We start from the raw sequence: 125998 nt of genomic DNA on the forward strand, positions 1-125998 counted from the left end.
TAGAAATGTCTTAACAGAGGATGTTACTGTTTCTGTCATAGCTATTAAATTTTTTAGCACCAACGTTTTAAAAATAATACTAACATAATAATGGCTTTGGGTTGATCTCTGGTACCACTAAACAAGCAAACATGTAAATACAATTTAGGGGAAACATTTTGCATTTGTTTGCACATCTCAGTCTATTTTTTTAATTTTACATGTCCTAGGGCTCAAACTCTAGGCCTGGGCACTGTCCTGAGTTTCTTTTGCTCAAGGTGAGCGCTCTACCAGTTGAGCCACAGCCCCACTTCTAGTTGTTTTTTTTTTTTTTGAGTAGTTTATTGGAGAGAAAAATCTCATCGAGTTTCCTGCCCTACCTGGCTTCTAACTGTGATCCTTAAATCTCAGGCTCCTGAGTAGCTAGGATTAAAGGCATGAGCCACTGGTGCCCAGCCCAGTCTATTCTTTTTTTTTTTTTTTGCCAGTCCTGGGGCTTGAATTGAGGGCCTGGGCACTGTCCCTGAGCTTCTTTTTTTTGCTCAAGGCTAGCGCTCTACCACTTGAGCCACAGTGCCACTTCGGCCTCTTCTGTTTATGTGGTATTGAGGAATCGAACCTAGGGCCTCATGCATGCGAGGCAAGCACGCTACCACTGAGCTACCTTCCCAGCCCTAAAGAGTGATTTTGATTCTCAGCCCCATAGCAATTTGGTTGGAATGTGTTATTATTAGATGCTCTTCTAGGGACTGGCAAGGTGGCTCAAGGGATAAAGTATCTGCTTAGTAAGACTAAAGCTCTCCAGTTCAAATCCCAGGACTTCCAAGAAAAACCAAAACCAAAATAATAAGAAGATGCATCTCTGGAGGAGAGTTTGAAAATATGGGAAAGGATGGAATGAATTGCAGTGGATGATGGTCTAGACATTGGAGTTCTGCAAGAGGTGGCATTTCATAAGCAGAAAGGAAGTGACAGAAAAAGGGATACCAGGCCCCAGTGTTTGCTTGGATCCATTCCATAAATGTGTGTGAACCTGGCCATGATCATTGTCTTCTCTGATTCCCTTCTCCCTCTCCATTCTACCCAACTCCACCCTCAGAAACAAATCCTTACCTTTCACTTTCAAGTTGCTGTCTATAGCTAAGATTTTTCACTGCTCTCCTATGAATTACAAGTTAAAATATGTCTATGTCTAGCAAGAACATGGAGTCCTACAGGAAGCCTTTGATAAGGAGAGGGTTCCCCTCACACACATTATTTTCCTTATGACAATTCAGTGAGACGCGTGGTTTAGGAGTCATTCTGGCTGCAGGATCAAAGCGAACACTGATTAGAGCAGAAATATAGTGCAGAAAATTGGCCCGCCATTTTGTCAGTCATTTCCATTTTAACCAAACCCTGAAAACAAATACAAACCCTACTCTGTCCTCATTTAAGCTTCAAGGTGGAATATTAACTATCTTTTTTTTTTTTTTAATGCTGATCCTGGGGATTGAACTCAGGGCCTTGATACTGTCCCTGAACTTTTTTGTTCAAGGCTAACACTCTACCATTGAGCCACAGCTACACTTCTGGCATTTATTATATTTATCATATATATATGTTACATACATATATATATTATATATCTGTTAATTGGGGATAAGAATCTAATGGACTTTCTGCCCAGACTGGCTTTGAACTGTGATCCTCAGATCTCAGCCTCTTGAGTAGCTAGGATTATAGGCATGAGCCAGCATATTAACTGTCTTCTAAGAGTATTTTCCACTTGCAATGATTTTCTTAAAAACCCAAATCAGGGGCTGGGAAGGTGGCTCAGTGGATAAGTGCTTGCCTTGCATGCCTGAGGCCCTGGGTTCAATTCCTCAGCACCACATAAGCAAAAAGAAAAAAGCCAGAAGTGGCGCTGTGGCTCAAGTGGTAGAGCGCTAGCCTTGAGCTGAAGAGCTGAGGGACAGCTCCCAGGCCCAGAGTTCAGGCCCCATGACCGGACCCAAAAACAAAACAAAACAAAACAAAAAAACCCAAATCATCTGTGCCCTTCACTGCTGGAATGAAGGAGTACATAAAATTTCAGGGTGTTTGTTTAACCTAGGGTGCTCCCTGCTCTGCGGGAAAGAAGTAGATGCCAAGAGAGGCTTAACAATTAGGCAACTCCCTAGACTGGGTGAGGCTGGAATGTACCTCAAGCTGGTACTTCAGCCCTCTTTCTGGTTGCATTCCTTCCTCTTCTTCTCCCTACCCCTCTCCCTCTCCTCCCTTCCTCTCTCTTTCTCTCTCTCTCTCTGTCTCTCTTTTGACCCAGACAAGCACTCAAACTTAGTACCTGATACTTTTGCTTACTGGCTAGTGCTGTGCCAACTGAGCCACACCTCCGACCCCATGCCATTGTACTACTTGAGCTACGCTTGCAACATGGGTTTTTGCTGCTATTTATTTATTTGTTTATTTATTTTTGCCAGTCCTGGGGGCCTGAAATCTGGGTCTGGGCGCTGTCCCTCAGCTCTTCAGCTCAAGGCTAGAGCTCTCCACTTGAGCCACAGCACCACTTCCAGCTTTTTCTGCTTATGTGGTGCTGAGGAATCGAACTCAGGGCTTCATGCATGCAAGGCAAGCACTCTACCACTGAGCTACCTTCCCAGCCCCTGTTTTTTTTTTTTTTTCATCCAGATCAAGTTTCATAAATTTTTTCTGCTCCAGCTGGCCTCAAACTTCCATTCACCAGACTTCAGCTGCCTGAGGAGCTTGATAGTACCAATGGTATGAGCCACCAGGGCCTGTCTTACTTCACATTTTAAAGAAATTAGCATCAATTAGTTGTACAAAGGGGATTCATTTTGATATTTCATATGTGCATGCAATGTACCTTGATCAGATTCACCCCTTCATCACTCTCCCTCAGCTTCCCTCCACTGATTTTTTTTTTTTTAATCGGTCGTGGGGCTTGAACTCTGGGCTTGGGCACTAACCCTGCACTCTTCAGCTCAAGGCGAGCGTTCTACCACTTGATCCACAGCACCACTTCCTGTTTTCTGGTGATTAATTGGAGATAAGAGTCTTACAGACTTTTCTGCCCAGGCTGGCTTTGAACTGTGATTCTCAGATCTCAGCCTACTGAATAGCTAGGATTACAGGCATGAGCCACTGGCGCCCGGCTTCCACTGTGTTTTTGAAAGGTGTGTCAAAACCCAACGTTAGTTACTCGTCTTCCCCTGCTACCTCAGTTTCTTCTTTTTAGCATCTGCTGTTGTCTTTTACTCCCACCCATATCAGTCCAACTCTCTCTCCTAGTGCAGAAATCGAGGCTGAATTGGGAAGATGGGATGGATTGTTCCCTGGTCAGGAAGGCAGAGACAAGACCTGTAACACCATCCCTGCCTGCAAGTGTGTGTGGAATCCATTTGGCTCACCATGTCTTACAGGTGATGGAAGCCTGATTGATGAGCTTTAACTTCTGTTTGTTTTTTTATATCTCTAGAGACAAAGAGCTACTGTCTAAAGAGTCTAAGGAAATCATCAGCTGAGCCCAATAGTTCATGCCTGTATACTCAGGAGGCTGACAACTGAGGCTCATAATTCAAGGCCAGCCCAGGCAGAAAAGTCCATGAGACTCTTCTCTCAGAAAAAGTCCAGAAGTGGAGGTGGGGGCTCAAGTGGTAGAGCACTAGCCTTGAGCAAAAAGCTCAGGGATAGCACTCAGACCCTGTTAAAAAAAATAAACAAAAAGCATGAGTCTTAAGAGCTGATATACTGTCCTCCTATTAGTAACCAATGGTATAAGATACAAACCCTGGTCGTTGTTTTTTTAAACAAAGGCCCAAGTAAAAATAGAAATCTATCACTGAATAAATCTATCACACGGAGTGTATGTATGTGTTTTTTATATATATATATATAGTATACATGTGTATTATATAATTTATGTGTGTATTTTTAATTAGGGGAAACACTTTGCATTTAGTGCATCTCAGAAGTCTGACCTTTGATAGTGACAACTGTTATCAACCTTGGCGTGTACAGAAGAATGATTCTATTTCTCAGCCCTATGGCATACACCTCTGGGGACTGGGGATGTGTCTGGCTTAAGTGGTAGAGCTGTGTGTATGCATGTAAAGACATACCACAACAAGACCTTCCTGTTCTATTCCTGTGTGCTAATTAAAACAAAAAAGAAAGAAAGAAGGAAAGAAAGAAAGAAAGCATTGTCTTCTAAGGCTTGGCATCGTCCGTGGCTTCCAAAAGTCTTGTCACTATGGTAGTAATATCAGGACCTGGTCTGCAAGGAACCTCCTCCGCCCTCCTTTCGCTGGGACTACAACTCCCGGGATGCCTCGCGCGCGCGCCGGGAGCGCGCAGGCGCGTGTCGGCGGAGGCGCAGGGCGGAGAACTAGCCTCACGGACGGCGTAGACGAGCCGAGCCGGGGCCGCTGCTGGCGAGTGGGTCGGGGAAACTCCCTCAAGAGGCCGGCTCTGCGGTCCGGCGGGGGCTGCTGGGAACCGAGTTGCGGCGCGTGGGGCCCGCAGTTCCCGCGGGTCAGTGAAGGAAGTCGGTGGCGGCCCCGGGAGGGGGGGCGGGCGTCAGTCAGGTAAGTTCAGCCCCGCGGTGCTTTCCAGGAAGTGTGGCGGCGGGCGCGGCGGGCGCGGCCGGGAGCTGCACGGGCCGAGCCGGCCGCTGCCCTGCAGCCGCCGGGGTTTCCCGTCTCCGACCTCCAACGAGGCCCCTGGGTTCAGGAAACCGGGGGAGGGGGGGGACGCTGCGGGGGAGGGGCGGCCTCGGAACGAGCCCGCCGCCGCGATCGGGGTGGTGGGGTGCGCTGGGGCGTCGCCCGCCCGTCGAAGCGCGCGAACCTGCAAATGGTTGGAATCACGGGGCCATCCGGGGGTCGCCTTGGGTTCGAGACCGGCCTCGGGGCTCCTCCCAGGGCGCCTACAAGGCCTGAGGTTCTGTGGACCCCCCCCCCCCCCACTGGGTCTCCACCTTTACCCCACCCCACCCCAACCGGGGACTCTCCTCTTAAAGAGTTTTTCTCACCATCACCCCCTTCTCTCCTTCTCTTGAAAGGTTTCTTCTAGTGTAAAGTTGAAGAAAAAGACATTAAAAAAGAAAAAGAAAAACAAAACAGAAACTTGAGGCTCACACGCTTTTGTGATTGAAATCTGGTCCGTCCTGCCTGGGCCGTTTTTTGGCTTTTCTTTCTTTCTTGCTTGCTTTCTGAATTTTCTTTCTCGTTTGATGTGGCGGCTTGGATTTGAGAATACATCCTGGGCCCCGGGCCCGTCCAGCTGCGTCCAGCTGTGCTGTTTGCATGCTGGTTTGTGTCTGAGGACGTGACTGGGCTGGGTAAGCAAAAGTCTGCAATTCTGATTACAGATCGAAATGGGAAACAGCCACAGTCTCTTCCTCCCAGACCTCCCGTTCCCACCCACACCCCCCGCCTTTTTTTTTTTTTTTAATCCTTTTTGTAATGTTTAGTCAAGACTCATATTTCCAACAACTTGCCCTTGACGTCTCTTAACACCAAAAGTCATCTGGTAATGTGTGCGGGCAGTAAAACTTATCCCAGGAGGTTATACTTAAAACAGGAAATCAGAAAATCAGCCTGTGGTGATTTAAATGGGTTTGGTGAAGACTCCTTTTGGTCTGTGATGTTTTTTTCTGCAACTCATATTTCTTTTTCTGAGAACCCTTCAGATTTGCTTTTTTAAAATTTTTTGGGGGAGGGCAGATTAAATGAATTAATTGGCCTGTCAGAACTAAAATTTAGAAAATTAAGTGTACCCAGGCTCATTTACTCTTCCCTATTCTTTCTAAATTCTCTTAATCCTATACTTCTTCATAAGAACACACACACAGTTATTAAGATATTAGAAGCAGCCCTCTAAGATATTTCTTCTAAAGAAATGAAAAGAATTAAACTGTGAGTTGCATTATATTCTAGCCCTTGTAGCTTCTAGGGTGTGTGTGTGTGTGTGTTTGCATACAGGTGCACACAGCTGCTAGTACTGTGATTTGAACTCAGAACCTCTTGGTTTCCCCTTGGCTTTATTTTATTTATTTATTGTTAGTGGGACTTAAACTCTGAGTGCTGCTCCTGAGTCCTGGTAGTGGGACTTAAATCCTAGATGCTGCTCCTGAGCATTTTTTTTTTTTTGGTCCGGTCATGGGGCCTGAACTCTGGGCCTGGGCACTGTCCCTCAGCTCTTCAGCTCAAGGCTAGTGCTCTACCACTTGAGCCACAGCGCCACTTCCGGCTTTTTTCTTTTTTTGCTTATGTGGTGCTGAGGAATCGAACTCAGGACCTTGAGCATGCAAGGCAAGCGCTCTACCACTGAGCCACCTTCCCAGCCCCTGCTCCTGAGCATTTTTGCTCAGGGCTAGCTAGTGCTTTCCCACTTTGAGCCACGCTCCACTTCTGGTTTTTGTTTTTTTGTTTTTTTTAATCTTATTGTCAAGGTGATGTACAGAGGGGTTACAGTTACATAGGTAAGATAGTGAGTACACTTCTTGTCAAATTTGTTACCCCCTCCCTGATTTTTCTCCCTCTTTCCTCCCTCCTCACTTCTGGTTTTTAGGTGGTTAATCAGAGTTACGGGTCTCACAGCCTTTACTGTCCTAGGTTGATAGGAGCAGTGATCCTTAGATCTCAGCTTCTTGAGTAGGTAGGATTATAGGGATGAGCCACTGGCACCTGGCTTGCTTGGCTTTTTGCTTAAGAACTCTTGTCACTTGAGACAGCTTCACTCTGACTTTTTTTTGGTAGTTGGTTGAAAATAAGAGTCGTGGACTTGGGGCTGGGAAGGTGGCTCAGTGGTAGAGTGCTTGCCTTGCATGTATGAGGCCCTGGGTTTGATTCCTCAGCACCACATGAGCAGAAAAACCTAGAAGTGGTGCTGTGGCTCCAGTGGTAGAGTGCTAGCCTTGAGCTGAAGAGCTGAGGGACAGCGCCCAGGCCCAGAGTTCAGGCCCCATGACTGGCAAAAAAAAAAAAAAAGAGTCGTGGACTTTACTACCTGGGCTGGCTTCTATCAGGATCCTCTGATCCTAGCATCCTGAGTAGCTTGGATTACAGGTGTGAGCCACCAGCAACCTGGCTTCTTTTACCTGTCTTTAAAATATATACACATAGCAGGGTGCCGGTGGCTTACGCCTGTAATCCTAGCTACTCAGTAGGCTGAGATCTGAGGATCATGGTTCAAAGCTAGCCTGGGCAGAAAAGTCTGTGAGACTCTGATCTCCAATAAACCACTAGAAAACCGGAAGTGGTGCTGTGGTTCAAGAGGTAGAGCGCTTGCCTTGAACTGAAGAGGGCAGGGACAGTGTCCAGGCCCAGAGTTCAAGCCCCACGACCAACAATTAAAAACACACACACACACACACACACACACACACACACACACACACACACACACACACACACACACACACACACACACACACACACACACACACACACACACACACACACACACACACACACCCGGGCGCTGGTGGCTCACACCTGTAATCCTGGCTACTCAGGAGGCTGAGATATGAGGATCATGGTTCAAAGCCAGCCCAGGCAGGAAAGTCTGTGAGACTTTTTTTTTGGGTCCGGTCGTGGGGCCTGAACTCTGGGCCTGGGCGCTGTCCCTCAGCTCTTCAGCTCAAGGCTAGCGCTCTACCACTTGAGCCACAGCACCACTTCCGGCTTTTTTCTTTTTGCTTATGTGGTGCTGAGGAATCGAACCCAGGGCCTTATGCATGCAAGGCAAGCGCTCTACCACTGAGCCATCTTCCCAGCCCAAGTCTGTGAGACTTTTATCTCCAATTAACCACCAGAAAACCAGAAGTGGCACTGTGTCTCAAGTGGTAGAGTGCTAGCCTTGAGCTGAAGAGCTTAGGGATAGTACAGGCCCAAAGTTCAAGCCCTATGACTGACAATAAAATAAATAAATAAGTAAAATATATACACAAAATTTTGTTATTAGTAAAGTGTTTTACAGAGGGGTTACCATTTCATAAGCCAGATAACAAATACATTTATTTTGAGACAGTGTCACCCCTTCCTTTGTTTTTCCCCAGTTTTCCCCTCCTGTCCCTGGTTCACAAGTTGAATAGTTTATTTTTCACATAGTGTCTACTGAGTATCAAGCCTGCATTTGTTTTTCCTTCCTCCCACCTTACATTGTTGCTTTTACAGCTGTCAGGATTTCTAGTTCATCTTAAAAATGAGTATGATGGCCAGATAACCTAACGATTATCTAGCTGCCTTAGATTTTTTTTTTCCGGCTAGGCAAGTACTCAGCTACATCTTCTAGCCCGCCTCCCCCCACCCCCCCTTCATTCTTTCCTTCCTCCCTTAAAAAAAAAATACCTGTGTATTTAAATTCATTTCTTTAGCAATATATATCATCCAAACCCTGTGCTAGGCATGAATGAACAAAAATATGTTCTTCAGGATGCTACTGGACCTATTACTTAATTTTCTTTAATCTTTTATGTTAGACCATTGGAGCACGTTACTCTATAATTAGTCACTTCACCTGAAGTTAATTCAAACTCAAATGGGATTAGGTCAAATCCAGGTACAATTATTGTTTTTATTGTAATCAAGAACTTTTTTTTTTCAGGCTAGCTTAATAGTAGCTCAGTAGTAGAGTACTTGCTTAGCATGAGCCAGGCTCAGGTTCCAGCCTCAGAGCACAAAATAACATCAAAAAATAAGATTATTTAGCCCGGTCCTGGTGGCTCACTCCTGTAATCCTAGCTATTCAGGTTGCTGAGATCTGAGGATTGAGGTTCAAAGCTAGCTCAAGCAGTATTCTTTCTCTCTCTCTCTCTCTCTCTCTCTCTCTCTCTTTCTTGTCGGTCATGGGGCCTGAACTCTGGGTTTGGGCACTGTCCCAAACTCTTCAGCTCAAGGTGAGCACTCTACCACTTGAGCCACAGTGCCACTTCCAGTTTTCTAGTGGTTTATTGGAGATAAGAGTCTCACGGACTTTCCCTGCCTGGGCTGGCTTTGACCCTCGATCCTCAGATCTCAGCCTCTTCAGTAGTTAGGATTACAGGTGTGAGCCACCAGCGCCCAGCTTAGGCAGTACTCTTATCTCCAGTAAACCACCAGAAAACTGGAAGTGGCGCTGTGGCTCACGTGGTAGAGCGCTAGCCTTGAGCTGAAGAGCTGAGGGACAGTGCCCAGGCCCCAGAGTTCAAGCCCTACAACCAACATCCCCCCCTGCCAGAAAAAAAAAAAAAGATTTTTTTTCAATTCTCAGCTACTACCTTACTTAAATAAGACCATAGATTCAGTATAACAGAAATAACTCAGTATATTCATTGTAACCTGAATGATTGTACTTTTTAAACTTAGCATCATATTATATATTAAGAGTAGGGAGATTATTTTGCCATATTTTTAAGGTGTTTGCTACTTATTTATTGGCAATTTTAGGGTTTTGAACTCAGTACCTTCTGTTTGCTAGACAGGTGCTCTACCACTTGAACCACCCTTTTCACTTCAGTTATTTTTCCCTATTTGGATCTCTCTCTCTCTTTTTTTTGGCCCAGGGCTAACCTTGAACTGTGATCACTTCCTGAGAAGCTGAGATTAAGGGGCTGCAAGCTATCTTACTTCACCCATAAGGTATGTGTAATGTTAAAGGTTGGTGCTCATAATGTGATACTAGTTAAGTACCCATGACTTTTACAATTCTCAGTTTCTCAAAATCTGTTTCAGCATGAACAGTTGCCTTCATAAAGTTTTGGGGATTTTTTGTTTTTTGTTTTGATCATCTCAAGCCAGGGTGCTGTCCCTGAGCTTTTGTGCTCTACCACTTTGAGCCAAAATGCCACTTCTAGTTTTCTGGTTGTAAATTGGAGTTAAGAGTTCTTTTTTTTTTTTTTTGGGGGGGGGGGGTCCAGTCGTGGGGCCTGAACTCTGGGCCTGGGTACTGTCCCTCAGCTCTTCAGCTCAAGGCTAGCGCTCTACCACTTGAGCCACAGCACCACTTCCGGCTTTTTTCTTTTTGCTTAGGTGGTGCTGAGGAATGGAACCCAGGGCCTCATGCATGCAAGGCAAGCAAGCACTCTACCACTGAACCAACTTCCCAGCCCGAGTTAAGAGTTCTTATAGGCTTTCTCCCCTGAGCTGCGTTTGAACCATGGTCCTCAGATCTCAGCCTCCTGAATAGCTAGGATTACAGGCATGAACCATTGGCACCCAGCAAAGTTTTTCTGTGTGTGTGTGTGTGTGTGTGTGTGTGTGTGTGTGTGTGTTCATTCGTTCCAGTACTAGTGCTTGAGCTCAGAGCCTTGTGCTTCTGCTTGGCTCTTTCACCCAAAGATAGTGCTCTGCCATTTTAGCCACAGCTCTACTTCTGGCTTTTTGGTGGTAATTGGAGATAAGGGTCTCATGGACTTTTCTGCCTGGGCTGGCTTTGAACCATGATCCTCAGATCAGCCTCCTGAGTAGCTAGGATGACAGTTCTGAGTCACTACTGTTGGCATATGAGCTTTCTCTTAGTTGAGGAGGGCATTATTCTGTAGTTGTAATTGTAACCTGAACACTGTCAGGCCTGGTCTCATTGGTCTTCTTGCTGACCTTTGATTTATATAGTGTATTAGTCCTGTGTCAGATCCTTTCTAAAATTACAAGTATAACATCCTGTTGATAGAAAAGTGGTATAGAAACCAAAATCCTGTTGAATTCATACCAGTCCATTAGTCTGTTAGGCATATATTAAAATTGTAAAGAGTCAAATCCAATTTGCTGCCTAGGAAAAATGAAGTTTATGAACCTCTGTTTATCTCTGTCTGGCATCCATGAAGGTTTTTTTAAAAAGTATTTTTACAGTAATGAAGCAATAGAAGTATATAATTGAGAGCACATGTGTGATCTTGGAGAGTTTCACTTGAAGCAAAATCATTAAGCCTGTTTGGAAGTGGAATGCTACTCTGCCCATCTTAGCATGTCTTCCTCTTTGCCTCCTTCCTTCTTTCCCTCCCTCTCTCCTTTTCTCTCCCTCCTTTTCTTTCTTTCTTTCTTTTTTTTTTTTTTTGCCAGTCCTAGGGCTTGAACTCAGGGCCTGGGTACTGTCCCTGAGCTTTTTTTGCTCAAGGCTAGTACTCTACCCCTTGAGTCACAGCGCCACTTCTGGCTTTTTCTGTTTCTACAGTACTGAGGAATCAAACTCAGAGCTTCATGCATGCTAGGCATGCGAGGCAAACGCTCTACCACTAAGCCACATTCCCAGCCCCTCTCCCTCTTTTTCTCCCTTTAGCCTTCTCCTTCCCTCTGGAAGTCTCAGGGTCAACTAATGTTGGGACTCTATAGGAGGAGCATCTTGGACTACAGATGCATGCTAACGGCCCAGTCTTTTTATTCAATCATATTAGAGTGTTACCAGAATGTTTAGGGCAGCTAAACAAGCAAGCTCAGCCCTTGGGTCTGGGAAGAGAAGAATTCAGAGAAGATGTGATCATAATAAAGACGTTAGAAAAAGTTCATTAGAAATATAGCAGGTTGGGCTAGGAATGTGGTTTTGGTAGAGTGCTTGCCTAGCATGTATGAAACCCTGGGTTCGATTACTTAGTTGCACATAAACAGAAAAAGCCAGAAGTGGCACTGTGGTTCAAGTGGTAGAATGCCAGCCTTGAGCAAAAGCAGCTCAGGGACAGGGCCCAGACCCTGAGTTGAAGCCCCAGGACTGGCAAAAAAACCAACCATTAAAAGAAATACAGCATGTAACATAGACAGGTCATTTGGAAGATGGCTGCGTAGCCAATGTCTGTCATATTGGCTCTCTTCCACTGTCTTCCTTGTTACAGAGGTTGGCCTCGGGTTAGTGAGAATTGGATGGCTTTCTGATTGTGAGTCTCCTTTCTTCTTCCTGTAAGATTGTGACACCAATGATGTACTGTCCTGAACTAATTTCCTCTTTTATTCTTCCTCATTCTTTTGTAGCCCCTGCCCCTATTTCAGGTTTTGGTATATCAGTTTATCAGTTTATCTTGCTGCCTGCAAACTGCATAGGTAGATCTGATTTTCCCTGATTGGTAGCTTTTCTACTAACTAGTATCAAGAAGCTGTCTAGTGGTTCTTCATTATGGTTATAATTTCTATTTTCCTGATAAGAATACTGAGCTGGGTGCTGGTGGCTCACACCTTCAATCCTAGCTACTCAGGAGGTTGAGATCTGATGATCACGGTTCAAAGCCAGCCCGGGCAGGAAAGTCTGTGAGACTCTTATCTCCAGTAAATCACTCAGAAAACCGCAAGTGGAGCTGTAGCTCAAGTGGTAGAGCATTTGCCTTGAGCTGAAGAGTGCAGAGACAGTGCCCATGTCAGAGTTCAAGCCCCACAACCGACAAAAAAAAAAAAAAAAGAGAGAATGTTGAGTGTTTTATCATGTGCTAATTGACGATACATTTTTTTTTTTCTTTTTTTGGGTCCGGTCGTGGGGCCTGAACTCTGGGCCTGGGCGCTGTCCCTTAGCTCTTCAGCTCAAGGCTAGCGCTCTACCACTTGAGCCACAGCACCACTTCTGGCTTTTTTCTTTTTGCTTATGTGGTGCTGAGGAATCGAACCCAGGGCCTCAGGCATGCAAGGCAAGCGCTCTGCCACTGAGCCACCTTCCCAGCCCCTATACAGTTTTTTTGTTTTGTTTTGTTTTTGTTTTTTTTTTGTCAGTCATGGAGCCTGAACTCTAGGCCTTGGTGCTGTCCCTCAGCTCTTCAGCTCAAGGCTAGCACTCTACCACTTGAGCCACAAAGCCATTTCCAGCTTTTTCTGCTTATGTGATGCTGAGGAATTGAACCCAGGGCCTCATGCATGAGAGGCAAGCACTCTACCTCTGAGCCACCTTCCCAGCCCCTATACAGTATTTTCTTTTGCTGTGTGTTTGTCCAAATCTTTTGCCTTCTTTTTTCCATGGAGTCATTCTTTTGTGTGTGTGCATGTGTGTACCAACCTTGGGGCTTAAGCTGAGGGCCTGGGCACTATTCCTGAGCTCTTTTTGCGCAAGGCAAACACTGTACAACTTGAGCCACAGCTCCACTTCTGGCTTTTTTTTTTTGCTCAAGCTCTGCTTGTGGCTTTCTTTGCTTAGGCTGGCACTCTACCAGTTTAGCCACACCCTCTTCTTGTAGCTTTTTGGTGGTGAATTGGAGATAAGAGTTTCACAGACTTTTCCTGCCCAGGCTCAAACCACCATCCTCAGATCTCAGCTACCATCATATTGTCAACTTCTTCTTTTTTCTTTTTTTTGGGTCTGGTCGTGGGGCCTGAACTCAGCCTGGGTGCTGTCCTTCAGCTCTTCAGCTCAAGGCTAGCGCTCTACCACTTGAGCCACAGCACCACTTTTGGCTTTTTTCTTTTTGCTTATGTGGTGCTGAGGAATCGAACCCAGGGCCTCATGCATGCAAGGCAAGCACTTACCACTGAGCCACATTCCTAGCCCTGTCAACTTCTTAAGAACAGACCCAGGATCCTAAAAGAACACTTATGTGCATATCTTCCTGATTGCCATTAAAGTAAGATTGATCCTGAGCATACTGTCAGGTGTTGTCTGATAGAAGAAAGCTAATTATAAATTTGCATTTGAAATAGCTTTTCTGCAGCTGAGTTAATAGAGTTAATTTAGCTGCCTTTGCACCTTGTCTTATAATTAAGACAGATTTGGAGGAGTAAATCCAAAGAGCCTCTGTCCACTGAAGCCTCTACTAGAGCAAGCTTAGGACTTGTTTATTAGCCTGGTTGGAATAGATGTAAACACATGAAACATGTTTTTTTCCTTGTTTTATGCCAGTACTGAGTTTGAATTCAGGGTTTGGGTGTTGTCCCTTAGCTTTTTCTACTCAAGACTAACACTCTACCAACTTTAGCCACAGCTCCACTTTTGACTTTTTGGTGATTAATTGGAGATGGGTCTTATAGACTTTTCTGCCCATGCTGGCTTTGAACCACAATTCTCAGATCTTGGCTTCCTAAGTAGTTAGGATTATAAGTGTGAGCCACTTGTACTTGGCTTGTGTTTTAGTTTCTATATTTTTATCCTGTCCATTCCAAGCCTTTGGGACCTTCAGTTCCTGAATACGTTTTAGAATAATTTCTAAGGAGATAGGGTTGTTGTCTTTTTCTTCTATGTCTTATTTACTAAAAACACAACAAAATACTATTTTTAGAAGGATGTCACCCCAATATCATTACTCTAATGTAATTATTTTCATTTGTCTCATTCCCTTCCAGCCTTATTCACTCACATACATACTTTGATATGATTGTGATATATACTTTGATATGATTGTGATCATAGCGGTATATTATTTTTTGTTCAGAAACTGAGTAGTAACTAGTGACTGCTTTCTCCTTTATGGGAACCACCCTTCTTAATAATTAACACAAAAAAGACTGGATGGAGAAAAAAGATTAACAGATTTGGTGAGGGGGTGGGAGGAATCCTGACTCCCACCATTTAACTCAAATAAAAGCAGAAATGAACCAAGTTTTTCAAAGACAAGGTTACCCTTCTGTGGAAAATGCCAGACAACTTTGATTTTCTTATTCATTTTTCATGTATCTTCTCTCTAATAGTTTAACAACTTCATTAATCTTTGTATGCTATACATTTCATCCATTTAGACTTTGTTTTGGTGGATTTTAGTATCTGTAGAGTTGTACGATCATTGCCACGATCTACTTTAGAACATTTTCATAACACTGTAAAGAAACCCCTTACCTAACTATCAGTCACTACTTACTTCCTCCCAACCCTGTGCAACCAGTAATGTACTATTTTTATGAATCTGCCTGTTCTGGAGATTTCACATATATCATATGGTCTTTTGTGACTGGCTTCTTCCAGTCTTGTATTCTGAACAATTTGTGTTGAAACTTTCTGAAATATTGTCAGGCTTCTTCCCTAGCTGTGCATCACATGACCTATACTCAGGGCTCACATTTACATACTCAGATTCGTATATCCACTCACTAAGAAAGGTTCACAAACACATGAAGACAAACGATACACAGTGCTAACTCTTGACAGTTTTTTTTTTTTTGGGGGGGGGGGTGTCGGTCGTGGGGACTGAACTCTGGGCCTGGGCACTGTCCCTCAGCTCTTCAGCTCAAGGCTAGTGCTCTACCACTTGAGCCACAGCGCCACTTCCAGTTTTTCTGCTTATGTGGTGCTGAGGAATTGAACCCAGGGCTTCATGGATGCAAGGCAAGCACTGTACCACGGAGCTACCTTCCCAGCCCCCCTTTACAGTTTTCTATTCAGTTATATTTAAAGCTGTAATATCGTTGCAAGTACATGCCAGGGAACACAGTTCCTGAAGGGTGAGAAAATGGAATCAAGGTGGGCCAGACTAATGAGTTGAAGTAATTAATATTGTCCTGATACCTAACAAGACAAGTCCATTTTCCAAAGCTTTCACGTGTTTGTTTGTTTGTTTACCTTGTAGCAGCTGTCTAGTAGGACTATATTAATTGATACATAGATTTGAAGGTAGGATTGTATCATATACCTTCTTTACCTATTGCATAACAATTCTTTTAAGCAGGATATTATAACTAATAATTACACACTGACACATTTCCACCTGGAAAATAATAACCAATAAAATAGTTTCTTGGGTGTGGTGTCACAGCTTGAGCCGAGGAATCATAAAGCGGTATTCCCTTGACATGATCCCAGCAAAGGGAGCTGGGGCTCCTCACGCCGGTGTGTCATGTCAAGCTCACCCTGGTCGAGCATCATACAACTCTAGAACTTGTTTTCAGTCATGATGGCCTCTTAACCCAGAGTTCTTAAAGACACCCCACCCTTTCCTCTTCAGTGGACCTGCTATGGGCACTGGGATACCAGATCTAGTCGGGTGAGGGAGGAAGGCCTAATTTGGGACATATCAGCAAGTGATTATTTTGTAGCCAGCTTCTTGTTTTCTGCTTCCCCTCCCCCCCCACCCGCCCCGCCCCCAAAGACCTACAGTTTATTGGAGAAAAAATCTCAGAACCCTACACAGAAATGCACAGATGCTTTAACATTTGTAAGGCCTCTGGTTCAGCTCCTTGTCAAAGGATCTTAATTTCCTTGAAGGATATGGTCAGATATCCCAAGTGGATTCTTGGGGGTGGTTTGCTATCCTCCAGAGAACAGTTCCTGTCACTGAATTCAGCCTCTTAGCTGTCCCTCCTGCCTCAGAAACCACATTCAGTCTCTCCCTGCCTCCCCCTGTCTCCACCCTTTCTCTTGCTATTCCCACTTCTAACACCTTAGTTCTTGTTTGCATGTCCTTTGTGTAGGACACAAGGCTCATCAAAGAAGTGACTCTTGAAGAATATAAACAGGTTTGACCATGAAGGGGAAAGGATATTTCAGGTGTAATGGAATGATGTGATCTCTGGACTGGATGCAGAAAAGCTTGAAGATGTGCTGATTTTTTTTTTTCTTGGCTATAATACAGAGTAGGCAAATATCACATCCCATTCCCTTTACTTTTCTTCTTTCATCCTCATCCTTATTTTATTTTTTAATTTTATTTTTTTGGTCGGTCGTGGGGCTTGAACTCTAGGCTTGGGCGCTGTCCCTGCACTCTTCAGCTCAAGGCAAGCGCTCTACCGCTTGAGCCACGGCGCCACTTCCCTTATTTTATTTTTGTTGGTTGTGGGGCCTGAACTCTGGGCCTGGGCACTGTCCCTCAGCTCTTTAGCGCAAGGCTAGTGCTCTACCACTTGAGCCACTTCCAGCTTTTTCTGCTTCTGTGGTGCTGAGGAATAGAACCCAGGGCCTTACGCATGCAAGGCAAGCACTCTACCACTGAGCCACCTTCCCAGCCCTCACCCTTATTTTAGTCAGCTTTGATCTCTTTGCTCTGTGTGTGTGTGTGTGTGTGTGTGTGTGTGTGTGTGTGTGTGTAATCTTCCTCATTGATCTAGCCTAGCCTATCTTTTTCTGACCACCCACAGTGATCTCTGAATTTTGGTAGCACTAATAGTTAGACCCAACCTTTTGGGAGCTAATTATATATTGCCTTGATTTTTTAAAAATAGCTTTTTGTGCATGTTCTGTTTTCCTAAATAGAGTGCATTAGTCAAGGTTCTGGGGCTTGAGGGATCACAAACCCACCACAGCTAGCTTGCTGTGGTGTTGGGGTTGGGAGTTATAGTGGGTTATTACTGTAAAGCCACTGAGCTCTCTGAAATGAATTATATAGGTAGAACCCAGGACAGGCACTTGTAAGTGCCCTACCCCCTGGCTTGCCTGGATTTTCTTTGGCTCCTTTCCAAGCCTCTACTCCATGCTAGAGTGTCAGTTTTGTTGTTAAAAGATGGTCTGAAGTAACAACGTAATTTCTCTTGATTACTGAAGTTTTTGGAGTCCTCTTTAATCATGTGCCTGAGGCTAGCATCTGCACCACCCCATCCCTGTCCAGCTTTCTGTTCTCTTCCCTGTACAGTGCTATTTTCTGCTTTCTCATGGCCAAGGTTTCCCCTCTACCTTCAGTTGAAATGTTACCAGGCTACTTTTAGATTTGATGACATAATTTGTTAGATTTTTATCTTCCAGCTTTCCAAATCCTGGAGAAGGAAGTGTTAGAGTGGGACCCATAATGCTTGGATTGGGGATGTTCTTTGTCCCAAACAGCTTTGATGGCTGTGGTGGTTTTGTTGTTGTTGTTGTTTGTTTGTTTTGTTTTGTTTCATTTTGTCTGTGTGGGGCTTGAACTCTGGGCCTGAGTGTTGTCCCTGAGCTCTTCAGCTCAAGGTGAGTGCTCTACCACTTGAGCCACAGCACCACTTCTGTTGTTCTGATGGTCAATTGGAGATAAGAGTCTCACAGACTTTCCTTCCCAGGCTGGCTTTGAGCTGCAGTCCTCAGATCTCAGCCTCCTTAGTAGCTAGGATTACAGGTGTGAGCCACTGGTGCCCAGGCATTTGGGATGTTGAGTGCTTACTAAGGCTGTATACTTCATAGGAGCTGGAGTAAGGGTAGTTCAGGATGGGGAGTTTGGGTTTGATTATCCAAAACGTGCTTGTTTTGGTACCCAAGGCCAGAAAGAAGAGAATGTAGAAGAAAGAGACCACATATGTGCTTTACCTTTCCCTCCCTCCCTCCCTCCCTCCCTCCCTCCTTGCCTGCCTGCCTGCCTGCCTGCCTTCCTTCCTTCCTTCCTTCCTTCCTTCCTTCCTTCCTTCCTTCCTTCCTTCCTTCCTTCCTTCCTTCCTTCCTTCCTTCCTTCCTTCCTTCCTTCCTTCCATCCCTGAATTGCATCAAGTAGCTCAACAGCTAAAACAACTAATATCTGTATATTGCTATAAGTGCCTGGCCTTTTGACTTTTTATGGTTAACTTGAAGCCATGACAGGCTATCTAAAACAATATTTAAAGTAAGTTACTAACATTTGTTTTAGCATTTGGAAATTTCTAAGTTTATAGAAAGTAGAGCAAGTTTAAAGTAAATTAGCTATTTTAAGAGAAATACAGATTAATTTATTGTCTCTACCCAAATTAAGATATAGTCAAACCAGGTATTCCCAACCTTACTCTGAAAGCTTAAAGAATACCTCCCCCTGATTATTTTACATTAATTTAGGATTCATCATGTTTTAGGCATTGTTTTTTGGACTGATAGTGTAAAAATTAGTCCCTAATCTTGAAGCATTTGTGTTCCAAAACAAAGATAGGTATTTACACAAATGATTATGGTATGATAAAGTAAATATTGGTACAAGTTTGGGTGGAATGTTGACTGATAGCCCTCTTCTGATGCTTTATGTATATCATTTACTTTTCTGTATCTCTTTTAAATCTTTATCTTTCTCACCCAGCCTCTGTCGGATTTCTGGACTAATGAAGCATCCCTTAAAAATGAACTTTGACGGGGCTGGGAACATGGCTGTAGTTGTAGAGCACTTGCTAGGCAAGCACAAAGCTGAGTTCAATCCCCAGTACCACAAAACAAAGCTGAGTTCAATCCCCAGTACCACAAAACAAAACAAAACACTCTGAAGATCATGACATTATTAGCTTTGTTTCTATCACTTTTATCTGTATTAGGACATGTTAACTATGCATTTACTTCATTTAATAAGTTAACATATAAACCCTGTGAAGTAGAAGTACTCTTTAAGTGTTTTCATTTTGCAGATGAAGAAATGGAGGGACAAGAATAGTTCCCCAGCCATGCACCAGTGGCTCACGCCTGTAATCCTAGCTACTCAGGAGGATGAGCTCTGAGGATCATGATTCAGAGTCTGCTCGGACTTTCCTGCCTGTGAGACTCTTATCGCCAATAAACCACTCACAAACCAGAAGTGGTGCTGAGGCTCAAGTGTTAGAGCAGCTAGCCTTGAGCTGAGGGACAGTGCCCAGACCCAGAGTTCAAGCCCCACAACTGACAAAAAAAAAAAAAAAAAAGTCCAGTAGATTTTCCTGCCTGGGCTGGCTTTGAACCACGATTTTCAGATCTCAGCCTCCGGGGTAGCTAGGATTACAGGTGTGTGTGAGCCACTGGCGCCGGCTTTGTGTGATAAATTTTAAAATAATAATTTCAAGTTGTCCTAATGTTAATTTTAAAACTGTCCTGAACTTCTGATTTGGGTCCTTCTCCCCAGCTCTCAGCAACTTCCTTTCCTTCCCTGCATTGGATTAAGTTGTCTTTTACTTCTCTGTTGGCTCTCTTTGACTTCTCTCACTTGCTATTAAAGGAAAAATGTCCTTTCGCCTCTTTTGGAAGAACTGATGCCAAAGCAGACCTTATACCCCAGGGACAGTGAGCTAAGCATCTTGGCCAATAGTGAGGGTTCCTGGAACTTCCCTTCTTTGAGCAGTAGGGCTTGCTTCCGCTGTCGCAGGTCTTAAATATGTTGTTCTTTCCACCTCCATTCCCTCCCACTTATTTCCCAGAACCCAGCCCCCTCTAGCTGTGTGGTCCTCATTATTTCAGTAGTCTCACATGGCTTGATTTAAAAAAAAAAAAAATTGTATGTGTTTGTATTTAAAAGAATTTTTAAACTGATACTTAAAAACAAAGATTATACATATGAATGGGGTACCATGTCATGTTTTGTTACATGTGAACATTTTATAATGTTCAAATCAGGACAAATGTATCTTCTCAGACATGTATCATTTCTTTATGGTATCAACTTTCAAAATCCGTCTCACTTTTTTTTTTTTGAAATGTGCAGCACACTAATATCTGTGCTCACTGTGTCCTAAACCAGAACTTCGTGTTCTTCTGTGACTGTGACTTGGTACCCATTGGTCACTCTTTTTCCTCTTCCCCTCCCCGCTGTGTAGGTGTTACAGAAAGGCTGTTATTTCAAAGGTTTCGGTGGTCTTTATTGTTTATGGTGTTACTATCAGGAGAAATTTCTACTTTCAAGCCAGAGGATTTGTACATTTTGTCTTGAAATCTCCAATAAAAATCTGAGAGTGCTCCATCCCTCTGGACTGTTGGTGCTTCTCCACGTGCAAATACTCCACTCAAGTTATCTGTTTTTTCTAAACTTATCAAGGAGTAATTTACATACTATAAAATTCATCCATATGAACATAAAATTATTTCCAGTGTATGGTTTAATCATATCAAATCTCCTTTCCTACCAGATTCTTCAGTGCCTTCTGTGGTCTGTAAGAGGATGGTTGTCTTGCTCTGATACTTTTCTGTTTCCAAGGCCACGTATGTATATGGCTTATTTGGATGTTGCTCCTGGCTGCCAGGTGGTCTCTTACTAACACCCCTGTTGTTGCTATTTTAGCTCTTCATTGTAAAAAGCATGATGTTCTCAAAAGATGGGCCCAGGGTCAGGGGAGGTAGGGAAAGGCCATTTTCCTGAAGAATTGTCACCTTTTGCTTTCTTGTGTGTGTGCCAGTCGTGGTGCTTGAATTTATAGCCTAAGCATTTGTCCCTAAGCTTCTTTGTTTAAAGCTACCATGATAGCCATAGCTCCACTTCCATCTTTTTAAATTAGACATAAGCGTCTCATGGACTCTCTTGCCCCGGCTGACTTCAAACTGTGATCCTCAGATCTCAGCCTCCTGAGTAGCTAGGATTACAAGTGTGAGCCATCAGGATCCAGCTCAGTACATGCTTTTATTTATCCTGCCTGAGAATTACTCTGGAACCTCATATTCCTTACCTGCCCGAAAGGCATCTGGATATGCTATGCAAATAGTAGTCTCATGCCTCTTCAAACAACTATCAGAATTACTTCTCCCTGTTTATGTGCAAATTAATTGCTGATAACAAAGCTTGATATATCCCCAGGCTTCTGAAATTGAAGAGAGTAATGCCAGTGGTATCCTTGAGTAGGCAGGCTGTGCCTCTGCACATGGGTGTGAAATGCCTTTGCCATGTAGGAGTGAGACAGGATCATGCAGGCACTGCAGCCGGGTTGGAACACGAGTCAGTGCAAGCCATAGGCTTAAATAGTACACTGAACATTGTTCATCTTTGCCCTTGGAGGATAGAGACACAGTAGGGGTGGAGGGGCTTGAGGGGTGGAGGTAGTCTTTCAATTGTACAGTTTGGACAGGATGGAGAGGTAAAATTTGGGGTGGCAGTGAACTGGGGGGTGAACTTGGGAGGAAACCAACCTGGTTCCATTACAAGATGGACCCAGACGATTCTTATTGGAAGCAGAAAGGGGGAGTTTGAACAAAATCACCCAAAAACTTAACAAGGAAGATTTTATAAGTAAAGCAGTGAAATGTTAAAAGCAATGTTTCAGGTGACACCAGAACCAAACTACAGTAAGAGCTGTAAGGTAAGAACGGAATGTCCAGCAAGGCTCTGTTCAGAGCCTGGGAAAGTGGGCTTTCTTTGTAAGGCAGTGTTTTTACTTCCTCTCTTTATGAGATTCTGGAAATTTCTCTAGGTCCTGGAACCCGTCCTTGGGAGGGGCAAGGTCTAGAGATATGGAGCTTTGAAAGCCTGCTGTTTCCCCTGATATTTCCTTAGGGAAAAAATCTCCAGGAGAAAAAAAAATATCCCAAAATTGGCTTCAATCCCAGTTTCAGGGTTTCAATTAGGGCCTTTAGCGACAAGCTGTGGAACATGAGAGAATATGTAATTATGTAACTTCTTCCAATGACTTTTTGTTACTGATTTCATAGATTGTTTACAAAATTAATGTTCTAGAATTCTTTTTTTTTTTTTTTTGGGTCCGGTCGTGGGGCCTGAACTCTGGGCCTGGGCACTGTCCCTCAGCTCTTCAGCTCAAGGCTAGCGCTCTACCACTTGAGCCACAGCGCCACTTCCGGCTTTTTTCTTTTTGCTTATGTGGTGCTGAGGAATCGAACCCAGGGCCTCGAGCATGCAAGGCAAGCGCTCTACCACTGAGCCACCTTCCCAGCCCTCTAGAATTCTTTTTTATCTTGTTTTCCTTGTCCCTTTTTTGCTCTCCTTTCTTTTTCCTTTCTTTCTTTTTCCCTTTCTTTCTTTCTTTCTTTCTTTCTTTCTTTCTTTCTTTCTTTCTTTCTTTCTTTCTTTCTTTCTTTCTTTCTTTCTTTCTTTCTTTCTCTCTCTCTCCCTCTCTCTCTCTCTCTCCCTCTCTTGAGATATTTCTTTTTTTCTTTCTTTTTTCCTTCTTTCCTTCCTTCCTTCTCTCTTTCCTTCTTTCCTTCTTTCTGTGTGTGGTTCTGGGCATTGAATGCCACTGCCTCATGAATGCTAAACATACACTACCTTTGGGCTAAAATTCCTTAAATTAGAGAACCTTTCACAAAAGCATTTCTTGCTATTAGTGGGGTGTGGCATAGACAGGCTGGGTACTGGTGCTCATGCTTGCAATTCTTGATACTTAAGAGGCTTAGGCTGAGATCATGATTCAAAGGTAGCCTGGCAGGAAAGTCCATGAGACTCTTCATTTAACCACCAAGAGACTGGAAGTAAAGTTGTGGCTCAAGTGGTAAAGCTCTGGCCTTGCGCAAAAAAAGCTCAGGGACAGTGCCAGGCCCTGAGTTTGAGTCCCAGGACCAACACACACACACACACACACAATCACACACAGTATTTCCTTTTCTTTTATCATACACGGCATCAGCATACAGCAGTTGGTTGCATGGTTCCTTAAAAAATGAGTGAACAAGCATAACCTAAAAATCAATAGGGAGCACTGAATTCTCTCCCTGTATTCTCAGCTATCGAGTTTCTCTCTGGTTTTCCAGAGTTCTCAGGGCACTGAGTTTTGAAAGTGGAATGCTTGGGGTCTTTTGTTAAGCATAAAGGATTTCTTGTACTAGAGAAAAGTAGGCCAAGTTTAAGGACTAGAAATGGGGTACTCCTCTAAGACACCTTAGAATATGACCTGAAATCAAAAGCTTTTATGAAATATGCTTCACAAAACCTCTTTCCTAAATTCCAGCTCCATTTTCTAAACCTATTTTTCTATTGGACAGTCTTCTTGAGAGACTTGTGTATAAAATTTATTTAAGCCAGGTTTGGAGATGTAGTAAGCCTATAATCCCAGTACCTGAGAGGTTGGAGGAAGAAGGATGAGAGTTCAGGGCCACACTGAGCTGTACAGAGAGATCTGTGCTCAAAAGCCAAAAAGGAAAAGATAAAGAACAATAAAATTAAGATACAGACAGTAGTTAGATACTTGAAATTTATGTGTGTATGCATGAATGTGTACTAGTACTAGGGCTTCAACTCAGGTCCTAAATGCTTGTCCTTTAGCTTTTTCACTAAAGGGAAGTGTTCTACCCCTTGTACCACAGCTCTACTTCTGGCTTTTTAGTGGTTAATTGGAGATATAGTCTCATGGAGCCGGGTACCAGTGGCTCACGCCTGCAGTCCTAGCTACTCAGGTGGGAGAGCTCTGAGGATCATGGTTCAAAGCCAGCCTGGGCAGGAAAGTCCATGAGAATCTTATCTCCAGTTAACCAACGGACAACCAGAAATGGCACTGTGGCTCAAAGTGATAGAGTGTTAGCCTTGAGCAAAAGTGCTCAGGGACAGTGCTCAGGCTGAGTCCAAGCCTCATGACATACATATATACATACATACATACACACACACATACCATATGTACATGGATCTCATGGACTTTCCTGGCTGGCTTCAAACCTTGTTCAGATCTCAGCCTCCTAAATTACAGACATGAACCACTAGTGCTTGGCTGCACTTAAACTTTATTGTGACACTACTGTTGATGTGTACCATTGCCAGACAGCAGATCATCTTATGGATCCATGATAAGAGCAGGAACTGAAAAAAAGAGAAGAGGCATCTTATTAATGGCCTCTTTCCAGTGCACTTGGGTTGTGCTTTCAGCATAGAGAGGGGCCCAGGAGAGAAGCAGATTTCTTTTTGCTGTTTGCCCAACTTTGCTGATCTACCACTGTTGTAAATTCAGAGACATCAGCAGTTGGTGTATCAAAAGAAAATGGAAAGCTCTTAAGTTTGTGCTTCCATGTAACCTATCTGAGACTGTGATTTCTCCAATTCTACTTTGAGAGACATTTATAAAGTAGGAAGAGAGAATAAGAATCTATTCTCAAGTGTTTTTCTTTATCCCATGGTCCCTTTCCTCTCCCTGAACTCTAGAAGGTCAGCTCTCCCCAGAATTGTACACTAAATGTGACAGGTACACAAATTAGATGTTAATTTGAAGATGGAAAATCAGTGCAGTGAAAGGTAGTATATTTTGGAATTCAGAAGTGTAAGAATCTAGTTTGAACTCCAAAAAATTCACAAGGGATGAAACTAAGGAAAGATAGTACCTTTTGTTCACAAGCATACAATTCAACCTGTTCTCAGCTTGAGTTCCTTTACACCCTGCCTAGTTTAGAGTTTGTATATAGTTAAATGCTTACTAACTTGTTGGGTTAAGAAAATTCTTGCAAGAGGAAGAGTGAGTCATAGTTATAGTTCCTTTGGGGAGAGAGAGAAAGAAAATCCTCACATCATCAAACTCTTCTTTATGGACTTGGAATGGGTTCAGCAGTTTGATTGATGACTGAGCTGATAAGCTTTCCCTGCAAGTCATCTCATACTGTATTTGGTTCTGTCCATTGGGTGACTGGCAGAGGCTCTCTGTTAACCGTCAGAGATAGAGCTCTGTAACTTTATTACCCTGAGAGACTTGTTTGTATGATATCATTTCTTTTTTAGGATTTTTTTTTTTTTTAAGTTGAGAAACTGGGTATGCTAAGGGTGTGGCTGTTTTGGCACTCATCTTTGGTTTATACAGAGCGATTTCCTCTCAGACCTTGCTACAACTCCACCAAGAAGAGAAGGAGAAGAGATGAGGTAGGAGTGGGAGCTGACTTTCTGCTTTGAGCCAGAAAAAGGAAGTGGGTTACTTACATAGGAGCCATATCTTTCAGTAGGGTCTTAACGAACTGGTGGGAGTAACCTGCTATTTTAGCAGTGATCTAGCTGCTTTTATACTTTAAGGTTGTCCTCTTTAACCTGCTTCTGATTAAATCTCTTCTTTGCTCCACCTTAATGAATTTTTCTGGGCTGCTTTTCAGACTTTGGACTTTTTTACTTGCATGTGTTTTGGGATATGTAGATCTCACTTTAAAAAATTAAAGATGGCAGGGGCTGGGAAGGTGGCTCAGTGGTAGAGTGCTTGCCTTGCATGCCTGAGGCCCTGGGTTCGATTCCCAGCACCACATAAGCAAAAAGAAAAAAAGCCGGAAGTGGCACTGTGGCTCAAGTGGTAGAGTGCTAGCCTTGAGCTGAAGAGCTGAGGAACAGCGCCCAGGGCCAGAGTTCAGGCCCCACGACCGGACCCCCAAAAAAAAAAAAAAAAAAATTAAAGATGGCACAAGTTATAGGCAGGGAAGACAGTGCTACTTTAGCTAGTCTTATACTTTAGTTGTATCCTTTACATGGAGCTTTTTTTATACAGAGAAATAAGCCACTATTTTCTCAAACTTCTATGTGCAAAGCTGCTATCTCAGCCATGCATGGTGGTGTGTGCCTGTAATCTCAGCACTTAAGGCTGAGGCAAGAGGATAGAATTTAAAGCTAGTTTGGACTACACAGCAGGTTCTAGGGCAGTCAGGGCTACATAGCTAAGATCCTGTCGCAAGCAAGCAAGCAAAGTAGGTGTCTGTCCCAGATGTGCCCATACCTGGGTAAACTGCTACATGCCACACCTCAAGAATATCACAAAAGTCTTTACTAAAAATACTGGATAGGGGCTGGGAAGGTGGCTCAGTGGTAGAGCGCTTGCCTTGCATGCCTGAGGCCCTGGATTCGATTCCTCAGCACCACATAAGCAAAAAGAAAAAAGCTGGAAGTGGCGCTGTGGCTCAAGTGGTAGAGTGCTAGCCTTGAGCTGAAGAGCTGAGGGATAGCGCCCAGGCCCAGAGTTCAGGCCCCACAACCGGACCCCAAAAAAAAAAAAAAAAATACTGGATAGCAGAGTTGATGAACAGAAGGATAGGTCCAACATCCATTGTATTTACTTAATATATTATGTGAAAATGTCTAATATACATTATGTACAACTGAAAAAAGGACTTCTTTTTTCTTTTCTTGTTTAGAAAGTGGTTGTGGTAGATAGTATCTTGGTCTGAATACTTTTTTTTTTTTTTAACCAGTCTGGGGCCTTGAACTTAGGGCCTAGACACTGTCCTTGAACTTCTTTTGCTCAAGGCTAGCACTCTACCATTTGAGCCACAGCACCACTTCTGGCCTTTTCTGTTTATGTGGTAATGAGGAATTGAACCCAGGGCTTCATGCATGCTAGACAAGCACTCTACCGCTAAGCTACCTTCTCAGCCTGGTCTGAATACTTTTGTCCTCCCCCCAAACCCATTCACAGGTTGAAATGGAATCACCAATGTGATGGTATTAAGGAAGGGACCTTTGGGAGGTGATGTGATCATGTAGAAAGAGCCTGGAGAAAAGAGGTTCCAGAGGCCTATTTGGCCTCTTTTTTTTTTTGTCAGTCTTGGGCTTGAACTCTGGGCTTGGGCGCTGTCCTTGTGCTCTTCAACTCAAGGCGAGTGCTCTACTGCTTGAGCCACAGCACTATTTCTGGTTTTCTGGTGGTTTATTGGAGATAAGAGTCTCACGGACTTTCCTGCTTGGGCTGGCTTTGAACCACAATCCTCACAACTCAGCCTCTTGAGTAGCTAGGAATACAGGCGTGAGCCACAGGTGCCAGGCCTGCTTGGCCTCTTGTACCACTTGAGGCCCACCTGGAGGGAACCAGCTATGTTGTCAGCATGCACATGTTCAACAGACTCTGGATCGTCTGGCCTCTTGATCCTGGGCATAGAAACATTTTCCCTTAGGCTATATCAGAATGATCTCATATGGTTAAAAGAAAATGGAAGAAGAAATGTTTTACACTCAACTTAGTGTGAAAAATTAGTATCTGGGCTCTCACTGTTCTTTTCTAGCTCTCTCTGCTCTCTCTTTTCTAGTTCTTTCCTCTCTCTTTCCTCTCTTTCCCAGCTCTCTCTCATTCCCAGTCCTTTCCCAGCCACGTGGAGTGCCAACCTTGCCTGGTCCCAGCAGGTCTAAAGTCTCCACCCAGTACCTGCGTTACCTAGGCAACTAGCACACCTGGAAGAGGTCACATCTGCATCTGCTGAGGTCACATCTGAATTTGATGTGGCCACACCTTTCTCCGCCCATACCCTAGATAAGGGTTAGACCAGGCCCAGACTTTCTCTTCTTTTCTAGCTCTCTCTGCTCTCTCTTTTCTAGCTCTTTCCTCTCTCTTTCCTCTCTCTTCCAGCTCTCTCTCATTCCCAGTCCTTTCCCAGCCATGTGGAGTGCCAACCTTGCCTGGTCCCAGCAGGTCTACTGAATAAACCTATGCTTTACCTGAAAAAAAAAAAAAAATTAGTATCTGGAATACATAAGTGGACTCTTATAAAGAAGAGAGAGTGAGCCCAATATAAAAATAGGCAGCAGATTATTTTCAGGAAAAGGATGCCATTGGCCAGTGGGCATATGAAAAACTTCATCAAAAGCCGGGCGCTGGTGGCTCACGCCTGTAATCCTAGCTACTCAGGAGGCTGAGATCTGAGGATCGCGGTTCAAAGCCAGCCCGGGCAGGAGAGACTGTGAGACTCCTATCTCCAATAAACCACCACAAAACCGGAAGTGGCGCCTGTAGCTCAAGTGGTAGAGCGCTCGCCTTGAGCTGAAGAGCTGAGGGACAGCACCCAGGCCCAGAGTTCAAGCCCCACGACCGACAAAAAAAAAAAAGAAAAACTTCATCAATAATTCAAAATGGAAATGAAAGCCGAAGTGAAATACCATTCATATATACCTAACTGGCTTAGAGTAAAAGCTCATAATGCCAAGTTAGTAAAGACATGAATTGTCTTGTATTGAATCTCGTAGAGATGTAAATCGATGCAATCCCTTTGAAAATAGTTTGGTATTATCAAATAAAGTTGAGTGTAAGCATACCCTCTCTCCAGAAATTCTGTTCCTACTTTTGAATTTTGCAGAAAAGCCTATTCATGTATGCCAGGAAATAAGTAAAGAGGTTTTGTGTTTTGTTTTTCTTTTGTTTTAGTTTTTTTTTGTTGTTGTTGTTGATTGTGGGGCTTGAACTCTGGGCCTGAGTGCTGTTCCTGAGCTCTTCAGCTCAAAGGTAATGAGATTTTTTTACAGCAAAAAAAAAAAAAATAAGGGGGAAAGACTACCAGTACCTTAAATGTCTTCTGTGTAGAAATGCAATTGAAAGAAGCATAATTAACTCAAAAAAAATAAGAAAAGTAAGTTATAAGAGGAGATATAATGCTCTGTAGGCCCCTTTACCTAAGAAATGTTAAAAAAGGCAAACTGTCTGTGCACTGGTGGCTCATGCCTATAATCCTAGCTACTCAAGAGGCTGAGATCTGAGGATCACAGTTCAAAGCCATCACAGGCAGAAAAAAGTCGGACTCTTATCTCCAATACACTACTCATAAAAGCTAGAAGTGGAGCTGTGGTAGAGCTCCAGTCTTGATCAAAAAAAGCTTAGGGTCAGCACCCAGGCCCTGAGCTCAAGCCCCAGGATTGGCACACACATACACAAAAAAGCATATATATGCCAGGTAAATAGTTATAGTTCAATATAATGGCTACCATAGGGGAGACATACATCTATGTGGGTGAATATGGGGGCATTGGTAATGACCTATCAAGTAGGGCTCCATGTTTATGGTTTTTTTTTGGGGGGGTCCAGTCATGGGGCTGAACTCTGGGCCTGTGTGCTGTCCCTCAGCTCTTCAGCTCAAGGCTAGCGCTCTACCACTTGAGCCACAGTGCCACTTCCGGCTTTTTTCTTTTTGCTTATGTGGTGCTGAGGAATCGAACCCAGGGCCTCAAGCATGCAAGGCAAGCGCTCTACCACTGAGCCACCTTCCCAGCCCTCCATGTTTATGTTTATATCTATTTGTTCATTTATTTTTATGCTAGTACTGGGGCTTGAACTCATGTCCCTTAGCTTTTTTTTTTTTCCAGAAGGCTAGCCATTTCTTGCTTTTTTTTTGGTTAATTAGAGATAAAAGTTTGGTAGATATATTTGCCAGGGCTGGCTTCAAACTTCTATCCTCAGATCTTAGCCTTCCCAGTAACTAGGATTACAAGTGTATGCCACTGGCAGCCAGCCAATTTTTTTTTCAAGTCTGTTTCAGAAACCTTTTTAGTGGCAAAAGTCCACTGCATTTCTGGGGAGTATATTGTTATTCCCCTGTATTAAGCCACATTGTTCTCTAGATTGCAGTAAAACAAATGAAACTTAAATGTACTATGTAAAGGGCTCTGGTAGAATAATTTGTAGTCATTAAGGGAAATTTTTTTGGAGGGGGTGGGGCTTCAACTCAGGGCCTAGGCACTGTCCCTGAGCTCCTTTTGCTGTACCACTTTGAGCCACAGCTCCACTTCTGGTTTCTGGTAGCCAATTGGAGGTAAGAGTCCTATGGGGACTTTATTGCCTGGGCTGGCTATGAACTGCCATCCTCAGATCTCAGCCTCCCAATTAACTAGGATTACAGGCGTGAGCGACCAGCACCTGTGGGAAAAATTTAAATTTAGGCTACCTTGTAATTTGTTTTGTCCCTAAGATTTATGTAGCTGTTTTAATGGGTTTGAATTTTAATCCTGCACATTTGATTATTTTGTCAACAAAGAAAAGTAAATGTATTGGATAATCCATAGATAACAGTAGACTGTTAGACTACACGGAATTTGTGTTTCACTTTCTGTAATAAGAAGTGCAAGTAGATAAGGTAAATAATATTTACATGTTTTTGTTGTTCTTCCACAGCTGTAAGAAATTATAGAAATCATCTCTTCCTGTTCTGCATAGCAGGTGACTTATACACAGCAAATCATGGCACTCCCATTTCGGAAGGACTTAGAGAAGTACAAGGACCTGGATGAAGATGAGATTCTTGGGAACCTGTCAGAAATGGAACTGAAACAACTGGAAACTGTTCTGGATGATCTTGACCCTGATGTAGGTGCAAGCCTGGGCTGGCTTCAAACCTTGATCCTCAGATCTTGACCTCCCTGAGTCTCTGGGATTACAGGTGTGAGTGGCTCACATCTACTATTGTCTCCTGCCTTACTGGCATCTCAGGCCCAGGCCACCACACTCACTATTAAGTGAGATAGGAATCTTACTTTTTGCCTAGCTGGCCTTGAACCATGGATACTCCCAATTACTGGTGTCATTATGACACCACTATTCTAACCTGTCTTCTCAAACATCTCCTGATTTTTTGTTTTTTTTTTCCTCTAAGAAAACTTTTTTTCTCTTTGCTGGGAAGAATGTTTTTAAAGGCATAGCAGCTGATTAGCTCTTTGAGATAGGCTAATCTCTGTTTCAAGGAAGTATTTAACAGGCAAAGGGAGGAAAAAACGTCTGTGTGACTACGGTGGGTGAAGCTACAGGGGAGTGGGAATGAGGGGTGAAGAGCGTCAGGCATCTGACGCCTCCCCCTCTGCATCCATGCACTGAGAGGCAGGTCACATGAAAACCCAGGGAGGCGGGCCTTGCGGTGGGTGTCTTCGGGTGCATTGAGGCAGTAATTTCTGCAGGTACGTCCTTGTGCTTATGTGTATACCTACAAAGTAGAAGCTTTCATGTTGTGTTTAAACAAAAGCAGGCAAACATTAATCTTATAATAATGTACATTTTCTCCTTCACATTAGTGTGCATTTTTTTCATGAGAAAGACTCCACAGTTAAATGGAAGTCATGACGGAATATTATCTATAATTGCTTAAAATTCTTTTGTGATACTTTTCTATATATATATTTGCTGAGTAGTTATTAAAACCTCTTGCTGTGTAGCCTAGGCTGACCTCAAACATGTGAGTGGGGTGCTAGAAGTGTGCCCCCAGGCTAAGATTTTGTTAGTGAGTTCTAAGACAACCAGGACTACATAATGAGACTTTGTCTCAAAAAAATAAGACACTGGTCTGGGAAGGTGGCTCAGTGGTAGAATGCTTGCCTTGCATGCACGAGGCCCTAGGTTCGATTCCTCAGCACCACATAAGCAAAAAAGAAAAAAAACTGGAAGTGGCGCTGTGGCTCAAGTGGTAGAGCGCTAGCCTTGAGCTGAAGAGCTGAGGGACAGCGCCCAGGCCCAGAGTTCAGGCCCCACGACCGGACCAAAAAAAAAAAAAAAAGACACAACACTATATTTATAACAATTCTTCGACATTTAAAAAGTAAATGGTGTAGAATTTTTTTTCTGAAGAAAAAAAACCTAGGAAGAACAAAAAACCTAGGAAACTATCTTAATAATAATGTAAGTGCATTCTAACTGATTTTTTTTTTTTTTTTTTTTTTGGTCCGGTCATGGGGCTTGAACTCTGGGCCTGGGTACTGTCCCTCAGCTCTTCAGCTCAAGACTAGCATTCTACCACTTTAGCCACAGTGCCACTTCTGGGTTTTTTATTTATGTGGTGCTGAGGAATCGAATCCAGGGCCTCATGCATGCAAGGCAAGCACTCTACCACTGAGCTACCTTCCCAGCCCTCTAACTGTTTTTTTAAAGACTCCTTTTTTGGAGCATGTTTGCATTACTGTGCTAAAATCCTACAGTGAAGTGTTTAGTTTTGAATACGATTTTCTTGTATGGGAAATCTCGGGAAACACCAGGACTGGCATGCTTGGTGTTCCTAATGGCTGGCTCACTCTCTTGGCAGAATGCCCTCCTGCCTGCGGGTTTCCGCCAGAAGAACCAGACATCAAAATCAGCCACAGGGCCATTTGATCGAGAACACCTGCTTTCATATCTGGAGAAGGAAGCCCTGGAACAGAAGGACCGGGAAGACTATGTGCCCTACACAGGAGAAAAGAAAGGTAAGCCTGAGCGTTTGAAGGCTCTTGTTTGATTACATTAGGTTTTCTTGGTTGTAGAGCTATGTCATTGGTAGCCTTGAAAGACAGGATACTGTTGACTTAAAAATTTACTGGGTTGTTTGGATGGTTTACTTCACATTTTTACCAACTTAGCCAGTAAGTTCTTTTCTTGATCCCTCATTAGTGAGGTTTTATTACATGATGGCTTTGTAGAACATTATAGTTCTCTAATGTCAGAAGCCTAAGGGTAAAAAATTTAAATCCACCTAGTATATTACAGTGCATATGACTAAAGCAATGCTCTATCCTAATTCCTCCTGTCTTTGAGGCATAAAATACTTAATGCCATATTTTCATAGAGCTTTTTTTTTTTTTTGGTCGGTCGTGGGGCCTGAACTCGGCCTGGGCGCTGTCCCTGAGCTCTTCAGCTGTAGACTAGCGCTCTACCACTTGAGCCTCAGGCCCACTTCTGGCTTTTTCTGCTTATGTGGTGCTGAGGAATCGAACCCATGGCCTCGTGCATGCAAGGCAAGCACTCTACCACTGAGCCACCTTCCCAGCCCCTTCATAGAGATTTTATAAAGGTATTTTCCTTAATGATTCATGGTTATGATTGCTAATGCTTCACTATCATTACTTTCAGGAATTTTTTTTTAGTACAACTCCCTCCCATTACAGTTTCCAATCTGTGCAGACAGCTTACAGCTGGGTTCTTAAAAGTTCTCTCTTTAATAGAGTCTCAGCTTTCACAAAGGTCAGAATACACATGGGCCTATGAAGTCCAATTCTACTTGCACTTTTAGTTGGGATACGATATAGGGAGTGCTTGGGGCAAGGTGGAAGCCTAGCACAGCTGAAGACCAGCCTTCTCATGTACTCTTTTAACACCTGAACCTATCATGCTCCAGGTATGAGGAAAGGCTTAGAGCTTAGTGCTTTATTCTAGTAAGACTTTGGCCTGTATTTGGGAAGGAATTCTTCTGCATCAAGCTAACTGTGTCAGAACTATTGAGTGGTTTTGAGAAAATTAAAACTCGTTTTAGCCTTCCAGCTTCTATCGTAGAGGACTAGTGAATGGGTTTTAAGGAAGTTATTCATAAGGCCTGTATCTGGCTTTTTTACAATTACCTATTTCCTTCACCCATTTTCTCTGCTTTTGGGGGGGATGGGAGAGAGAGCACGAGTGAGAGAGATCGATCCAAATGATGGTAGAATTTCTTACTTGAAAGAGGTCTTTGTTACGGCTGTCCACTGATCAGGTTAAGCCCACCCATATTATAGAGAGTAATCTCCTTTTTTCCCCAGGAGTTTAAATGTTAATCCCATGTAAATAATGACCTTAATGGAAACATCTAGAGTAATGTCTTCACCAGCCAAGTTGATACACAAAATTAACCATCACAATACTGCTGGAGATAGGACCAAAACTACGGTTGAAAGGCAGTCCAGAATTGTAAAGTGTTGTGAGTCACAAAGACAGCGTAGAAGGTATTTATATATGTACAGACGTATCTACACAAGTTTCTGAAGCTTTAATCTTGCTTACACATAACAACTCTTTGAGGACAAATATTAGTCAACTGTCTTTTACTACTGAGTGTTCCAGGGATATAGTTAGGAAAGACTAGCAACAGGGAGATGTATCAGTAGAAAAAGTGTACAGAATTTGAGGATAAGAAGAGAAAATAAGAGATGTCAAAGGCTGTATTGATTCCAGCTTGACCCAAGAAGCTTCCTCATAGGCTCTTCTTTCATAATCTTCAGTTGTTTAAGAAAAATACCTTGGAGAGTTAGAAGAAATAGAATAGAAAATAGTGGAAAATAAGAAAATAGGAAAGAGAATCCAGGCATGGTGTCCCACACCTGTACTCCTAACTTTCTGGAAGAGGATGCAGGCAGATGAGAATTTGAAGCCAGCCTGGGCTGCATAATGAGGTCAGGCCAGACTGATCTACAAAGAAAAACCTTCTCTGAAAGAGAAGAGGAGAAAGGAGGGCCACAGGGGGAGGAAGAGAAAAGATAGAAGTGGTGAAGCCTGAAGCCTATGGGTAAGAAAGGAAAGGGGGGGTGAGGGTAGGGCAGGGAGGCTTCAACTCCAGCCTTGAGCTCTCACTCACCTTTTTTGCTCATGGCCAGTGCTCTACCACTTGAGCTATGTCTCCAACCCTGCTTTTTTTTTTTTTGGTCGGTCGTGGGGCTTGAACTCTGGGCTTGGGAATTGTCCTTGTGCTCTTCAGCTCAAGGCAAGTGCTCTACTGCTTGAGCCACAGCGCCACTTCCGGTTTTCTAGTGGTTTATTGGAGATAAGAGTCTCAAGAACTTTCCCGCCCGGGCTGGCTTTGAACCTCGATCCTCAGACCCCAGCCTCCTGAGTAGCTAGGATTACAGGCGTGAGCCACCGGCGCCCGGCTTGCTTTTTGATCATTAATTGAAGATGGAGTCTTGCAGACCTTTCAGGCTGGCTTCAAATCTCAATTCTCCAGATTTCAGCCTCCCAAGTACATAGGATTACAGGTATGAGCTACTGGCACTGGCTTAAGGTTATATATCTCAGTTACATAACTCCTCCACACAAGCAAATGTAAATTCTTTCCTTGGCTCCAAAAACCTAGTAGCCTCTTCATTTAAAGATCCTGTCCAGTTACTGTCTACCTTGAGTACCCTGGTTGAGTACAGGATTTTTGTTGCTTATTGGCTTACTTGACAGGAGGTAGGCTTTCTAATTGAGGATGTTTTTACACAGTATGACTGCAGATTCTTCACCAAATACTTTGTAAACCTACCTCTATTGAGAAGCAAAAACATTTTACTCTTAGAATATGTGGACTGGTTAGAATCCATAAATGTGCCATGGGCGTATAAACTAAATGTTTTTTCTTTGCAGATGACTAGGTTTAAAAGTTTAATACCCATTGGCAATATTAGCTTGCTAGACCAAGGAATATGATCATCCCAGTTCCCTTGACACCTTCCAAGTTACATGCTGAAATCACACAGTGATCTCTCATTATATAGATGACTGCAGATGTAAATCACCACACCTGGCCTTATAATTTTTTGGTGTATGACAGTATTAAGAGTTTGAACTCAGAGCCTTATACTTGGTAGGTAGTTACTCTACCACTTCAGCCATACCTCCAGTCATTTTTGCGCCGTTATTTTTCAGGTACAGAAGGGTTACAGTTACATAAGTCAGGTAATGAGTACATTTCTTTTTTCTTTTTCTTTTTTTGTTGGTTGTGGGGCTTGAACTCAGGGCCTGGGCACTGTTCCTGACCTTTTACACTCAAGGCTAGTAGTAGTTTACCATTTTGAGCCACAGCACCACTTCTGGTTTTCAGGCGGTTAATTGGAGATAAGAGTCTCATGAACTTTCCTGTCCAGGCTGTTTTCAAACTGCAGTCCTCAGATCTCAGCTTCCTGAGTAGCTAGGATTACAGGCATGAGTGAGCCACCAGCACCCAGCACGAGCATTTTTGGGGGGCAGGGAAAACAGTATCATCCCTTCCCTTACTGTCTTCCAGTTTTTCCCTCCCATTTCTGTTGTTTGTTTGTTTTTGGTTGGTCGTGGGCCCTGGGCTCTATCCCTCCACTCTTCAGCCCAAGGAGCATTCTACCACTTGAGCCACAGCACCACTTCCGATTTTCTGAGTGGCTTGTTGGAGATAAGTCTCATGGACTTTCTGCTCCGGCTGGCTTTGAACCACAATCCTCAGATCTCAGCCTCCTAAGTAGCTAGGATTACAGGCATAAGCCATTGACACCCGGATTTTCCCATCTCTATATACAAGTTGTATAGTTTATTTTCAACATTAGTGTCTAGTGAGTACCACTACTGCATTTGTTTACTCTTTGATCCTCCATTTCTGTGCCCCGCTCCCACCCTCCCAAAGATAGACAACAAACAAACGGACAAACAAGACAAAAAGAAAAGAAAACAAAAACAAGGCTCACACCTCTAGTCCTAGCTACTCAAAAGACTGAGATCTGAGGATCGTGATTCAAAGTCAGCCTGGGTAGCAAAGTCCATGAGCTTCTCATTTCCAATTAATTACCAGAAAACCAGAGTGTGGAGTGCTAGTCTTGAGCAAAAGAGCTCTGGGACAGCCCCATGACCAACCACAAAAAACAAAACAAAACCACCACCACCAACAAAACCCTTGTTTCTATTTCCTGGAGTTCATTTTGAAAAATATTATTTTATGTGATCAGATGCACACAGACATTGCACCTTTGTATTCCTCCTCTAAGAGTATCCTCCTTTGATCTCACTGTATGTGAATGCCTATTGTCCTGTATAATTGATCACGCCCTGGGGTATTTTTTTTTTTTTTTTTGGTCAGTGGTGGGGCTTGAACTCTGGGCTTGGGCGCTGTCCCTGTACTCTTCAGCTTAAGGCGAGTGCTCTACCGCTTGAGCCACAACGCCACTTCCAGTTTTCTAGGGTTTATTGGAGATAAGAGTCTCATGGACTTTCCTGCCTGGGCTGGCTTTGAATATGATCCTCAGATCTCAGCCTGAGTAGCTAACTACTCAGGATGAGTAGCTAGGATTACAGGCGTGAGTCACCAGTGCCCAGCCTAGGGTATTTTAGATCTAGCTTCCTGAGAAAACATGTACCCATTTGTTTCTCTGAGCATAGCTTACCTCAGTTAACATGATTTGTTCTAGGTCTATCTCTGTCCTTTTTCCCGAAAATGACATAACATTATTCTTACTAATTGCAGTATAAAATTCCATTGTATATAGGTACCACATTTTTTTTTTTTGATCCACTCATCTAATGTAGGTTATTTAGGCTGTTTCTATAATGTGGCTATTGTGAATAGTGCAACAATAAACGTAGATATACAAGTATCTTTATGATATCCTGGCTTGTGATGTTCTGGATAGATAGTTTAGGAGTAGTATGGCTGGGTAGATCCATATTTAGGGAAGATCCATATTTAGTTTTTTGAGAAACCTCCAGACTGCTATCCAGAGTAGTTGTACTAGTTTACATTCCCACCAACAGTATAATAGGGTTTCTTTTTCCCCATATCCCTGCCAACTTTTATTTGTTCAAAGTTACAATGTTGGCCAGTCTAACTGGGGTGAGATGGTATCTCAGAATTGTTTTGATTCATATTTCCTTTACGGCAAGGGTATAATCACATTTTATAGATTTGGAGTGTATGTCAACATCTGAGGAGGAACGACTCCTAATTAAGTAACCTTGTGTCATAGGTGCATTTGGGGGAACATTTTGTTCTGTGTTAGTAAATGCTCTGTTTTTAATAGTGCAGTTTGATAAGAACAAAAAGAAGATGCTGGGCTGGGCGTGGGTTCTGTCTGAACAGTACAGAAGTCAGAGCTCTACCATGCATTGGTCACCGGTCACATGTTGCACACATCTTCAGTATTTCTTACTGACTCCCATTGCTTTGCTGTGAGTCCTTCTCCCAGTTGCTAATAGCACATCTCACCTTTACCTAACCTGAGTCTTTTTCCTTTATACGTCATGGATGGATGAGAGTCATGAGTCATGACTGCACCTATTTTCCTACAGAGGTGTGCTATTGAATTCTATTGGCATTGCTGACTCATCTGGGATGGGCTCCTCCCTTTGTCCCCAACACTCCTATCTACCAGTTGGCCCTTGGGGTAGAGCCCTTGTTTTTTCTTCCCCACCCTGAGTAGAATGCCTGTGGTTCTTTCTCAGGGATCCCATACATCACTCTATCCTGGTTTTCTAAAGTAAACTTAACCAGGTAGCCTTCAGTGAAGGACTTCTCATATACTTTGCAGTTTCTTCTCAAACGTGACAGCTTTCCAGAAAAACCTCTTGTCATCTTTTTTTTGGGGGGGAGCGGAGGGTCCGGTCGTGGGGCCTGAACTCTGGGCCTGGGCGCTGTCCCTCAGCTCTTCAGCTCAAGACTAGCACTCTACCACTTGAGCCACAGCGCTACTTCCGGCTTTTTTCTTTTTGCTTATGTGGTGCTGAGGAATCGAACCCAGGGCGGCCTCATGCATGCAAGGCAAGCGCTCTACCACTGAGCCACCTTCCCAGCCCATCTCTTGTTATCTCTTTTACTCTGAAAGTGGCTTCCTTCATCTTTCTGAGCTCTTTGCAGGAAAGCTGATCTCTCAGTAAGCCAGGATCATCATGGTTATAACCTTCCTGAATCACTGGAATTATGTAACTGCCAGTGGGCAATTGGCTTCCAATAAATTCAAGATAAAACTGAATCTAACTTTTGTAGTTCTATTTTGTGCGTCATAAATATCCCTGCCCTGGCACTAAAGGTTATGTTTGAGATGGGCCGCTTTAACTAGTCCTGCAGATGCTAATGTTTCCTTTTCAGAGCGGAGTGGTATCATTTGAACAACTCTTTGTCCTGGATGAGATAAGGGTTAGCCAGTCAGTGGTTCATCATGCAGGTGAAGACCTCGGCCGTGGCCTACCTTTTTTTTAAGAGAGAGAGAGAGCGTGTGTGTGTGTGTGTGTGTGTGTGTGTGTGCGCGCGCGCGCGCGCGGGCGTGCGCTGTTTGTTTGTGGGGCTTAAACTTGGCCTGGGCACTATTTTTGAGTTCTTTTGTTTTTTGTTTTTGCCAGACACTTACTAAATAGAATGTACTTACTGTTATGTCAAGCAGCAGTTGTATGTGTGAAAGCAAACATGTCCTCTTTTGAGTTTGACTGTTACCTTTAGTCTGGTATTTTTTTTTTTTTGGAGGGGGGAGCAGGGGGGTACTGGAGCTTGAACTCAGAGCCTAGGCACTGGCCCTGTTTTTTGTTTTGTTTTTTGCTCAAACCTAACGCTTTACCGCTTGAACCACAGCTCCACTTCCAGCTTATTTTGATGGGTAATTGAGAGAAGAGTCTCATGGACTTTCCTGCCCAGTCTGGCTTAGAACTGCAATTTTTAGATCTCAGCCTCCTGAGTAGCTAGGATTTCAAGCATGAGCCCCCCATTGCTAGGCTAGTCTGGTTGGTTTGAAGTCTGTATGCTTTCTTTCAAAAAAAATATTCCAAATCCCCTTGAAGATTGTAGTGGGAACAAGACAACTTCTAAACAGTAAAATTAGCTAGAACTTTTCACATCTGTAAGTGTGACATGAATAAGGGCCAAGGCACTACCTTGTTAGTTTTTATATGTTGCACAAAGATAGAAAGTGTGACTAAGATAATTCTTAACATTTGATGTAATTTTAACTTTGTACCAGAACAAGAGATGAGGACTAGTAAAGAAAGGCCTTTGGCAATACACTTCTTCATGAGGATCACCAAGTGCCTATTGAGTTAGTCAATATGATTCTTGGCAGGATATTCTTTTTTTTTGTTACAAACATGAGTCTGGATAAATGCCATACATTTAAATTGTTATGCCCTGACTTCTTATCTTGCTTTTGGCTATTTCCTTAGCTTCCTTTTGTAGTTGCAGAACAGACTTAGTGAGTAAGAGCAATAGTCCATTTCTGTTTGGTATGCTTCATTTGAGGGTGTGTGGGGCAAACATGTCAGTTCGTGCTTGTCAAAGAGAACCTTTTCTGGACTAGTCATTGCTTATTTTTATATTTTGCCACTATGAAGTATTGTCATTTCAATTTTAAAATTCTAGTTTGGAGCTTCATTGTGTTAAGTAACTAAGGTCATTTATATAGAATACTATTTACTAAAGGGGAACATGAATATTTTCTTAGACTTTTTTTTTTAATACATATATTAGCTGGTACTCACATTTCTAGCTTCTTAGGAGTAGCTAGGATTGAAATCTGAAGATTGGAATTTGAAACCAGCTTGAACAGATAATTCTAAGAGATGTTTTTTTATCTCTATCAAAAAGTCTTAGATGGAGGTTTGGCTCAACTGGTAGAATGCCAGTGAAGAAGACGAGAGAGTATGAGGCCGTAAGTTGAAAGCTCCAGTATTGGTGATACGCACGCACACATACATAGACACACAATGAACTTTTCTACCTGAGCTGGCTCAAATGCCAGTCTCAGCTCTCAGCCTCCAGAGTAGCTAGGATTACAGGTGGGAGCCAAACTCCTCTCCCTTCTTCTTAAAACAATTTGAAATGGGTTGTCTGTTCTATTTTCATGTATGCAGATAGAATACTTTGATATTCACACTCACTTTCCAGCTTCCCCTTATATCCATTCTCCAACAGTGCCTACTCTACTTTCCTGTCCTCCTCTTCCTCCTCCTCCTCTTCCTCCTCCTCTTCCTTCTCTTCTTCTTCTTCTTCTTCTTCTTCTTCTTCTTCTTCTTCTTCTTCTTCTTCTTCTTCTTCTTCTTCTTCTTCTTCTTTCTTCTTCTTCTTCTTCTTCCTTTTTCCCTCCTCCTCTTTCTCCTCCTCCTCCTCCTCCTCCTCCTCCTCCTCCTCCTCCTCCTCCTCCTCCTCCTCCTCCTCCTTCTTCTTTTTTTGGCTGGTTCTGGTGGTACTTGAATTCTCCAGACCTGGGCTCTGTACCTGAGCTTCTTTGATTCAAGGCTAGTGTACTTCCACTTGAGCCACAGCATCACTTCTGGATTTTTCTGATTAGTTTATTGGAGATAAGAGTCTCCCAGTCTGCTCAGTCTGGCTTTGAACTGCAATCTTTAGCTCTCAGCTTCCTGAGTAGCTGACATTTCAGGCATGAGCCACTGGCACTTGGCTCTGTCATTCATTTCCAAAGTGTGTATTAGTTGTACTAAGGCCAAGATAATTTTAGTGTTCTGTAAGTAGCTTTTTTTTTTTTTTTTTGTCAATCGTGGGGCTTGAACTTTGGGCTTGGGTGCTATCCCTCAGCTCTTCAGCTCAAGGTGAGTGCTCTACTGCTTGAGCCACAGCACCACTTCTGGTTTTCTAGTGGTTTATTGGAGATCAGAGTCTCACAGGGTTTCCTGCCTGGGCTAGCTTTGAACCATGATCCTCGATCTCAGTCTCCCGAGTAGCTAGGATTACAGGCATGAGCTACCAGCGCCTGGCATTGTAAGTAGCTTTTATATATGTACATTAAAAAATGTCTTATATTAGTGTTAAACTAATCCTGTTTAGACTATTCAAAGTAATTAGTAAAAACAGTATTATGTAGGCAAAATGCCTCTATTGCAAAAATCCTACATAAAAGAAGTTATAAAGAAGAAAGATAGTACAAGCTATGTCAGAGCTTTTTATAATTACAGCAAAATTCCATGACAGGTTTTATAGTTCCCTTGGGAGGGTTTTGTTTTGCTTTTTTTTTTTTTATTTGGATCTGTAAGCATTAGCAAAAGTTGTGGATGGGAAAAATTAGATACAAATAATGCCTCTTAAGATATATGGGTGAGGATTAGAAAAATAAACATCTTAGATTTTTATAATGCTTTAGATTCTTTCCATCCTTCTAGTAAGATATGGGCAGCTACTTGATAATTTGTATGGTTTTGCTTCTGATGGCTTTTTTTAAATTGACAAGTTCAGACTATGGATTTTTTGTTTGTTTGTTTTTTTATTGCCAGTCCTGGGGCTTGAACTCAGGGCCTGAGGGCTGTCCCTGAGCTTCCTTTTGCTCAAGGCTAGCTCTTTACCACTTGAGCCACAGAGCCACTTCTGACTTTTTCTGTGTATGTGGTACTAAGGAATTGAACCCAGGGCTTCATGCATGCTAGGTAAGCACTCTACCACTAAGCCACATTACCAGACCTGTTTTTTTTTTTTGTTGTTGTTGGTGGTGGTTGGGTTTGAACTCAGGGCCTGTGCTGTCCCTGAGCCTCTTTGTGCTCAAGGCTAGTGCTCTACCACTTGAGCCATAGCACCACTTCTGGCTTTTTTTGGAGTAGTTTGTTGGAGATAAGACTTTCACAGGGACTTTCTTGCCAGGCTGGCTTTGAACTGCGATCCTCAGATCTCAGCCTCTTGAGTCGCTAGTATGTAAGTCACTGGTGCCTGGCCAGACTGTTTTTATGGTGTACAACATGATGTGTTAATATATGCACATACAATAGAATTGTGAGTTATGGCTGGGTGCCCTTAGCGCTTGGGACACACTGTGTAATAGGTCATTGAAACTGCTTTACTGTACAACAGCTGGATTGGCCAAGTGCATTTTGTGAATAAGAAAATATCCAACCAGAAAGGTTTCTGATTGACTTATGATCAGATTTGCCAGCTGGGGCACAAGCCTTTTACCCATGAGTCCTTTGGGAAGGATATTCCTATATCTAAACTATGGTTTTCACAACAACTAGGAGAATGAACAGATCTGCCTGCTACATCTGCCTACTACCTGCCATACTGATTAACACAGATATCGAACCACATGTCTATGAGTTCTTGAAATGTAGCTAGTATAATTGAATTACTAATTGACTAATTATGCAGTAGTGGTGTTTAAACTCAAGGGTTCATACTTGTCAGGAAGGTTCTGTACTCCTTGGTTACAACCTCAGCCCCCAAAGGTGCACCTCTGGGAACATTTCTTGGCTCTCTTTCCTGTCTTATTTGTACAGCCAAAGCATTGCTGTGGAAACAGAATTTCTGTGGATGCTAATCTTGACCTTTCCTTCAGTTTCAGTTGCAATTCCTTTTAGTAAGTGTTTGTCAAAAGAGTCAAATCGTAATGAGTTAGTCCGAATACGTAATGAGTTAGTCCGAATAGTAGTGAATTAACAATGTGTTTTATTTTACAGGGAAAATATTTATCCCCAAACAGAAGCCTGTACAGACTTTGACAGAAGAAAATGTATCTCTTGATCCAGAATTAGAAGAAGCTTTGACAAGTGCTACTGATACAGAATTATCTGACCTCGCAGGTATCTCGTACAAACATTAATTTGTGCATGGGTGTGATGAGAAGGAGCATGCCACCTGTGCACATTATACAGCTGTAAATCAGTAACTACATAGCATGGCTTGTATTTGTCACTCTAAATCTGACAAAAGTGTTTCTTCAAGTATTCTCCTTAGTGAAATTTTTACACTAAGATGATTGACATCCCATTTTGCCATATTTGAAAGTTTTTCTTTTTCTTTTTTTTCTTCTTTTTTTTTTTTTTGGGTCCGGTCTGGGGCCTGAACTCTGGGCCTGGGCGCTGTCCCTCAGCTCTTCAGCTCAAGGCTAGCGCTCTACCACTTGAGCCACAGTGCCACTTCCGGCTTTTTTCTTTTTGCTTATGTGGTGCTGAGGAATCGAACCCAGGGCCTCATGCATGCAAGGCAAGCGCTCTACCACTGAGCCACCTTCCCAGCCCTTGAAAGTTTTTCTTTTTTTTTTTTGGTCGGTCCTGGGGCTTGAACTCTGGGCCTGGGCGCTGTCCCTCAGCTCTTCAGCTCAAGGCGAGCGCTCTACCACTTGAGCTACAGCGCCATTTCCGGTTTTCTGGTGGTTTATTGGAGATAGGAGTCTCACGGTCTCTCCTGCCCGGGCTGGCTTTGAACCGCGATCCTCAGATCTCAGCCTCCTGAGTAGCTAGGATTACAGGCATGAGCCACCAGCGCCCGGCGAAAGTTTTTCTTAAAAAAGAAAGAAAAAATGTCATCAGCTGGTGTTCCACTAGATCTGTCCTGTCTGAGCACTGAGCACTGGGTTAGCTTCTCCCCCTTGTTATCAGAAGACCTGGAAATGGATCACTGGGAAGCAGGGGTGCACCCAGTCCTGAGCTGCACTCGCTGTTTCCTAGCTCTTCTGAGTACATGTACAATGAATGCTTCACACTTAGTACTGTTATTGCATCTTTCAGACCTATATTTCCTAACTACCCAGGAAAACACCCATTTTCCTTCCTAGAGAAAAGTGACGTGGGAAGATTAGGTGATCCAAAATGCCAAAAGAGCAAACAAGGTTTAAAGTAGCATGGTTATTCAGGAAGGATCTGGGAAGGGCAGCCTATAATGTCACTGCTAGAGCAGGTGGTGTATTGCTCAAGTGCTGGTAGATTTGATTGTGTTTTTTGTCGGTTGGTTGAGGGCTTGAACTCTGGGCCTGGGCGCTGTCCCTCAGCTCTTCAGCTCAAGGCAAGCGCTCTACGGCTTGAGCCACAGCGCCACTTCTGGTTTTCTGGTAGTTTACTGGAGATAAGAGTCTCACAGACTTTCCTGCCTGGGCTGGCTTTGAACCGTGATCCTCATATCTCAGCCTCCTGAGTAGCTAGGATTACAGGCGTGAGCCACCAGCGCTCAGCATGCTGGTGGATTTGTAAATGGTACCTTCATGAGAGTGGACTGAGCCAGGATATTACTCTGTAGCTCTGCCTGAACCTGAATTGTGAAAAGAAGGATGTCAAAATGATAAGGGCTACAAAAAATAAAAACCACATTTATTTTCTCTCTGAAATATTATCTTTGAAGGATGCTATGTCATTCTTAAATTTATGAGTTTAACAGTACTTTTAGTGTTCTAACTTTAGCTAGAATGCAGTTGTAACTTAGTGACTAACCAAGGTCAAAACAGTGTTGAATGCCAGGCACTGGTGGCTGGCCTGTAATTCTAGCTACTCAGGAGGCTGAGATCTGAGGATCGCGGTTCAAAGCCATCCCAGGCAGGAAAGTCCATGAGATTCTTATCTCTAGTTAACCACCAGAAAACTGGAAGTGGCGTTGTGGTTCAAACGGTAGAGCACTCTCCTTGATCTGAAGAGCTAAGGGACAGCTTGAACTCTGCCTAGGCGCAGAGTTCAAGCCCTATGACAGACAAAAAACAAAACAAAACAGAAAACAGTGTTGAAGCCTGTCTTCTGTGTGGCCTTAAATCCCTAGAAATATAGATCTTGTCAATTTTCTCTCATAGCCACTAGATGGAGCTAACCATTCGGGTTAGGTTGACTCAGGCTGTGTGTATGAACTTAAAAAGTGGGAAAACTGTAAGTTCAGAAATGTGGTAATGAGAATAAAATTACAGGTAATCTTTAATCACTGTTTTCACCTTCTCTTTAGAGTGGTTTTAAAAAATGTTTGTTTAATAGGAAAATGAATAGAGAATGTTCAAATTGGTAGAAAATTTTGGCAGCAGCCTGAGTGCTGTGGTATATGCTTGTAGTCCCAGCTACTTACTTGGGAGGCTGAGGCAGAAGAATTGATTAGCCCGTAAGTTCAAGACATGCCTATGTAACATAGCAGGACTCTATCTTAAAACAAACAAACAAACAAACTGGTGCCAGTGGCTCATGCCTGTAATCCTAGCTACTCAGGAGGCTGAGATCTGAGGATCATAGTTCAAAGCCAACATGGGCAGTAAAGTCCATGAGACCTTTACCTCCAATAAACCACCAGAAAATCAGAAGTGGCGCTGTGGCACGAGTGGCAGAGCACTTGCCTTGAGCTGAAGAGCTCAGGGACAGCACCCAGGCCCAGAGTTCAAGCCCCACGACCAACCAAAGAAAAAAATAGACATAGTTTAAAACAGATGGAAATAAGAATAACTCCCTCTTCCTGTATTTATAGCTATTCTTGGGATGCACAACCTGATAACAAACGCACAGTTCTGTAATGTAGTGGGCAGTAGTAATGGAGTCGACCAACATTTTTCAAGTGAGTATTTAAGATGCTTTATGAATTTCAGTACTTTAGGAAATGTATATTTGTGTCTCCATTTTTCATCTTCGGTATTTATAAATCAAATGTTAAATATATATTCTTCAACTTGAAATTCCAGTTTGATAGTATTGACAGAGAAAGCCATTGAAAATAGAATAGTCAGCATGTTTTCTTTTATGTGTTGACAAATCTAATAAAAGCTATTCTCACCACAGTAAATATTACTGATTAAGCAGTATAAAATCTAGGCAAGTGTATATGTTGGGCTAGGTGCCTTTTCTTCTAAACCATGGCCTTGAGTATACTAGACACATACTCTTACCACTGAGATACATTCCCAGCCCAGCTAAACTTTTTCTTTTCTTTTTTTTTTTTTCTTTAGTACTGGAGCTTGAATTCAGGTTTAGATGCAATTTTGCTCAAGATTGGAGTTTGAGCTGGGCACCTGTAGCTCACGCCTGCAATCCTGGCTACTAAGGAGGTTGATATCTGAGGATCACAGTTCAAAGTCAGCCCAGGAAGGAAAGTCCATGAGACTCTTACCTCTAGTTAACCACCAGAAAACTGGAAGTGGCGCTGTGGCTCAAGTGGTAGAGCACTAGTCTTGAGCTGAAGAACTCAGGAACAGTACCCAAGCCCAGAGTTCAAGCCCCATGACTGACCAACAACAACAACAAAAAGATTGGAGTTAGACCACTTGAGCCATACTTTTACTTCTGACTTTTTGATGGTTAATTTTAGATAAGAATAACACAGACTTTCCTGCCTGGGATGGCTTCAAACTGAGATCCTCAGATCTTAGCTTCCTAAGTAATTGCAATTACAGTTAGCCACCAGTGCCTGGCCAAACTTAATTTTACTGACATTATTAGTGTTACTGATTTTTAAGGAATCAACAGTAATTTTGAAAAAGAAACTATATTATAAAATCAGATTCAGGAGGAAAAACTATTCAACCCCCCAAAACATCCTGGTGTGAAGTATTAAAATGGCCTAAAACAAAGGTTTTTGTTTTGCTTTATTTTTAGTTTATTTATAGGGAGTGTTTAAATTATGAAGGTAATAATAGGCTTTTATAACATAGTTACACAGTCCATAAGTATATGTGTAATAAAAAGTAAAAATGTCTAGGCTCAGTTTGGTGGTTTATGCCTGTATCCCAGATACATAAGAGCTGGAGATAGGAGGGTTCAAGTTCAAGGCCATGTTAGTCAATCCTTGCTCTTTTCATTTGTTACTACAGATGTGGTAAAAGGGGAAACAATTGTTCCAGTGTTTGATGAGCCACCAAATCCAACCAATGTTGAAGAGAGCTTAAAGAGAATTAAAGAAAATGATGCTCGTCTTGTTGAAGTTAATTTGAATAATATAAAGGTAAGTATATTGAGCATATAATTCATAAAAGATCAACAGAATTGTTTCATTTTTGAGTCAGGTGAACTTTGGACAGTAGCTTGACAGTTTTGATGCAAAGGGTCTTAGTCTTCTCACTTTAAAGTTTTTGCTACTAACAATATGCTATTATAGGTTCTTTCAATTTTTAGTATTATAGAACGGTATTTTCTGTTTACTTTTTAAAAAGTTGGTTGTATAAAAATGCAAGCCCTACATACTGCCCTTAAATCTCTCTGGCTTATAAAGTATTACCCACTTTTAGGACCTTTAAGTCTTTTTCTTTTCGTTTCTCTTTTCTTTCTTTCTTTTTTTTTTCTGGTACCGATCCTGGGACTTGAACTCATGGCCTGGCCACTGTCCTAAGCTTTTTGTTTTGGTCCGGTCGTGGGGCCTGAACTCTGGGCCTGGGTGCTGTCCCTCAGCTCTTCAGCTCAAGGCTAGCGCTCTACCACTTGAGCCACAGCGCCACTTCCGGCTTTTTTCTTTTTGCTTATTTGGTGCTGAGGAATCGAACCCAGGGCCTCAGGCATGCAAGGCAAGCACTCTACCACTGAGCTACCTTCCCAGCCCCCCCCCCCAGCTTTTTTTTTTTTCCCAGTCATGGAGCTTGAACGCAGGGCTTGGGCACTGTCCCAAGCTGCTTTTGCCAGAGGCTAGCATTCTACCACTTGAGCCACAACACCATTTCTGGCTTTTTCTGTTTATGTGGTACTAAGGAATCCAACCCAGGGCTTCATGCATGTAAGGCAAGCACTCTACCACTAAGTCACATTCCCAGCCCAGCTTTTCTTTTTATTTATTATTATTAATTTTTTGTCAATCGTGGGGTTTGAACTCTGGGCTTGAGTGCTGTCCTTGCGCTCTTCAGCTCAAGGCAAGTGCTCTATCGCTTGAGCCGCAGTGCCACTTCTGGTTTTCTAGTGGTTTATTGGAGATAAGAGTCTCATAGACATTCCTGCCTGGGCTGGCTTTGAACTGCAATTCTCAGATCTCAGCCTCCTGAGTAGCTAGGATTACAGGCATGAGCGACCAGTACCTGGCCAGCTTTTCTTTTTATAATCAAATTTCTTAAGGTTATATGCATGGAGAAGTCTCCTTTTAGTATACAATCCTATGTGAGGTTCACACACTCGGTTATACAACTGCCTCCACAGTGAAGATGTCCGTAGGCCCCAGACCCGCTCTGTAGTCATCTCCACCCTGTCCTTGTTGCTGACAGCATTTCCTTCCCGTCATTTCACCTCCTCCAGAATGTGTATAGATGACAGCCTTAGTACCTGGCCTTGCAGGCTAGCCTTTCCATTTGGCACAATGTCTGTGAGCCTCATCTGTGCTATTGCAGGTATCGCAGCGTTCCTTCTTCTTGCCTGTTAGATTTTTAAAAAGAGGTAGCCGAGTAAGAACAGCACCACACACGTGGTATTCAGGTAAGGGGTAGGTTTATTCAGTAGACCTGCTGGGACCAGGCCATGTTGGCACTCCACACGGCTGGGATAGGCCTGGGAAAGAGCTGGGAAAAAGAGAGAGCTGGGAAAGAGAGCTGGGAAAGGGAGAGAACTGGAACCACTATCCTCAGATATCTGACTCCTGAGTAGCTATGTTTACAAGCATGAGCCACCAGTGCCTGGCTTTCTTGTTGGGTTTTAAACAATATAACTTTCCTTTAGAGTAAGTAAAGAGAAAATAAGGCATAAGGGTAGGTAATGATTAGCTGGGTGTCAGTGGCTCATGTGTGTAATGGTTGCTATTCAGGAGGCTAAGATCTGAGTATCTCCGTTCAAAGCCAGCCCTGGGCAGGAAAGTCCATAAGACTCTTATCTCCAATTAACTACCAGAAAAACCGGAAGTGGCTCTGTGGCTCAAAGTGGTAGATCACGAGCCTAGAGTGAAAAAGCTCAGGTCAGCACCTAGATCTTGAGTTCAAGCCCCACTACTGACCAAAAAAAAAAAAAAGAATAATGATCAGCAAAGCTTAAACTCAGGTTATGTCTTGGCTCCTGTCCATTGCATAGCAGGGACCTTACAAATTCCTCTTTGTAATTGATTTCTCTGAATTGAGGTTTTGGAAAGGGAAGCATCTGGAAATTACACAAACCTAGGGCATAAGTACTCTGTACTTTCAGTGTGTCTTCTATGAGGAAAGCCTTGGAGAAGACTTGTAAAAAAGAAAAGAAAATTCAGTCCCTGTGTATTTATCTCTAAGTAAAAATTAATAATCTAAAAACTATCAGGCTATAAGAACTCGATGTCTTAAAATCAGTACCCTGCCCAGTGTTGTCCTCCTGCAGGAAGTATAGTTAATCTCTCGATAAAAGGTCACTAAGTGGAGGAGAGTAGTGTGTCATCTGCTTCAGTGATCACACTCGTTAGAAGAGTGGATTCTCTCTGGGCACCAGTGACTCAACACCTGTAATCCTAGCTACCCAGGAGGCTTAGATCTGAGGATCACAGTTCACAGCCAGCCCGCCAGCCCGAGCAGGAAAGCCCGTGAGACTCTTATCTCCAATAAACCACTTGAAAACCGGAAGTGGCACTGTGGCTCAGCGACAGAGCACTCTCCTTGAGCTGAAAAGTGCAGGGACAGCGCCCAAGCCCAGAGTTCAAGCTCTATGACTGCCAAAAAAAGAGAAAGAAAAGAAAAGTGGGTTCTCCTTGAGTAGCCAGGGATTGACTACATGTCCTGAGAATAATGGAAAGTAAAATGAGAGTACTTTATGTTAAGTGCCAGAGAAATAGTAGTATGAGCAATAGCTAATGCAAATGCACCAAAGTAAATAAGTAAAATGATACAGAGAATACTATGACATTCACATTTGTACACTATCACATGTTTATTAATTGTTGAGTACGTTTTTTAAATTTTTTTATGGTTTCTTTTTTTTTCTTCAAATTCTTTATTGTGATTAAGTGATTACATAATTTCACAAATTTCACAGTATTGTGGGATAGTGATGCTTAGTTAAAGTCACAAACACATTCTAACTTCCATGGGGCAAATTGTCTATTGTGATCTATAACATTTATGAGTTCTATAAGCTTTGCAATACAGTTATTTCTCCACATTGGGTGATATGTACATTTCTTGTGTTTTGCATAACACCAGCTGTTCCCTCTTTCCCACTTGTTCCCTCCCTCCCATTGCTGCCATTTTGTTGCTTAGTTCATTTTGGTCAATGTCCAATGCAGCTGATGGGTCCCGTTGTTGTATGTTTTTTCCCTGATTCCCTCTAGTTCTGTGTCATCCTACTGGTTTCCCTCTTGTGTGCACATATATACCATATATGTGATCAGCAGCGTGGGGTTATTTAGTAGTGATTCGACCAGATGAGTGGAAGTCCTTTGTTTCTTAAGACTTGTTAATTTTGTCATATCACCTAACATTTTGGATTTAACATCTACTCATCAGGGAGACCATGTGCCGCTTGTCTCTTTGCTCTTGGCTTACCTTGCTGTTGAGTATGTTTTAAAAACTTAAAAAGAGTAAGCTGGGCATGGTGGTATATGTCTATAATTCAGTCCTTGTCTGAGTCAGGAGGATCTCCAGTTTAACGCCAGCCTAGGCCTACATAGCAAAATCTTGTCTCCAAAAGCAAATTGTATAAATATACAAAGCATGGGGCTGGGTAGGTGGCTCAGTGGTAGAGTGCTTGCCTTGCATGCCTGAGGCCCTGGGTTCGATTCCTCAGCACCACATAAGCAGAAAGAAAAAAGCCAGAAGTGGTGCTGTGGCTCAAGTGGTAGAGTGCTAGCCTTGAGGTGAAGAGCTGAGGGACAGCGCCCAGGCCCAGAGTTCAGGCCCCATGACTGGACCCCCCCCCCCCCCCCCAAAAAAAAATACAAAGCAAAAACAAAAAAAAAGCAGTAAATATATTTGATTAGTGGGCTGATTTGCTGAAAATATGATGTTTCACATTTTTATCTTTCAAGAACATTCCAATTCCTACCCTGAAAGATTTTGCAAAGTCTTTGGAAAACAACACACATGTGAAGCAATTCAGTCTTGCAGCCACCCGGAGCAATGACCCCATTGCTGTGGTAAGTATGCCACTGCTGGTAACATCAGTTACAGAGGGGAAAAGTTGTGATTTTATAACCAGGATTTACTTCCTCCTTTCAGCTGGTGTTTTAGCTCACTATTAGACAATATATCCTATACTAGGTTCTCTCTCCCCCCCCCACCTCAGGTGATGGGGCCTGGGCACTGTCCCTGAGCTCTTCAGCTCAAGGTGAGTGGTCTACCATTTGAGCGACAGCACCACTTGTGGTTTTCTGGTGGTTAATTAGAGATAGGAGTCTCCTGGACTTTACTGCCTGGGCTGGCTTTGAACCATGATCCTCAGATATTAGCCTCCTGAGTAGCTAGGATTACAGATGTGAGCCACTGGTGCCGGCTCAGTGATAGATTTTTGTATATTAAGCCAACATTGCATTCCTTGAATAAATTCCACCCTGGCTTTTTAGATAACACTCCCTTTGGTTCTTCTCCAACTTCAATGGACATTCTAAGGTCCTCATACAGGTACTTGCTCATCTCCTAAACATTTGATTGCTCCAAGGCTTGTTTTTTTTCTTTTCCTGGGTGATATCATTCTGTATTATTGCTATGTATTATCCATATATGCTGATGAGAATCAATATTTTTATTTATTTCTGGTTTATACCTCTTTCTATACCCATGCCAAGCTATCTACTTGACAGCTATACATAGATATCTAATACACAGCCTTTCATCAGAGAACTGGACCAAAGTCCTGACTCCTATCCATGCCTTCTCTTGATTCTTCTCTTATTAAATGGCAACTTTTGCATCTTTCACTTTCTCCAGCCAATAGTCAAAGAGGGCTGGGATGTAGCTTAGTGGCAAAGCGCTTGCCTAGCAAGTGCAACATCCTGGGTTCGATCCCCAGTACCAAAAAAGAAAAGACAAAAAAAATACAGTTAAAAAAAAACCCAATAGTCAAAGAAATCATGAATCATCCTTGACTTCTCTTTCTCATATCAATAAGCGTATATTTATTTCCTGTCTTCAAAATAGTTCTACAGTCCAACTATTTCTCATCATTTTCATTACTACTGCCCTGATCCAAGCAGCTTCTGTCATCTTACCCATTATTATGGCAGTTATTTACATAGTGTCAAGAATGATTTTTTTGTCAGGCACTGGTGACTAACCTGTAATCCTGGTTACTCAAGAGGCTGAGATCTGAAGACCTCAGAAGCCAGCCCAGGCAGAAAAGTCTGTGAGACTCTTACTGCCAATTAACCAGTAAAAAAGCCAGAAGTAGAGCTGTGCTGTTCGCTCATACCTGTAATCCTAACTACTTAGGAGATTAGAGGATTGAGGTTCAAAGCCAACCAGGGCTGGAAAGTCCATGAGACTCTTTATCTCCAGTTAACTACCAGAAAACTGGAAATTAGCTTTGTGGCTCAAAGTGGTAGAGTGTTAGCCTTGAGCAAAAGAGCTCAGGGACAATGTCCAGGCCTTGAGTTCAAGCTCCACAACCAGCCAGAAAATAAGTCAAATAAGTAGAGCCATAGTCCAAGTGATAGAACACCAGCTATGAACAAAAAGCCTAGTGAGAGAACAAAACCCTGAGTTGAAGCCCTAATACTTGCATAAAAAGAAAAAAAGGAATGTATGGTAATAAACATTTTTGTTTATGCATATGCAGTATAAAATTTGTGTTAACAGTTATTTTAGGACCTCATGCTTGCTTGCTTTGCCCAGGTGGTGCTGGATCACTTGAACCTCCAGTTTAGCATTTTTCTGATTAATTGGAGATGGACTCTAAAACACTTTTCTGCCTTGGCTATCTTCAGTGGAACTGAGATCCTTTGGAACTCAGACTCTTGAGTAGCTAGAATTACAAGCATGAGCCACTACTGATCAATTTTGTTGTTGTTGTTGTTGTTGTTGTCAGTGGTAGGGCTTGGGTTTGGGCGCTGTCCCTCAGCTCTTCAGCTCAAGGCTAGCTCTCTACCACTTGAGCCACAGCACTACTTCCCGTTTTCTGGTGGTTTATTGGAGATAAGAGTCTCATGGACTTTCCTGCCCGGGCTGGCTTTGAACTGTGATCATCAGATCTCAGCCTCCTGAGTAGTTAGGATTACAGGCATAAGCCACCAGCACCTGGCATAGTGATGAAATTTTAATCTCCAAGTATTTTCTTTAATTTCTAGGCTTTTGCAGATATGTTGAAAGTGAACAAAACTTTGAAGAGCTTAAATATGGAGTCCAACTTCATTACTGCAGCCGGAGTTCTAGCACTGATTGATGCTTTAAAGGAAAATGAGACTCTGGCAGAGCTTAAGATCGACAATCAGGTCAGTATTCTACAACAATGTAGAGGAAGCAGTAGCTTCCCCCTCTGCCCCCATCCCCAGTCTAGGGCTCAAGCCCCAGGATGGCTGTGGGAACGGTTGTCAGGGCAACTCTTTTTTTGGAGGGGGGAGGGGGTTTGGTTGTGGGGCCTGATCTCTGAGCCTGGACACTGTCCTTCAGCTCAAGGCTAGCGCTCTACTACTTGAGCCACAGTGCCACTTCCAGCTTTTTTCTTTTTGCTTATGTGGTGCTAAGGAATCGAATTCAGGGCCTCAGGCATGCAAGGCAAGCGCTCTACCACTGAGCCACCTTCCCAGCCCTAGAGCAACTCTTTAACTCTGCAAGTTTGTTGTTTTGTGGTACTTGAGATTGAACCCCACACTTGCCAAGCAAGTACTCTTCTTCTTGGGGCTAGGAAGGTGGCTCAGTGGTAGAGCACTTGCCTTGCATGAAAGAGGCCCCGGGTTCGATTCCCCAGCACCACATAAGCAAAAAGAAAAAAAAAAGCCGGAAGTGGCACTGTGGCTTAAGTAGTAGAGTGCTAGCCTTGAGCTGAGGGACAGCACCTAGGCCCAGAGTTCATGCTCCAAGACCAGACCCAAAAAAAAAAGTACTCTTCTTGAGCCATGCCTTCAGCCTAAAAGCATGTTTTTTATGTATGTTTTAGAAATTGAGAAAATTTAGAGTACAATGAAATCAGCACATGCCTGAATATCTTACCCTTGATTGACCTAAAAGCAGTTTACTTCTAGTTTGTAAATACTATTTGTTATTTCTTACTCTTGCAGAGGCAGCAGTTGGGAACAGCTGTAGAGTTAGAGATGGCCAAGATGCTGGAGGAAAATACAAATATCCTTAAATTTGGGTATCAGTTTACACAGCAGGGACCTCGAACCAGGGCGGCTAACGCTATAACAAAAAACAATGACTTAGGTAAGACATCTGCAGGGTCACATTGAGTTTTTCAACTTATCGTTTGCTAAATTGTATACTGGAGAAGTGTCTCTTACTTTTAAAAAAAGCAAGTTTTAATTTCGAGAAATTACTCCTTTGTTTCCAGAATCTGCATTCCCTTTTTTACTGATTGAACTACAGTTCAGCCAGGTTGAAGCAATTATCAGATCTCATGATAAGCTAACTTCCTGTGACAAAAAAAAAAAAAAGGAATTTCATAGCTTTCTGTGACATTTTCTGTCCCTTTCTTACTCTTGTTATAAATATGCTCTTCAAGCTTTGGAGTCCACAGCGACAGACATGAAACTAAAGAATTGTCTCAGCAAGACAAATTTGCTTCTGTGCAGAAGGATGTGCCATCAGCAGAAAATCTGGCACGCACACAGAGCAGGTCATCTGCTCCAGTATTTATTCCTAATGCAGCAGACCTTGCCCCTCTGCTCAGGTTGATTGAGCTCAGGTTTGAACAGTATGGGTGTGTTTTAAAGTTGCTGGAGCAGAAAAAATAAGCCAGGTCACTGTGTCTGCACTTTTGGTTTTTCTTCCCATTTGAGCCTCTGTGTCCTCATTGGTTTAACTGGCTATGAATAGAGAGATCCATAAGATTACAGTGCCATCATCTTTATCACTCAGCCTACCCACTTTAAGTTCTATTTTATTTTGTAAATTAGTCATTGACTTAATTTTTTTGTGGGGGGTGGTGCTGGTCCTGGGCTCAAACTCTGGGCCTGGGTGCTCTCCCTGAGCTTTTGTGCTCAAAGCTAGCGCTCTGCCATTTGAGCCACAGCCTGTACTTCCAACCTTGTAACCTTTTTGAGGCAAAGGATCTTGTCCAGCTATTGAATCTATACCTTTTAAATCATGCTTAACAAATAGGTACGTAATAAAAATACATGAAGTGGGCTGGCGATGTAGCTCAGTGATCAGATAGCACCACAAACAAATTAAGGAGTTGGGAGTGCCATGGAAAGAGGCTGAGATGTGAAAGGCAGCTGATGAAGCCAAGGATGCTGAGAGCTGGCACTCACAGCATTAGGCTGGGTCAGAGACTAGCTTCATAAATACTCATGGCTAGAATAAATGCAGAATGGAAACATTACATCAGCAGATTAAGAGGTTGAGTTGGCAGAAGACCCTAGAAGTACATGATAAAGAACTTATATGTCTTTGGTCATTATGTAGGGGACATGTGAGAACTATTATTGCCTCAGGATTAAGAAACTTTTGGTTTTTTTTTTTTTTTTTTGGTCACAGGAAATTAGCTTATCATGAGACCTAATCATTGCTTCAACCTGGCTACAACCAGTCTACAAAGAGTTTAGTTAGGACTTACAGTTGACTTTAAAATGTCAGAGCTTGCCTGGCCCTATGACTCAGCCTGTAATCCTAGCTACTCAGGAAGCTGAGATCTGAGGATCACGGTTCAAAGCCAGCCCAGGCAGAGAAGACTGTGAGACTCTTATCTCCAATTAACCACCTGAAAAACGGAAGTGGCTCTGTGGCTCAAGTGGTAGAGTGCTTGCCTTGCGCTAAAGAGCACAGGGACAGCACCCAGGCCCAGAGTTCAAGCCCCACAACTGACAAACAAAAAAGTCAAATCTTACAGGCCTATCACATAGCGGATGAGCTGTTATGTACCTCACTGGGAGGTCACAAGGGCCCAAGGTGAGACAGAGTCAGAAATGGCTCTGCCCATTACCCTCTTCCTGTGCAGCAAGCTCCCTGTCCTCCGCTCTCAGCCTGATGAATTTTCACACTATCCTGTGATCTCTGCCCGTAGATAAAACAGAAAACCTGAATGTCCTGTCTCTCAGCAGCCTGTTATTTTGTAACTCAAAAGAGCTAGCAAGGCCAGGTGTCGGTGGCTCACACCTGTAATCCTAGCTACTCAGGAGGCTGAGATCTAAGGATCTCGGTTCAAAGCCAGCCCGGGCAAGAAAGTCCATGAGACTCTTATTTCCAATAAACCACTAGAAAACCAGAAGTGGCGCTGTGGCTCAAGCAGTAGAGCGCTCGCCTTGAGCTGAAGAGTATAGGGACAGTGCCCAAGCCCAGAGTTCAAGCCCCATGACCCAACCAAAAAAAAAAAAAAAGATCTAGCAAGGAACAAGACCTGAAGCTTTAACAGAATCTCTTGAGCATCAGGTTTTTCTTCAGCTTACAAATGGGTCTAAAGCCAATCTTTGGTTTTCTGATTATCCTAAATACTTTCCCTCTCTCATTGTTTTTTTGGTTTCATTTCCTCATCATCTCTCTACCTAACAAGTACAGAAGAGAGGTTATGTGGTATACATGCAGTATTCAACTGAACTTTGGGCCTGTACTAGTTATTATTTTTGCAGTAACTACAGAATCAGTTTGTACGCCTTTTTTGTTTGTGTCCTATAAATCTTCCTTATAACATTTTTTTTTTTTTGTCAGTCATGGTGCCTTGAACTCTGGACCTGGGTGCTGTCCCTCAGCTCTTCACCTCAAGGAGAGCACCCTACCACTTGCCACAGCGCCACTTCTGGTTTTCTGGTGATTTATTGGAGATAAGAGTCTCACAGACTTTCCTGCCCAGGCTGGCTTTGAACATCAATTCTCAGCTCTCAGCCTCCTGGAGTAGCTAGGATTACAGGCCTGAGCCACGCCCACTTGGTAGAACATATTTTTATAACAGGCATTTTAACACTTGAATGGCCTGCCTAAAGCGTTGAACCTGGCTCTAAAGACTTGTCTGAAATTTTTCTTTCAGATATTCCTGTGTTGTTGTACACACATGCTTTTTATTTGGAGGCTAGGCTCCTTTGATTTTTAATCACCACCCCCTGTCTTCAACTCAGGGCCTGCACACTGTTCTTAAGTTTTTTTTTTTTCACTCAAGGCTATGCTGTACCACTTTTGAGCCACATTGCCACTTCTGGTTTTTTGGTGGTTAAGTGGAGATAAGACTGTCACAGGTTTGAGGCTGGGAAGGTGGCTCAGTGGAAGAGTGCTTGCCTCACCTGAATGAGGCCCTGGATTCAATTCCTTAATACCACACAAACAGAAAAAGCCAGAAGTGGCGCTGTGGCTCAAGTGGTAGAGCACTAGCCTTGAGTTGACGAGATCTCAGCTTCCTGAGTTGCTAGGCCTACAGGCCTACAGGATTACGGTGCCTGGCTGGCCTGTCATCTTTTGGGTGTGAGAAAGCCCAATGCAGCTACAAAACCAGAAGTGGCGCTGTGGCTCAAGTAGTAGAGCGCTCACCTTGAGCTGAAGAGCTGAGGGACAGTGCCCAGGCCCAGAGTTCAGGCCCACAACTGACAACAAAATAAAATAAAGGGGCTGGGAAGGTGGCTCAGTGGTAGAGCGCTTGCCTTGCATGCATAAGGCCCTGGGTTCGATTCCTCAGCACCACATAAGCAAAAAAGAAAAAAGCTGGAAGTGGCGCTGTGGCTCAAGTGGTAGAGCGCTAGCCTTGAGCTGAAGAGCTGAGGGACAGCACCCAGGCCCAGAGTTCAGGCCCCATCACCGGACCCAAAAAAAAAAAAAAATAAAATAAAAATAATAAAAAAACGCATTTCATTTTGTAAAACTTGAACTGGATGATACAGAAACGTGTGCGTTACCATAGTAAAAACAAATAGGGATTTCTAACGTGCTTACTTTTATGTCTTCACAGTACGTAAGAGGAGAGTTGAAGGAGACCCACAGTGAGTCCAGCAACATCTAACGTTGGGAAGCCTACAGAAGATCACCAAGTGTTGGTGACATCTGATATGAAAGTGTCCTGGGTATAAGGGAAAAAGACTGGAAACACTTTGTTTAGCTATATTCATTATTTTCCTTGTGTAAGTTGTTATCAGTTTCCAATTGTAAAATTGGTAGTAGGTGATATTTTATATTTTATATTTGAAGCATTTCCACTTTCTACTAATACCAGTTTTTAATGTAGTCCTGTTGAATGGTTTATTATGAGTCTTGGGGGGGAAAGGTAATTGTAAAAAAATTTTTAGAACCATTTATGTAAGCCTAATTTGACCATTTTGAGGACCAAATCTTTTTCTAATCAAAAAATGGACGTTTCTGATTCAAAATCACTATTGTTCTTTATAGGTATAAGGCACTGAGGCTTTCATCATTCCATAGTTTGTAGTCTTTTCTATTTTTTTTTTTAAGAATACATGAACTTGAGAAAGGTGGGTGGTTTTTTTCCCTAATCAAGGGAACAAAATGCCAGGATTTAAAAACAGATGGTTTAAAACCTGCTGGTGTGATCAGGAGCCAAAGTGGATGTCCAAGTAGAGATGGCTTTCAGTGCATCACAGGAGATGGCCTACCATCTGCGCAGCACAGAGCTCTAGGCTTTTATAGTCATCCACTCTGACAGTTAAATGTAATTGTCTTAAGTTTATCAGTTTTTCTTTCTGATGTGGGTATTAGTGAATTTTGTAGAAGCTAATGGTAAAAGGTAGAAAAACTGTATTCTCCCTTAAAAGAAGTCATTCTGAGCCAGGTGCCGGTAGCTCATGCCTGTAATTCTAGCTACTCAAGAGGCTGAGATCTGAGGATCACGATTTGAAGCTAGCCTAGGCAAGAAAATTGAATAAAAGTAGCTCTAATTAACCACCAACAAGTTGAAATGAAGCTGTGGCTCAAGTGGTAAATTACTTAACCTTGAGCAGAAGCTGATCAGGGATGGTGCTCAGGCCCTGTGTTCAAGCCCCATTGCCTGGACACACACACACAAAAAATGGTACAGTTATTTACTGTCAAAGGAAAAAGGATGTGTGCTGTTGAACAGCTCAAATGAAAGATAACCTGATGGAGTGTTCAGTGTGAGCAACTTGAAAAATGGCCACTGAGACTGAGGCATACTGGAAGGGAAAGCCTGGCATGTTGGTAACCTACTCAGTATTTCACAATATGTGAAGAATAAGAAGTTCATCTGTGCAGAGCAGAATTGCGTGAACAGTATTTCAGCCCCCCCCCCCCCACTGCACAATGTCCGGCCCGCCGTGAAAGCTGCTTAGGAATTGGAGTTTAGTAGGTACTTCTTTCCTTCTTGCACTTTTTTACTCATATTGTGTAAGAATCACGATCACAAAGTGGTCCTTTTCACCCGAGTATTACCTGCAGTGAATGCTTGAGCAGTGCACTGTGGCAGGAGGGTCAGGAGGATGGCGCATGTGTGCCATGTGGATAGACAACCAGCATCTGTATTGGTGCCCTGTCTCAGGGCAGCACTGCATCAGGAGACAGCAGAAGCACCGAGGCATTTGCAGCTAGACAAGGAGGAAAAGGGTCCATTAACCCTGTCCTGAGAAGCTCAGATTTGGCACCCTTCACACAAACATTTCTGTGTAGGATGAGATAGTCCACTATTAATTAAAAAAACAAACAAACAAAAAACAGTTTGAAATAGAAAAGCAAGATGTCTGTTTTCTTGGCTTCTGCCAGACAATTTATCTCAGGATCTAGGCAGGCTTCCTGTGTGCTATGGTAATAAGCCTTCTTAGCAGGCCAAGCCTCCCTCCTAAGAACTGTGGTGTTTGCTTTTGTTTTTTTTTTTTTTTAAATCAGTATGCAGAGTTTTAAAAGAGCCAAAGAAAGCTTTGCGCTATTGCCTTTTAGTTAAAGGACACTGTTTTGTTTACTTGTTTATTGAGTTACTAAGGCTTTACCTGCTTGCTTTCTTGTCTCCCTGCCTGCCTGTATTCCATTTCTCTCCCTCTTCCCCTTCCTCTGTTTTATTTTTCTATGCAGCTTTTGAATTGTACTTGGTTTCAGAGATTGCATAGTTCCAGCAAGGTTTGGAGTCAGGCTCAGGGCAGGCATCTAAGAACTGGTCACTTAAAAAGAGCCAGGTACTGGTGGCTCACAGCTGTAATCCTACTCAGGAGGCTGAGATCTGAAGATCGTGGTTTGAAGCCAGCCCCACCAGGAAAGTCCATGAGACTATTATCTCCAGTTAACCACCAGAAAACCTGAAGAACGTCTGTGGCTCAAAGTGGTAGAGCGCTATCCTTCAGTGAAAAAGCTTAGGGACAGTGCCTAGGCCCCTTAGTTCAAGCTCCATGATCACCTGACAAAAAAAGAGAAAAAAGATTAAAAACAGTATCTCTTCTTTCATCCAGGCCTCCTCATTTGCATTGCCCTGTAAGAATTGACAAGCTGTGTTCTCCTCCCATAATAGGGTGAGGGTGTGACCCTACCTAGGATTTTGTATCATACTTTATTCCCATATCTTTTTCACTTAGTAGTTATCAAACTATGAATAAGTTGAGTATTTTCCTTACACCACCATTCCAGTTCTGTGCTGCAGTGTATCACAGAACTGAAGAAAAGATTTCTATACAAGTAATTTTTAAACACGAACACTCAGCCAATAAGGAAGAACAGTAAAATTGCTCTTTACAATTCTGGTACCCCTTAAATATTTGTAACTTTCAGTATTTCTAAATTGCTCAAACTTGTTTATAATAGAATAAATAAGGTTTGAACGTTGTCTTAATTTTTAAACCAGAAGTTCTGTTTCTGTCTCTCTGACTCTTTCTCTCTCTTTTAAAACAGGATCTTAGCTATATTGCGCAGGCTAGACTTGAATTCATGATCCTCTTGCCTCAGTCTCCCAAGTGCTATGGTTACAGGCATGTGCTACTACAGCATTAAGCCAGAGATTTTCTTAAGCTTTGTAGTCCAAATTTAAGTTAAATTTAATCTAGTTATCTAAGAGAATAGTCTTTGTATTTTAATGGTTTTTTTAAAGACTGTTTTAATTATCCATTTTATAAAATTGTATGGTCATCAAGATTACTAATTCTAGAACATCTACATGAAATTGTACACATTATAAACTCAGCATCAGTAGCTAATATTAGTACTATGAAAATAGACTTGGGTGCTTTATTCTTGAAGCTAAAGCCTACTAAAAGTCTAAAGAATGTTAAAAGTCTAAGAGACAACTTCTAAGGGTGCCTGTCATTTCAAAGACCAAATAAAAACTCTGTTACATTAGCAGATTATTGGTGATTTCAGCATGGTCATTAAATTGCAAAACTTCCCTCTCTGAGTAAAGTAATCTACATGCTTGCTTTGTGCAAGAGGTGCATTCTGGGAAGTGTACATGTGAATAGACCTTTGAAATTCTTTTCCAGTTGATCTATTCTCTAATGTATTTTCCTTTGAAAAGGGGACGGGGATCCCATGATAACATCAAATAAAATATTATTTTAAAAAGTTTTGATAAAATGCTAGTCTGTTTTAGTATTCATTACATTTAATCTTCGTTGCATTGAGATGAAAAAATTCAGGAACTTTTATAAAATCTTCCTGTTCCAAGCAACCTCACCTTCTCACTCACTATAAACTCAGAAGTGCAGTCACCTCCCAGCAGGATGAGAGTCCCATGTTTTGTCTAGAGTGCATCGCCACCATTCTCTGCAAGTTCATTACTGGTGGGCTTGCGCCCTCGCTCCTGAACAGTATTGACTGAAAACATGTGCCCAAGAGCTAAGCACATGGGAATACTGGACACAGCTAGTTTTACCGCAGGCAGCGTGGTTAGTTCTTGGATCCAAACATCTTTAGGACTGTCTTCAGTTCTCACAGATTCTTAAATGTTTCTAGATACCAAGCAAAGAACCTTCTCTAATTGCTTTTGTTTTTGTGTTTCTGTGTATCAGGGCTTGAACTCAAAGCTGGATCTCTACCACTTGAGCCACAGCTTCATTTCTAGTTTTTTGCTGGTTAACAGGAGATAAGAGTCTCATGGACTTTTCCTGCCTGGACTGGCTTCAAACTAGAGTCCTCAAATCCTGAGTGGCTAGGATTATAGGTATGAATCACCAGTTCCTGCTCACACTAAATATTTTTTAATAGAGAAAACACCATCCCCAGGTGAAAATTTTTTTATGTCACACTTCATTGGTCATTCTGTATGTCACATTGGTTTTTTTCTACTATAATTCATTTCCATAAATCCTTCCCTGTAAACATTGAACAACGGGAATGTTTTCTAATAAAGATTTGTAATGTTTTACTTTGCAGTGTTGTCAGTCAGAAGCACCAACCTTAGGGTTGGTACTAAGTTACTGTCAGCCATTACCATGTATTTGGAAAAGCCTTCATCACAGGAAGAATAAGAGTGAGGACAGCTGCTTTAGAGCGAGGTAAAAATAGATTATAATAGTTAAGAAATATCACCAGTCACCTTTGAAGTTCTTGCATTTTACTTAAGATAATCCATCAACATTCTTCTATACATAGCAGGTGCAGACTGCCGGTATGTTCTAATTGATGCAAAGCACATGATAAACTCAGACATAAGATTTTTGTGGTACAGGGTTTTTTGTTGTTGGGTTGGTTGGTTGTTTTTTTAGACAAGTGTCCTGGTTATGCCCAGGCTGGACTCCAACTCTTAGACTCACGTTAATCCTTCTGCCTCAGCCTCCAGAGTAGCTGGGACTACAGGTGTGTATCACCTTAGTGAAAGGTAAGTTATTTGACTCAGTTGTTTCAGATTTTTAGAATAGTCTGTAAAAGTTGTTTTTTTTTTTTATTTTTATTGTTTTTATAAAGGTGATATACCAGAGGGGTTACCATCAGGCAACGAGTACATTTCTTTTTTGGACAATGTCACTCCTTCCTTCATTCTCTCCTAGTTTTTCCCTTTAATCCCCACTCACAAGTTGTATAGTTCATTTTCAACATAGGGTCTAGTCAGTACCACTACTGTGTTTGTCCAACCTTTGTCCATTTTTGTGCCCTCCCTTACCTCTTCTAAAAGCGTTTTTAAAAACTGCACACCAATAGCATAAAAATCTTTGTAATATAAAATACACTTTTTTTTTCCAGTCTTTTGGGTTGTAATTATGCTTGAGTTACCTTATAATAATATAAGTATAAAAGCAACTTTTTTTTTTTTTTGCCAGTCGTAGGATTTGAACTCAGGGCCTGGGCACTGAGCTGCTTTTGCTGAAGGCTAGCACTCTACCACTTGAGTCACAGCACCACTTCTGGCTTTTTCTACTTATGTGGTACTGAGGAATTCAAACCCAGGGCTTCATGCATGCCAGGCAAGCACTCTACCATCAAGCCGCCTTCCCAGCCTTTATTGCTAGTGGTGGTGGTAGTGGTGGCAGCTGAGTGCCACCCTGAGATCTTTTGCTTAAGGCTAGTGCTCTGCCGCTTGGTGCCACAGCTCCACTTCCAGTTTTCTAGTGGTTAATTTCAAGTAAGAATCTCAGGCTTTTCTGCTCCGGCTGGCTTTAAATTATGGTTCTCAGATCTCAGCCTCCTGAGTATCTAGGATTATAGTTATGAGCTACCAGTGCCCAGCTAAAAGCAAAGAATTTTATAACCCTGATAAATAATAACATAGGCATGTAGAACTTAATGCTATATATGAGAATAAATCACTTCAAACTTCACTAAATATAGTATAGAGTTGTACTTTTCTATATACTGGTACTGGGGCTTAAACTCAGGACCTAGGGGCTGCCTGGTACATTTTTCTTTTTTGCTCAAGTATGGTACTCGTATCACTTGAGCCACACCTGTACTTTTTTGATGGTTAATTGGAGATAAGAGTCTCATAGACTTTTCCTGCCAGGGCTGGCTTCAAACCAGGATCCTTATATCACAGACATCCAGCATGACTATACTTTCAGAAGTGCCTGTCTTCCCTCCATCTTCAGGAATAGGCTTTGTAATTTCTTTTTCTTATTTTCTTTTTTGTTGGTCATGGGGCTTGAACTCTAGGCCTGGGCGCTATCCCTCAGCTCTTCAGCTCAAGGCGAGCACTCTACCACTTGAGCCACAGCACCACTTCTAGTTTTCTAGTGCTTTATTGGAGATAAGAGTTTCACGGACTTTACTGCCCAGGGTGGCTTTGAATTGTGATCCTCAGATCTCAGCCTCTTGAGTGTCTAGGATTACAGGCGTGAGCCACTGGCGCCCAGCGCTTTGCAATTTCTGTAAGTTACATTTTTCCTGCCTGTTATGGACCAACAATTTATACACCCTCAAATTTGTGTGTTGAAGCTTTGACAGTTTTTGGAGATGGGACCTTTGGAAAGTAGTCTGCATTACCCAAGATTCCCAAAGCGGAACCCTTGTGATGGGATTAGTGCCCTGTAGGAAGAGACAATGAGGACCATGACAAGGCGGCTGCCCACAAGCCAGGAAGGAAGCCTTTACCAGCTTGGGTTTCCTTCACAGCCTCCAGAAACACTAGAAGTAGGGCTGGGAAGGTGGCTTAGTGGTAGAGCGCTTGCCTTGCATGCCTGAGGCCCTGGGTTCGATTCCTCAGCACCACATAAGCAAAAAGAAAAAAGCCGGAAGTGGTGCTGTGGCTCAAGTGGTAGAGCGCTAGCCTTGAGCTGAAGAGCTGAGGGACAGCGCCCAGGCCCAGAGTTCAGGCCCCACGACCGGACCCCAAAAAAAAAACAAAACACTAAAAGTAGATTTCTGTTGTCTAAGCACCTGGTCAGATGTATTCAGTTACCCTGTTGAGCTGAATAAAATTGTCAGTAGCTGCCCTTTTTTTGTTGGTCCTAGGGCTTGAACTCTGTGGGCCTGGGTACTGTCTCTCAACTCTTGAGCTCAAAGCTAGCACTCTACCACTTGAGCCACAGCACCACTTCTGGTTTTCTGGTAGTTCATTAGAGGTAAGAATGTCATGGTCATTCCTGCCCAGGCGGCTTTGAACTGTGATCCTCAGATCTCAGCCTCCTGAGTAGCTAGGATTACAGGCGTGAGTCACTGTCGCCTGGCTAGCTGGCCATTTTTACTAATGAAAGTGATTCCCTATGGTTCAACCGAACATCAGTACTCAGTCTTGTCTAGCCATAAAATTGAATTGATATATAGAAAGAATCAGGGTCTTATGGGAGCTGGTCCTGCTGATAAACTAGAGAAATAATTTTTATAGAGCAAAACCATCTCTTCATTGTTCACGTATATCCATCAGCATAAAGAGTGCACTGGGTAATGGATTTGAGGAAACAGGACTAGCTGTCAAGTCATTTAGAAGTGTCAGATTTCTTAGGGGAATAAAGGAAGCTCACTGAAGTGTTTATTGTTCTGGTCTTGTGACGGTGCTGGTGACCTTTACAGACAGGGAGCGTGGATGTGTGGGAGGGAGGGAGGTGCGGTACACAACCCCATGGTGGATTTGAGTGGCAGGAGCTAGGTCTGGTGGGGAGAAGAGAGGATGCCTTTACATTACTCTCTGAAGAAGCCCAGTTAAAATTCTCAGTAGCAGGTCAAGGAGAAGAAAGGGAAGAGAGGAATGAAAAAACAGCCCATCATCATACAGAAAAAAATCTGACTTACATCTTCCTCTTTCATACTTTTACAGGACAACTACACCCCTGCTATTTGAAGTACCCAACAATAGGGGTGGCTAACCACATGTAGACCAAAATGTTTCCACCTTTGAATGTTATGCTTTTGGGGCCTAGAAATTTCCTAGGTATCCTGGGGCCTCCAGGCCAACCCCATGGGAAGTGAATCTCTGAGCTCACACTAAATGGTGCTAGGATCTCTCTGTGCTAAATGGACCTCTTAAATTCGCTTTCAGAGTCAAAATTAGTAATACAAAAATTGCAGCCATAAAGTTGTGCTGTAAAAGCATAAAAGAGGAAAATTGTAAATCAGGTTTTGGGGGGTATTTTTGGTATGATGAGAACATGGGTTGTCTTCCTTCATTCCTCTCTTCCTCCCTCCTCCCTCTTTTATCCACTACTGGCAGTTGAACTCCTGGCCTCATGTTAGATCACTTATTTTAACAGTAAAACATTTTTTTAAAACATAAACCTGTAATCCTAGCTATTCAGGAGGCTGAGACTGGAGGATCACAGTTTGATGCCAGCCTGGGCAGAAAGATCTATAAGACTCCACCCCCAAAATAACCAGCAAAAAGCCACGCTGGAGGATTGGCACAAGTGGAAGAACACCAACCAGGCAAGAGTACTTTCTTGTATGAACAGGTGGTTGTAATTGTCCTACAGTAGGGACTAATAGCCATCAAACATTTGGTTGCCTAAATGCAAGGATATGCTGGAAAGGAGAAAGAGTTGAGGTATTGTGGTGTAGATTTAGTAAGTCCTCCAGTATTACCCTACCCTGTTAGCTCTACTAAAAATTGGAAAACTCGACACCAGTGGCTTACATCTGTAATCTTAGCTACTCAGGAGGCTGAGATATGAAGGCAAAGGTTCCAAGTCAGCCTGGGCAGAAAAGTGCATAAGACTCTTTAACCACTAAAATGCAGAAAGTAGAGGTGTGGCTCAAGTGGTAGAGCTAAGGGAGAGTGCCTATATCTTGAGTTCAAGCCCTAGTGCCTGTACAAACATATACAGTATTAACCTGTCCTTGTCCAGAATTTGTAAGAAAACATGTAGTCTATAACTTACTTTGCTTCAAGCAAAAAGCAGTCAGATCTGTGCTCTGTTCAACTTCAAATATAACTGCCTCATGATTTTCCCAATCTGTTGCTACATTAGCCAGCAGAAGCCATTTTTCCACAATACTCAAAATTGGCAGGGCGCTGGTGGCTCATGCCTGTAATCCTAACTACTCAGAGGGCTGAGATTGGAGGATCACAGTTCAAAGCCAGCCCGAGCAGGAAAAGTCCGAGACTCTTATCTCTAATAAAACACTAGAAAACTGGAAGTGGCGCTGTGGCTCAAGTACGAGCTCGCCTTGAGCTGAGGAACAGCGCCCAGGCCAAGAGTTCAAGCCACATGACCAAAAAAAAAATTTGATAATGTCTGTCAACTAGCAGACAGAAGTAAGCTTTATAGTTTCTCACAGCAACCAGGCAGACATGTTAATCTTTGTGTCAGATCTCAGCTGCGAGTCTCAGTGTATATCCCAGATTCTGCCTTGAATGACACTGACCCCCAAATAAGGTCCTACATAGCAATCGTCATTCATCCAGGCCTTCTGTGGAGTGTTCAGCCCTCCTCAGGCATGGTCAGGAGCACCTCCTGTCGGACTTCACTATCTGGGCATTGCTTGATTTTTTTGCTTTTTAAAAAATTGTTATTATAAAAGTGATATACAGGGGGCTGGGAAGGTGGCTCAGTGGTAGAGCGCTTGCCTTGCATGCCTGAGGCCCTGGGTTTGATTCCTCAGCACCACATAAGCAAAAAGAAAAAAGCTGGAAGTGGCTCTGTGGCTCAAGTGGTAGAGCGCTAGCCTTGAGCTGAAGAGCTGAGGGACAGCGCCCAGGTCCAGAGTTCAGGCCGGACCAAAACATACATACATACAGAAAGAAAGAAAGAGAGAGAGAGAGAGAAAGAAAGGTGATGTACAGAGGGTTAGTTACGTAAGTCAGTTAATGAGCACATTTCTTTTTGGACAGTGTCACCCTTGCTCTTGTTCTCTCCGTTTTTCCCTCCCATCCCCACCCACAAGTTGGATAGTTCATTTCCAACAGTGTCTAGTGAGTACCACTGCTAATTGGTTTACCCTTTGTCCCTCTATTTCTCTGCCTATCCTTACCCTCCGAAAGACAGATACAAATGAAAACAAAAGCCAGGCGCTGGTGGCTTACACCTGTAATCCTAGCTGCTCAGGAGGCTGAGATCTGAGGATTGAAGTTCAAAGCCAGCCTTGGCAGGAAAGTCCGTGAGACTCTTATCTTCAATAAACCACTAGAAAACCAGAAGTGGCACTGTGGCTCAAGCGATAGAGCACTCACGTTGAGCTGAAGCGTACAAGGACGAAAATAGTATTTTCTTCCTGGTTCAAACACAAATGGAAGCCCAGGCACAGGTGGCTCATAGCTGTAATTCTAGCTACTGGGGAGGCTGAGACCTGACGACTGTGGTTCAAAGCCTGTCTGGGCAGGAAAGTCCTTCAGATACTTATTTCCAATTAATACCAAAAAGCCAGAAGTGGCGCTGTGGTAGAGTAGTAACCTTGAGGAAAAGAAGCTCAGGGACAGTGCCCAGGTCCTGATTTCAAGCCCCAGAACTAGCAAAACAAAAATCTGGGCTGGAGGCTTGGCTCAAGTGGTTGAACACCTGCCTAGCAAGCTTGAGGTCCTCAACTGAATCCCTATCCTAAGTGAAAAAATAGATTTCTTAACCACAAAGACTTGCATTTAAAACTTTTTTATTACAATTAAAATTACACAAAAGGGAAGATCAATTCATTGCAACCAAAATAACTCATGTTTACATCATATTTATAAAACAAACTGTACAGTAAAATTTATAAAATGTTTTCATGGTTTTTACTTCAGTCATCTTCCTCCTCTTCTTCATCACTGATCACATACTTCTTATGCTTTTTATTTGCCTTATCATCATCTTCTGCTTTTCTCTTTCCAGAAGGTTCGCCTTCCTACACAGATAAAATTGAAAATATCTCCAAGTTAAGAGAACATTTCAAGAATGGTTCGTCAAAAGTATCTCAGAGCTGAATGACCCTCTGCAAATCCAGAGTTAACTTTGCTCAAGAAGGGAACTCACTATGTAACCCAGGCTGGCGTGAAACTGGAGCTCTTCCTAGCTCTGCCTCCCAAGCGCTGGGATTGCACTGACTGCATGGATAACTAGAACAGAGTTACTGACCAAAGTTGAGCTCAGAACCTTGCTTGAATGTATTTGGCTTCCTTGCTTGGCTGGTGCTCTACCTCTTGAGCCATGCCTTAGCCTAGCTTTTTGCTGGCTATTTTAGAGAAAAGCCTCACTAACTTTTTTCTGCCTGCCCCCACACCTCCTGAATAGCTAGTATTACAGGTGTGAGCCACTACTGCCTGGTCCAAAGTAACTTTTAGTAAAGAACTTTCACCGTGGCTGGTGATGGACCTCTACGGTACAGTGACTGTCTAGTATTTCCTGATTTAATCGCAGCACTGAAAAATTCATTTGATAAATAAAACTACTGGTCAAGGTCATGGCCAGTGTTTAGCTCTGCATTCATTAAGAGTCATTCTCAGGGCTGGGAAGGTGGCTCAGTGGTAGAGCGCTTGCTTGCATGCATGAGGCCCTGGGTTCGATTCCCCAGCACCACATAAGCAAAAAGAAAAAAAGGCGGAAGTGGCACTGTGGCTCAAGTGGTAGAGCACTAGCCTTGAGCTGAAGAGCTGAGAGACAGTGCCCATGTCCAGAGTTCAGGCCCCATGACCGGACCCAAAAAAAAATCATTCTCAGCCAGGCGCTGGTGGCTCACGCCTGTAATCCTAGCTACTCAGGAGGCAGGTAAGTCCATCAGACTCTCATCTCTAATTAAACACCATAAAACCAGAAGTAGAGCCATGTCTCAAAGTGGTAGAGCACTAGCCTTGGGCTGAAGAGCTCAGGGACAGCGCCCAGGCCCAGAGTTCAAGCCCTACAACCAACAACAACAAAAAAAAGTCATTCTCTTTCTTTTATTTAAATTCCACTGCTAAGGACTGTACCTAGGGGCAGTGAGTTTGCCAAGTTAATTTAAAAGCTAACTATGAACCCCGAAGTCTCTTCTAGGAAACTGCACATGCAGGTCATGGAGATGCAGGTAGATGCAGGTAGCGGGCTTCACCCTGGGAAGATGCAAGGCTTCCCCAAAGCTCTGCCTGTGGAACCACAGGTCCTGTTTCACCATGAGCAGATAATGAGGCAACCTCATTAACCTCTGGTGCTCTACCACTTAAGCTAAGCCTCCAGTACCCCAGGCTATCAGTGCTTTAGTTATATATTTATTTATTGGTTGCTCAGGGGGCTTGAACTCAGGACCTGGGTGTTGTCTCTGAGCTCTTTTGCTCAAGGCTAACACTCTACCACTTTGAACCACAGCTCCACTTCTGGTTTTCCGGTGGCTAATTGGAAGTAAGAGTAGCACCTGGCTTTGTCAGTGCTTTAAATAATATTTTGTGGTTTATGATAAAAACATCATAAAGAATTTTAAGAAAATAGTTGAAGAAATTAAAGTCCTTCTACTATACACATTTCCTGTATTTAAAATCATTCTGGCCGGGCGCTGATGGCTCACACCTGTAATCCTAGCTACTCAGGAGGCTGAGATCTGACAATAGAAGTTCAAAGCTAGCCCAGGCAGGAAAGTCTGTGAGACTCCTATCTCCACCAGAAAAACAGAAAACTTGGAGCTGTGGCTCCAAGTGGTAGATCATTAGCCTTGAGCAAAAGAGTTCAGAGACAGCACTCATGTCCTGAGTCAAGCCCCAGGACTAACCAAAAATAAAATAAAATAAAATAATAATTATGTCCACTTTTCTAATAGAGCAAGTAATTCTGAGTATTTCTTCCTCTCTTCCATGGGGAAGAAATCAATACTCAAATTATCAATATATTTATAGTACCAATGCCAGTCAATATCAAATATGACACTTGAAGAATGCAACCGGTTCCATCCAGTTTTTTCCTGGTCTGTGACTCGTCCTCTCAGGGACAAGATGTTATCTCACAGCTGAGCACCAGTGGCTCATGCCTATAATCCTAGCTATTCAGGAGACTGAAGTCTGAGGATTCAGGTTCAAAGCCAGCCTGGGCATACAAATAGAAGAGACTCATCTCCAATTACCAGCAAAAAGCAAGAAATGGAGCTGTGAACACCAACTTTGAGTGCAAAGAGGTAAGTAAAGAAGGAGCATTTCCTTAGCAGCTGCCAATCATCTGTCCGCACACCAGCACCTGTTATTCACCATAAATACACAAACTTTACAGTTCAGTGAGTGAAGAGATGAGGAAAATCTCCCACGTGAGCTGATTCCCCCAAGGACATCAAACAGGAGAGAAGAGTACCAAAATCCAACCACCCAGCTCCCTATGTGTAGATAGGCCTTTTCCCAACACCAAGGCTTGCTCTGGCCACAATGGTTGTTCTCTGCTATGTGCCCTGTACCTCAGACTCATACCAGGATCCTGGCATTTTTTGCAGGGAGAAGGGGAGTACACAAATCACAGGAGTGTATTTTCTAGGATACATGGCAGGGAGATCATTTGCAGGGGGGCATGCTTATAATTGCCCAGCCTACAAAGGAAGTCTCTGATAAATCTTTTTTATTTGCCCAAGACTAGAACTTGAACTCACTATCTGATGCTTCCTCTTGCTCATTGGCTGGCACTCTACCACGTGAGTCATGGCTCCAACCCACTTTTTTTAAATGTAGTAATGGGTCTTGAACTCAGGGCCTGGGCACTGTCCCTTAGCTTTTTCACTCAAGGCTGGCCCGCTAGCACTTGGGCCACAGCTCCACTTCCACTTATCGGTGATAAGGGTCTCATGTTCTTTGTTGCCCAGACTGGCTTTGAGCCGCAATCCTCAGATCTCATCAGCCTCCTATATGGTTATGATTACAGGCGTGAGCCACCAGCCAGTGCCTGGCTAGATGAATCACTTTTTTGGGGGGTGGGGAAAAAAAGGAAGAAATAAAAGATCTCATTTCTGGGAATAAACAGAGTCCCATGGCATTTCTCAATTTTCATTCAGTTACTGCTTGCCAAGAAATGAATGGCATCTGCTCAGCTGAGGGCTTGTTTGCCAACTGCTCAACACACTATAAACATGTCATCTTATTTGAAACAAATAGGCTATAGAATAACATAATAAATTTTGTCTAGTTGTCTTCCATGGCGTGCCACTTCCAAGAGTGACTAGGAAATACTAAATGTGTAATCAGTGACCTTAGGAGCAGAATTCTGCTTCACGTGAGAAGAGATCATAAAGCTAAAATGATCAAAACAGTTTCAAAGCTTCGCTAACAGGAACATAATACCCATTTCCTCCATATGGCACAGCACTCTTAATCACCCTTGCACTAGAAATACTTGGCAAAGATGGAGACAATAAAACAAATCAATATGGGAGTCAGAAAATAAAGTATAATCAGAGGCCAAAAATTCAGTCAAAACCAGAACCTAGAGGTACGTGGAGCACTGAAGCAGGCCATTTCCTCTGACTTTCCTAACTGGAGCTGAGCCTTTTAGGGTAGGGGGGACAGAAGACCAAGGTTGAGTACATTAGGTAAGGCCATTAGGACAGCCATCGCTATTTTTTTTGCGGGGGGGGAGGGGGGAAGGAGGGGTTGGGGTGGTGGTGGTGGTGGAGATGAGGGGCTGGTCCTGGGGCTTGAACTCTGGGCCAGAGCACTGTCACTGAGTTGCTGTTGCTCAAGGCTAGTGTTCTACCACTTGAGCCACAGCACTAGTTCCAGCTTTTTCTGAGTCGTTTATTGTAGATAAGAGTCTCTCAGACTTTCCTGCCTGGGCTAGCTTCAAACTATGATCCACAGATCTCAACTTCTTGATTAGCTAGGATTACAGGCGTGAGCTACCAGCACCTGTTAAGACTGCCACCTTTTTTTTTTTTTTTTTGCTTGGTTGTGGGGCTTGAACTCTGGGCCTGGGTGCTGTCCTTCAGCTCTTCAGCTCAAGGCTAGCACTCTACCACTTGAGTCATAGTGCTGGTTTTCTGGTGGTTTATTGGAGATAAGAGTCTCGTGGACTTTCCTGCCTGGGCTGGCTTTGAAGCAAGATATTCAGATCCCAGCCTCTTGAGTAGCTAGGATTACAGGAGTGAGCCACCGGCACCCAGCTAAGGACAGTCATCTTTAAAGTTAGATTTAGAAGTTACACAGTTTTAGTACTACCACTAGCAGGAAAACAGCTCTTTCTATATAATACATACAGATATATATGATATATGTAAATAGAAGAGGATCACAGTCCAGGTGTATGCTAGGCAGAAAATTAAATTAATCAGTGTAAAATTAATCAGTGTAAAAAAGAACTGGCAAAAAAAAAAAAAAACCTGGCAGTGTGGCTCAGCAGTAGAGTGTCTGCCCACCAAGTACGAGGCCTTGAGTTCACAAATTCCAATACTTCAATAAAGAAAAAAAAGGCGGGCGCTGGTGGCTCATGCCTGTAATCCTAGCTACTCAGGAGGCTGAGACCCATCACAGTTCAAAGCCAGCCTAGGAAGAAAAATCCATGAGAAAACAGGAAGTGGCACTGTGGCTCAGTGCTGTAGCTCAAAGTGGTAGAATGCTTGCCTTGAGCAAAATGAGCTCAGGGAACAGCACCTAGACCCTGAATTCAAGCCCCATGACCGACAAAAAAGAAAAAGTGAAAAAAGGACAGGACACCCAAGATGGCAGCATTAGGAATTGCACAGATCCACTAAATCCACAGAGAAGCAAACAAAACTGGGGGGAAGCTGAGCACTGTAATCCTAGCTACTTAAGAGGCTGAGATCTGAATATCACAGTTCAAAGCCAGCCCAGGCAGAAAAGTTCCCTTGAGACTCTTACCTCCAATTAACCACCAGAAAACCAGAAATGGTGCTGTGGCTCAAAGTGGGACAGCACTAGCCTTGAGCTGAAGACCTTCAGGGACAGCGCCCAGGCCCAGAGTTCAAGCCTCATGACCAACAACAACAAAAAAAAAACACAAAAAACTGAGGAAACACTTTTTTTTAAATCTTTTGAAATTATGCTAAGGTTAGTACAACAAACGAAGAAACCATAATCCAGGAAAATCTCCTGAAACTCCAACAGTGAGAACCTATGCGACTGAGTCTCGACTGAGTCTCGAGCTTCTCCCCCCTCCCCTGTCAGAAGCTCTACCACTGGGAGAGTGTGGGCAAATCATGCTCCTCTCAATTCCCAATCAAGGCCTAACTAGTTATTCTGGGAAGGGAAACTGACGATAGTTTTCAAACTCCCCAGCTCCAAGCTGAGTGACTGCATTTCCATGAAGTAGGAAGAATGTGGGAAGTTGGCCTGGCGTCCGTCCACAGGATCAAGGCTCTGCGTCAAGTGTAGTGACAGTGGAGTCCTGATTGCTCACACCCTGGCAGCCCCCACGAAGGGAAAGATGCCCTGCCAGGAGAGGCTCGGAGGTTTTGCCTGGAAGAGGCAGGCCATGGGAAAAGAGCTCTAAATTCTTCCCAAGGGAACTACTTGAAAAATGTAGAAATTGAGCCCAAGGGTACTCTTTTTGTGTGTTTTTTGTTGGTCAGTCATGGGGTCTGAACTCTGGGCCTACACACTGTCCCTCAGCTCTTCAGCTCAAGGCAAGCACTGTACCACTGAGCCACCTTCCCAGCCCCCCAAGCGTACTCTTGAAAAAAGCCACCTCCTCTAAATTTAGAGCAAAGAGCAAAGCCACAGGCCAAACAGGCTCAACAGGGAGAATCACGGGGGGAAAAAAAAAAAAAAAAAAAAAAGCCTTAAGCCCACTGGGAGCAGAATAAATACTATAGACAGGCCTCAAAAAGTCCTCTGCAGGGGCTGGGAAGTTGGCTCAGTGGTAGAGTGCTTGCCTTGCATGCATGAGGCCCTGGGTTTGATTCCTCAGCACCACATAAGCAGAATAAAGCCAGAAGTGGTGCTGTGGCTGAAGTGGTAGGGCGCTAGCCTGAAGCTGAAGAGCTGGGGGATAGCACCCAGGCCCAGAGTTCAGGCCCCATGATCAACAACAACAACAACAACAAAAAAGTCCCCTGCAAACATGAACTTGATCAGACCTCAGATACACATATGTGAAACAGAAGAAAAAATATTCATAGAAAACAGCCGAAGCCAGGGACAGTGGGTCAAGCCTGTAATCCTTATGAGCCTGGAGGTGGAGGTTGGGAGATCATGGTTCCAGGCCACTCCAGGCCTCTTACCCCTTCCCCCTCAAAAAAGGGTTTTGTGAGACTTCATCTTAACCAAAGATTGGGCAAAGTGGTGTGTACTTGTCATTCCAGCTATGGGGTAAACATAAAAGCTGAGTGTGGTGGCACACACCTGCCATCCCAGCCTGGGCATAACGTGCGACCCTATTGTGAAAATAACTGATGTAAAAATGGGGCTGGCTGAGTGCTTCAAGAGGTAAAGCATCTGCCTAGCAAGCACAAGGCCCTGAGTTCAATTAGTAATTATTACTTGGAAATTTTTATTCTGATCACTAATGGACATTTTAATTTGTTGAATGGCTTAATTGAAACTAAAAAGTAAACAGGTTTTGCCAAGGTAAGAATAAATGACCTTGTCATTAGAATACAAAGAGAGAGAGAAGAGGTGACCTCTGACCCTCCCAGCCGAATGACTTATCTCTGCACAGATAATGTTGTCTCCGGGCCTAAACTTTTCCTTATTCAACCTTTTTTTATTTCCTTCCACCTAACTGGAGCTGAGTAACCTCGAGAAGCTGCCACAATCCTCCACTATTGCTCAGTGCCCCCCAGAGGTCTCCACGCAGCCCTGCAAGACCCAGCGCAGCCCAACTCCTGCCACCCCAGTGAGCTGGGAACTATTTGTTATTGCCGCTTCATTGCCAGAGCCAGCTCCCGAGCTGAGCGTGAATCCTCGTGGCTTACCTCATCACTGGTGAGTTTCTTTGCTTTGAGCAGTCTCTGAGCTTTTTCCTCATCTGACACTTCATCGCTGTCCGAGGAATAGATTCTGGCGCGTTCCTCTGAAAGCAAATGAAGTCAACTGACTTACTTTCAAGAGTGCTGAATGATCTGTTTATTCATGTTGTGGATTTTTTCCTTCATTTTTCCAAGAGGAACCAGATAATGTAAAAAGTTTTTCAGGGGCTGGGAAGTTGGCTCAGTGGTAGAGTGCTTGCCTTGCATGCATGAGGCCCTGAGTTCAATTCCTCAGCACCACATAAGCAGAAAAGGCCGGAAGTGGTACTTAGGCTCAAGTGGTAGGGCGCTACCCTTGTGCTGAAGAGCTAAAGGACAGCGCTCAGGCCCAGAGTTGACTGACAACAAAAAGAAAAATGAAAAAAAAAAAGGGCTGGGAAAGTGGCTCAGTGGTAGAGTGCTTGCCTTGCATGCATGAGGCCCTGGGTTCGATTCCTCAGCACCACATAAGCAAAAAGAAAAAAGCCGGAAGTGGCGCTGTGGCTCAAGTGGTAGAGCACTAGCCTTGAGCTGAAGAGCTGAGGGACAGCGCCCAGGCCCAGAGTTCAGGCCCCACGACCGGACCCAAAAAAAAAGTTTGTCAGGGCCAGTGGCTCATGCCTGTAATCCTAGCTACTCAAATCACTGAGATCTAAGTATCATGACTCAAAGCCAAAGAAATGTGGGTGAGACTCTTATCTCCAATTAATCACTCAAAACATGGAAGTGATGCTGTGGCTCAAAGTGGTGGAGCACTAGCCATAAGCAGAAAGAGCTCAGGGACAGTGCCCAGGATTGAGTTCAAGCCCCACAACCAATACAAGAAAAAAAATAGTTTTAATTTCAAGATTAAGTTTTAAGGCTTTGATAGGGTTAGGAAGACCTCTGTGAAAGGCCAACCCAAGACAAAAATTAGTGTGTCCTATCTCAAAAAACAAACAGGGCATGATGGCACATGCCTGGAATCACCAGCTACTTGGGAATCAGAGGTAAAAAGAGGCTCCAGGCTAGTACAGGGAAAAGTTTAGCCCAAGACTAAGGGAGTGCTTGCCACTAAGAGGACCTGAGTTCATCCTCAACACTGGGGAGGAAATGGATGGCTTTTGTTTTTGTTTTGCCAGTCCTGGGGCTTGAACTCAGGGCCTGGGCACTGTCCCTGAGCTGCTTTTGCTCAAGGCTATCAGTTAAGCCACAGTACCGCTTCTGGCTTTTTCTGTGTATGTGGTACTGAGGTATGAACCGAGGGATTTCATGCATGCTGGGCAAACACGCTATCACTAAGCCACATTCCAGGCAAAGAAAAGTTTTAAGTCTTTTGAAATGGAACAGACTCAGCCTTTCTGAATATAATGCTGCCCAACTCCACACTTATTGCTTAGCTGACTCTTGCATAAAACTGGGCACGACAAAGCTGAGGGCCAGTGGCACATGCCTATAGTCCTAGCTACTCAGGATGCTGAGATCTGAAGATCGTAGTTCAAAGTCACCCTGAGCAGGAAGTCTGTAAGACTCTTATCTCCAATTAACCACCAAAAAGCTGGAAGTAGAGGTGGCTCAGGGATAGCCCCAAGCCCTGAATTCAAGCCCCAGAACCAGCACACACACAAAAAAAATCTATGCACTAGTGAACTATATTAATTGTTTTTAATCCCTGATAAACTGGATAAATACTTCATTTCTAAATGAACCTTAATTAATATAGTCCCCAAATAAGTAACAGATGAGTAGGATCTAACAGGTCACCAAATACAGTCACTGCAAAAAAAAAAAAAAAAAAAAAATCAGGTTTGATAGGATTGTCAGAGAAGGTACAAAGCCAGATCAGGCAGAAAATTCCAAGATATTCCATGTCCGGCTAACTTGCAAAATGTCACGCTGGAGGCATGGCTCAGGTGATAGAGCATCAGATAAGAGAAAGGCCCTTGAGTTCAAATGCTGGTACTGAGAAAACATACACACACACACCTTGAAAAAAGGTCAAGAGATGAACCTTAACAAAGGATTTTGTTTTTGTTTTTTGTTGGTTGTGGGGCTTGAACTCAGGGCCTGAGCATTGTCCCTCAGCTCTTTTGCTCAAGGCTAGCACTCTACTACTTTGAGCCACAACTCTGCTTCTGGGTTATTTTTTGTTTTTGTTTTTTGTTTTGGTTAATGGTGGGGCTTGAATTCTGGGCCAGGCGCTGTTCCTCAGCTCTTCAGCTCAAGGCTAGCACTCTACCACTTGAGCCATAGCATCACTTCTAGCTTTTTCTGTTTATGTGGTGCTGAGGAATCGAACCCAGGGCCTCATGCATGCGAAGCGAGCATTCTACCACTGAGCCACCTTCCCAGCCCCATCTCCTTCTGGGTTTTGAGTGGTTAACTGGAGATAAGTCTCATGGGACTTTTTTTTTTTTTTTTTCTGCCTGGGCTGGCTTCAAACTGTCATCCTCAGATCTCAAGCCCCTGAGTAGCTACATTACAGTTACAGGGATAAGCAACACCCAGCAGATTTTTTTTTTTTTTGGGTCCAGTCATGGGGCCTGAACTCTGGGCCTGGGCGCTGTCCCTCAGCTCTTCAGCCCAAGGCTAGCACTCTACCACTTGAGGCACAGCGCCACTTCCGGCTTTTTTCTTTTTGCTTATGTGGTGCTGAGGAATTGAATCCAGGGCCTCAGGCATGCAAGGCAAGAGCTCTACCACTGAGCCACCTTCCCAGCTCCACCCAGCAGATTTTTTAAATACAGACCAACTGAGCCGGGCCAGTGGCTCATGCCTGTAAACCCAGCTACTTAGGAGGCCGAGATCTGAGGATCGCAGTTCAAAGCCAGCCCAAAGCCAGCGTGGGCAGGAAAGTCCATGCAACTCTTATCTCCAATAAACCACTCAGAAAACCGGAAGTGGTGCTGTGGCTTGAGCGGTAGAGTGCTCACCTTGAGCTGAAGAGCTGAGGTACAGCGCCCAGGCCCAGAGTTCAAGCCCCACGACCGACCAAAAAAACAAAACAAAAAAATACAGACCAACTGTCCAGGGAGTCAGCACTCACAGTAAACTCAGACAAAGTTCAGGACATGATAAAATCCTGCACTCACCTCGAATGCCCCCCTTGTAACGGTTTTTGATGGCAGCTAGGCTGATGGACTCCTCGCCTTCCTCCTCCTCGTCATAGCGATCGGGCTCCAGGTAGCTGGCACTCAGCCCCCGCTGGTGCTGTTTTTCTCTCATCCGGCGTTGCTGGGATTCTCTTCGGATGGAAGCCCGCAGACGCTCTTCTTCTTTCTGTGAAGAAATAACAAAGCCGTTTTCCAGATTTCTTTTTTCCACCAATAATTTTTCTGGTTTATTCAGTGCCAGATGTCGCAGAGAAAAATGTTTTCTCTACTGATTTGTGTGAATAAAGTCCATTCGGTCACGAGTGCTGGTGACAGGTACAGATCCATTTACAGTGTTGGAAATGCAGCCCCCAATGTCAGCCATTATTAGGGGGCTTTGGCAGCTAGGCTTTTGGAGGTGATCTAATGAAGTTGTGTCCTCAGGAGTGGATCTGCCTGCAGCTTCACTTGTGCATTCACAGACTGGTGTGTTAGCATGATGGGCTCTGTTATAAAAGCAGGCCTTCTCTCCTGCTGTGTCTCTCCAGCCACCATGCTGTGGGGTAGCAAAAAGGTCCTCACCAGACTCCTGAATATGTGCCCTCTTGAACTATCCAGTTACAAGAACCTACAGCTACCCAGGCGCCAGTGGCTAATGCTTGTAATCCTAGCTATTCAGGAGGTTGAGACTGAGGATCACAGTCCAAAGCCAGCCCAGACAGCAAAGTAGGTGATTAATCTCTGATTAACCATCAAAAAGCCAGAAGTGGAGGTGTGACTCAAGTAGTAGAGCACTGGCCTTAAGCAAAAAAGCTAAAGGATAGCATCTAGGTCCTGAGTTCAAGTCCCAGGACCAGCACACAAAAAAAGAACCTTCAGCTTAAGAAATTTCGTGATTGTATCTGTCTGTGCTCCCCACATCCCCTCTTTTGGCTGTCTCACTAGGAACTTGCAATCCTCCTATCTCACCCTCCCAGTGCTGGGGTTCACAGGTGTGAACTATCTACCATGCCTGCCTAGGTGCCTGTTCTTTATAAATTACCCAGTCTGTGGAATTCAGTTATAGCAACAGAAAATAGACTAAGATGCTATTCAACATTAAAAAAATGCCAGAGGGGCTGGGAAGGTGGCTCAGTGGTTGGTAGAGCGCTTGCTTTGCATGCCTGAGGCCCTGGGTGCCAATCCTCAGCACCACATAAGCAAAAAGAAAAAAGCCAGAAGTGGTGCTGTGGCTCCAGTGATATAGCACTAGCCTTGAGCTGAAGAGCTGAGGGACAGCGCCCAGGCCCAAAAAAAAAAAAGCCAGGGCCAGGTGCTGGTAGCTCATACCTGTATTCCTAGCTACCCAGGAGGCTGAGATCTAAGGATCACATTCAAAGCCAGCCCGGGCAGGAAAGTATGGGAGACTCTTATCTCCAATTAACCATCAGAAAACCAGAAGGGGCGCTGTCGCTTAAAATGGTAAGAGCGCTTACCTTGAACTGAGGAGCTGAGGGACAGCGCCCAGGCCAGGAGTTCAAGCCCCACGACCAACAACAACAAAAAACACCAAAAAAACCAGTGTTGGATCATTCTTTTAAAATCAACTAGTTTTATGCCTACCTGTATGCCTACCTTTTATGCTCACATCTATCTTTTATGTCTTCTCCATGTACACTGAATGTAAGTACATACAGAGGTGACCAGCCCGATCAGGACTGGCTAGGGGATTCTGTTGCTGGTCACCCATGAGCTGTGGATGCCTGACCTGTACTGACTCCATCAAACTTCCAAGGTTCCCAGATTCTTCTTGTCCAGCCCTCAACCCAGAATGCTCCACAGCTCCTGACAAGAGGACAGGGAGGTCCCATAGGGTAAGGTCCCCAGGCCACACAACAGAGCCTTCATTTCCTTGTGTCTATCTGGCATTGAGGTTCACACCAAAGTTGGGGACTAGGGTCAGGGCTTTTCTGATATCTTTTTCAAAGTCTTCCTCATTTAGTTGCTTGGTGTCATCATAAACAACACCCAACTCTGCTGCTAGAACCTCTACGCAACAGTGGTTTCATTAAGCCGTAAATGGCTGTAGTAATGTTAGTCAGCACAAGGCCCTGGGTTCAGTCCCAACACCACAAAACCCAAAGACAAAAAAAATTAACCAAACTGGATTCTACATTAAGCAATCTCTCATTCAAACCGCTGGTATCTTCTGTTTTGAATTAAGTCTCTAGCATTTCTGATGTGTGAGATGGATATGCATCACACATAGATGAACTATGTGGAAGTTGGGAAATACCTATCATCAGTTTTGTGGCTGAATTCCCAGGGCCTGTGTCCTGTACACCTCAGTCTTCATGTGACAAACGCTAAGGAATTTACTCCAGCTCCTGCTGGTGTCAACTGCCAGGGAGAGGCAGCCATCAGAAGATGATGAACGGACATGTAGAGAAACACTAGTCTTTTTTTGGGGGGGTTGCTTATACTAGGGCTTGACCTGGCGCTGTCCCTGAGCTTCTTTGCTCAAGAGTAGTGCTCTACCACTTAAGCCACAGCTCTACTTCCTGTCTGAGCTGGCTTTGAACCCTGATCCTCGGAGGAGCTAGGATTACAGGTGGGAGCCACCAGCACTCTGCAGCTTAGCCAACATACCTTAATCATTTCCGTGCGCTGGCATTCAGGGTCACGCCCAGCCATGGGTAAGATTCGGATCTTCTGTGTCTTTGAACATCTATCTGCAAGTGACAGGGTCATCTTTCTGTGTGTGGCACTGTCTGTGGAGTGGGGCCTGCCAGGAAACGAACCAAATGGTTTACCAAATACATCTGTTGGCCTGTCAAACCCACATCACATCACACAAAGCAAGAAGCCAATGAGTCACCAGAAAAAACTGTCTAGGACCCAGCTACACGATGGATAATCATCACATTTTAAAATTAGGAGAGTTGCCTAAGGTCACTCAAGTAGAAACAGAATTGAAATACAGATCTGACTCCCAAGCCTCAATTCTCAGAACATTAAATTATAATCAGCCTTACTGAATCTCTCTGAAAATAAGCATTTTCCACGGATACTCCACTTCTACTGAAGAAAAGACAGTAGCACGATCTGGAGAAGGGTGATGGCCTTGCCAGGAGGCCTGGTGCTCTGGTCTGCTAGGGGCCATGTCTTCATGGTAGTAATACCAGATGCACCAGCGTGAGGCACTGAGAGGCCCCAGGCCTCAGCTCCACCAGCTCACTGCCTCTCATTATGTCCACACCAAGCTCTGGCCATCCATTCCCCGGATCAGTTTTCCTGAAAAGCCACACTGCTCAGCAGATATGAGCCGTTTATGGCAATCACTGGAATTAATCACTGTTCTTTCTGGTTTATATAAGTATCCTATAGAGCTGCTCAGCATGACCAGGTATCTGAGAAAACGTGTGTGTGAGCGTGCACATACGCGCGTGCTTGCGTGCAAACACTGGGGCTTGAACTCTAGGACTAGGCACTGCCCTTTAGCTTTTTCACTTTAGCACTTGAGCCCATAGTTCTATTTCTGGCCTTTTGGTGGGTAATTGGTGATAAGATTCTCACCTACTTTCCTGTCCAGCCTGGCTTCGAAGTGCAATCCTCAGATCTCAGCCTCCTGAGTAAGCAGGATTATAGGTGTGAGCTACCAGTGCTCGGCTGAGGAAACAACTTGCAGAGTCCCTGGCAAAACATCCTTTGACCATTCTCTATATGCTCACATGTACAGGATTGCACTATGGGGTTACATCAATGAGGACTCCTTCATTAGAGAAACACATTAACTTCACTGTATTCCACAGCTTTCACCCAAGCAAAGGAAACAGGACAGAGAACACGTACCTAAAGGTGAGTTTCGTTTTAAAGACGGCTTGTCCTTGCAGACCGGTACCTTGTCTTATAAACAGATGGTTGTGGTCTCCCTGCAGGGGGGCTTTGTACACATCAAACACCTCATTACCTAAGTGAAGAGACATGCTGAGGAGGAGAGAGGAGACAGTCACATATTACAGTCAGAAAGCCCCTGCTCTGCCATTTCACGTCACTGAAAACGCTGTCTCTCCTTTACACAGAAATAGGAGGGACAAAGACAAATTCTGATAAGGATATACTGACTACATCAAAGAAAAATGCACTGTGACATTTGCCCAGCCTCTACTATGTTACCAGTGAAAGATTTTCCTAAATGTCAAAATTAAATAATTTATGATGAGGCTGCATATCTTTTTTTTTTCTTATTGTGAAAATACTGTACAGAGGGGTTACAATTACATGGGCAAGATAATGAGTACATTTCTTATCAAGCATTGTAGCCTCCTCCTTTGTTTCCCCTTCCCATCCCTTCCCATCCTCTCCCTGCCCCCCCCACCCAAGAGGCTGCACGAGGAAGAGCACGTGCTAGCACATGTTTATGTCTTCCCAAAAGACTGAGCAACGTCCAGCTGAGTCCTCCCAGGTTTTCAGGGAGTAACTAACGGAACCTCTCTCCTCCACATCTCCCCAGTAAGGCCCTAATCCAAAACCTCTCCCCTCTTAACACATCCCGGGTACCTTGGCCCTCTTCAGGCACATTCCAGCTCACCTTCCATCTGACCACTTGACTATCCGAGCATTGCTTTCCTTAATTTCATTTCCTTCTTCATCTCGGCGGATCCTCCACCTTATAGTGTTTTCTACCTGTTTAAATATAAATATCTTAAGGAAATGAACCCCTCTTACTTTAACTAACTAGAAATAAGGATTAAGAACATATATGTATATGTATATTATATGTATGTATATATGCGCATATTCACATACATATATATGACTTTTTGGCTGGGTACTGGTTGGCTCATGCTTGTAATCCTAGCTACTCAAGAGGCTGAGATCTGAAGATTGTGGTTTAGAAAGTGAACAGAGCAGTACTGTGAATGAAATTAAAGCCTCAGTAGGTCTTTAAAGCAGTACATGTCTGTAGTTAGTAACCGCTGCCTCCTGTCAACCACTAAATAAGACTCAAGAAGAAGAAAGAAGCTGGGTGCCAGTGGCTCACGCCTGTAATCCTAGCTACTTAGGAAACTGAGATCTGAGGATCATGGTTCAAAGCCAACCGAGGCAAGGAAGTCTGTGAGACTCATCTCCAATAAACCACTCAGAAAACCAGAAGTGGCGCTGTGGCTCCAGTGGTAGAGTGCTAGCCTTGAGCTGAAGAGCTGAGGGAGAGCACCCAGGCCCAGAGTTCAAGCCCCATGACCAAGAGAAAAAAAAAAAAGAATACTACCTTTAACTTTAACCTTGTTCTACCTTCTTCGTCCAGCATTTCCTCATCTTCAAATTCATCTTCATAATATTGAGGGTCAAAAGGTCTACAAATTGTTTTTGAAGTAAACATTAATCATGTTTTATAAGGAGCATTATTATTACGTACTTATAGGTCTCATTAATATACACCATTATACTGAAAAGTCATAGCATAATTTTAAAAATCACAATAGTTAAATATCTTCACGGACAGCTTCAAAGAATTATTTGCATTGAAATTCTTAAAATTTGGTATACAAGTGCTGTAGCTCATACGTAATCCTAGCTACTCAGGAGGCTGAGATCTGAGGATTGCAGTTCAAAGCCAATCTGGGGAGGAAAGTCTGTGAGACTCTTATCTTCAACTGAACAGCAAAAAGCTGGATGTGGAGCTGTGGCTCAAGTGGTAGAGTGACAGCCTGAGTACAAAAGCCAAGTAACAAACAACCTGAGGCTCTAAGTTCAAGCCCTAGTATCAGTATCAAAAAAAGATGCCAATATATAATGCTTGAAATAAGGATCAAGCAAAGTATTCAGAATGTTCTTCATTGTTATTATAAAGTCTTCTGAAGAACAGGCCACAAAGAGTCTAGCTTAGATAATAAACTTAGTACATGATACCTATCAGTATCTAACTGTCCAACACATTTAGCCTGCACTCCCTCCTCCTTCCTCCTTGCCTTCCTCCCTCCCTTTCTGTATGCTTGAACTCAGGGCCTAGGTACTGTCCCTAAGCTTTCTGTCCTCAAGGCTAGCACTCTACCTCTTGAGCCACAGCTCTACTTCTGGTTTTGTTTTTGTTGTTGTTATTGTTGGTGGTGGTGGTGGTCGTAGGGCTTGAACTCTGGGCCTGGGCACTGTCCCTGAGCTCTTCAACCCTAGCCGAGAGCTCTACCACTTGAGCCACAGTGCCACTTCTACAGCTCTACTTCTGGCCTTTTGGAAGCTAACTGGAAATAAAGAGTTATAGGAACTTTCTTGTCTGAGCTGGCTTCCAACTTCCTCAGACCTCAGCCTATTGAGTAACTAGGATTACAGGTGTGAGCCATGGCACCCAGTACACAATTAGCTTTTCTAAGTCAGGAATGGCTGCCACAATGGACAGCTACAGTTTCCCTAGTAAATTTAGTCACTTAACTTTAGCACTGTCTGGAAGACTTGTGATGTCTGTTAATTCATATGAAGGTATCAAACCAGAGTCACAGGCATCAAAAACTTAACAGTAATTCAGACTTTTTCTATCTCAGGGGTATCTTTATTTTTTCACAAATACACAAGCAATTTTACACTTCTGTGATTAGTCAAAACCATGTAAAGGAAGGAAGAATCAAATTTCCAAGTGTTTCTCTTCGGTGTCCAGAGAAGACTGTATAACTGAAGTCCTTACCTGGGCTCGACACTGAGAAAGTTGGGCAGTTTAACAAAGTAGAGGTCATTTCCCAAGTCAGTGTTTACTTTGGGTATTTCTACTTCTATTCTGGTCTCAGGAATTGGCTCCTCCTCCTGTTGATCCTGAGGCAAGCCATTTTCATCCTGGTGAAAGAATCACAGAATTTTAGGCATTCAAAGGACCTAGCGATGGCCTAGTTCAGTATCCACACCTTACTCAGGTGAGCAAGAAACATCCACATGACTCATTAGGGATAAGAAGGCGCTCACAGGCCTCAAGCCCTATCACTTCTCAACTGCCTCCAAAGAGCTCAGGGAACGTGGGACAGGGGTAGACATATCACTACTAGAAAACAGCTCTTTTATTGGAAGTGGAGCTGTGGTTTAAATGGTAAGTGCACCAACCTTGAGCAAAAAAGCCAAGTGAGAGTGAGACCCTGAGTTCAAGCAAGCCCTAGTACTGGGCACAAAAAAACAAAACTCTTGTGATGTCTCCCTTTCAAATATTCATCAGGAGAAATGCAAAGTCAATCAGTGCTCCAATATGATTTCCTCTAACAATTCTTTTTTTTTGGTCATTCGTGGGGATTAACTATGGGCCTGGCACTGTCCCTCAGCTCTTCAGCTCAAGGCGAGCATTCTACCACTTGAGTTCAACGCCACTCCCAGTTTTCTGGTGGTTTATTGGACATAAGAGTCAACACGGACTTTCCTGCCTGGGCTGGCTTTGAACTGCTTTGAACTGCGATCCTCAGGTCTCCACAGAGCCTCAGTCTTGGCCCCTAGGGCATGGCAACACTTCATTTTGAACTCTGGTTCTTCAACACAACTGAGAGTCATCTGTTCATCGTCTTTGCATGCTATAATGCTGTTATCAACATCCTGTTTTTGGACCAGGACACCTTTCACTTTGGAACCTGTTACCTCAAGTAGAATAAGATGTCCAAGTCACATCAGTAATTTTACCTACCACAGGCTGTCCTGGAGTAGGTGGTTTATCTTCGCCATCACTCCCTGAAGATATATCGTCTGCTCCACCAAACAGATCCATGGTTCCATTATTATCTGCAGTGCAAGAGGGGAAATGCACTGGGTTAGTATTTCCAAGGCTTCTGAAACTGGGCCAGAAAATTCTTAGAACCCGACTCTGCAGCAGGTTCTCAAAGCCCTGCCTGGCATGCCTACATGAGGAGCGGGAGAACAACACCTCTACTATCCCAATTAATAATGAAAACAGGCACCGGTGGCTCACACCTGTAATCCTAGCTACTTAGGAGGCTGAGATCTAAGGATCACCATTCAAAACCAGCCTGGGTGGGAAAGTCCATGAAACTCTTACCCTCCAGTTAACCACCAGAAGTGGAGCTGAGGCTCAAATGGGGACAGCACCCAGGCCCTGAGTTCAAGCCCCAGTGCTGGCACAAAAAAAAAAAAATTTTTTTTTAAAGAAGTTAAGACAACAACACCCAGTGTCATTATTTAAAGTGAAGGGTGAACCTGGTGGTTTTCATCTCAATTATAGGTTCAACCTCCTAATAATGGATTCACTCTCCAGCTGATTTGGCATAAGCAACTTCTCCCATCAGCTTGGTCTGGGCTACTTCGCTCAGGGTGAGGGGTGCACGCTTTCAGTGCAGAAAGAGGCATGAAACATACACAGGAAAGAAATAAAAGGGCACCTTTTGGCACTTCTGTATCACTGTCTGCTTCTGAATCAGAGGCAATGGCGTTCTTGCGCTTCATCCGTAGAACTTCGTCTTCACTATCACTACCTCGGGCAGAGTCTGCAAAATAAAGAGATGCTCTGCACAATCAGATTTACATCAGAATTCTGAAATCATATGCTAGAAAAGTAACACTGGAGATAAACAAACTGTGGTATAGCCAGACATCAGAATACTACATAGCAATAAATTGCAAAAGACTTACTGATACACATAACCATTTGGATGAATCTAAAATATATTATGCTAAATAAAAGAAGCCAATTTAGCAGTGTATGTAGATGTACCTCTACAACCCCAGAATTAAGAGGCTGAGTCAGGAAGATGAGGAGTTCCAGGCCACCTTGGGCTATGGCTATTTACTGAGACCCTATCTAAAAAAAAAAAAAAAAAAAGATAAAATGAAAAAAACAAATAAATAAATAAATATTGGTAGGAATGAGAAAGCTAGTATTGAAACTTTTGCCCAAATTTATTTAAAATACATTATAGAAGCAGGTAAAGCTACTGGAAAGCAAGAAACAAATATATCGCCTTGAGTGAAAAAGCTCTGGAACAGTACCCTGGCACTGAGTTCAAGCCCCACAACTGACAAGGAAAAAAAAAAAAAGATAGGATTAAAATATAATTATTAGCCAGGCACCAGTGGCTCATGCATATAATCCTAGCTACTCAGGAGGCTGAGATCTGAGGATGGCAGCCAGGGCAGGAAAATCTGTGAGACTCTTATCTCCAATAAACCACCAGAAAACTGGAAGTGGCACTGTGGATCAAGTGGTAGAGCGCCAACCTTGAGCTGAAGAGCTGAGGGACAGCATTCAGGCCCAGAGTTCAAGCCCCATGACTGACAAAAAAAAAAAAAAAAAATATATATATATATATATATACATATTTTTTAAACACACACACACATATATATATATATATATATATAAAATTATTATAGAGCCAGTAGCTCACATCTACTAGCTACTAAGGAGGTTGAGATCTGAGGATCATGGTTTGAAGCCAGACCAGGCAGAAAAATCTGTAAAACTTTATCTCCAATTAACTATCAGAAATGCAGAAATGGAGCTGTGGCTCAAGTGGTAGAGCTAGCCTTGAGTGGAAAAGCTAAGAGAGAGGATGTAAGTTCAAGTGCCAGGACTGGTGCATGTGCACGCACTCACGCGCGCGCGCACACACACACACACACACACACACACACACACACAAAATGTAGATAGTTAGGCAAAGTTAAAATGCAGGGACAAGAGAGACAAACATAGGGTAAGGAATATGGGAATGAGAGGCCCCGATGGGGCCTCTACTAAACTGTGTGGTTCTCAGAAGCCTATTACCTGATTTACGGTCCTGTTCCTCATCATCATCTGAATGCCTTTGCTCTTCATCTGAGGCCTGGGGCCTTTCATCATCAGAATTTTGCATTTTCTCCTCATCTGACATCTGTGGTCGGTCATCATCGTCGGAATTCTGTTTCTCATCATCATTATCAGAAGCTACAGGCTGTTCATCGTCAGAATTAGCCTTTTCCTCCTCAGACAGCTGCTGTCTGTCATCATCGGAAAGCTGAGGTCTCTCCTCATCATCTGAGTTCTGCACCTTCTCCTCGTCATCAGATCCCGGAGCTCTCTCCTCCTCGTCAGAATTCTGCATCTTTTCATCATCTGACTGGTCACTCTTATCCTCTCTGTCCCATTTTTCATCATCAGAGTGCGCTTTTTCAGAACCGTCTGCCTCTGAGTGATGGCTCCCTCCATCTGATCTGTGACCCTCGTCTTCATCATCGTGATGGGCTTCTGAGCCACTCTGCTGATCTACGTCAGAGGGGTCATTGTCTTCATGGTCAGATCGCTCAGAAGCCTCCGATGGATTGTCAGATCTTTCTGAGTGGTTATCACTGCCACTATGCTGGGACGCAACTTCATCTTCACTGTCGTCTCCAAATAGTTCCTTATTGCTTGGCTGTCCTGAGTCCCCTCTCTCATCTTGGTCGCTTTCACTTCCGGAGGCATTACTAGAGCGGCCAGAAGCCCCATTCTCTTGATCAGAATCGGATTCCGATCCAGAATCTGAGTCTACAAGAGCACAAAAACATAAGATAATGTGAGCAAAAAAGCAAAAGTAGGGACTGCCACAACCCCATCTCAACATTAAAGCAAGCACAAAACCAACAACAACAAAAAAACCCTGTTAGAATCAACTCAACCTTCTCAGTACTCTGGAGACTAAACAAAAGTTGCAAACAAAAAACAGGTAATGCTTAGTTAAGAAAAGCTAGCTAAACCTCAGTAAGAAAACCAAGTTTAGCCAGGCACCAGTGGCTCATGCCTATAATCCTAGCTACTCAGGAGGCTGAGATCTGGGGAACAGTTGTTCAAAGCCAGCCCAGGCAGGAAAGTCTGTGAGACTCTTACCTCCAATAAACTACTCAGAAAACCAGAAGTGGTGCTGTGGCTCAAGTAGGAGAGCGCTAGCCTTGAGCTGAAGAGCTGAGGGACAGCGCCCAGGCCCAGAGTTCAAGCCCCACAACCGATCAAAAAAAAAGAAAAGAAAAAAGAAAGAAAGAAAACCGAGTTCTTGGTGAGCTAGGGGTGGCAGCACATGATCATAATCCAAGTACTCAGGAGGCTAGGAGGTAAGAGGATCATAAATTCAAGGCCAGGCTGGGCTAAATTGTGAGAATGTGTCTCAAAAAAAACAAAAACAAAAAACCTTAGTAGTTAGCTTACTTGATCCTACCCCCCACTCCCTAGTTCAACACTACCTGGGAGGTAACAGCCCACATTTCTGGTACAGGTACTGGAGGGAGCAAAATGAGAAAAGAAAGAAGTTAACAGAGCCTAGAAAGCTTACAGGAAAAAACTGGACAAGGACAGCAGCGAGGGTACAGACACAAATATAATGGAGTCCCAAATGAAGGAGGCAGAAAGAATATTGGAGCACCAGGCACTGGTGACTCACACCTGTAATACTAGCTACTCAAGAGGTCAAGATCTGAGGATTACAGTTCAAAGGCGGCTAGGCAGAAAAATTCCAAGACTCTTATCTCCAATTTACCAGCAAAATGCCAGAAATGGAACTGTAGTTCAAGTGGTAGACTGCCAGCCTTGAGTGAAAAAGCCCCAGTACTAGCACCAAAAAACAAAAACAAAAAGATAGAAAACAAAACAGCGATGCTAGAAAAAAATTCTGTCATAATAAAATGCAGTGATGAAGCTGAGCACTAGTAGCTCACCCGTATAATCCTCCTTGGAAAGTAAATCCCAATGAATTCATTTACTTAATGATAAGATGAAAGAAAACTGTAATGAACATTAAAGAAGATTAAAAAATAATAACCAGGCGCTGGTGGCTCATGCCTGTAATACTAGCTACTCTGGAGGGTGAGATCTGAGGATCATGGTTCAAAGCCAGGCGGGGAGAAAACTCTGTGAGACTCTCATCTCCAATAAACCACTCTGAGACTCTCATCTTCAATAAATCACTCAGAAAACCAGAAGTGAGGCTGTGGTTCAAGTAATAGAGCGCTCGCCTTCAGCTGAAGAGCTGAGGGATATCGCCCAGGCCCAGAGTTCAAGCCCCACGACTGACAAAAAAAATAATAATAATAATAAGATTATAGGCTCAAACCTATAATCCTCAGAAGGCTGAGACCTGAGAATTACAAGACAGAGGCAGCCTAGGGATGGGGGGAAAAAAAAAGAACGAAAGAGACTCCATCTCCAACTAACCAGCAAAAAAGATGGAAACAGAAGCATGGCTGAAATAGTAGAGCACCAGCCGTGAGACAAAAAGCCAAGCAAGAGTGTGAAGTTCTGAGTTCAAGTCCTAGTACCAGTACAAAAAAAAAAAAAAGCCCAGAAGACATCTCCACACCTCACTTCCCTATACACAATGTGGCAATAGGAAAGTACTGCAGAGTACACCTTACTAACCAATTGCTTCTAACTATCCAATTATTTATTAAATATGTACTAAGCATGAGTGTAAGCTTGGAGAGATTAGGAGATATTCTCACTATTATATGCTCAATGTCTAGCAAGGTAGTTGAAACATGGTCAATAATGATCAGTAAGTTCTTATTGAAAGAAAGAGCAACCTTATAGATGTTATGAGATGGTATGAGAAGGTTCATAGACCTGTGCGTTGAAAGGACAGAGAAAAATTTAAATATTAGCAAAAATAATGAACAGTTAATATACAGGGATCCACTTTTCCAAACCTATTTTTTTTTTTCTTTTCAGTCCTGGGGCTTGAACTCAGGGCCTGGGCACTGTTCCTGAGCTTCTTCTGCTCAAAACTAGCACTCTACCACTTGTGCCACAGCACCACTTCTGGACTTTTCTGTTTATGTGATACTGAGGAATCAAACCCAGGGCTTCATTCATGCTAGGCAAACACTCTACCACTAAGCCATATTCCCAGCTCTCCAGACCTATCTTGAACAACCTCCTAAATGGCTCCTGTGTAATGACTTCACAGAATTCACTTTTCTATATCTCCACCTAGTGTGGTTCTCTTACTACATTCATTAATTGCCAATAAACCGGACTTGGAGAAGAAATAAATAAATACAGTAATGTACTTTGCTAAGGGAGATAATACAGATGAGCTACTTTGAGCCAGGAAGGTCTTCAAGAATTCTGAACTTGGTCTTGGGGGCTTTCTTATTTCAAATAACTTCTATTCAGATTTCCAGCAGGGCCCCAATGGCTCACATCTATAATCCTAGCTACTCAGGAGGCTGAGCTCTGAGGATCCCAGTTTAAAGCCAGCTGGCAGGAAAGTCCGTGAGACTCATCTCTAATAAATTACTCAAAAAAAAAAAAAAAATACTCAAAAAAAGCCAAAAGTGGTTGCTTGTGGCTCAAGTGGTTGAGCGGGAGCCTGAAGGTTCAGGGACAGAGCCCAGGTCCTGAGTTCAATCCCCAGGCCTGGCACAATCAAAACAAAACATTTCAAATTTCAGTATCCACAAACCTGTGCCTAGAAGTACTTCCATGCCCCGTAAACCCATTTACTACCATCCATCCATCCATTCATCAGCCAACACAGACCCATCCATCCATCCATTCATTCATCAGCCAACACAGACCCATCCATCCATCCCATTCATTCATTCCTCAGCCAACACAGACCCATCCATCCATCCCTCCATCCATCCATTCATTCATTCATCAGCCAACACAGACCCATCCATCCATCCCTCCATCCATCCATTCATTCATCAGCCAGCACAGACCCATCCATCCATCCATCCATTCATTCATTCATCAGCCAACACAGACCCATCCATCCATCCATCCCTCCATCCATCCATCCATTCATTCATTCATCAGCCAACACAGACCCATCAGTTCTTCCATCTGACCACACAGACCCGAGAAGCCCTGAGAGGTTTTCTGAAAGGCTTAACGGCCCACTGATTTAACCCTCTAGGTCGTTCGACCCTTGCAGTCCCTCCAGACACCCCCTAATTCTGACAACCCCAGCTCCTCGCACCCCCACCCCACCCCACCCCCTGGCTTTCATTCAGGAGGGGGCATGCTAGGCCCACACTCGGAAACCACACTTTCTCTGGGCTGACCAGTGCAGGAGAGGACAGGTCAGGCCCCCAAGCTTCCCCGTCTCTCCCCTCACATGGTGGAAGTGGGGGGGGGGAGCTGCCCCGGCTGGCCCCAGCCTCCCCCTACCCCTCCCACGAGCCCCCTGTCTGCTCCCCGCGCAGCCCGGCGCCGCACGCTCCACGGACAGGACCGCAGGGGGCGCTGGGAAGAAAAGGACACCCCCACCCCACCCCCACCCCCGGCCTCACTCCTCAGGGCCTCAGTAGGCCGGAACTCCCACCGCGCACCCCTCCTCCCAGCCCCGCCCACCACACCTTTACGTTCGGCCTCGCTGTCGGCGTCGCTCCCGAACAGATCCTCCATATCCGCCATGGCCGATCCAGTCGAACGCCGGCTGCAGGCCGCGGCTGCTGCAGGTGGTGACTCGGGCTGCTGCGCGGCGGCCTACGGGAGCCCTCAGGCGGCTCTGGGCTCTCCTTTACGGCACGCGGAACCCACGGTGGCGCGCGACACTGTCGTAAAAAAAACGGACACGCTTTTCTTCCGTGACCTACTTTCCGCGTCCCGGGAGCCGCCGCGCCGGCGAAGCTCCGCCCCTCCGCCAGCCTCGCTTCGGAACAGGCCAGGATTCTTTCCTCCCGCGGGAGGGGCGGAGGGAGGGAGGGGCGGAGGGAGGGCGGGGCGTCTGGGGGTGTGTTTAGGGGGTGTCTTCGGAGGCGGGCCCTCTCCCCGGTTTTGTGGGTGTCCTTAGAGAGCCGCTTGTTCAGGGGCGCCCGGGTGAGGCGCTTCGGGCTGGGTTTGAACTCTTCCCTCGGGCAGGCCCGAAGGCCTTGGCGACCTCGGTGATGCATGGGGGGGAGAGGAAAACTTGGGGTCTCACCACCTTCGGGGGGGGTTTGTTTTGTTTGTGTTGGTCGTGGGGCTTGAACTCAGGGTCTGGGTGCTGTCCCAGCGTTTTGGCTCAAGGCGCACGCTTTACTGCTTGAGTCCCAGCTTCACTTCTTGTTTTCTGGGGGTTCATTAGGGGGTGAAGAGTCTCATGGACTTTTCTGCCCGGGCTGGCTTTGAACCATAATCCTCAGATCTCAGCTTTCCTGAGTGGCAAGGATTATAGGCGTGAGCCACTAGTGCCCAGGAACCAGTTAGTTTTCATGGGTTCATGGCTATTGATATTTACTGTGTTAGTAATTAAAGCAGTTTAGGTTGTTTTATTTTTTTGGAGGGGGGGGTGTTTGTTCGTTTTTAATGTCAGTCCTGGGGCTGGGGTTGTGACTTAGTGGTAGAGTGCTTGCCTTGGCATGCGCGGAGCACTGTGTTCCGCTTCCTCGGTACTATAGGAACAGAAAAGCCCGGAGTGGCTCTGTGGTTCAGGTGGTGGTGTGCTAGCCTTGAGCCAAAGAAGCTTAGGAGGGGTGACATTGTCCTTGAAAATAAATGTTCTCATTACCTGACTTAGGAAATGGCAAAATAAATTAAATGGCAAAAATAAATTTAAAAAAATAATAGTCCTGGGGCTTCAACTCAAGGTTTAGGCAGCTGTCCCCTGTGCTAACTCAAGGCTAGCACTCTACCATTTGAGCCACAGCCCCACTTACAGCTTTTTTGGGTAGTTAATCAGAGATAAAAGTCTCACAAAGTTTTCTGCCTGGGGTGGGCTTTGAATGGTGATCCTCAGATCTCAGCCTCCCTGCTGAAGCAGCTTTTAAAATTTTTACTTTATAATATATTAACAAGTAGCCTTTTTGCTTGGAAAAAAAAAATTTCCCCTACAGCAAGATTATATAAAAGCAGGATTGTTTCACGGGGTTTTTATTTGTGTCTGGTGATACTGAAGCTTGAATTCAGGGCCTGTGCTCTTCCCTGCATTTTCCACTCAAGGCTGGAGCTCTGCTATATCAGTCTGGGCTTAAAGGGGTGACTCAAATGGTAGAGCTGCAGGCTTGAGCAGAAAAGATAAGCAAGAGTGAGATACCCTGAGTTCAAGCTCCAGTAATGGCATGAAAGAAAAAAAAAATTGGAGAAAAAGAAAAGGAAGCAAAAAAAAGAGGCAAGGAGAAAAGAGGGAAAGGATGGGAAAGGCTCAATTTTCATCCTCCTACATTCAGTCTGCGGGCAAATGTTTTGGCTTTGGCTCATGGAAAACATCTGGCTCCACACAAACATGTGGAGTTGGAGAAGGAAGGCTTTCTTATGTTCCCTGAAAGGAGCTTCTTCAGTGTTTCTTAAATGTAGCGTTTGTGTCCAAATGTAGAGGTAGTATCCAAGTGAGTTTAAAAGAACTTTGTTTGGCAAAGGAGGAAGCAACAATGCTTGATAAGAAATGTACTCATTATCTTGCCCATGTAATTGTAACCCCTCTGTATGGTATTTTCACAATTAAAAAAACTTTTCGTTTGGGTTTGAGAATTTAGTTAATAGGATGTAGGTTAGATTTAATTTACTCAGTTTTCACAGCAATCCTAGAAGATTGAGTCTAGTCCTTTATTTTTATTTATTTATTTTTGTTGGTTGTGGGGCTTGAAGTCAGGGTATCTCACTCTTGGGGCGCTGTCCCTGAGCTTTTTTGTGCTCAAGGCTAGCACTCAACCACTTGAGTCACAAGCCACTTCCAGTTTTTGAGTGGTTAATTGGAGATCAGAGTCTTACAGGGATGAACTGTGATCCTCAGATCTCTGCATTCTGGGTCGCTCTACTCCTTTGTTTACATGTAAAAGGCTTGAAGGGAGTCAGGCACCAGTGGCTCATGCTTGTTATCCTAACTACTTAGGAGGCTGAGATCTCAGAATCATGGTTCAAAGCCAGCCAGGGCAGGTTCAAAGCCAAGCAAAGCAGGGAAGTCCAAGAGACTCTTATCTCCAGTTAATCACAGAAAAATCCTTAAATGATTCTGTAGCTTAAGTGGTAGAGTGCTACCTTGACCAAAAGTTTTCTTAGGGATGGTGCCCAGGCCCAGAGTTTGAGGCCCAGGACCAGCAAAAAAAAAAAAAAAAACAAAACTTGAAGGAAATACAGAAAAGGTAATGGCTTTGTCCTAAGTCATATAGCTAATGTTCTCAGTCATAAATGTTTAAACTTTAGTCATGCAATTTGCCTTTGAAAGGATCACAAATACACAACTATAATTTTAACAATCTTTTATGTCCAAAATAGTTAGGAAATGGAGGGGAAAAAAGTTCTGACCAGTGTGTGTGTGTGTGTGTGTGTGTGTGTGTGTGTGTGTGTGTGTGTGTGTGTGTGTATAGAGAATATATTTAAAGTTACCATTAAAATGATTTTGGGGGCTAGATGTGTGGACAGTCCAGGTTAGACAAAAAAAAAAAAAAAAAGAATATTCTCTCAAAGGACAAGCCAGGGGCTGGGAATGTGACTTAGTAGTAGAGTGCTTTGCCTAGCAAGCACAAAGCCCTGGGATTATTCAGCACTACATAAACAGAAAAGGCTGGACGTGGAGCTGTGGTTCAAGTGGTAGAGTGCTAGCCTTGAGCAAAAAGGAGCTCAGGGACAGTGCTCAGGCCCTGAGTTTCAAGCCCCAAGACTGAGAAAAAGAAGAAGAAGAAAAAAGACAAGCTATACTTGCTAGCACACAATCATAATCCCAGCTATGTAGCGGGCAGAGGTAGAATTGTGGTCCAAGGCCAGTCCAGGCAAAAAAGCAGGGAATCATATCTGAAGAGTAAAGCAAAAAGAGCTAGAGGTGTGGCTCACTGGTAGAGCACTTGCTTAAGGCCCTGTGTTCAATCAGTGGGTGTGGGTGCGTGTGCGCTTGCACACGTGTACATTTGCACATGTGCCCACATGGAAGACAGCAACTTTCCTTTCCTCTAGTTACCTTTTAGGCCTCTGAGTTTTTGTACTGTTAACTGTATCTAAAATTTAAATTAAATTTGGAAGTGCTAAAAAAGATAGAAAATGTCAATAGTGCTTAAGTAGCTCCTTTTATTTAGTTCTGTGGGCTTTTTCTTTTCTGCAATGAGTATGTATTCATATACATGGGCACAACCTTTCTTGCAGTCTATTTTTCTTACTAGCTTGGCATCTAGCATTCTCCAGCCATAGAGGGCTTCAGGGTCTGAAGAATGAGTGTCTGTGGGCGTTGGAGATCCAATGAAAGCCTTCCTTATTTTCACAATCCATCATGGGAAAGGCTTAATACAGTACAAACTGGGAGTCAAGCTTATTTCCTGGAATAACTGTGTGTGTGTGTGTGTGTGTGTGTGTGTGTGTGTGAGAGAGAGAGAGAGAGAGAGCAGTTTAGGAAGTTGGAGTTATAAAAGCTCTTTGGAAGTAAAGCTGATTGCCTCCTGAATGCATTTCCAGTGTGTCTCCAAACAAAGGCCGAAGACAGACCTTCATAATTAAATTATGGGTGGTAGCAACCCCTTCCTATACCTCTCCTTCCCCCCCCCACCATCATGAAACCTGCTCTTCATGAGATTCCAGTGTCACCGCTGAACTGGTGTCCTGTGCGAATGCGTTTGGACAAGCTAAGCTGAAAAAGTTCCAGTACACTATGTATAACAATTATTTTTAAAAAAGAAAAGAAAAATCTCATGAATCAGGAAGCATTTCTTAGACCGGGAGCAAAGGATGCCCGTAGCAAAACTCTGGTCTTGAGCGCAGAGCTGGGTCTGGGAACAGGCTTCCTGGCCCTGGCAGTATTTAGGTTACTTCCTGAAGCGGAAGGGTTTACCCGGGAACTGTGTCCTTAAACAACCTCGGTGAGATGAGGTCAGTGCACCCGACAGCCAGCCGCGAGAGGAGCCGGGCGGGAGCCACGCCCCGTCGTCACGCCCCCGCCGGGCCACGCCCCCACCGGGCCACGCCCCAGCGGGCCACGCCCCCAGAGGAGGACTTAGCAGGAACAAAGGAAGGAGGGGCCTGATGAGGGCCGCCTGAGGCCTTGTGGGAGGAAAATGATTCTGCCCCCTGGAATACCAAAGAAAGTGGGAAGTTAAGGAAGGAGAGGAGAGAAGATAGCTTAAAGCTACCCTGGAGAAGTGAGAGACTTGGAGGGAGATAAAAGAAAATGTTTCAAACACACACTAAAACCGGTGGGTGAATATGCACACAAAACTTCCCCCAGCACTATGACCAAAGACAGTGAAAAAAGACAGAAAATGTGCACACTCCCTCATATATATGCGTGTGTGTGCTTGTAAATATGTATATGTGTGTGTGTGTGTGTGTGCAGTATATGTGTGTGCAATAATATAAGTATATATGCAAATAAAAATCGATTTAGCTCAAAGACAAAACTACTCTGGTTAAGTCTCTTGGCTGGATTTCTTTATCTAACTGGTTGTTTTGGAATCATGTGAGAGCCCCATCAATGGAGAAGGATGGGAAATCGCGCCTCCCCACCCGCATTACCTAGTCCTATCCCCCTTCCTCACTAACTCCCACCCTACTCCCTGCAGGCGGTGCCCGGGCCTCCTGTCACCCTCCTAGGAATCTCTGGAGAAGACATGCTGGATTGCCTGCTGCAATCGCAAACAAGCACTGCGGGATTAAAATCCCCAACGGTAATATGGCAAAAGGCCACAAGATGGTGATGGTCAACACTGAAGAGCTGTCAGTCACCTGCAAAGCCAGGTACTCATGCAAAGTCCCACAGCACACTCTTAGCAAACCAAGAAGAGAGTACTGTGTGTGGAGTGTGGAAAAGTGAAGGAGAGATTAGGAAAACACTACCTTTATATCCTTTTTACGGCAGAATAGAGCAATGCTCATCTATTTGTTTTCTGTTTCCCAGTAACAAACAACAAAACCATTGGCCTTAGTGGTCAATGCCTGTAATTCCAGTAACTCTGGATTAGAAAACAAGAGGATAGAGACTTCACAGTCAGCCTATGCTGCATAGAGACCCCATCTCAAAAACAAAACAAGGCAAGCAAACAACCACTAACAAGCCAGTACTTTTAAGACTAACAAACTTTAAGGGTTATTTTTTTTTCCTGCTATAGGGCTCTGTGATTTTATATAGCAGTGATTTTGTTTTTTAATAGAATTGGGTTTCAACTCAGGACTTTTCACTTGCTACGTAGATAGGGCTCTACCACTTGAGCCATGACTCTGCTCCTGATTTTTTAGAGAGAGGCTCTTGTTATGTAGTCCAGGGTGAGCCCCCCAGCTCAACTGAACCTCTGCTCATCCTCTAAAGTAGCTGGGGTATAGTCGCGTAGTCCCTGTGCCTGGCTATAATACATTTTGAAATAAAACACCTGCTGTATTTTTAGAAAAGTATTATTTGGTTCTATAAAATGGGAAATTCCCCCAAAGTTTCCCACTGATGTTTTTATTTCCTTTACAGCAATGTATTTCCTTACTCATAAAGGAAATGATAGGCAGGGTTAGTGCCTTCCGTAAATGTGACAATTTAAGTTAATAATGACTCATTGGTACATATGAGTGTTCAACTTTCACAGATGCAAACATACACATATGTATTTCTTTTTTTTTGGGTCCGGTTGTGGAGCCTGAACTCTGGGCCTGGGCACTGTCCCTCAGCTCTTCAGCTCAAGGCTAGCGCTCTACCCCTTGAGCCACAGCGCCACTTCCGGCTTTTTTTTTCTTTTTGCTTATGTGGTGCTGAGGAATCGAACCCAGGGCCTCATGCATGCAAGGCAAGTGCTCTACCACTGAGCCGCCTTCCCAGCCCCATACATATATATTCTTATCTACTATATCTACTACTTGACTCAGAATCAGAATTTGGATGGGTGAATCAATTTTTTTTCAGTGTTTTCTACAAACACTTTTATAATTGTGCAGTGCTTTCATAATCAGAAAAATCAGCACATATAAAATATTGTCTAGGGGCTGGGAAGGTGGCTCAATGGTAGAGCGCTTGCCTTGCATGCCAGAGGCCCTGGGTTCGATTCCTCAGCACCACATAAGCAAAAAGAAAAAAGCTGGAAGTGGTGCTGTGGCTCAAGTGGTAGAGTGCTAGCCTTGAGCTGAAGAGCTGAGGGACAGCGCCCAGGCCCAGAGTTCAGGCCCCATGACCGGACCAAAAAAAAAAAAAAAATACTGTCTATACTGTCTAAACCCTGCTTCAGAAGCAATTTCTTCCCTTGTGTATTGCTCCTACTTTAGTCCTACCCTAGGGGGATCTGAAAATGCAACTGAGCGGAATTTTCTGTTTTTCAAAGGTAAAAAACAAATTTTTTTTCTTTTTTGCCAGTCCTGGGGACTGAACTCTGGGCTCTGTCCTAAGCCTCTGTGTATTCAAGGCTAGTGCTCTACCACTTGAGCTTTTTCTGAGTGGTTTATTGGAGATAAGAGAGTCTCAAAGACTTTCCTGCCTGTGTTGGCTTCAAAGCGAGGTACTCAGATCTCAGCCTCCTAAGTAGCTAGGATTCCAGGTATGAACCACCAACACCCAGCTTTTTGAGAGAAATCATTTTTGTTAATATCATCCAAGATTGTGGAACTATAGGAAAAAGAAATGCTAGCACCTGACTTTTATCTGTTTCTTTTGTAGTCCATACTCATTTTTTAAAATGTAATTTCATTGTTATTATTAAGGTCTTGTATGGGGTGGGGGGGAGGCAGCGGAGGGAGAATATTACCATGTCATAAGTCAGGTAATGAGGATAATTCTTTTTGGAAATTGTTATCCTTTTCTTCACCTTCCCCTACCATACTAATTTTTTTATTTATTTATTTTTCAGTGAAGTGATTTTATGTGTGTGGATGCAAGGGAATTGAACCCAAGACCTTGCACATGCCAGGCAAGTCATCTACCACAAGGTTACACCTACCCTTTTTTCCCCAGGGTATTATAACAGCCCCTTCCCATACCCTTTTTGTCATTTCTTCTCAAAGCACAGTCTGTAATGTAATTAGGATTAAGGAGGGGCTGGGAAGGTGGCTCAGTGGTAGAGTGCTTGCCTTGCATGCATGAGGCCCTGGGTTCAATTCCTCAGCACCACATTAGCAGAAAAACCTGGAAGTGGTGCTATGTCTCAAGTGGTAGAGCACTAGCCTTGAGCTGAAGAGCTGAGGGATAGCACCCAGGCCCAGAGGTCAGGCCCCACGATTGATAAGAAAGAAGGAAGGAAAGAAAGAAAGAACGGACTAAAGAGATCAGTGCCTAGGCCCTAAGTTCTAGCCCCAGGATTGACAATAATAAAACTAAAAATAAATTAAAAAATAAAATTACAAGGCCAGCACCAAGCACGGGTGGCTCATACCTATATCTTAGCTACTTGGGAGGTTGATATTGGCAGGAACATAGTTTGAACCCAGCTTGGTCAGAAAGGTTTGAGAAGAACCCCTTCTCAACCAACAGCTGGGTGAGGTGGCACAGACCTACTATCCTAGCTACACAGGAAACCTAAAGTAGGCAGAGCATGACTCAGGCATGTACCAATGTAGGGAGTGAGACCTTACCTCAAAAATAATCATCAAATCTCATTGCTGGTGTCATCTGTCAACATGTAGGCATGGTTTTGCTAGCTATTTTGCTCAGAATCTTCTCTGGGCTTGAAGGGCAAGGCTCTTACTAAATACATCAGGACCTATGATAAGGAAAGAAAGAAATGTTGTAAGAGTCTGAAAACTGTTCCTTCCCAGGAGTAAAACACACTATGTTGAATGTTTAAAATAATAATAATCAAGCCGGGTGCTGGTGGCTCACACCTGTAATCCTAGCTACTCAGGAGGCTGAGATCTGAGGATCACGGTTCAAAGCCAGCCCAGGCAGGAGAGACTGTGAGACTCCTATCTCCAATAAACCACCAGAAAACCGGAAGTGGCGCTGTGACTCAAGTGGTAGAGCGCTCGCCTTGATCTGAAGAGCTGAGGGACAGCGCCCAGGCCCAGAGTTCAAGCCCCACGACTGACAAAAAATAATAATAATAATAATAATCAGCAAGAGTCAGAGATGGGCCAGGTGCTGGTGACTCACACCTATGATCCTAGTTACTCAGGAGGCTGAGACATGAGGATCACAGTTTAAAGCCAGCCTGGGAGCTAAGAATGTAGCTTAGTGGTAGAATGCTTGCCTAGCTTGCATGAAGCCCTAGGTTTGATTCCTCAGTACCACATAAACAGAAAAGCCAGAAGTGGTACTCTGGCTCAAGTGATAGAGTGCTAGCCTTGGGCAAAATAAAGCTCAAGAACAGTCCCCAGGCCTTGAATTCAAGCCCCAGGACTGTCACAAAAACAAAACAAAACAGCCTGGGCAGAAAAGTTCTTGAGACTCTTTTTTTTTCTTTTCTCTTTTTTTTCTTTTTGTCAGTTGTAGGGCTTGAACTCGGGGCCTGGGTGCTGCCCCTAAGCTCTTCAGCTCAAGGCAAGCACTCTACCACTTGAGCCACAGCATCACTTTTGGTTTTTCTGGGTGGTTTATTGGAGATAAGAGTTTCACAAATGTTCCTGCCCAGGCTGACTTTGAACTGCGATCCTCAAATCCCAGCCTCCTGAGTAGCTAGAATTACAGGCATGAGCCAGTAGTACCTGGCCCATGAAACTCTTATCTACAATTAACCACCAGAAAATCCCAAGTGGCACGGTAGCCCAAAGTGGTGGAGCATTAGCCTTGAACAAAAGAGCTCAGAGACAGTACCCAAGCCCCCCAGTTTAAGCCCTATGACTAACAAAAATAAAGTCAGGGATGGAGGACTGGCTCAGCAGTAAGAATACCAGCCTAGCCAGCTGGAGGACCTGAGGTCAAATCTCTGCTTACCAACATTTAAAAAGTTCTATTCATGAAGACTCTGCTTCAGAAACAAATAAGCAAATAAAGCCTAGATTACTTTTTAAATGTAGAAAGAAAGAAAAGTAAAAAGAGAGTTCCTAACCATATTACCACTGAGCAGAAGATAAAATTCAAACTCTTTATTCAAATGCTGACTGGTAATATCTATCTGTTCTATAATATCCCCCAGTCCAATCTGAATGCCTCCCATTTTCCTGAAATTTTGAAGCTCACACTGAATTTAGCAATTCCCTTTACACTCTATCCATGCATTTGGCTATGGCATTATTTAAACCATTAGACAGTGAATTTATAGATACCTAAGGATGGGGTTTATGTAAGTATGTATATGTATATACATGTGAAAGAAGAAAATAGAAATAAAAAGAAAAGATAGAAACATTTGAGAGATTAGATGCTGTGGCTAATGTACCAATTACTACAATTTGATGACTTAATAAAATAAAAATTTATTCAATACTGTTACATTCAGTAAGCTAGAAGTTCCTCTGGTTCACTGGGTAAGATAAAGGTATCAGCAGGGCTCTTCTCCCTTCTGAGGTTCTGGTAAGGATCTGTTCCTGACTTCTTTCAGCTTTTGGTGGCTGTCATCATTCCTTGGTTTGTAGCCACATTACTCTAAATCTGAATATCTGTAGTCACTTTGCCTTTTCCTGTCTGTGTATCAAATTTCTCTTTGCGTCCTTCCTGTGATCCAATTGTATGTGTGACCAATCAAATAATCTAGTTATAATTACATTGTCTCAAAATCCTTGATTTAATCACATGTGTATATATGTGATTTTGCCATATAAAGTAACATATATAGATTGCAAGGGTTAGGATGGGGACATCTTTTAGAGGCCATAACTCAGATTTCCAGAGATACTTGCCAGGAAAAGTTTCTATTGTACACAAGAAAGCCACTGCATCATTTTGTCTCTAATCATTTCTTCCATTTTCAAGGCATGGTATGTAAAGAGATTAAAATTCTCTAAATTGCCAACTGTAATAACTTGGTTGACAATGTCTGTCAGGCCAGTAGGGACAAACAGAAGTCTAAGTCTGCAGTCAAGCATGAGGAAAACACTCAACTGTCTGTATTTTCAGATGCTTCATACAGCAAGAGTAATAGTGACAGTCTAGAGAAATGAAGCACTCTTAAATCTTTTTTTTTTTTTTTTGATCAGTCGAACTTGAACTGTGGGGCCTGGGCACTGTCCCTCAGCTCTTCAGCTCAAGGCAAGTTGTTCTTCCACTTGAGCCAGAGCTACACTTCTGGTTTTCTGGTGATTTATTGGAGATAGGAGTCTCACAGACTTTCCTGCCTGAGCTGACTTTGAACCATGATCCTCAGATCTCAGCCTCCTGAGTAGCTAGGATTATAGGTATGAGCTACTGGGGCCTAGTGCACTCATGTCTTATCTGGGGAGATCATGCATATCCATAGAGCATTATTACTGCAAGCATGGTGAAAAAGGTACAAAGAAGTTGGAAGACACCTCTAGCTTGAGGAGTTTATAATCTGGTGATTCGCCATGCGCTAAAGAGTTAAATGGAGATAAAACATGACAAAGAGCCCTAGATTTTCCATAATGCCCTACTTTGGAACAGATTATGAGAATCCAGGCTGAGAACAGCACAAAAGAAACAAGTTGGTCTCCTACTGGAGTTACATAATTTCAATTGGGGCCAAGTCTCTGCAGTGGAAAAATATGATTTTATGCAATATGCTAAGTAGTATATCTCTTCTAGAGAAAAAAGAAAAATGTCAATATTCCATAACTTTAAAAGTTCAGAATCTGCACGTGTGCCATTTGGGCAGGATAAAAATATGGAGTTCCATGAGCAAATAGGAATTTGCATTGAGAATAGGGTTTATCTCTGGGTATATGAACACAACTTCCTGCAGATAAACATGTTGATTTTCTTGTCCTTTAGATGAAAAACAAAAGTTCTTTCTATGAGATACAAAATTTGGGTCTCATTCCAGGCAGGACCGCTGGGAGCTAGAAGGTTGGTTTGGAAGCTTGTACCACAGGAAGAAAAATCAATAAAAATACATACATTTTATGCTGTTTCAATTCAGTAGGTCCATGGAGAACTGCTGCTCTGTGCAAAGCCTCTAGGAAGTGAAGAGAGAAGAAAGAAATGGTAGCCCTCACCAGAGAACTAGCTTCTTACAGTATAAAACAGATGAAAAGCAGGGTATGGTAGTTCACACTTGTAATCTCCTCACTCAGACAGCTAAGGCAGTAGGTTGAGAGTCGGAAGCCAGCTAAAGCTTAAAAGGGGCATGTCACAGATACAAAGTCAGAGAGCATTAGGGAGATTGGCAAAGACTTTAGTGGGGAAACAACATGGGAGGCGACTTTGACCTTCAGAGATTTGATGGGAGAATGGTCCCCATAGAAGAATTAGCATAAATGTGGATAAAGGTATACATACATACATGAGAAGGATTTTACTATGGGGGAAATACCTGGCAGAAAGTTAGACAACTGAGGTTCCATGTGAACTAATTTAGCCAGATTAACAACATTTCTGATGGGAGCTCAGGCCCATAATCCCAGCTACACAAGAGACATAGGAAAAAGGATTATGGTCTAAGGCCAGCCCTGGGCAAAAATTAAGCATTTATCTGGGAAAAAAAAAAATTGTAGTCCAAGTGATAGCTCTCTTACCTGACAAGCTCAGGTCCTAAGATCAAACCCAAGTTCCCCCCCCCCCAAAAAAAAAAAGTGATAAGAAAAAGGAAAGCGAGAAGTGGAGCTGGAAATGGATGCATAAGATACCCTTTTCTCCAGAACGCATGCCTGTATCTGTATCGTTGTGAAAACCCCACCGACAGGAACAGTAGAAATGGGGAGCTTTCAGTTTAACAATCCAAGTACTGTGCTGTCTGAGCCACCATGATTCTAGTGGAAGAGGTGGTAGCCGTCATAGAGAATGGGCTGACAGCAAAGAGCTGGGCTAGAGGCATGGCTCAGGTGATAAAGCACCAGCTGAGCAAGCATAGGGCCCTCAGTTCAAGCCCTGGTACAAGCAAGCAAGCAAGCAAGAAAGAAAGAAAGAAGGAAGGAAGGTAGGTAGGTAGGTAGGTAGGTATGGGAAGGTTGCTCTGTGGTAGAGTGCTTGCCTTGCATGCATGAGGCCCTGGGTTCGATTCCTCAGGACCATGTAAGCAGAAAAAGCCAGAAGTGGTACTGTGCCTCAAGTAGTTGAGCACTAGCCTTGAGCTGAAGAGCTGAGGACAGCGCCCAGGCCAAGTTCAGGCCCCATGACCAAGAAAAAGGAAGGAAGGAAGGAAGGAGTGGTAGAGGGCTAGTCTTGAGCACAAAGAGGCTCAGGGACAACCTGAGTTCAAGCCCCACAACTGACAGGGAGAGAGAGAGAATGGGTTAATCAGCTTTGACTCTCTTGGCAAATAAAAATTTTCCTGACATGATGACAAAAATTATTCAAACCAAAAAACAAAATAGGAGTGAATCCCAAAATAACGTACCTATTAAGACTTTTTTTTGGGGGGGGGGAGTCAGTTTTAGGGCCTGAACTCTGGGCCTGGGCGCTGTCCCTCAACTCTTCAGTTCAAGGATAACGCTCTACCACTTGAGCCACAGTGCCACTTCCGGCTTTTTATTTTATTTTTTTGGGTCCTGTTGTGGGGCCTGAACTCTGGACCTGGGCACTGTCCCTCAGCTCTTCAGCTCAAGGCGAGTGTTCTGCCACTTAAGCCACAGCGCCACTTCCGGCTTTTTTTTTTTTTTTTTTTTTTGGTCCAGTCGTGGGGCCTGAACTCTGGGCCTGGGCACTGTCCCTCAGCTCTTCAGCTCAAGGCTAGCACTCAGCCACTTGAGCCACAGCGCCACTTCCGGCTTTTTTCTTTTTGCTTATGTGGTGCTGAGGAATGGAACCCAGGGCCTCAGGCATGCAAGGCAAGTGCTCTACCACTGAGCCACCTTCCCAGCCTTCTAAAGCTTATTTTTTTTTTAATGGTCTTACTAAGTATCCCAGGCTTGCCTTGAAGTCCAGCTTAGAAAGATCATCTTTTAAAGAATAGATTGTCGCTTCTTTCACATTCCCTTTCTCTTCCCTCCCCTTCCTGCACAAATTCATTTAAAGCCATTGTGTAGGGCTGTCTCAGTTCGGATCTAGTTTGGGTATCTCTGCCAATAGTTGGTGTGTTGGTAGTTCTCAGAGAGCTGATGTTGGGTGGGTAGTGGAACCTTTAAGAGGTGGAGCTTACAGCAAGGTAATTCAATCATCCTGGGTGCTGCCCTGAGAAGGGATTAGTGTTAATTGTTCTTAACCAAGTAAGTTGTTATAAAAGGGCAAAACCAGCCCCTGTCTGCTACCTGGCTTCCTGTCTTTCCATGTTGTATCCTGCATCATGCCATCTGCTATGGTGTGATATAGCCAATAAGGTCCTCATCAGAATCACCAGGGCAATCGGATGCTGGACTTGGAGCCTCCAAAATGGTGAGCATTTAAATCTCTTTTCTTTATAAAGTATCCAACCTCAGCTATTTTGTCACATCAATGGAAAACAGACTAATGAAGGGACCAAGCCAGGTAAAGGTCAAGGAGCTATGGTGCTGTAGGTAGCAGAAGCCCTTCTTGTCCCCAGGAGGGACAAGAAAGACAGGCTGCTGGAATGAGCATGGAACCCCACAAGAAGGGGCAAATGAGCGTGGAGCCCCCTCAGAGAGGCTGCCTGGCTCTAGGAGAGGGACCCAAGGCAAGCAGCATAGCTGTACACACGGAACAAGGGTAGGGAGAAGGGCAAGAGGAGTCTGGCATGAGTGTGTGGTCAAGCTGGCTGAAGAGAGCAACGGGTGCATAGCTCAGCACCTCAGGATAAAGCAGGCATTATCAGAGCAAAGCAGAAGCCCCGTGTAAGGGGGGAGAAAAAGAAAATCACTATTTTTCTTTCTGTACTCTCAGCCACTTCCCGCAAACAATGGACACCAGATTGTGTGGCCAGAAGTCCTGTACTTCAATTCTTCACCTTGTCTACCTGGACAGAGTGTGGGATCCCACGGATTGAGGTTCTCAGTCTCACAAGGCTGCCCCCCAGCTTCACATGCGGGTCACAAGATCTAGGTGGTTAAAAACTGCACTTGTGACTCATAGGCTAGAAATCTGGCTTCCCATGAGCCCTCCTTCGGTTTCATTAGTGTGCTAGAGCAGCTCACCTACTCCGGGAAAGCCTGCACTGAGGTTTTCCCATTGACTGACTGCCACAGGAGGGCTAGGAGAAGGCGCTTCAGTGCCCTCTCTGCCCTCGTGACCAGCTATCTGGAATCTCTCCAGACCTTGTCCTTGAGACTTTCATGGAGGCTTCACTAGGCAAGCATGATGGATTACATCACTGGCCAGTGCTGACCAACTCAATTTAACCTTCAGCTCCTCTCAGCCCCTCCAATCACCAGGCTGGTTCCCCTGGCAACCAGCTCTCATCCTGAGGCTATCCAGGAGCTCATCAAGGGTTGCCCCCCTTAGAACAAAAGATGCTCTTGTCACAGGAAATTCCAAGGGAGCTAGCAGCTCTGGGTCAGATGCTACTATAACTCAGGAAATTACTAAGGTCTTAGGAGCTCCAATTGAGGAACTAGGGTCCATGACCAAATAGTAGAACAAAAGATCCTCCTACCACCCCTGTTACTCAGGAAATCGTGAGTGTTTTCAAATTTCTATGTCAGGAACCACGGGCAAAGGCCAAATATGTTATTTTACACCATCACAGGCAATCACAGGAGACTGTTTACAAATAAAATGAATGACTCAGTAAGCCATCCTATCAAGGGTAATGGGTAATGGGTTTCTTAGTAGTTACAAATATGAGAAAGAAAAAAAAAAACTGGAAGAACTAGTTGGGGTGAGATTACAGTTGGAGGTATCAGTGTAAACTCATGATTTTGAATATACATAGGTGGATATATTCATTTATATGTGTATATATATAGATAGATACATAGATTGGTATACAAATAGCTAATCAGAAGTTGAGTAGCTTAGAAGCCTAAGAGCTTGAACACTGCAATTTGAGACCAGTCCAGGCAGGAAAGTTTATTAGACTTCATCTCCAAACTAACCAGCAAAAAGGAGGGCTTAGAGGATGGCTCAATTAGTAGGATGCTAGCCAAGCAAGCAAGAGGCTCTGAGTTTACATTTCTGTACTACTAAAAGAAATTAATATAAATCTAAATGTGTGTATGTGTAAATACACATATATGGATTTGTATACATCAATGCACACCCATATACATGCTACATGTTTTGTATATTTGTTTCGTGTATTCTCCAGTTCTGTCCACCCAAAGGACCCAGGAACAGTAACATCTCAAAAGCAATGAACACACCTAATTCTCAGATCTTGGTTTCTAAATGCCATCCAGCCACAGCTCCTGGAATAATAATTGATTTCAAGGCCAGAGCATGGAAGGTACTAAATAAACATAGATGTCGTGTATGAGTGAAGAATAAAAGCACTAATGTGGGCTGGGAATGTACCTTAGTGGTAGAGTGGTTGCCTAGCATTCATGAAGCACTGGGTTCGGTTCTTTAGAACTAGAAGTGGCACTATGGCTCAAGAGGTAGAATGCTATCCTTGAGCTAAAGAAGCTCAGGGACAGTGTCCACGCCCTAAGTTCAGGCTCCAGAACTGGCAAAGAATAAAAAATGATAAAATAAAACAAAAGCACTAATGAAGGTCTATAAGAAGGGGCTCCCACTGGCCAAATCTGGAACCATTCGCACATCAAAACCATGACAGGAATGGAATTATAATCCACTGAATAAAATAGGAATCCCTTAGCCAGATCAAACATGAATATGCAAATACATAAATAAATAGTCAGTGGAGTGAGGAATGGGATATTTACACAGCCTCATGTTTCCCCACATACTGTGTAAGTCACAAAGGGAGAGGAGGGTTTTTTTTCTTTGTTTTTAATTGTGAAAATATCGTACAGTGGGGTTACAATTACATGGGCCAGGTAATGAGTACATTTCTTATCAAGCGAGAGGAGGATTTTTACAGTAGACAAACTAGCAGATTCAACCATCCTCAAAATTACCTACTTCACTGATGGGACAAACTGATAAAACTTCAGACAAACCTAACTGGAAGGACAGTCAATAAAAAAATAAGTGGCATATAATCTTGAAAACAGTCGAGAAAAATCTTGACAATTTTCAAGATTGAAGAAGACTGCAGCTGGGCACTGGTAGCTCAAGCCTGTAATCCTAGCTACTCAGGAGGCTGAGATCTGAGGATCACGGTTCAAAGCCAGCCCGGGCAGTAACTCAGTGAAACTCGTATCTCCAGTAAAACACTAGAAAACCAGAAGTTGTGCTGTAGCTCAAGTGGTAGAGCGTTCGCCTTGAGCTGAAGAGTGCAGGGAAAACACCCAGGCCCAGAGTTCAAGCCTCACGAACCACAAAAAAAAAAAAAAAGACTGCTGAGCCAGGACCAGTGAAAGCAAGCTTGACTTCTGGACAGGATCTTTTTACTATCAAAACTATATTATGAGCTGGGCCACTCAGGAGGCTGAAATCTGAGGATCACAGTTCAAAGCCAACCCAGGCAAGACAGTTCCTATGAGACTTATCTCCAGTTAACCACTTAAAAACCAGAAGTGGCACTGTGGCTCAAGTGTTAGAGTGCTAGCCTTGAGCACAGATAGGCTCAGGGACAGTGCCCAGGCCCTAAGTTTAAACCCCACAGTCAAAACATTAAACTATGGCTCAGGTGGCAGAGCACTAGCCTTGAGCAAAAAAATTTAAAGACAGTGCCCAGGTCCTGAAGTCAAGGCCCAGGATTGGCACAGAAAACAATAGATTCCTGATTATTGTACTAGATGTTTTCTTATTAGTAAGAAATGTCCAGAGAAGTACTTGTTAGGGATTTTATTGTTGTTCTTTGTTTTCTGTTTCACTCTGTCACCAAGGCTGGTTTTTAAACTTGAGATCCTCATGCCTCTGCCTTCTGAGAGCTGGGATAATAGGTTTGTTTCACCACACCCGACTATTTTCAGTTTTGACCTCTGCGGGAAAAGCTTCTGAGTCAGAATTTAGTGTCCAGGATGTTTATTTGGGAGTGTCTTTGAAATGAACACACATGGAAGGGAAGAGAAAGAAGCAGGTTTGGACAGAAGGAAAAAGCAAGCTGCTTGTTGAGGATAGCAGTCTTCACTGACCCGATCAGGAGCTCTGGACCGACAATGCTCATTTATTATTGTCCCCAGCCAGGCTAGTTCGGCTGGTCTTCAGAAACACATCTTGATTAGCCATTCAATAAGGCATGTTCCCAGAATGGCAAGAATTTAAGTGAGCGATTCTCAGGATGGCAGGAACTTAGATGAGCAGGCTTTTATGCAGCCATAGGAGCAGAGGCTGAAGGCTGTGTGCAAACAGCTGAGACAAGTCTTCCTGGCAAGGGAAAACTGACTTGCTACATGCATTTTCACTATGTGCATCCCACTTTAACTTCTTCAGGTTCCAGATGACTTTCTCCCCCTGCCCCCCCCCCCCTCCGGAAACTTACAAGGGGAAGGTCTTAGGACAAAAAGGTACCTCGGCTACAGCCTTCCAGACTTCTCTCATTCTCAGCTATCACTTCCCGGCCTTAGTGACTCACCTGGGGACATGATCTGGGCTCTTTGCTCTGAGAGGCCTGAGTGACTGATCACTGTGTCCTTCTGGGAGTAACTTGAGGCATGCAAATACAGTAGTTGGGTTCCAAACACATTCTTCTGTACTCTTGCAGCAAAACAGGCCTGACTCAGGAGAAACAGCCCTGCCAAGATTGTTCCTTGCAGCCCACTACTCTGTGGGATCCAAAGAGCCCACAGTGCCTATGAGGCAGCTTTTCCTGATAATTCTAAGGGACTTGTCCCATGTTGCTTGGTGGAAACCTTTCTAGGTCTTTGAACCCTGCTCTCAGGATGACAGGAAGGGAAGTATGAATTCCCTATGTGGTCATGGGGATGATGACAAGCCGATCTGCACTTTCTTCCCGATCCATGCATCGGTCCTGCTGGACACACAGCTCCTTATAGAAACCTTAGGTGCCATGTATTCAATGTACCTGGAGGATAGCAGGCTATATGAGCAGGCACTTAGGCTGAGCCTTTATTAGCAAGGCATACTGCTGCTTTCCCAGGTCAGCAGATGCACTCGGGGGTAGGGAGTTGGGGGGGAGGGGGCACAGAGTGGAAAGTGATAAAATCAATTCATAGCTCAGCCACAGCCCTTTCTTACCATTTCTCTGCTGTAAATTGAATTCTCTGGTCTGATGCAATGTTAGCTGTGATTTTTTTTTTTTCTGCTGGTGGCTGAAGCCATTCCATAAGCCCAGGATGAAGCCTGAGGGCTAGACAGATGCTCAAGCCCAGAATCCGTGTCCATTCTTGTCAGAATGAGTCACCCTTTCAGGCTAGGAGGGTTCCCAACTAGTCAGCTTTGGAACTGACGGGTTGGTTTGCAGAGGAGTGGAGACATAGCAGGAGTTCCATGCGAGTCTCTTTGGTTGGCAGTTAGACAAGTTGTAGAGTTAGCAGTGGCAGTGACTAGTTCAGTCCTGGTAAGTGTGAACCCATGCGATTGGACTCAGAATAGCCTCAGTCTGCCAACATACCCACTTCACTCACATCTGTTGTGTCAGCAAAGGTGTAGTCATCGACAAAGTTTGAGTCAACAGGCTGAGTCATGTCTGGGGAATTTCTAGCTGCCATTTTGTCATTTCTTATGTGTATGTCTTTTTTTGTTGATTTGTTCCTTCACTTCTCCTTTACTGCCTTCTTTTGTGTTTCAGAGATATTTTTCAAGGTTGTGTTTGGTGGTGCATGCCTGTAGTCACAATTACATGAGAAGCTAAGATGGAGAGAATCACAGTTTGAGTCCAACCCTCGTAAAAAGTTGATGCCATATAATCTCAAATCATAAACTACGTGTAGTGGTTTATGCCTATAATCACATCTCATAATTTTGCTAGTCATTTGTTAATAGGAGGCCATATACAGGACAATCATGGACTCTAGCCTTGGGCATAAACATAAGACACTATCAAAATAGAGTAGCAAGCAGCCTAGCAAGCAGAAGGCCTTGAGTTCAAGCCCAGTAACACCCCTCCTCAAAAAAAGAAAAGTGTATGCCCCATGATATTTATCATTCTCTTATATATTCTCTTGTACAGCCAACACCACAAACAATTTTAAATATTAATCACCCTGGGGCTGGGAAGGTGGCTCAGTGGTAGAGTGCTTGCTTTTCAAGCATGAGGCCCTGGGTTCGATTCCTCAGCACCATATAAGCAGAAAAGCCAGAAGTGATGCTGTGGCTAAAGTGGTAGAGCACTAGCCTTGAGCTGAAGAGCTGAGGGACAGTGCACAGTTACAGAATTCAGGCCCCATGATTGGAAAAATATATATATATATTAATCACCCCAAGTAGAATATTCATGTATATTCAAATATACAAAATTGCCATTTTGCAGAACATAGATAGCACAGTGATCTTCAGTCTATTTAAAGACTGTACAGCCAGGCGCCCAGTGGCTCATGCCTATAATCCTAGCTCCTCAGGAGGCTGAGATCTGAGGATTGCAGTTCAAAGCCAGCCCATGCAGGAAAGTCCATGAGACTCTTACCTCCAGTTAACAACCAGGATACTGGAAGTGGCGCTGTGGCTCAAGTGGTAGAGGACTAGCCTTAAGCTGAGGAGCTGAGAGACAGCGCCCAGGCCCAGAGTTCAAGCCCCACAACCCGATAAATAAATAAATAAATACTGTACAACCAGCACCACAGTCAAGTGTTAGGGTCTTTTCCTTACCCCAAATGTAACCAAATGTCACTGGTCACTGTCCCTCACAACTAGTACCTGGAAACCAGGCTAGCACATTTTAGAATCTCACCATCTTTCACACTCAAATAACATTCCATTATAGGCATAGGATATTCCATGTTCTATTTTTTTATTTATCGGTGCATGCTTGCTTTATTTCCGCTTTTATGTTGCTATTGATAATGGTGTTATGATGATTAGGTACAAAATTTTATTCAGACACTTTGCATTTCTCTGGGTCTAGACCTAGGAATGGCATTGCTGGGCCAGATTTTATGTTTGGCTGGTCAGTAAGGGCCACATTTGTTTGCAAGTGGCTGCTCCATGCTATGACCCTATCAGCAATGCAGAAAGGCTGCAATTTCCACATGTCTTGCCCAACATGTTACTTATAATTTTAAAAAATTGTGCCATTTAAGTGAGCATCCAGGTGGCATCTCCTCATGGTTTTGATTTGTGCTTCTCAGTAATATGAAATGTCTTCTTCGCAAGTGCTTCTCTCCCATTTACATATGTCCTTTCAAGTCTACTTAAATGCTTTGCTTTATTTTAGTCAGTCACAGGCTTGAACTCAGAGCACTGTCCCTGAGCCTTTTGCTCAAGTCTAGTGCTCTACCACTTTGACTCCCAGTGCCACTTCCAGTTTTCTGGTGGTTAATTGGAGGCAAGAGTCTCACAGACTGGACTGGGAAGGTGGCTCAGTGGTAGAGTGCTTGCCTTGCATGCATAAGGCCCTGGGTTCGATTCCTCAGCACCACATAAGCAAAAAGAAAAAAGCCAGAAGTGACGCTGTGGCTCAAGTGGTAGAACGCTAGCCTTGAGCTGAAGAGCTGAGGGACAGTGCCCAGGCCCAGAGTTCAGGGCCCACGACTGGACCCAAAAAAAAAAAAAAAAGAGTCCCACAGACTTTCCTGCTTGGGCTGGCATTGAACCATGATCCACAGATCTCAGCCTCCTGAGTAGCATGAGCCACCAGCTCCCAGCTTTTTTGCTTTGTTTTTAAATTGGGTATTTTTAATTTTTAATTTAATTAATTTATCGTAAAGGTGATGTCTAGAGGGGTTACAGTTATGTAAGTAAGGTACTGAGTACATTTCTTGTCAAACATTGTTATCCCTTCCCTCGTTTTTTTCTCCCAGTTTCCCTTTTATTTATATAATGCTGATACTGGGGCTTGAACTCAGGGCCACTGAGTTATTACTGACATTGAACAAAGAGTTCTCATATTCTGGATCCTAGATTCTTTTCAATTTTTTTTTTTTTTTTTTTGTCGGTCATGGGGCTTGAACTCTGGGCCTGGGCACTGTCCCTCAGCTCTTCAGCTCAAGGCAAGCGCTCTACCACTTGAGCCACAGTGCCACTTCAGGTTTTCTAGTGGTTTATTGGCGATAGGAGTCTCACGGTCTTTCCTGCCCAGGCTGGCTTTGAACCGAGATCCTCCGATCTCAGCCTCCTGAGTAGCTAGGATTACAGGCGTGAGCCACCAGGGCCGGGCCCCAAGGGGACATTTCTTTTTTTATTTTTTTTTGGGGGGGGTCTGGTTGTGGGGCCTGAATTTTCAGCTCAAGGCTAGCGCTCTACCACTTGAGCCATAAGCGCCACTTCTGGCTTTTTCCTTATGTGGTGCTGAGGAATCGAACCCCAGGCCTCATGCATGCAAGGCAAGCGCTCTACCACTGAGCCACCTTCCCAGCCCCAAAGGGGGCATTTCTTTTTGGACAATGTTACTTCTTGCTTCCCTCCCTGGCTCCCGCTTTTTCCCTCCCACTCCCACCCACAAGTCTGGATTCTTATTAGATACATACTTTGCAGATTCTCAGCCATTGTGTGAGTCCTGTTTCATATTGTTGTTGCTCTTGTTGGAGATAAGGTCTCCTTTCACAGCCCAGCCTGTCCTCAGACTCTGGATCCTCTTGTCTTTTTCACTTTTGCATGGTGTCTTCTGAAGCACCTTTTTGTTTTTATTTGGGATAAGTCCAAATTTCTGTTTTTCTCTGATTTCCTGTGCTTTGGCATCCTCTCTGGGAACCCTGATATAAAAAGTCACTAGGCCAAGATGTCCTTAAGCTCTTCAGTGCAGTAAACACCAAGTAGATGGGGCTAAATGGAAGAAAGGATAAATGCACACAACTGTAGTGGACAGAAGTATGGCAAATGGGTTTCATTCTGCACTGGCTTGGGCTAATGCATTTAGCATTGTTCTGTGAAGGACACTTAAAGAAGAGCTTGAAGCTATGTTTTATTCCAAGGAAGAGGACCAGGAGTTATGAGGACTGTTTTTTAAAGTCATATAACAATAAAATGCTAGGCCTCTTGGCTAAGAATATGGAAAGCAGAACTGAAACCATTATTTTGTCCTATATTCAACAAAGCAACAATGAAACTATGGAATCAAACATTTAATTCTTCCCAGACACTGTCCCAAAGGAACAGGTAAGGCGAGGTCATAATAACCTAAATAGATTCTTGTTACAGATCAGATCTGGAATGTCTCCTGGAGGTTCATGTATTGAAGGCTTGGTCCCCAAGGTAGCAGTGTTCAGAGGTAGGGAGATTTTGGAACATGGTCCACTGATGGATTGGTTCATAATCTGATGCCATTATTGGAACGTGCTGGAAGCTTGAGGAGGTGAGGCCCACTTGGGGGTATGTCACAGAGGTGTGTCATTGGGAGGGCATGTCTTGTCCCTGGCCCCTTCAGCATGGTGCTCCTCAGCCCCCTGCTCCCACTACCACGATGCTCCGCCTCTCACAGACTCAAAGCCTACCATGGACGAACAGTTCTGAAGCCATCAGCCAAAATAAACCTTTCCTCCCTGTAAGTTGCTTATATCAGGTATTTTGTCATGGTCACAGAACGCTGACTAACAATGCCCTAAGAAGAAAATTACTTTAAAAACAGGATTTTTTTTTTTAAAAAAAGGAACCATCTGGAGGACCACCTCTTCTCACCTCTCTGAAGTTTATGACCCAGTAGGTAATTATAATAGTCTTAAACACTTCATTTTCTACACGCATCTATTGAGAGACCATCATATTCAGGCACTATGTTAACAATAAATAAAACATAATTTCACAACCATGCTCGGAAAATACCAGTCTGGATGAATCATTAATCCAACTCAGCACAGCTATTCTTGTGTTTTTACTGGATTAGCAACTCACTTATGATACACAGCCTTGTGGCATGGCTGTATACATGTCGTTGCCATAGACTGATTGCCTCTGGTGTAACTGGGATCAAAGGTTTGAAGCTGCAAATCTGAAGGGTTGGGCTATCCCCAGAGGGCAATGTGAACTTATTCCTATTAATAATATTTTCATTTAGATTTGTTTACCTGAATTGTGTATGTGTGTGTGTGACAGTACTGGGGCTTGAACTTGGGGCTTAGGTGTTGTCCCTGAGCTCTTTTACTCAAAGCTAGAGCTCTACCACTTGAGCCATAGTTCTACTTCCAGCATCTTGTGACTAAGAGTCTCATGGACTTTTCCTGCACAGGCTGGATTTGAACCACAATCCTCAGATCTCAGCCTCCTGAGTAGCTAGGATTACAGGTGTGAGCTACCAGTGTCTGGCTGTTTACCTGTATCTTAAATATCTTAAAGATACCCTCTTTCTGTTGGTACTGGCATTTTTCTTTTTCTTTCTTTTTTTTTTTTTTTGGGTCCGGTCATGGGGCCTGAACTCTGGGTCTGGGCGCTGTCCCTCAGCTCAAGGCTAGCGCTCTACCACTTGAGCCACAGCGCCACTTCTGGCTTTTTTCATTTTACTTATGTGGTGCTGAGGAATCGAACCAGGGCCTCAGGCATGCAAGGCAAGCGCTCTACCACTAAGCCACCTTCCCAGCCCCCTCTTTTTCTTTTATTAGTAGTTGTTTCTTTTTTATTTTTCTTTTCTTTTTTTTTTGGTCGGCCATGGGGCTTGAACTCTGGGCCTGGGTGCTGTCCCTCAGCTCTTCAGCTCAAGGCGAGCGCTCTACCACCTGAGCTACAGCGCCACTTCCGGTTTTCTGGTGGTTTATTGGAGATAGGAGTCTCACGGTCTCTCCTGCCCGGGCTGGCTTTGAACCGCGATCCTCAGATCTCACCCTCCTGAGTAGCTAGGATTACAGGCGTGAGCCACAAGTGCCCAGCTTCTTCTTTTTTTTTTTTGAGATAGAGTCTCTCTCTCTGTAGCTCAGGCTTGCTTCAAAGTACTGGGATTACAGACATGAACCACTACACCTGGACTGGTGTTGGCATTTCTGACCTAGAAATAGATACTTTCTGTGTATGGTTGAATTCTCAAAAGTTAATTCAGACTTGGTTGTTTGAAACCAAAAATGCATTTTTTCCCTGAGATATACGATGTTATAGTTTAGGCAGGGTATTGGTGGCTCATGCTTGTAGTCTTAGCTCCTCAGGAGGATGAGATCTGAGGATTGCAGTTCAAAGCCAGCCAGGCAGGAAAGTTCTTAAAACTGTTATTAACCACCAAAAAGCTAGAAGTGGAGCTGTGGCTAAGAGGCAGAGCTCTAGCCTTGAGCAAAAAAGTATATATGAGCTGGGAAGGTGGCTCAGTGGTAGAGTGCTGGTAGAGTGCTTGTCTTGCATGCATGAGGCCCTGGGTTCGATTCTTCAGCACAAAAGAAGAAGAAAAAGCCAGAAATGGCACTGTGGCTCAAGTGGTAGAGAGCTACCCTTGAGCTGAAGGTCCCACAGTTCAGGCCCAGCGACCGACCCCCACCCAAAAAAAGTGCGTATACACACACACACACACAGAGTTCAGGACATCTTCCTAGTAAGGTGAGGGCTATACCATTGAGCTACATCATTAGCCTAGGTCTTGTCCTGGACTGGGAAGTGGCTCAGTGGTATTGTGCTTGCCTCGCATGCATGAGGCCCTGGGTTCAATCGCTCAGCACCACATAAACAGAAAAAGCTGGAAGTGGTGCTGCGGCTCAAATGGTAGAGCGCTAGCCTTGAGCTGAAGAGCTAGGGACAGCGCCCAGGCTCAGGCCCTGAGTTCAGGCCCCACATCTGACAAAAAAAACAACTCATTTAGCCCAAATGCAGCTTGGCTTATGAGACCACAGGACTGTGACCTACAACATTATATCTATGGGAAAATGTCTCTGCAGTGGAACAAAGTCTTCCTTCCAGACATCCTACCTCCCTGATTAAGGAAGCCATAAACTGACTACAGGAAGTGCAGATCCTGTGTGGGCGGCTGGGCTTCCAGACTGCCTTGGACTGTTGTGCACAGAACAGAACTGTCTTCTCAGCTCTTCTTTCTGCCCTTGTCTGGGGAGGAAAGAGGGGATGGGGGAGGGGGAAGGGGAGGGGGCAAGGAGGAGGGAAGATATCTTCCTCTAACTCACTTTCTTCAAGTCTAGGGAGACTCCTTTGAGGGTGGGGAGTAGCGAGAGGGGTTTGTAGGGGGGTGGGGAGGTGAAGATTGAGCAAGAACTGGCAACATCTCTCCAGCCCCTTGTTCAGAAAGCAGAAAGAATACTGCTAAAACGGAGTAAAATGGTGTTTTCCCCTTTCTTCTGTGGTTTCCCTCTTGGCCAGGTGCTTTCAATATATTATTGTCATTTTAAGAAAAGAAAAATGTTAATTTAGTGAGCTGAATTCTCTCCCTGTCTTTATATATAATTTTTTTTTTTGTCAGTTATGGGGCTTCAACTCTGGCCCTGGGCACTGGCCTTCAGCGCTGGGAAGGTGGCTCAGTGGTAGAGTGCTTGCCTTGCATGCATGAGGCCCTGGGTTTGATTCCTCAGACCACATAAACAGAAAAAGCCAGAAGTGGCGCTGTGGCTCAAGTGGTAGAGCACTAGCCTTGAGCTTGAAGAGCTGAGGGACAGCGCCCAGGCCCAGAATTCAAGCCCTATGAACAACAACAAAAACAAATATATGATCAATTGATTGATGACGGATAGAATAAATCGATGACAGCTCGATAGATGACAGAGATACTCAGTCAATATGCTGGATCAAACTCACCCCTTCCATCTCTTTAAAACTATTTCAGCAGGTTTCTTGGTTCTGTGCTCACACACCCATAGACAGAACATGAGCCATATCTACCCTCCTTCACATAACCCCGCCCCCTCCGGGGGAGCCTATTCTACTATCCTTTGTTTCATTTCCTTTTCATGGCATATTAATTGCACAAAGGAGTTTCCCGTGGATATAGTATAATTTAGTCACACCTAGTCTATTTCTCTCTTTCCTGGTTCCCCCTCCCCCATGGTTCCACAGCTTCAGGAAGTTTCTTCATGTTATCTTCACACATAGATGCTGTGTATTTCGATATTATTCGTTCTCCATCATCCTGTATTTTATTCTTACTAGGGTAGCAGAAAAACTACACAAAACTCATTCCACTCCACTCCCCGGCTGCCCTTTGCCCCTCCCCTCTCAGCTCCAGTTTGTTTTCGGATACCAGAATTTGAACTCAGGGTCTTGCAAATCCAGGGGACTTCCAAATATAGTAATGGCTTCAATCTAAGCCTTCAGAGGTAGGCATCTTCAGGGGAAGCTTGTGCCAGCTGGTTAACTACCAGTGGCAAAAAATGTTTGACCAGTAGAAGGGAAGAAACAGTACTATGGAAGGCAGACCTACTAAGCCTAATTTATTGTATATCACATAGTAGCAGGGGCCCTCAGAATGACCAATGGCAACCAGGCTCCAGTGTGTGTTTGCAGGAACAGATAATGATCGCCTTTACTTCCCTTCCCCCTTCCCCCACCCAGTGACAGAAGAATTTGATGACTTCCGTGCAGAGGGGAGGGGCCTGTCTGCTTTGTGCTGCACAATTCAAAGTGTTTATCACTCCCTGTTCCTGGGCAGGAGGACATTATGGCTTTTCTTTCTTCTATTGACAGTGATCACTGGGGAGTGGCTAGGTTGGTTGTTCTAAAAAAAAAAAAAATATGAGGGTAGTTCTGGAAATCATTATGGTCTCAAGAGATTTGAGTTTCCAAGGGACTAGCTCCAGTGGTCTCAAACTATTGGGGGCTCTTAAACCAGGACAGAATCCAAACAAGGAAACCTGGGGCCTGAATTTCCCCCAAGCCAGAGTGTCCCTGTAGAAGTGCTACTTTTTGTATTACCAGCTCAAATCTTATTTCCACAAATAAGTCCAGGCTAGAAAATTCTGACTTCTGAGACAGATTAATTAGAAGGGAAGACATTTTTCATTTTTATTTTTTTTTTGGTTGTGGAGCTTGAATTCTGGGCCTGGGCACTGTCCCTGAGCTCTTTTGCTAAAGGTGCTTAGCTCTCTACCAGTTTGAGCCACAGTTCCACTTCCAGTTTTTGGTTTTTTTTGTCAGTCGTGGGGCTTGAACTCTGGGCCTGGGCGCTGTCCCTCAGCTCTTCAGCTCAAGGAGAGCACTCTACCACTTGAGCTACAGCGCCACTTCCGGTTTTCTGGTGGTTTATTGGAGATAGGAGTCTCACGGTGTCTCCTGCCCGGGCTGGCTTTGAACCGCGATCCTCAGATCTGAGCCTCCTGAGTAGCTAGGATTACAGGCGTGAGCCACCAGCGCCCAGCAAACAAAGAATCATTTTTTTTTTTTTTTGTCAATCATGGGGCCTGAACTCTGGGCCTGGGTGCTGTCCCTCAGCTCTTTAGCTGTAACTAGCTAGTGCTCTACCACTTGAGCCTCAGCCCCACTTCTGTTTTTTTCTGCTTATGTGGTGCTGAGGAATCGAACCCAGGGCCTCATACATGCAAGGCAAGCACTCTACCACTGAGCCACCTTCCCAGCCCCTTCCAGTTTTTGAGGAATTAATTGGAGATGAATCTCACAGGGACTTAAATCCCTTGGCTGGCTTTGAACTGCAATCCTCATATCTTAGCCTCCTGAGTAGCTAGGATTATAGGTGAGAGCAACCGACGCCCAGCAAGGAAATGCCTTTATTACTTAATTGGCTTTATAAAATGATCTCAATAAGTTGGGCATCCATGATTCACACCTGCAATCCTAACTACTCGGGAGGCTGAGGTCTAGAGGATCTCCTGATTTGCAGCCAGTTTGGGCAGAAAAGTCTGCAAGACTCAATTTCTAAAATAACCAGTAAACAGCAGGGCTGGAGGCATGACTCAAATGGTAGAGAGCCAGCTGAGCAAGCAAGCCAGCCAACCACAAATGCAAGGCCCAGAGATCAAAGGTTTTCTGTACAAAATTTAATTTTGGATATGATCTGTGAAATTCCATTTATCAAGGCTAAGGAAATCAAAATGTTATAAAGTGTTTTCCTGAAATAGGTCACTTGATAGGAACTTGGTAAGCAATACTACTGTCCTCCTGAGGGATAAGATCCTATTGCCCCTGCAACTGAAAGATGGGACTCGTCATTTTCCCTTGCAGACATTCTTGTCCAACTTCACATTCAGCTCTGATGTCTTTTGGCTGCAAACCTTCTCTTCTATTATCTCTTTCTCTGATGCTGAGGACTGAACCTAGGTCCTTGAGCAACAAGCTTGTGTTCTACCACTAAGCTAACCCCTCAGCCCTATTTTCCAGAATCTTCAGCCACACTCAATCATTATTATTCACAGATCTGTTTTAAATTTGCTAAAAATACATTTCTAATCCCATCACGAATACTTGTAGCACATTTGTAGTCATTTCTGGACATGTACAAAGTGACAAATTATTTGAGGTACCCTCCAGGAAATTCCCCAGAGGTTGAAAGTTGACGAAGGTCACAATTTGACCTCTTGTTTCAAGTCTTATACTACATACAAGTGACTGCTAAAAAAAAAAAAAAACACCCTAAAATTCGTTTTTTTTTTCCATATTGCTTTTTGTTGGTGCTTTTGTGATTTAAGGTAGCTTCAAAGCCAGGCTCATGGCTGTAATCCCAGCTACTCACGAGGCTGAGATCTGAGGATCATGGTTAAAAGCCAGCCAGGGCAGCAAAGTCCCTGTGAGATTTCTATCTCCAATTAGCCACCAGAAAACTGGAAGTAGAACTGTGGCTTAAAGTGGTAGAGCGCTTATTTTGAGCAAAAGAGCTCTAGCACAGGCCCAGGCACTGAGTTCAAGTCACAGGACTGATAAAAATAAAGTGGCTTGAATTATAGTGCCATCCATTGTACCTAAAGTGACTAAGACAGTACATTGCCCTGTGAAGAAAATACATAGGCTTTCTCCAGGTGTGATTTGTGGTACTGTTGGTTATTAGTTCCATGTCAATGAATCCACAATAAATACTAAAGGTGTGTTTAAATACAAATACTCAAAGCAAAGTCCTGTGGAATGAGAGGTTGGCAGAAATTTCCCCTAGGGGCCGTGGTTCTAAAGCCATTCTTTTGTTTCCATAAATCAAATTACACTGTGTTCAAGAAAACACAGTCATCTTAGTTAAGAGCATACACATAGACATACAGAAGCTTCAAGTTGGAGACCTTGGAAGTGATCACCTCCTTCCTGGTCCCTGCTCTCATGAGTTCCTTTTATAGAATCTCTGACAGGTGGCCACTGTCTGGTGACTGAAGGCGTCGCCGAAGCACCATGGCTCAGGTCCAGTATCCACAATGGTCTTTTCACATGCTGAGCCACAACTGTCCTCTTGGTAATTGCCTTCTTGGTCTTAGATCTGACTGCTACAACAACGGGGAATAAGCGGTCGCCTCTGCAGAACCCTTAGCAGGTTCTCTCCTGCGGCCCAAGCAAATCCAGTTCCCACCTTTTCTCCAGAGAAGATGGTTCCCACACTCTTCCTATCTCCTCCCAGTGAAGTCTACTTCCTTATTGCAATAGTTCCTTTGATGTGCTCTAGTTAGACATGTGAGTTCAGAAATCCTGAGCCAAATAGCACAGATCTGGCACTCCCTGGGCCAGGGATAGTTATTTTTATTTACTTATTTTTTGTCGGCTGTGGGGCCTGAACTCTGGGCCTGGGCACTGTCCCTTAGCGCTTCAGCTCAAGGCTAGCACTCTACCACTTGAGCCACAGTGCCACATCCAGCTTTTTCTGCTTATGTGGTGCTGAGGAATCGAACCCAGGGCCTCATGCATGCAAAGCAAGCGCTCTACCACTGAGCCACCTTCCCCAGCCCCAGGGATGGTTATTTATGAAGCCATTTGGCTTGTTTTCTTGGTGAGTGGCTGCTCACATTGCATGAGTATCTATACTTCTTGCCATACCATCAGGTCAAACCAAGCTTCTTAAATTCTGCTTTTCAAGCAATTTTTTTTGGGGGGAGGGGGGTGGTCAGTCCTGAGGCTTGAATTCAGGGCCTAGCCACTGTCCCTGAGCTTCTCTGCTCAAGCCTGTTGCTTTACCACTTGAACCTCAGCTCTGCTTCTGGCTTTTTCTTGATGGTTATTTGGAAATAGAGTCTCATGGACTTTCTTACCTAAGCTAGCTTTGAACCATGATCCTCATATTCTCCTCTGCCACTGGCACCCAGCTCAAGTGATTCTTCTAAACAAAGATACTGTACTTGATATTTATTGCTGTCAAAAGTCATCTTTTAAAAGAGCATCTTATACTCCTGGAGATGACTTTGAGTAATTATTTTGGCATCTATCTTACTCTGATGCTTTTTTATATCTTAAAACATTAATAAAACATTAGTCATCATACTGCTTTGGCAGCACTAGTACCAAAATTGGAATGATACAAAGATTGGCATGACCCATGTTCAAAGACATGCAAATTCATCAAGCATCTCATATTGTTAAGAAACTAGTTGAGACTGGACAAAAGGAAACAACTATGTATTCCTCTTGTTGAGAACTCTCCCAAGGTTCATCAGCACTCTTAGTACTGGCCTCTTTCTCTGTGATAATCTAAACCCCCATCTCTCTATTATATCCCCAAAAGATGTCTTACCTTCCTGAAATGACACGGTGGTTTGATAATGTAATCCTACCAAGAAAGGAAGTGGTGTTTCTTTGTAATGTCTTACTTGAAAAAAACCTATGATGACCTGTTAGTTTTCCCTGAAAACTAGCCAAGAATTTAGCTGGGGCGCCTGTAATCCTAGCTACTCTGGAGGCTGAGATCTGAGGATTGCGGTTCAAAGCCAGCCTGGGCAGGAAAGTCCATGAGACTCTTATCTCCAATAGACCACTAGATAACCGGAAGTGGCGCTGTAGCTCAAGTGGTAGAGGGCTCGCCTTGAGCTGAAAAGCACAGAGACAGCACCCAAGCCCAGAGTTCAAGCCCCATGACTGACCAAAAACAAAAAAGTTAGCCAAGAATTTATGTTCAGTATTTTCCTAGGATTGGCATTATGTTTAGTAGTCTATGTGGCAAAAGTCTATTTTCTTTTCTGTTTGAAAAATCTCAGTATCTCTGTGTGTGTGTGTGTGTGTGTGTGTGTGTATGTGGTGTTGGTTGTTTTCTACCACTTGAGTCACAGCTTCACTTCTGGCTTCCTTTTTTATTTTTGTCAGTTGTAGAGCTTGAACACGGGGCCTGGGCGCTGTCCCTGTGCTTTTCAGCTCAAGGCAAGCACTCTACCACTTGAGCCACAATGCCACTTCTGGTTTTCTGGTGGTTAAGAAGATGAGTCTCACGGACTTTCCTGTCCGGGCTAGCTTTGAACCACAATCCTCAGATCTCAGCCTCCTGCGTAGCTAGGATTACAGACATGAGCCACCAGGGCCTGGCTTCTTTTTAAAAATTTTTTTTTGGTGCTTAATCAGAGACTTTCCTTTCCCCGGCTGGTTTGAAACCATGATCCTTAGCTCTCAGCCTCATGAGTAGGTAGGTTACAGGTGTGAGCCACTGATGCCTGACTTAGGGGTCTCTATTCTTTTGTTTATCTAATCTACCATTCCTGTTCATATCAGAAGGGTCACTCTAAAATACTAGCTGCAGGCTGGGAGGTAGTTGTGGCAGAGCACTTGCTTAGCTGCATGAGGCCCTATATTTCATTCCTTGTCTCTCTCTCACACACACATTAGTCATCATCTAAATTCTTTTCCTACTGCCTTTAACATAAAGCCTACAGTTTTAGTGTGGCAATCAGCCTTCTTAATCCAGTGCCAGCCTGTCTTCCTTCCCCCAGGCTTGCCAGACTTCTCCCATTTTCCAAAGTTGCACCCTCATGCCTTTGTACATTCTGCTCTGATTCAGAAATGTCATTTTCCTGCTATGATTTGATGAAAATGGAGCCCAGCTCCAATACTCTGTCTTGTAGTTGAATCATTCCTGATGTTCCAGTCCTCAGCAGATGTTCCTTTCATTCCAGCCCAAGAACAGGTAGATTGCATCTCTGCTCAGGAAGCAGTGACCACCTTGCCTTCGAGGGTAGCTGCCAGTCTACTCCTACATGTCTTCATTGCAACAGCTGCTTGCAAACAGCCATGGTGCTTCTCCTAGCAAGAACAGGGTATAACGAGTGCGTGACACTGTGATCACTCATACACACACATTTACACACACCCCACACATCCACGTATGCAGGAAAGTCTGTAAGACTCAGCCCCAATGAACAACCACAAAGCCAAAATTGGAGCTGTGACTCAAATGGTAGAGTGCTAGGCTTGAGTGAAAAAGCTAAAGGACAGTGCCCTGGCTCTGAGTTCAAGCCCCATTCTGGTACCCAAAATAATCTAACAACCCTCACTCCCCATCACTGCCCCAAACTGCTGAGAACAGCCAAATGTGTTGTTACACGCCTGTAATTTCAGCTCTAGTTCCTGAGTAGCACAGTGAGACTATGTCTCAAAACTAACCCCTTTCCCAAACAAACCCAAAC

General features: G+C 43.8%; 2 protein-coding genes across 4 annotated transcripts; one reads left to right on the top strand and one right to left on the bottom strand.

The window, feature by feature from the left end:
• Positions 1–4364: 4364 nt before the first annotated feature.
• On the top strand, positions 4365–58350 carry Tmod3 (tropomodulin 3). Of its 3 annotated transcripts, none has more exons than XM_042687613.1 (11): positions 4365–4565; positions 9527–9602; positions 30201–30392; positions 32092–32248; positions 42885–43007; positions 45634–45720; positions 46970–47100; positions 51049–51156; positions 53302–53445; positions 54232–54376; positions 58044–58350. In XM_042687613.1, the coding sequence occupies exons 3-11, from the start codon at positions 30267–30269 to the stop codon at positions 58076–58078; spliced, it is 1056 nt and encodes a 351-aa protein (XP_042543547.1). In that variant the 5' UTR covers positions 4365–4565; positions 9527–9602; positions 30201–30266; the 3' UTR covers positions 58079–58350. The 3 variants fall into 3 exon arrangements, with proteins under 3 accessions (XP_042543547.1, XP_042543549.1, XP_042543550.1); XM_042687615.1 differs by having other exon boundaries at positions 30243–30392; XM_042687616.1 differs by having other exon boundaries at positions 30246–30392.
• A 10121-nt stretch (positions 58351–68471) lies between these two features.
• Leo1 (LEO1 homolog, Paf1/RNA polymerase II complex component) lies at positions 68472–93197 on the bottom strand. The gene is made up of 12 exons (XM_042687630.1): positions 93052–93197; positions 88508–89245; positions 87123–87227; positions 86414–86508; positions 85442–85587; positions 84035–84119; positions 83354–83448; positions 82615–82749; positions 81412–81547; positions 78784–78970; positions 75680–75777; positions 68472–68719 (listed from the first exon to the last, which is right to left on the bottom strand). Exons 1-12 carry the CDS (start codon positions 93107–93109, stop codon positions 68615–68617), a joined length of 1983 nt encoding a protein of 660 aa, XP_042543564.1. The 5' UTR covers positions 93110–93197; the 3' UTR covers positions 68472–68614.
• Between the last annotated feature and the right edge of the window lie 32801 nt (positions 93198–125998).

This window comes from Dipodomys spectabilis, unplaced genomic scaffold (assembly GCF_019054845.1).
Source record: "Dipodomys spectabilis isolate Male_0828 unplaced genomic scaffold, ASM1905484v1 ptg000108l, whole genome shotgun sequence".
Classification (NCBI taxonomy): Eukaryota; Metazoa; Chordata; class Mammalia; order Rodentia; family Heteromyidae; genus Dipodomys; species Dipodomys spectabilis.

Bases quoted from the DNA above. Each gene is read 5' to 3' on its own strand.
- Leo1 (XM_042687630.1), bottom strand. From the start codon at position 93,109: ATGGCGGATATGGAGGATCTGTTCGGGAGCGACGCCGACAGCGAGGCC. The intron at 78,971-81,411 runs GTATGTTGGCTA...ATTTCTTCACAG, and splicing joins AGCGCACGGAAATGATTAAG to AAAGAAGAAGAGCGTCTGCG. The intron at 68,720-75,679 runs GTAAGCCACGAG...TTATCTGTGTAG, and splicing joins AGAAACTCACCAGTGATGAG to GAAGGCGAACCTTCTGGAAA.
- Tmod3 (XM_042687613.1), top strand. From the start codon at position 30,267: ATGGCACTCCCATTTCGGAAGGACTTAGAGAAGTACAAGGACCTGGAT. The intron at 30,393-32,091 runs GTAGGTGCAAGC...CTCTCTTGGCAG, and splicing joins TGGATGATCTTGACCCTGAT to AATGCCCTCCTGCCTGCGGG. The intron at 54,377-58,043 runs GTAAGACATCTG...ATGTCTTCACAG, and splicing joins AACAAAAAACAATGACTTAG to TACGTAAGAGGAGAGTTGAA.